This window comes from Lytechinus pictus, chromosome 16, assembly GCF_037042905.1.
Source record: "Lytechinus pictus isolate F3 Inbred chromosome 16, Lp3.0, whole genome shotgun sequence".
NCBI classification, from domain to species: domain Eukaryota; kingdom Metazoa; phylum Echinodermata; class Echinoidea; order Temnopleuroida; family Toxopneustidae; genus Lytechinus; species Lytechinus pictus.
The window spans coordinates 10,599,866-10,744,044 of NC_087260.1; the positions used below are offsets into that span (position 1 = coordinate 10,599,866).

Here is a 144,179-nt window from a genome sequence, read left to right on the forward strand (position 1 = left end):
TTCTATTTTAAAGTGCCAATTGGCTTTTAATGCATGTTCACTAATCATGCTAATGCGTGATAATACCTTGGTCACATTTGCTCTACGGCGGCCGTACGGCGAGTCGAAAATAGCCGTTTTATTCATTTGAATTCAAATCACCTATAAGCAGCTGGTACAAAAAATGTTAAAACGGCTGTTTTCGACTCGCCGTACGGCCGCCGTAGAGCAAATGTGACCAAGGTATGATCCACAGAGGAGATTCGGAAACAATCCTTTCAAATTATTGTGATCCCAATTCATGGTAATTTAAAAAGGGGAATGACATTAATGTGGGTGTGTATATGGGTGTGTGGGGGTGGGAGTGTGTGTGTTTAGTATAGTTGCAGCGATGGGTCTTGATTAGGACCCCATACTGATGTAAATATTTGCCCCCCACCCATAATAAAAGGGGATATTTACGAGAAAAAAAATAATCATGACACTCAAAATTATACATTTTCGTTATGAAAAAAATGCCTTTGGTCTACTATCAATACTGCTACTTCTTTATCGATGTGAACTTCCGTTGTTGGCATGTTATTTTGTAGCGAGATCTCACAGGAAACTTGCCCTAGGCTCCCCGGCAGGCTACAGTAATACCCGTAGATAAGAAAATAGCGACACCCCTCCTCATATCTTCGGCGGTTTTCTCCATTGAAGCCCATGCATCATCAAAGTAAGAAACATCTCATTTTTCGCTGTCGCCTCAATCGCTTATGCGACAGTCAGACCGGTTTAACCGCTACCAGACCCATCAAAACGATCACGTTATTACCAATATGACATCTCACGATCGATTGGGTATCGGTTTCGTTGGTGTGACTGAGGCATTACCTCGGATGAAAGTTTAACCAACCTTTCGTCTTTTGATGGAGTCCTATATAAGAACCTCCTCTAATGAACCCGTCATCGACAAGAAACGATTCTAGGCGCCTTGATTACCATCTAACGGCTTCCAAAACAGAACTTATGATGCCCTCCAAACATGAACTATTGACTTAAATCAGGTTAACGTGTACTTTATATACCTTATATTTTCAGACCGTCAACTGAAACGCATCCCTCCTCATCCTATTTTGTGGCGCCAAAATTAGCTGACAAAAGGTATCCATTCATTCGACAGAGATCTAGGGACGATATTATTATAGTGGAAACGCCTCCCTTCTACGTGGACTGGCGATTATGCTAAGAAACTAAAGCGTTCTTTTTGAACGATAATTGACCTTGCCACTCACTACCTAGGTGAAATTATTAACTAAAATTAGTGTTCGTTCCATAAAATGTTACTTCGCCATTATACATGTTGATGTTATAATTGTATGGAATGCCCTTAAAGCAGAAACGAATCAGCAATCGTGTATAGCACCACGTGCCTCGTGCTTACCCTGACCTACTCGAATCTGGTCAGGTTCCTTTCCCATAATGCAACATTCTGCGAAGCATAGTCTTGTAATATAGACCCACTTGAATTCCACTAATTCACTCCTCAATAGTACTTTTCTACCTGAAAATTTTAAGTAACTTAGTATATTTATGTAACTAAACAGGTACTCTTCTCAATATATTTTGGTTTCTTATGAAAATAAAACGAGGATAATCAATCATCTATATTCAAAATAAATATCTTTAAAAAGGTATATTTTAAGACTAGCTATAACACACAGTCAATGAGCATGAGAGAAAAAAACATGGTTGGTCTAGTCGCCCCCCCCCCCTTAACCTTTGCAAAACAAGAGTGAGGGGTTTATCCAATCAAATTTGACGTTTAATTTTGATGCATTTTGGGGGGGCAAGCTTGGCAGAGGATTTTTTTGTTAAATCAGGCACAATTGGTTAAAAATTCAACAATCAGGCAAACCTTGAAGAATACGAAAACTGCATAACTAACCATTGATGACTTCCAAATGCTTCTCATATATTTAGGGAAGGTTTGTACCTAGCGGTTAGGTAGCGTCAGGTGGCGTCGCGTTGACTCGAACCCAATCCTTCGTCCACTATGCTCCCACCCCCTCCTCCCCGGTTTAGACGAGAGTGTGCGTTAATGAAATTATTTTTTAAAATACACCAGTTTGATCAGTTTCACCGATTTTATATTTATATCTAACCTTCAAACGGCCATTTCGAGGGGGCTATCGTTTACCACTTGGTCTAAGGCAGGCTAATCCTCGATTGGTCTAAATCGAATGAGGATTTGGTCTAATAAGAGCCTCATTCTAATCACCACTTCGTCTAAAGCCATTAAGTCTAAAACCATTTGGTCTAATACCCATTTGTTCTAAACGCATTTGGTATAAACGCTACTTGTTTTTTTTTAGACCAAAGTGGGTATCAGACGGAATGGCTATAGCCTGAAATGGAAATTAGGTTAAATGGTTAATGTTCTTAATATATATGAGTTGCAAGTTATACCCATGGTTATGTTAGACGAAATTGATGTAGACGAACTGGGATTAGTCCATGTTGGATGAGACCAAATGAAGAGTGGACAAAAATGGATGCCGACCTAGTGGCTATTTACCATACTGTCTTATGTAACGCTACCACGATTCGCACAACTTCAGACAAAGTTACCAAATCTAACATTAAGATTAAAAGTAGAGCTTTATCTATATTGAACCATTTCGCTTTAAGCTGTGTTACCTGCGGATGATAAATTCATCCTGTTGGCCACGCCAGACAATGCATTGTTCTAGAATGATATGATTATGGAAAGCTACTTAGACAGGTATTCTGTTACACAATATTTTAAGGCAACGCAAGATGTACCATTTTTTCCCCTACTAATGCCGAGCCTTCGAGCCGGCAGTAATTTAACAACTTGATGGCAGACGTGTGTGCCCAGCGAAGACTTATTGTATGGACATTCAGTTTCCGGGAGCGAATGGCTTAAAATATCCTGCTTCGTGAAAAGGGACGATGTAACCTAATACGAAGCAAAAATTAATGCGAATCATTTGCAGATCGATGAAAAAATCTCTCCCTTCTGAAGAAGTATATCAATTGGTTCTCCCGCCTCGATAAATAGAAAGAATCACTTTATTTTGGGGAAAAGAATAGCTTATTAGCATATCATCCATTCATGTATCGCGCTGATTGATAAATTACCGACAGAAATGCAACGGTTCAAATTACAGGAAGATATACCGGAAAAAGACATGTAAGGGAGACAACAGAGAGAATCGGCATGGTGGGAGATCGGGGGAAATGTTTGGTTCGATATATCGCCTGTATCTGCTATCGATCTTTGCAGGCGATAAGGCCATGTTTCTCCCATATTTCAGTCCATTTTTGCCCTTCCATCTCAGAGACAAGACCAAATATAAGAAGAAGTGTTGCCGAGCCCAAGAGCCACACAAAGTCATGATGGTATTGCATTACCGAGGAGGCCGACAAACAATATGTTTTCGCCGACATTGCATATGTATGGTATAGTTTAAGAAACGTTTCTGGGAGGGGAAAAGGAAAAGTTGCTCACTTTTGGCGGGAAACGCTTCTTTTTTTGTCCTAGTCTACAAATACTAGACTCACATTGTGCTTAATGCTGCGGGAATTAAAATGCAAACTCAAAGTTGTATCCAGAAACAGTGGTTTTTTTTTAAGTTTCAATGTCTGAGTGCGCGCGGGTGTGTGGCGTGCGTGATTTCATTGTTTTATCCCGGTGTTTTATATCCTTATTTGTTATTGATTTTGTAAGTAATTCACTAATTACATTGTGTATTTTAGAGATACTTTTTGGGAGATGTGTGCGCGAGTGGGTGTGGATGTGTGCATGTGTAGATGAATACGTGTGGGAGGGTGTGTGTGTCGGTGTGTGTACGCGCGCACGCGTTTCTATTTGCATTGCATTTTGTGTGACGAATTACTGAAAGCTATGGCTATAACATCCAACGCACACACACCCTCATTCAGTGCGCGTGTGTCCGGGCGTCTGTGCGTATTTTATTTTCCAGTATGGCAGTGAGTCCAAACTTCGCGTGGGTCCATACTTCGCGGACAGTCATTATCTAAACAAATATTCAATATCTTCAAAAATCTGACACCATCAACAAAGCGACCTAAAATTACCCTCTTGCGTAAGTTTCTTTAGGATGACTTCAGTATTCATGAAAATGTTGACAAAAGATCTGCAAATTTATCACCGATAGCGCCCGTTCCGAAAAAAATCAGAACTTCTCAACAAGCATCATGATAATTATCATCATTTTTTCAAGCAGATATAAAAAATGTGAGTAAAACGTGGTACTGACCGATGCTATAGCATTTTGCCGTCAATCTGATATAAATATTTCACTTTTGAGCTTGGGTTTTTGTTTAAATCTCCCTAAAACTTTGGTCCGCGAAGTTAGATCACACTTTTTCAGAACGGATTTCCAGCACAGCGCGCATTTATGGAACGGAATAGAATTTTGAGATCGCGATATCGGTGAAACCCCGTGACCTACTTCACATTTTCGTCAATAATTTTATAGTTTATGATCTTGCCGTCAATTTGGTAGCTATCATTTGAATTAGCTTTGTACAAAATGTGAATATTTTGTGAACGAATTTTAGCCTGATGAATATTTGATTAAATGTCCGCCAAGTTTGGACTCCCTATCATACATGCAGTATAAACATGGTACATCCGTATCATTTTGTCTTTTATAGTTGTTAACTGGAACAATAAAACTTGTTATGAGAATGTGTCAATGTTACCAATGGCATAATATTTCTTCGAATTCATCTACCTAAAAATACAAATGATTATAATGACGCTCGACCATCGTAAATAATTGTTTTCTTATCCTTTCTTCAAGAACTGAATCATTAACCATTTTGAAGAGAAAAAAAATGTGTGGATTTATGCCCATATTTGGTAGTTTCGTGAGCTATTGTCAGGCTTCTTTTCATATATTCTGTGAAAATCATGTTTTTTGCTGGTACCAACATGTTTTCAATTTCGAGTCAATTCAATTTTAAATTAATTTGTTCATAAAAAAATACATAAAAATGCATAACATATACAATTGCCAATTTCACAAAAAAACACAAGAGATTATACATGAGAGGGTCAGCAACAAATGAAAACCTTTGTAAAGGGCCTATAACATTCTATATCAATTTCATTTCAGGGATGATTAAAACTGTTTGAAACTTGAAGTCTCCCTTCATTTTTAGTGTAACACGTCACCCTTTCAGATTGTATACCCTCACTTGCTATACACTGTAAAAAGAAAAAAAACCGGTAGATTCTTGGGGACTTGCTGCGCGACTTAAATTTTATTTTTAGAGCGTGATTATAAAGTCTTTTAAATGGTTTTCCCATGGAGCTATAAAACTTTCCTTTCAAATTTTCATCGTATTATGTGTGTCTTTAAAGCAGAATCTTCAAATATTATTATCATTGTCTCACTACTATTGAATTAAAATCGTTTTATACTATTTTATTATTAGTGTGTTTTCTTTCGTATCGAATGAGGAATAAACCAGATTGAACTGAACTGGTAAAATCAGCAGTTTTTCATAATTTCAGCACGTATTTAGACCATGTTAGACCATGGCTCAAATTAAAGGGAAGTGGGAGATTCATCACCATCATTCCCATCGTCATCACCATCGTCGTCATCATGAACATCGTCATCGTCATCATCATCACCTTCATCGTCATCATCATCCACATCGTCATCATGATCGCCATCGACATAATCGACATAATCGTCATCATCAACATCATCATCACCCTCTTCATCATCATCATCATCGTCATCATCATCATCATCATCACCACCATCGTCATCATGATCACCACCGTTATAATCATCATCAGCTAAATCGACATAATCACCATCATCATCATTTAGCATCATCACCATCGTCATCATGGTCACCATCGTCAAAATCATCATCGTTATCATCGTAATCACAGTCCACAATCGCATCATCGCATTCGCTCTAACTCAATTACCAAATCCACCATCACCCCAAGAACAATAACTGTACAGGGTCTGATCCGGCATCTAACTTCGATGGGGGCATCAACAAGATATATTTCTCTCATCGCAGAATCGATCGATACTACCAGCCCTTTTTCTTTTCAATTAAGTTCCTCCAGTCCCCTCGGACTCCTCACCCCCGATAGGGATACATTTCTCCCCTCTTCCCGTCCATCCACCGTGTTCACACTCCTATTTAATCCCCAACAACTAACGATGACAAAGTATAATAGGGCAGCTTTCGTATTCACATTTTTTTTCTATAGGTGTTTCTGCATTTATTGCAGAGACAAAATAGATTTTCTCTACATGAGTATAATCAGAATATGACATATTCTGATATGTTTTTTTTTCGGACAGATACAACTATTTAGTTTTTAAATATCAATTAATAGTAGTAATGATGCGAGGACAGAGACGTTTCCCCCTAATCTCTTGTTTATCTTTCGTGTCTATAAGTTATTATAGAGAAAATGTCAAAACAGTACTTGCGTGGCGATATCATTGTTTTTCTTGGGTTTTTTTTTTTAGATTCTGGGATTAAGCTTTCACACTTTTCATTCTTAAACATTTTTTAAAGTCCAGTAAAATGCCTAAAAATACCAACACGAAGCCCCATGCATAGATATCATCGTGCTGCCATCTTATCTTGACAACTCTGTTTACGTGTATTCCTATATCATCTGATGGAGGGCGCCATGACACCATGACGCACTCTAAAACGGTTTACCCAATATTGGGTAATGGGGTAAAATGGGAACAAGCATGTTGGTTGGGTAAAAAGATGTTTTTTTGTTTTCAATGTTGCGTTGAAATACCCCAATGTGGGATAAAAAGTACCCACCAAACATGCATGTTCCCTTTCTAACCAATATTGGGTAAAATGTTACTGTGTTTTTAGAGTGCGTCATATACACAAGCTCTATCATCACGTGACATGGTTTCATAGTTGTTTTACTCAAGGCTGTATACATCACAGCTTAAAACAGCTTTGCACGCTAAATTGTTCTCATAAAATGACAGCCAGCCTGTGTTAAAGACTTGTATAAGTTAAAATTAAAAATCTCTTGCTTTTAAAGAAAAATTCCGAACTGCGATGTGTGTTTTATTAGTTATTGTTTATGTAGATATACATATAAACACCCCCCCCCCCAAACCAAAAAAAAAAGATGATAATAAAATAAACAAAAATAAATAAATGTATACATGCATAAATAAACATAAAGTAAAATAAAAATAAAGATAAAACTCTGGCAGACAATTTCAGGATATCTGTGACCAAAAAAAATCAGATCACTATATATATATTTACTTTTTAACTTTTTTTTAACCTATGAATAGTGATTTTTTGCTTCATTTTTTTTTACAACATATGGGGCCTTGTAGTTAAGATTTGTTTAAGTCAACTCAATATTAACCTTATGGCCCGTATTCTGACTTCGGTTTTGATTTAAACTCTGGGCTAAAGTTGTGGTTTAACTATGGATAGCCAATTGTGACATAAATCTCTAATAGTTGAGGTTCAATGATTCAGCTATTTGACTCTTAAATTATTCTTAACTGCCTGAGAAGGATAATTGAGAAAGTTTTCTTCACCATTCACGAGTTAGGAAAGAACCCAGTTAGCATAAGAAACATACAATGTAAGGAAATTTTTGAAATTTTGGGTTTTTTATAGTTTTAGCACAGAGTTAGATTATGCATGTTATGGTCTAAGTTAAACCCGACTTCAGCATACGGGCCTACGAGTCTGAAACTTGTTTTTAACAGCATTCGTCATTATATTCGACAGATAAGGGACGAAATCAAGTCAACAGGAAATTCAGAACTACGTACAAGTTTGCTGGTTCGATGCAAGATACGGAACTATAAGGATTGACGTCGAATTTCGAGATCTTTATTGGCTTTAGCGTTGGCTTCGGCAAAGAGTGACGTTTAAAACATTTTGCGGATTCAAGGCAAATAACTTTGATTATAGGAATAATGATGATGACGATGATGATTATGATGATGATGATGATGATGAATAATGATGATGACGATGATGATGATGATGATGACACTGTTGATGATGATGGTGATGATGGTGATGATGATGATGATGATGATGATGATGATGATGATGATGATGAAAATGATAAGCAAAATGTGGACATGGTGGATACCATGTATCCAAACTAATATAGGCATACTTGAATTTGACAAAATGTTAAGCTACCCCTAATCTCTTCATCATAATGATAGGGTAATAGTCACGACGAAGCGAAAAGCGATGAGGTACGGAAAACTGAATATTGTATTAAAGGGATGGTCCGGGCTGGAAATATTTATCGGATAACAAATAATAAAGTTATAGAAGTTTAAAGTTAAGCAATATTTTGTGAAAACAGTCGTCATGAATATTCATTAGATGGGCTGATGATGTCACATCTCCACTTTCCGTTTTCTTATGTTATTACATGAAATCATATTTTTTTCATTATTTCATACTTGTGTGAATAATATGTCTCCCTTATAGTGAAATAAATTGCAGCAATAAATATCTAACACACTAAATCAGTTGTCAATCCAATTTTTCTAGTTCTTGGAGGAAAAAATTTGAATAAACCTAATTTCACATAATAAAATACAAAAGAAAAAGTGGGGATGTGACATCATCAGCCCACCTAATGAATATTCATGACGACTGTTTTCACAAAATATTGCTAAAATATTGATGAAATTTTCGGCATTTTGCTCAGTGAGTTCTATTTATTAAGCTATAAATACTTCCAGTCTGGACCATCCCTTTAACAATCCCTTTAACAATGTAATCATACATTCTATATAACACATTAATATTCCTTAAACGATGTTGAAGAAACACTTTAATATGACACTTTGGCATCTGCTTTTACAGTGAGGCTTCCATTTGCCTATTATTTTCCGGGTGCCATTTCTCCAGGAACGCAAGAATTTGCGCTGTGCATAAATGAAATAATGTAGGATGACTGGAACGTGTTTATCAGCTAAGAACTAATTTACATTACATTCAAATGCTTATCTACCAGAATCTACAAAAGGATACTCATTTCTTTACTCATTTGAGGCAACCGTTAAATCTATATCATTATCAGAATTTCTGAAGTATATTTTCTGTTTCAGTATTTCAGTTTGTGACGGAGCAATTGTCACAGTTAAATAATATTCGTTCTGAATAATAGGTGTGTACCTATAAAGATTAAAGTGGGCATGTGAAAGTCCTAATAGTATATATATTGTCCCATTTCACATGCCAGGATTTATGTTCATATGGCTTCAAGTCTTAAGACCATGGCTCAAAATAGGCCAGGGTCTTTTCTCCTACTGCAGTAGTCTTTGTCCTTGATACAAACGTCAAGGGAGGGATAAACATCATCACCCCTGTATGGAAAAACACTGTTTATGTAAGACAGTACTAAACTGCAATTGGTCAGAAAGAGTTTCTCTTTACCATGTTTACCAAAATTCAGTTCATTTCCAGACACTTATGCAAGATGGCCTTACAACATCATTGGCCAGAAGTGGTTATTGTTTGTAACTCTTTGTATCCATCTCCAGACAAGGAACAACTTAACTTATGTAAGGAACTCCTATGATGTGATTGGTCCAAAGGAGTTTCGTTATGTATTTCTTCAAATGCACCTTCCTTCGCTTATGTAAGGTGGTCCTGTGAGATGATTGGTTTCAAGTAGTTTCTCTATGTATCTCTTCAAAAGATAAGGAATAATATAACTTATTTAAGTCAGTCCTGAGCCTTGATTGGCTAGAGTAGTTTATGTAATTTCGGACAAGGAGAAACATAGGGTAGAGAATTCTCTATATATTCCTTTATATATTTTTATGTAATAGTGGGTAATATTTATGTAACGGTACGTTATAAATAGTGGAAGGAAAGTGACTTTTAGTTAGAAAATAGTATAGCTACGAAAGAGAGGGAGACGTATGTCTCAGAGCTGGTATTTTATTGCGCTTGTGTTGAAATACATACACATGTGTGTTGAAGATTCATCTTGAAGTCTTGAACCTGCAATAAAATCGACTTCTTTACGCAAGCTTTTAGTCACGGGTATTTCTTTGCGTCGAGGCGAGAATATTCTTCAGCTTGGTTTCGTGACACAGTAAATCATTAAAGAATTCTTCCTTTGATTATTTCTTTAACCATCATAATATTCCACCATGACCATCATCACCATCATCTCCATGGCCTTCATCTTTACCATTATTACCGTCATCCTCATTTATATAATCCCAATCTTCATCATAAAAATTATGAACAGATATTACCATTCTGTTTTACACACTGTTATAAATGTATTAATCAATTTGATGAGTTTCAATCCTTGGTTGTCAGTTTAATCTGCTTACGATGTCAATCTTCCTGCAAATTGTAAGTGTAACAATTAATTGGTAGTAGATCATATTTGTTGAGAATAATGTTTTATTTGGTACATTTTTTTCCTTTCTCTATGATCTCTATATATATTCTCTATAGTAACCAATATATTATTTTTGTTATGTAATGAAAATCAAAACTTTAACAGCTAAGATCAAAATGTCAATTCAAGTTTGGCTGCAAGGAATCGAAATAAGTGATATTCGAATTTGTCATCAAAGATATTTCAGTCGTTCGTAAAGTGGGTGAATTTACGATCAGCTTTCATTGTAACACTGTTCTGGAACACCTTCCTGCTCTATGAAGTTTCTATTATTGGAGAAAACATATAAGTTTTTAGGTCAAGACACCCCGTGCAATCAAGAAGTACGGGTTAAACTGTTCCAAATAATTAATCACGACTTAAAGAGAGTATAAGGTTGGTAAGCATGGCAGCATATTTTTTTCTCGCTAATCCTTGAGGTTGGAAGCCCTACGTGCAGTCTCCAGCGTCATCGTTACCGTTGAGCGTTTGAAACCGGGGGCGGGTGTGAACACGGACTGCGTTTAAGTGGCTTCGGAAAATAACTCACTTCACGGATCCGGCACGCGCAAGTGAAAATTTCATTAATTTCATCGATCGCGGATGGATGCCGGCAGTGGCTGAGGGGTGGAAAAATGATACCCTTGTCGAGAGGAGCGCGATGTCCAACAGGAGAGATAAAGCTTAAGGTGATGCATGGATAAGCCGCACCACCTGCATGCGTAAATAAATCGTTCAGGCATAGCCGACAGTCGTTTTGCCAGCGACGCTGGGTAGCTGAGTATAAGTATCGCGCGCTGAAGAGCGTCCGACGGTCCGCAAAACGACTGGGCGAAAAGCCTAACTGCGGTGAATAATCGACCAGATTTTGTGGTGTATATTTGATGTGCTTTCTCTGACGAATACCCCTCGCATCGCACTTTTTAGCCGCGAATAAGAGACGTAAGATGGATGGTGAGATTGTGACAGAAACGAAAAGAGGAAAAATCAATGGTATGTAACGCAAGGATACGACCCGGTCTGCCGTAAGCGCTGCTAATGCCAGGCAACGCTCGCGGCGCGAGCGGTGTCCGGTTCGCTAAGTTACGCTTTGAATGCGGGCGCGGATTTTGAACCGAATCCGCTCGGAGCGAGGGGTAAATTGGCACAAATTACCCGAAGAATTGGCAGCTGTCAGACGTCTTAAATGTGTAAAGCCTCCGTCACGGAGAAGCGTAATTAAGCGCGAGTTGATTGTTTCATGGAAGTTTGATACCCGGCGACCCGAATGATATTGGATGCATGCCTTTAGTTAGAGAGACACATCCGCAGCGCAGTGATACGTTTCAACTTTGACATATTATCAGTCACGAATTCACTTCCGGGGTCGTCTGCTGAACTATTATCCAATAGCATCGCAGGGCGCATTCTCCCTGCTGAACAGTGCGAACTGAGAGATAATGAGGGCCTCTTTTACAATTCAACAGGATGGATCAACACTATCATACACTCCATGTACACGCACTCCCTTTTAGGCTTATACTATACATAGGCCCCCTATTTATTAAAATTACATGGTATTCACGACACATATAATATTGATATGCTACCACAAACCATTATCATTAGGAGAAAGTATGGTAATGATAAAGGGCTCAGATTCTGCTTCATCCGTTTTCGCATTAGGATGTACAATCTTAATATTAAGTTTCTTTTCTTTTCCTTCGCATGAAATATTACTATTTGATATAGGCCTAGAACATGCTTGACGCCTGTCAGTAACTGGTGTTCCCAACTGTCATGATAATAGCTGAAATTTCATCTTTTATCTGAGCTATTACCCACCCACTTTTTGGTCTTAGAATAACGGCAGGGGATCTATACTCCAGAGACACCAATCGCCTTATCAATTGAGTATCACGTGACAGAACAAACTGTAACCATGACACTGATCGCATCATCATCGCCATCATAAAACATGTCCCCTTCCAACGACTAGCTAGCTTGCACTGACGATGAATAAGAAGTTTTAAAGGACGAAAAAGGGGGTGTCATCTTGTTTACCCTTTTCGATGGGTTTTAGTATCCCGAAAAAAAGTCCCGGTCGAGCCATCGTAGCATCCCATGCACGTTCGACTTACGAGCTCGGCACCCAACACTTACAGCGCCACTCCAAAGCCATTACGGGCCGGCGCCCGCTCGTGACGCCGCACTACTTAACACCGATAGCCCGGTGAAGTGCCCAAACTCGGCAAGGTCGCATTTGCTCTCCCTTTCTATTTTCTTGTGGGGAGTTGGGATTTACACTGTGCGTTTTAAGTTGGTATGAGTCGCCTCATCTTTAAGAATGGGGAAACTTCTAGAGCGGATCTCAAGTATACCAAGCTTAATAATGCTCGTCCATTTTCGAACGGTGAATTGATTTCCCCCCTAAGTTTAGGTTCCTTGTAATTTTTGGCGATGGTGTGCATCTCACCGTAGATTCATTCTTTTGTTTTGTATATATATATATATAATGCAAGGATAGCCCTTGGGAATTTTTATTTTTATTTGGTGCGAAATTTTGTGGTTTTCTAACCTATAATGTATTATGTTTTACTTCAAAAAAGGGTATTTCATTTTGAAAAAGGGCTCATTTCATTTCGAAAAAGGGCATTTTCCATCTACTAAAATATGCAACCCCTCCCTACAGGGAATTTTGGGGGGAGGGGTTCCGCCGCCCTATCTTTCTTTCATTTGTCATATTTCTGAGAAAAGATGTCGAGACGATGTAACTAAACATCAAATCCATAAAATCAACAACGTGTGCTGGTCTAAAATTGTACTCATATTAAAATTGGAATAAATGCTAGAAGACGCAGGCCTTCATGCCATTGGTGAACTGAGGACAGCCATGCTGGGTGCAGGTCTCGAGGTGCTTCAATAGAACATAATATGTTCATAGAACCCGAGTTGACATAGGCTAAAGCCAGTCCATGCCCTATATTTATTTCAGTAGTAGCATTCTTAGAAACATTTTAGAAAACACGTCGTGCATGCATGGTTTGAGTGACAAATAAATGTATCCTTCATGTCCGAGATGCATATTGTACTGAACCTAATTTATTAATTGGGAGTTAGTGGGTCAAGGCAAGTTCACTTTAATGGTTTTACCAAAGGGAAACAAGACCACCAAACAGAAAAAAACACCGAAAGTTTATAATATAGAAGTCGTGCTGTGTGCCGATGCGCACGCGCGCGTGCCGGACGGTCAACCATCAAACCAATACGAGAGCTGAATCAATAAAGTGCGCGCCCCCGTGCGTTCGTTTGCGCGTGCGATAATCGGCGGAAAAGATTTTTGAAATGGACCAGCCGGAACGGTGCTTCCTGTTTAGGGAGTGAATTGTATACATCCCTGAAGCCATAAGTAGACGCTCCCCCCCCCCCTTCTCCCAATCTCTCTCTCTGTCTTTACCTCTTTCTCTTCATCTCTCTTTTCTCTTTCATTCTTCCTATGTCTCTATGCCATTCCTCGTTACTCTTTAACAAAACATGAAGTCCCCGATTTGGTTTAATCATAACAAAGTTAAAAGTAGTTTTTTTTCTGTTTTAGATGATTACACGATCTTCTTTTTATTTCCTACTTTTCAATGTTATAAATGTTTAGCCTTGATTCATTTAAGAGAACAATTATCTTCAAACCCTTCCGCCCCCCCCCCCCCCTCTCTCACTCTCTCTGTCTGTTTATATATTTCTCCGATTCATTTTGTTCCAAATTTATTCAAGCTATACAAACTTTTGAAAAATAAACAATGAGCCTTAATCATCCCAGGTTTTTCTTCCTTATAATAGGCCTATATACATGCATGACCTTATAAGCCAATTATTTTGCGACCGAAACATATCCCAGGAATCAGACTTCAATCATTAAGAGTTCTCTTAAGGTGAGATAATCAGCATTAATTCGGAAATTCACACACATGACAACTATTATTTCAATTATGAAATACATGCCTTATCACCTTATATCTGGATCGATACCCAGTCAGCGTCTCTAATTATCTTGTCAACTTCTCTTTATTTGCTTAGCTAGTCATTCTTTGCAGACAAAGCCTCGTGATAATGTTTCATGGTAGTAACACGGAGAGAGAATCAAGGAGTCCCGTGCCGTCGAACCTTCGAAGAGAATCCGCAAAGTCAGTGGGATTTGGAGATTAATAACACCAGTCATAATTACACTTCTTAATGCGCGCCTCTCTGTATTGTATGCCAACGAGACGCCAGCACCTGGCCACGTGGTCATCAAGCAAAGCGTGGCGCCGCGATTAAGGCGCCACCGCGCTGCATTAAAGATGAACCGCGAAAAAGCATAGCGACGAAAAAACTTTACACACCGTGCCTTTGTGGAAGAGGAAGGGAGCTAAAGGTGCTCTGCTTTTATCCTTCAATTCAAACATCAATCCGGGGAGCATTTCATGAAGGAATTAGTCAGTGATTATCACTGATAATTTGTTATAAGCTACTGAAATCCTTGCATCTGATAGGCTCAGATCAAATTTGTCAGTTAAATGTTACTGACGAGGTACTTCGTGGAACCAACACTCCCCGGAAGTCTTCGCACACGTCCTGTTTCTGGATGTAACCCGATCAACTACCGAACCGTCCGATCGGTCCTTGCAGACTTATGGATGCCATGGTTTTCTAGGATTCGGTGGGTTAATGGAGGTCGGTACTCGAACGTCAGACTTTGCTATTTAGTCGTGGGAGAAGAATCAAATGGATTATCATTAATGTGTTGTGCGTTCAGCTGCCGAGTCCGTCACTTGGCAGAGCTAGAAGTGTTCCCTCCTTTCAATCCATCAGGGGGTGCATTTTTCTCTTCAAATCCCATCACCTATATAGTCTTCATCTGCAGCCACATTGACACAGAAAAAAAATGAGATAAAAGACAATCCAGATTAATCTTCTATTTTTATCCTTTGCCATCTAATTAAGAAATAATCTCAGGAAATTTGTTTGAAGTGTGGACAGATGATCTTGTGTTGCAAGAAAATATTTGCTATCAATCGCAAATATTCTGTTGCAATTCTACAATTGATCACTTTTAACTATAGTAAATCAGATTACACTCCTTGTATCAAGTAGCAGATTAGCAATCAATCGCAAATTTGCAATTAATTGCACGGCACTTTTATGCTTGATTTCGGGAACGAAAATAGACTTGCAATAATATTTGATCGCAAGTTTCTTGCAACGCCCCCATTAGTGTGATAAACTGTTTATCGTGATGGAAAATTTCACTCTCATTCCTTTATACAACAGCGTAGCCAATTCAAAGATACGCAATTTCATTTAACAACATTTACTGACCAGAGAGAATTATGCAAACTTAAAAAGCCTTTTGATCATCACATTGGGGAAACTATGGTCACATTTATACCATAACTACCGTTTAAATACGGAAAATGCGTATTCTAAACAGTTTGCTTTGTATGAGCTTTCCACATTTACAATCATGGAAAAGCGATGCTTAGTCTTTCTCTTATCCAATATCCCAATGATGATAAACAACTTATTATCAATACATTTTATTTAAAAAATAGCTTTCAATCGAGGTCACTTGTTTGTGACGCTTGCTTATGACTTCTCAACATCTCCCATAAAAAATAACGGTTTTAAGGTTTCTGGAATTTGCCAGAATGAGGCCAGTTTGGACTGAACTTTCTCTCATCAAGTCTACCTCATTTATTTTCTTGATTTCGCTTGTTTGTGACGCTTGTTTGTGATTTAACAACATCTTATATAAAAAATAACACTTTAAGGTTTCTGGAATTTGCCAGAATGAGGCAAGTTTGAGACTGAACTTTCTCCCATCAAGTCTAGCTCATTTATTTTCTTGATTTTGCTTATTTGTAACGCTGTTGTGACTTATCAACATCGTTACTTCTATTTAAAAAAATATAACCCCCCTAAAGTCTCTGGAATCAGCCAAACCGAGGCAAATTAAGGAGACTACAATTTCTCCCATCAAGTCTGGCTCATTTATTTTCCTGATGTCGCTTGTTTGTGACTCCTCGGCGTGCGCGTCGCAGCAAAGCTGGGCAAATAGAGCTTTTGCCATAAGTAAGTACTTGGCTCTACCATCGAGATGGACCAGTGCTACCAAAAATCTGGTCCGGTTTTGAAGCAAATTGTCCGCGTTTCAGAAAGTAGAGTTTACTCTCCCCTCCCTCCCTCTTTTCTCCAAGTTCACATCTGCCTCCGTCCCTTCCTCCACCTCTCTCCCGTTGTATTCTATTTCTATGTGTTTCTACCCCCCCCCACCCTCTTCTTCCTTCTCGTTATATATGCCGGTACTCGTTCTTTCTTCTTCTTCTTCTCCTCCTTCTTCTTCTCTCCCCCTCTCTCTCTCTCTTCCCTCATTCTCTCATATCCATAATGTTTATTTTTAGTTTATTTTATTTCAATTTGAATTTACGTTTCAACCAGGATTTTAAATCTAACAAAACAACAAGTATGATACAGGCAACGAAGTGTTCCGATGTTATGAGTTTTTTTTAGAATAATGAATATAGATAATCTTCGTTAACCTAGCTTAAGTCCATATAATGATTTTATTCTTGATATTTTCATACAAATAAATGAAAATAATTACTTGTAAATAAAAAATATATATTTTTGTTGGGAAAAACTACTTTGCTCCGGTGTCAACTACCCGTTATCACCTGCATCCCCAGCCGCCGGTCATCCGTGACACACTTGGCAAATCCTGCTCGGACATGAGCGGACGGACGCTTCGAAGATACCATACCTTAAGGAGGGATCGGGAGAACGGGGGCGTGCCCTTTCGAATCTTTAGGGAGACACCTGTTTGCGAGTCTGGGGCAGTATTTACGGCTATATGAGGACAGTATCCTGACATTTCTTGGTGGAGAGGGGAGAAGCAAGCATGCCGTGCTTCTTGATTTTATCATCTTCTCCCGTCTCATCCTTTGATCGTGTCACATGACAGGTGATAGTCTTAGCTTTGCCAGACCCTATTTCATTTTTGGATGATTTTCGGCAAATGGAGAAGGATGACTGCCATCCGCGTGCCCCGGCATTTATTATGTTGTGTTATTAAAATATTAAGTATGAAGATGATAGTTCTGATTAACATTTACTTTGAACGACAACAAGAAACTATTCACAATCGATTGCAAATAAAAATAATGAAAAAAAAAATATTTGAGATGTTATGCCAGTGTTTCAAAAGTAGAAGAAAGAACAGAAAATATAGAAAGTTAAGTATATGAGTTTTCAATGTATCTACTTATTTGTATCGAGGTGATATTTCATTTGCTATATGTATTTCCCTTTCTTTATGTAAAGAATTGAAGTTATTATCAAATTTAAAAAAAAACACTAAATACAAAAGATGCAGTTTTGCTATCGATAGATCAATCTCAACATGGAGGTGCCGTGGCCGAGTGGTCTAAGGCGCCTGGTTATACATGGAAAGTCCGGGGTTCGATCCCCGGCCACGTCACCTATGCCCGTGAGCAAGGCATTTAATCTACAATGCTCTTTTATCCTGCTTTCAAATAAATGGAAATGCTATATGCATTATTGGTAACTAGGTGTGCACTTGTTTGTAAAAAAAAAAAAAAAAAAAAAAAAAATTCTATTCATACATTCTGTTACAAGAGGGATATCGGCATTAATCATGTTAATATGTCAGTGTGCAGTCAGTAGTGGCACTTATACATGACCATTTTGAAACCTAATATTGATTTGTGATTGATGACACGTTTACGGCAACACCGTTTTAGTCTAATTATAATAAGATAAGCTAGGTTTACAATAGACAACTATTCTATTGATTCTCCAGTATTTTTTTTATTATGTCTTATTTTCAAATCAAATTGATTTAGTATGCTTGATATAAAATATGAAGATTTTTTTTTTCAATACACAGGAAAACTATCCATATACCAAAGGCATGCATGCCCAAGCTTTTGAAAGGACTGTTTTCTTTGTTAATATAATTTTTTTTTCCAGAATCGTCGTAAGTACTTAACTCGAGAATGTAAATTTAGTTGACAATTTGGGCCAGAAGTAGCCATATAATTATCGATATATGAAAAAAAACATAGAAAGGAGATAGTAAAGAGGTACACTTAAAGAATTGAAAGAATAAAAAAGTTGATGGAGAGAATTGGTGTGTCGAAGACAGAGGAAAATAATACAACAGGTAAATAGACGGATGAAAGAGGGAGAGAAAGAGAGGGAGGGAGAGAGAGACGAAAGAGAATATCAAACACAAAAGCGAGCGAATGCGAAATAAAAATTTAAAGAAAGAAAGGGAGATGTCGAGAAAGGAAAGAGCAGAGAATAAGAGAGTGAAAGAAAGATGAAGAAAGTGTGGGTGATTAGAAAGAGAGAGAGAAAGTTAGAGGGATATATGATATTGTGAGAGGTTGTAGGATTAAAATAGCCTGAGGTATATAATGGGCCGTATTTATACAACTTTCACAATAATCTTGCACGATAAACATAATCTTTATTGCAAAATGATTGGATAATTTGCAATAACACAAGGTCATGAAAATGGCAGGCTACTGGCTACAGTTTGAAAAAAAGCCGCTGGCTATCATGTAGTGATTACGTCACAAAGACATAATTCTCACGCTATCTTATCAAAGTAAATGATCTATAGAAGTTCGTCTGCATCAGTTCATACAAGAGACATCAACACCAAAAGTAAAAAGAGATGATTTTCAATTTAGCACGCATACAGGAGAGAACGCAAGAAAAGATCATCGCTCGAAAAAAAAGATAAACAAGCGCGGTAATTGAAGGGCCTACTTTGCCCAACGACGCCATCTTTATCGTGTGTGCGCGGGCTCTTTGCCTGGGAAAATATATATATTGATGCGCAGTGGTGTTTGTTCAGAAGTTTCCATTTCAATGAAATCAAAATTGAAAAGCGGTGGTAATGGCGAAATCAGTTTACATTACAAATTCTGATGAAGAAGAAGGAGGACTCCCATTTTGTTTAATTTCCAATATCAGAGGTAGATATTAAAATATCAGGGTCGTTGAGATATATTTGTCTTTTTTCTCGAAAGCGTTTGTAAACCATTTTCTAGAACGAGAAAAATTAGAAGTAAATCTTTTACTCCATGCTATTTGAACAGCCGACCTTAGAAGCCAATTATAAAGCCTCCGCATTCGTCCGTTACTCATCAAAATTTCAATTTAGGTTTTAATTGATTGTACTGGGTAAATGACATAAATCGATTAACATGAATAATTACTTTGATCGCCGACTGTAAGTTTTGATATGTAAATAACTTTTTAAAGGTGTTAAAGTAATAATTCGAGAAGACAGTAATTTCTTACACAGACAATAGAATAGGGGGAGTTATGAATTGATACAGAGGTTCGTTGCTCGAGCCATGGTCGCGTCTTTCGGATGGTGACGTTAAAGATCGGTCCCAGATGTAAATATTTTGTTCTGTTTCTGTTGTGGTAACTCCCGTAGGAACACTGAAAAACTCCGGTGTTGATGTAACACCAGTCCGGAATCTATATATGTCCACACCAGACATGCCAGAGGAGTGTTAAACAACACCAGTTTGGTCTTTGTTCCAACACCAGATAGGTGTTTATACAACACCAATTAGTATCAAAACAGCATCGGTTTGATTCCAAATTGGTGTTATTTCAATATTTCTCTGGTGTGGACATATATAGATTCCGGGCTGGTGTTAAATCAACACCGGAGTTAATAACATTGAACATTCAAACTTCATATCCCCTGTTTCCTATCGGTCTGTTTAGCTTCTTTCTTTATTTCTTTCTTTTTATTATTTTTTTCTTTTATGACTCCCCCATCTCCTTATTTTCTAACTATATCAGAATGTCACCCCCCCCCCTCTCTCTCTCTCTCTCTCTCTCTCTCTGTCTGTTTGTCTGTGTGTATACAATCATATATGATTTCTTTATTACGGTCCTTATCGTTGGTCGTTTGGTCGCTATCTCTCCGTCGTTAGACACCAATACTCTCTCTCCCTCCCTCTCTATCCCTCTCACTCTCTTTCTTCCTTTCTCTCCAACACCTTTCTCTGACTTTCTCTCTCTGTATCCCCATCTTTGAATTCCCTAGTATTTCTTGACTCGCTGCTTTCGTCACACAAAGTTCAATGTATCCAAACTTGTTTCCAAATTGCTTACTACATGATTACATCCAAAAAGTACACCAAATATGTCATGGCTTTGGTCTATAAATACTGCTTTTCTTTTTATACGTTTCTTCTTATCATCGCCTCGCGATGTCTACCGCTCGCCCGTAATGTAATTTCTCGACTCCCCAGCGAACCATCGCGGAAGAATATCGAACTGCTTTTAACAGGTGGACGAAGTGGCCCGTGAATCGCGCGGAAAAACAGCGCGTGATGTTGGGCAGTGTCGTCTGCTCAGAACTCGAAGAGCGAAAATCGAATTCCTGATTGATTTTAGACTTCAGAATAAACACAGGCTAGGCTGAGATTTGATTTCTGCCGAGTTGCTTGACGGTTTTAGATCCAGGGTAAGCTGTCAAATATAATAATTAGCTGGGGATTGTCGTGAAAGAACAAGACCACTGATAAAGCTAAACAAACCCTCTCCCCTGCCCCCCCCCCCAAAAAAAAAAAAAAAAACATAAATCGGGCTCGCATCGTTTCCGGTACAAACAAAATACAAATGGCGTCTCTGAAATTTGAGATTCATTTATTTCCGTTCACAAAACACAATCAAAGTAACAAAAGATTTCAGGTTCAAAATCACAAAGAATGTCAATCATGACAAAACCTAGAAATGGAAGAAAGAGTAAACGGGACGGGAAATGGGTTCAACTAAAGAAAATTTGGCTAATCATTCTACTTTTAGAAGAAATTCCCATCTTTTGACCGAAAACAGTCATCCATGGTCCCTTTGACAATCATTCGAGACACCATTTATCGGCGTTGATATTCAATCCCACCGCTGCCACCATTTTAAAGATGTTCTTTTGACAACGTCTTATTTAGAAGGATTTCAACTCTTCAATTTCGTTTCCATGTTTTTAGAGGAAAATAAGGCTGTTCAAAGACTTTATATTTAAAATATATTGGATATAAAGAAACGTAGGTGGTACTCTTGGTCTTAGAGAATACCATTACATTTCTGACTGGAGTACAATGTGTACATTTCAAACAAAACTGTCATTTTTTTTTAAATCTACCTATAAGCATGATACTTTGTGTCAAGTGGTTGAGGTCAGTTTTCCAAGATCATCATAGATGGCGCTATTAAACCAGTACTTGGAAGCTTTCAACACTTTGAAATTGATATCATGAAAAAGTCGTATATAAGGCGCAGCTTTATATTTGCAACACGCAATTTCAGCATCAAACGTCACCGGCGAGAAAAGAAAATTGTTATGTGCATGCATGTGCAGACAAAGATGTATGGTTGTGCGTAAGCGCTCACCTTTTGCGAAATAACTGCCATAAAAAAAGGCCGCTGACGTGTAAGGTTTGCTACAATCATGATGATGTTGGTTTGATCAGAAATGTTAATCCATTGGAAAGTAAAAAAACTTGTTCCATTTGTGGCTAAAACACTTTGACAAGCGAAAATTAGTGGACTTGCCTTATCATGTATTCTTTCAAAGGGGGCACAACATTTGCTAAAAGGCATGTGCCACCAATATGCTCGCCCCCGCCCGAATCTTCGTCTAACTCTTACATTATAAGATATTAAAATTTAGCATATCTTACAGATTTTGATGGATGAGGGATTGGGTAAAGACATCTGCTATCAATAAGATTGATTTACAACTTTTCGATGTTATTATCATTGATTTTCCTTTATGTGTCACGTGATTAGTTTTCCAATCTAGGATGAAGGATATTCAGTTTTAGCCATCACAGGATGTAAAAATATTAATTTCGTTTACCATGCACAGTATTGAGAATACAATGATGAATTAATTAAATGATTGATAATGAATAGTAGAACATTCAATTTTATGCACATTTCTTTTACCGTGAACATGGTGGCTGAACGCCAACAGAATCGACTCATTTTATTCATTTTGGTTAAATCACGAGAGAATTATCAAAAGAATCAAAATCATCCCAGATTTCTTTTTCATTATCAGGACATGAGTTGATCTCCAACTTTTTGCATGCATGCATTCCAACCATGCCGACAAAATATAAGTCATCTAACGCGAGGAGACGTCAAAACAGAGTCAGATTTTATGATACAAAAGAAGACTAAACGTCAAGCTGATCTGAAGAAAAGAAGGGGGTTTAGTTTTCTAGTCGGTATCAAAATACTCTAATAATAGATGACAGGCGATTGCTCGTGTTAATGTCCCCTGGCGAAAAGGCAACACACAACCGGTTGATGCTCGATTAATTAAAGATTTTCTTTCTTCGGCCGCGTCAACGCGTAAAATTCGAGCAACGGATCTCTGGCGGATTAAAGCAGCCATCTTGCCCGGTGTCCAAACAGCCAGCGCTATGCTTACCTTTGCGGGCGACCGAATCAGCACACCTCGCGCGAGATAATTTTTCGCCAGTAGAAGTTAATGAATTATGAAGCACCACGCGTGCGGGACGGTGTGGTGTTTCGCGGGTGTGATGGCAATCCATAAAACCTTCCGGTAACTCTGATTTTTCTAGCTTTCATTCCAAGAACATGTTGTCAGATAGAGGGACGGATGGGGGTATGTAGAACAGGAAGATAAAGTAAAATACGACTGAGTGATAGAAAGAGACAAGAAAAAGAAGAAAAAGCAGAAAGAGTAGATGGGGAAAGAAATGGAGAGGGCGCCTGGTCCTATATCCCAGTCATATACCCCGTTGGGACCCCGTTATAGATTCAATAACCCAAGTATGCAAGCCCCCCCCCCTTCCCGAAATACAAACCATTTTTTTTCTTCTTTATTGTAAAATAATAAAAAAACGCTCCAAACTATATATTCTTGCTCAACTTCAGATAAGAGTGGTATGTATGTAGAGTTATATATTTATATACTTAAAAATCCAAATTACTTCACACTCAATCGGATAATACATTTTTTAATAGAGTGGAACATGGTAATATTATTTTCATTTCAAGACATATTTAACAAAATAGGAAAACATTATTTAACAAAATAGGATAACATGTGAGCTGAAGCGGCGCTGCATATTGTTATAGGAATCAAATTCCTATTGGGTATAAATGCCACCGTGACCCTTTAAGACGACCAGGAACCAATCTCCTAAATAGAGATGTTGTGGCTCAGTGGATAAGTCTCCGGACTTCGAACCACAAGGTCCGGGGTTCGAATCCCAAAGCAGCACTTGCGTCCTTTGGTAACGCATTTGTCTACATTTTCCACTCTTGAATGCTCGAGCACCTGATAAGAGTAGCCGTGCTAAAGCCGTGCTCAAGCCGGGGTAATAGCATGAATAATATGCAGCGCTTAGAAACATTGTATATTATGCGCTATTAATAAATGTTGCACAGTATTACTACTATTATTAAATACATTTCCTGGCAAATGATTGTTGCTTCGCAAACAACAAAATCTGATCCACTGTAATATTACAGCCACACCAACGAGACCGATTCCAAACCGACCAATTATTTGTCATTGTAAATAACATAATACCTATAGTCGATCTGTGGTTGGTTTCGCCGATGTAACCAGCGTATCAACTTTCCAACTATAATGGTGCAACCAAATGTCATGATAATTATGGACGTGTGTATTTTAGCATCCACTTCGCAGACGCTTTCTGCAACATTCAGAATCTATTGAAAATGCCCGTCAAATCACAATGGACAGAATTAGAGGTCAGTGACACGACATAATAGCATCTGTGATATTTGTTCCGGTCTTGATATCCCAGAGGGCATAGGGTTACAGTAATATTATAGAGTTTTTTTTGCTGAGAATAGTGTATAGATAAGGATTAGGATTTATTTAGTTTGGAAGGTTATGTTTTAGTTTTGGCTTAACGTGTTGATTTTCCATCGGAGCAATTGTCTCCGGAGCAAATGTCATGGAACCAAGAGGTCATTGTCGAAGGTTGGTGGAACGGGACAGGACATCGTCTTATATAAGATTCGGACCAGACAAATAAAATGCAAATGTCGTTTGTCCAGAGTCCATAACGACGCTATTCTTTTGATTCATCGATTTTCGACAAAGGCTGCTTTGACAAAGGATTCTCTGCGTTATAGAAAGCGTCTCTGAAGTGATTGCTAAAATGACCTACTTTCTGTTTGGGAGAACATTTTCAGGTGTATCTTTGCAACATTCACACTTGTCTTCGTGTAAAATTGCAGTAAAATCCCGGTATGAGCCGATTGTCATAGGGTGTCGATTGAAATAAATTATACACATAGTTGTTTACATTTGGAGACTGGTGAATTGACTCCCTCTCTTTTGAAAGGAAGGGGATAAGTTGGGACATCCCTCGATCCTTCTCCAACATTACAGAAGAGGAAAGATAATGTGGTGAAAATCATGAAATCGGGGCTAATGGGATGCAGAGAATAATGTACAGGGAGGAAGGGGGGAATTTGAGATTATTTGCATATAAATGGGGGGTCGTCCTGGGCACTTAACCCCCCCCCCTAAAAAGGGGTTCCACGACCAAGAATAACATATAAAAGGGAGAATAAAAGGAATGAAAGAGAAGGGCAAGAGTGATAATAGCTGATATATATTATTTCATACTCTATCTCAAAATTATATTTTCATTTAAAAGAGATAAAATAAAATTACTTGCTCGTTTCGCTCGCGCGCGACTCATACACCATACGCCACATGCCTCCCCGTTTTTTTCTTAGCTCATTATGCCACTGGTGATGACATTAGGAATGGGTAATACCCAACATGGTCTCATCATGTTTGTATCATTCCCCACCCTCCGCCCCCCCCCCCCCCCCTTGGGAGAAAAACGGTGGATCCCGCCATTAATATGTCCCGTATGTTGGTCTTTAGAACCATCTCTTAATTTCATGTTATTCATTAATCAGACGTGTACGCTGCTAAGTTAAACAAAGGGTATCGATTAATGCTTGTTTAATCCAGCACTGTTTATCTGTTTGAGACACTATCAACAAAGGTCAAGTTTATTTCCTGTGTTGTAGTTGTACGACGAGCAGACGACATTGGTTCGCGCAAAAATTTGAGTCATTTGAGTGCGGGAATTCACACAAATCTGCTCAAACAGGATTCCGTTTTTTGAAGCAGGTAATGTCTTTAATTTTATAAACAATGTGCTTGTCTCATCACCGTCTTATAATAGTTTGTAAATCAACATAAATTCATGTTTGTGATGTTATATTCGAAATTGTGTACATGTATTTTGCAGCGATGTAATTGTTTGGTGCTTCCTGAGGTTTGCTCTAGTAAATGACCTTGTATTGTAAGTGACCTTCTAACGCAAACGTCCCCCCTCTCAACACCCCACCCCTCACCATCTCCCTCTCACCCCCCCCCCTCTCACCCTCCCCTCTCCCACCTCTCTCTCTCTTTCTCTTTCTCCCTCCCCCTCCTTAGTCTCTCCCTCTACCACTCTTCCTTCCTTCCTTCCTTCTTTTTTTTTTCTCTCTCTACCCCTCTCTCCCTCTCTCTCTCTCCCCACTCTCTTCTCTCTCACTCTCTCCTCTTTCTCGCCTCTTCTTCTAACTCCCCTTCCTGTTCAAACCCCCTTCCTCCGCCCCACCCTCTGTCCCTCTATTTGTCTTCTAAATGTAATTTTTTATTTATTCTGAGTGAAATTTAGGCAACATTAACACTAAATATATGATGCGAGCGCGAAGCGCGAGCCGACTTTTTTTTATATTTTAGATTTAGACTTTAGACCGGGACATTCTTATTACTGTCGATACAGAAGCGCGAGCTGAGAACTTTTGATGTTTTGACTTGAAAACTTAAAATTTTTACACGTTTTTATATAAAGAACAAACTCAGATATGGATATTCAATTTAACAATCTGTTGTATCTCAATGCAAGCGCGAAGCGCGAGCGGAAATTTTTTATACAGCGCGTCCCTAAAAAATGTACCTCTGATATGCAGCTAAATTACTTCAAAAAATAAAAATTATTTTCAATGAAATGTATGGTACTAGGAAGCTCATATTTTGTTCTTCTGAAAATGTTTAATTGGTCTCGCTTCGGTGGTTTTGAATACACAGTCTATTACGTAACAGTGGTGCTTTTCAGCCCATTCCAAGTTTGCATGCATGCATGCAACACTGCTGTGTGTTCTGCACTTTCTAGCATATCAACCCCCTTTGAACATTCTGACCAAGAAATTCCCTGATCTGACTAGGGAAATCTCCATGATGTATTCAGGCTCATCAAATCACAAGCTTGAGCATGTTCAGAAGGGCAAAAACAATATTTGACAGTTCATTTGTAATTGATGTTTTATAACGTGAGATGCACAATGATTAAGACAACGAGTCATGTCTGTTTCATCATGTTCATACCTAATTCATGCAAAACCCCCATTTCACAAAATTATTGCATTCTATTTTAACTATCGACACAAACAAACATGACACATAATTTACACTTTTAATCGATGAAATCCAATTAAATCATTTTGTGATAATTTACTCATAAACACCGTTACATGATTATCTCTCTTGTAGGTTCAAGATACTAACTGGGAGTCCGATGTCCGGACACTTATAAGCAGTTGAAACTATTTAGTGGCGTAATGAGCCAAAAAGATTGAGGGGCCAGATATTTCGAAAAAATGAATATCGAAATTTTTCATTTAAAAAAAATTAAATTTTGTTATGGATTTTGACATTGAATATTCTGAAAATATTAGAATATTTCACCCTTCTCTCTATCCTTTTCTCTTTTTTATTCTAAGTCGTGATTTTTTTTTTTGGGGGGGGCAAAACCCTAGCCCCCGCCCCCACTAGATGAAACATCATCTTCTTGTTATTGCTTTTCTGAACTTATTTGCTTTAGATATCACAAATAATTATTGTGAATATTTGTCTGACATATATCTTGAAATTACCGTCTCATCCGCACAGTCTGTAGTGTTTACTATGAATAGATCATAAAACACTCCAAAAGGAAATTGTTTTCCCGGCTGCAAAAGAGGCAGCACAACAGTGGACAAGGGCATCCACCCCCTTTATTTTTCAAGTTAAACTACAAAATAAAAGATGATGAAAAGAGTGGGATAATATTAAGAAGGGAGCAGGGTATTTAAAAGATGTTCTTGGAGGTTGGTTACAAATCTAGTTTGTTGAAAATACCAATGAAATTTTCAAAAAACAATCCTGTTGGGTTCTCCACCAAATACATAACAACATTTAACACAAGCAGACAAGTATAAGCTAATTTTTGCACAGGGGCGGCGCCGGGGGGGGGGGGGGGGCAGGGAGCGACCGCTCCAAGTCGTGAAAGCGGGGAAATGGAAGAAAATAAATATTTGAAAAAAGGAGATAAGAAAATGAAAAGGAGAGGTATGGACAGCGGCCAGTGCGCTTTAGAAAACATATTTTGCTTTTTCACGTTTGATGGCATTTATTCATATGAATATTCGATTTCAAGCCACTGTAAGATTGAGAAGGTGAAATTTCTTAGAAATTGATAAATAATTTTGGAAATCAAATTTCTTGGTGTGCAGACAGAAGGACTACCAACGCAAGATGAGGTTGTCTGTCGCAATGCTTTTCCTGGTGGGCGGGGTTTATCTCGGCATCATCTTGTACGTTCCCATGCCAACCGATATGGACGCTAAACGGGAGTTTTACTGGAAGACCGTTGGATTCCGATTTAGCAAATCAATTGTAAGTACTTCTTCTCCTCCTCCTCCTCCTTCTCCTTTTTCCCTATGTATCAAATCAACAATTACTGATGTATTTTTGTTCATGGATCGCGGAAAGATTTAGATAATGGGGTCAGAGCAGCTGGAGGAGGGGCATCGGGAAATCACAGTGAGATGGTATTTTTTACGTTTTTGCACACGTTTACCTCTTCTTCTTCTTCGTCGGATGAAGATGATGATGATGATGATGATGATGATGATGACGACGATGATGATGATGATGATGATGGTGGTGGTGGTGATGATGATGATGATGATGATGATGATAGTGATGATGATAGTGATGATCATGATGAGGATGATGATGAGGAGGACGATGATGATGATGATGATGATGGTGGTGGTTGTGGTGGTGGTGATGATGATGATGGTGGTGGTGGTGATGTTGATGATGATGACGATGATGATGATGATGACGATGATGATGCTGATGATGATGGTGGTGATGTTGATGATGATGGTGGTGGTGGTGATGATGATGATGATGATTATGGTGGTCATGATGATGATGGGGATGATGATGATGATGATGATGATGATAAAGATTGGTCTGAGGTCCTTTCAGCTTCCGCGGTTCCACGACCCCTGTCTTAGCTTTAGCTCCCTTGTCCTATTTTTCTTTGTTCTGTTTCATTAATCAACTGTATTTCTTTTGTTTGTTGTTTTCGTAGTTAGTGTTATGTCATCCTTCTGTGTTATTCTTTGTTTTGTTATTTTGTGTGTGTGATTTAGTCATAATCTCTCCGTCACGTGCATTACAAATCAATTTTGAAATGTTATGTACAAAAAGGGATCTTTATCTACAAGCATTCTGCTTCTAAGGTTTCCTCCACTTTTCCGTTTTATGCACTTCATTCATGGGGAGGGTATATTTTGAATGCTTATTAATTGTATTTCAATTTTATCATATGTATGTAAATGCCGTTTAACGTTATTATGTTATTATATCAAAGTTTCGTAATGTTGCGGGACCGTGGAAATAAAACATAAATGGAAAATAGAAGAACTTATTAGGCCTACTGTTTAATCTCTCTTATTTTCGATTGCCTTAGATGTACCTGGAATCCCTGGTCCGCGGAGGTTCAACAATTGATTTCTCTGTCATACAAACTAGCCTTACAGCTCTAGCCAAAATCTATCAGTTAGGAGCCGGTAAGACGTCACAATCAGATGGGTCAGAGGTCACGTTAGATGACACGACCTTTGACGGGGTCAGGGTACTTTTCTACCAGCACACAGAGGGAAAGCAAGAGAAACGGCCGGCATTTATCTTTCTTCATGGAGGCGGTCTTACTGTCGGAAGCGTTGGTGAGTGGTTGTTGGGTGATTTCTAGTTAAGTGTTGATCTTTTGGTGTTGGTGTTAGGTCAATTTTTACATCAGCATAGCACCAAACATGAAATAAAACTGGTCCTGAAAAGTCACTCGCTAGGTGTATTGACCCGTTAATATTGTGATATCACTTTTATAAACTTGGAATTGGTTTCAGAGAGGAAAGACAATAAAAATTAAGCTTCCAACACCAACACCGGACTTGAAATCACCCATAATAATGTTGATATTACTTCTCTATTGGCCCATATGACGTACCATTCACTAGTCGCTATGCACTTCCAAAGGCACTTTGACATTCGAACCATGGCTTGAGGTAGGCAAGCCTTTTGCACGGCACAATTAAGCATTTCAATGAATAATATTCAGGTACCCATCTACCTCACCGGGTGGGTTATTTCATGAAGCTGTTCGTAAGTTAAGAGCGACTTTAAGAAAGACTGGTGAACCTTTCTTACGTGCTAAATAATCACCAATAAACATTCATGGTGAATATCATTTGCCACAATAAAGGATCACCAGTCCTTAAAGTCGCTCTTAACTTTCGAACAGCTTCATGAAATACCCACCTGGGTTGAGTGCAGAAAAATACGGATCGATGCTTAAATAAATTTTGCCATGACAGGGATTCGTTTCAAAGTCGGAGACTAATCCACTCGGCCGCAGCGCTCACTCAGAGAATGATATATCCCGATTCACCTTTTGGGGAGGGGTCCATAAATGGTGCAGGGGCAGAAAGTTTATCGATTTTGTTTTGGAAAATTTCAAGAATAAAAAATAAGAACAGGGTTTGATTTCTTCCTAAAAATCTGACGAGCGAAAGGGGGCGTGCTAGCTCGTACACCATGTACACCGTCAGATCAGTATTAAAGGGACATAAACTTGCATCCTCATTTAAAAGGAGGCAATATCCCGTCTAAAATGGGGAGACGAAAGAAACATTGTACTGATGTTTGCTTGAAAGGGTCAACTCATGCCCCCTGGATCCGCCCCTAATTAATATAACCCTTTCTTTCTTCCTTCCTTGATCCTTCCCTCCTTCCCATCTTTCTTTCTTTCTTCCTTCCTTCCTCTCTTTCTGCCTTTCGCTCCCTCTCTCTCTCTTTCTCTTTTTCCCCATAACAGATATCTATGAAATTGGTACCCGTGATATAGCAAGACAACTTGAAGGGATGGTTGTCATATCTGTCGAGTAAGTTCCTACATTTTTTAATCAGAAATTCATGATCGAAATGCTAATAATGAAAGGGGCAGTGCCACAACGGACAGGGGATGGCAGCCCCTATATATTTTCAATCAATGAATAAAAAGGGGAAAGAGGATAGGAGAGGGAAAAAAATTAATAATAAATTTCTCCACCTATTTTGGGATGGTTCTTTCATTCATGTCTGGCATAGAAGGTGGCACGACATTTCTCCGGGCTTTACTTCGTCTAAGACATAGGGTTCGGGTTAGGGTTGCAATAGGGTTTTGTGTTAGGTTTAGGAAAGGGAATCCAAGATTTAATTTGGTCATTTTTCAGTGTGTGGAATTTACAGCAGAGCAATTGTCCCAGGACCAAATGTAACGAAATCCTAACGTATGATTAGCCTATATTATCTGAAAAAATGGAATAATATTTCGTTTTGTTTTAGAGGGTTTTACCAGCTGACTTTTCTAATTTTCTACTTTCGTTCAGTTATCGCTTGGCCCCGGAACACCCCTTCCCGGCAGCATACGATGACGGGGTAGCCGTTACGAAATGGTTGATGAGACACGCCGACGTTTACGGAGTCGACCCAACTCGCATCGCCGTAGGAGGTGACAGTGCCGGCGGCTACCTCACGGCTGCGATCGTCCAGGCCATTCACGATGACCCGGCCCTTCCCGACGTCCGTCTCCAGGTGCATCTCTTCCCTTGGTTGCAGCACTTCGACTACCATACACCTTCGTACCAGAAGAACAACCATGTTTTCGGCGAGAAAACCTGGATTGAAAACTCCATCACGGGGTTTACCTTCAGCGCGTACTTCAACGGAGTCCTCAACGACTCCCTGGTCGAGCAGATGTCGGCGAACAACCACACTTCCGCCGCCTTCAAGAATTCCCCGCGCTTCCGCAAGACCTTCAACCACTCGCTGATCCCCAAGAGTTTCCGCGACCCCGCGTACTACGCCCCGCCCCAATCCAGCGACTTCGGCAACGAGGCGATCTGGAATGACCTCAAAGATACCGTCCTGGATCTTCGGTTCTCGCCGATCCTTCGCGAAGATATGCGAGGACTGCCGAAAGCCTACATCGTCACCTGCGGCTATGATCCCCTGCGCGACGACGGAATATTCTACTATCATCGTCTAAAAGATGGTGGTGTCGATGTGGACTGGGTTAACTATGATATTGCCTTTCACGGCTTGGATTGGTATTCTCCACTATATTCAGAAACAGGAAAGCAGGTGCAGGAAGGATTTATCAAATTCATCAGAGTTAACATTTGATTTATTTTCCTGCGTTTTAATCTGCAATAATTACCAGCAGTATCTGGTTGATTATACTTTTTTTCTCAAGTGCAATTAATTTCGTATTGAAATGCAGTCAGTATTCGTCAAACCTAAATCATACACGCGACAGACGAGTCATACCTCTAACTACATATTGAACAAAACTTGACAAATTGTATTTATCCAAATCATCGTTTTTAAATGAATATATTCAAATGCTTGTCTAGGTTTAATTCGTTTGTATTTTGAATTAGATCGTACTAATTGATTCTTAATGCCACTTTATATTGTTAATCTAGCAGAATGTGTTTTTATAAATACGTGAAATGATTTTTTTATGTTTACGATGGTATATTGTATTTCTGTACAGATTAATCATGATTGTGTAGTTGCCCAGGTACTGAAGAGTTTAAATCAAATTGTTACAACAATAGAATGTTTGTTCTTACTTTGTGTTTGAAAATAAACAGATAACGAAAAATTATATAAATTAGAAAACAGAGAGAAAAGCAGACATGGTATGAAAGAGGGGGGGGGGGGGTCGGCGAAATTAATAAATAGTAAGCATAATAAAGAGAGAATGGGAAAGAATTAATGGGTGAAAATGAAACAAACAAAAGATAGAAAGTAGGCTAAAAGAAAGTAGGTAGGTATGTTGATAGACAGGCAGACAACTAGATAGCTAGGCAGAAGGCAATAAAGATAGATATGGGCCGACAAATTGAAAACATATTACTTGTATTGTCTCTTCTATGCACTCATTGTCATTTTCCTTTTGATGGCGACCTCAGCAATCTAGATTACAACGAGCCCCTTATATTCTGCAATACGGAGGGTACTGAATAGAAGAAAGAGAGGGGGAAAGATGGACGGAAAAGGAGAACACGAAAGATTGAAATTGATGGATATTGAAGACCGAAATCCCCAAACTATTGCTTCCTCAATGGGAAATGAATGGGTTGGACTGATGAGAGAGAGAGAGACGAGTGAGGATCAAGGGAAGGAATATGAAAGGATGAATTATTGATCGAGGACAAGATGCGTAATTTCTCTCATCCTTCAATCCATGTCTATGAACAGAAACAACAATTAAATTCATTAAATCGATGGTAGCTCGAAAACCAACTTTTTATCTTGGCAAATCGGTAATATGACCCACGGCCCACGACATGACCCAAGACGAATATTTGACGCGCCGCGTCTTTCTCATACGGCTCTGCGTCGAGAATGTTACTATACTCACGCCAATCTGGGGTATAGCGCCATCTGCGGCGAGGTAGCAGCGATGTATTTATATCTTGCAGAAAGAGTCGGATAATCTTGCTTATTGTAAATTATTCTGTCGCAGTAGCCTTACGAACTAAAGTCCTTTTCTACTTTTATCAAATTACCAAGGTCATTACGATGACGTCCAAGATGGAGCTCGACTTGACTGCTTCTGCACGACCGATTTGGCTGGTCAAGGTAAATAAAAATTAATAATCGAGTCAATTTAAATGGCAGTGTCTCAAAACAGGTTACAGAATGGTACAGGTGGGACTGCAGTGTACTGTAATCTTTTTCAAACAATAAAAACAAGTGCTACAAATTACAATCCAATCAGAGCCAACCGCGTAGCCAGGATTTAATTTTGGAGGGGGCGGTAAATGCATGCGAAGCGTGCCAAAACTTACAAAGCGCGCTCCCTAGGGCCTTAGGAGTTAGGGCATAGGGGGGAGGTTACTGCGCCTGCGGCAGCCCGAACGTCGTGTCGAGGTCCCCGGGGCAAGGGGGGAGGGTGCAGGGAGGTGCAGGGGGGAGTTTTTGATATCTCATCAAATTTGAATCAAAAGAAGATGTCTCTTGCGTCTCTAATAATACCCTTATCAATTTGACTTGCTGTGATTAAAAACAAAACCTGTTTTCCAAAGAAAAGATGAGTGCCCCAAAAATGGGACAAGATTGAGGAATTCCAAATAATTCCTCTTACCGCGCGAAGCGCGAAAGCTAAGACGTTTTATTAAAAGAAATTGAGAACAGAAGTGGTTTAAAATGCCTATCTTAGACTTTAGTCACCAGATTTGATTGTAAAAACTTTAACCACATTATATTTCTTTAACTCACAAAACAGTAGATGCGGGTATATGCAGGGAGGAAATATTTCTTCCCGCGAATGGCTTGAAGCTCTGAATTTTAGAAATTTCTTTGAAACTTTAACCTGCTCTAATTTTGATATTTCTATAAATAATACAAAGAAAAATGTAGCTCAAAATGTGAAAGGGATGATGCAAGCTTGAAGAGGGACTTTTCCTTTCCCATGCACGCGAAGCACGGAAACTTCTGTGAGTTATTTTGGAAGAAACAAATTTGTGTAATTTCGCTCATAATATTAAGCGCTTCCTTTTGTATGATTAAGAAACTTCTGTGATATTCAAAATTTCAAATCAATGGCGCAAAACAGGACATGAGATGGATGTGCAGCGATATAAATTTAGAATAAAGTTTCATCGTACCAACGTTTGCATATAGCACGGCACGAATTCAATGCTCCCCCTTTGAGCAGATACTTTGCCAAAATATTGCTTGCTGAAATGCGGAAGAAATAGCATTTGGGGACTTCGGGATCGAGTGACAGTATAAAAGTTTACCCACTCTGAACAGACGAGGAAAAATTTGTGTCAGCGCAACTGAAAAAAATACTTCTCATACTCCTTACACCCATGTATACTTTATAATTTCTGGCAAAAATGCGATTCCCATGGCCGGGAAGGAGAAAAACGGAATAGAAAAAAAGGTGTGGGAAACAAAGGGCTAAGGCAATTTTGATATTTTTCCCGCGTGGAGCGCAGAAGCAAAATTTTGTGTGAAGAGAGAGAAGAACATCTCGTTTAGGTTTTTATTCTTTTGACAAAAAAGAAAGAAAAAACAATAAAGCTATAGGCTATACCCTTCTTCCCTTTTCTCCCTTTTCCCCTTCTTTTTTTTTCTTTTTGGGGGGCGACCGCCCCCCCTGGCTACGCGCCTGATCAGAGCGCGAACTGAACAATACAGGAACTCATTCTTCCCATCCACTATCATTGAGTGGAATTGCCTGAGTGACGCTGTCATCAACTCAACTCTTGATTTCATTGTCTTTCGCTGGGCGAAAGCACGGAAATCGCACGATTTGCGTGCTGTCGCCAAGCGAAATCAAAATGGTGACGTAAACACGGTGGCAAGTTTTCCCCGTCTTTTCATTACATTTTTCTTGTTTTTTAAATAAATTCTTGTTTAAAAATGAAATCAATAGCGTAGAAATGTCGGAAATGAAGTTGTATCCCATACCGGGTACATGATTTAGGGCTAGATCTAGATCTTTTAGAAGGAAAGTAGAAATCTCGGGGGCGAAAGTTTCAGGTTTTTTGGCAGTACACGGAGATGAATGGGAAGGAATTTCTGGCTCCGTTTAGAGTAAGCATACATTAGTAAATGATTTTTACTCTCTAGGAGCCTCCTGGGGCCCGTTTCTCAACACCGTCATAAGTCTAACTTCTTGACTAAATCGGAGATAGTGAGCTACTTGTCCGCTAACCGTTTCACAAAGCCCTCTTTACCAAGATCGGGTACAACAACCTCACTAAATATTAATGACACCTCCGAACCTGTCATAACTTCTTTCTTAATGATGTAGTGGCATCACGTGGTTAGACTATGACAAGCAAAAGTGCCTAGATATTTGAAAATAATACTCTTACGTAATCAATCATAGAGGTTGAAATTACATCACAAAACAAGTGGGATAATGCATTCAATGATAATTCTAATAAAAAGAAACTATAAAAACTGTTGGTAAAACGCCACAAAACCATTCAGTTTGAAATAGTAAAATGATTTAATCGACAAAGATTCTACCACGTCAGGCCATCCATAACTGGACTCGTATTTGTCGTTTTCAGACCCCTATTAACATTTGGATAAATTCTATTTCTAATTTATGCATAGAATTTGTCAAATCGTATGTTTCAGTTTCAAAGATTTATTTTTGTTTTTGTTAAACTATATTTTGATGATGTTTGGAACCGTAGAAGGGCGTATAATTATCATTATTTTACAAAGAAAACTGTTATGGTTTACTTTCGTAAACTATTAAAATTCGATGTCCCGGGGGTACCCATCTCAACGTCCACATGTGATTTTCTAGTCATGAAATGATTTATTCATAATTTGATTTTCTCAGCAATTGAATGCTCCAATCTTCATGGTCTAAGTATGTATGATGCATAATTTACATGTGCTATTATTTTGAAAAGATGTATCTCCCAATTCATCACATTATTTTCAATTTTGTCATAATTGTTCTTTTTGAAAAATGTGCTATTTTGTGACTAAGGCTACGTCTCGTCTGCTCTTTTTACCGATAGTATCGATATCAAGGTTTTCTAGTTAGGAAGCCTTTCGAGAAACAGGTTTAGTAAGATTGGAACTATCTCTGTGGTTGGTGGATAAAGATACGACTAACTTGTCCAGGTGTTGAGAAACGGCCCCCTGGCTACACCAGGAGCAGCTTTATTTCATCTTAATTTACATGTAATCTTGATCAAGTTGATGTTGTCCAAACTCGCGGACGGTGGTCTTTCTTTGTCTTTGCTGAAGTTCCGATAGTACAGTCTGAATTGGAGGTATTTAGTGATTAAAATTCATTTTAGCAATTAAAATCCATAAATAAGTAAATGTACTTGCTTAATCGTTTTTTTTTTTTTAATCAGGTGGAAAGTTTCTGTATCTGATTAATCAACTAATTTCCAAACCTTGTATAGATATCGTTTATACTTTTTAAATTCATTTCTTTGTTGATTGCAGGTTCCAAAATATGTTGCGCAGAGGTGGGAAAAATCTGAGAAGAATGGACACATTGGAAAGATACGAGTCGGGAAGTAAGAAATGCTCTCCATTTCTTCATTTAAATTATACACATCTGCTTCATTTTCTTGAAAATGTTTATAATGCAAATAACTTTGTAACAGACTTTCTTGGATACCAGGTTCAAACAGGTTTTATTAAAATTTTAACTTTTTTACTAGTGATATTTAGCAAATTGTAAGTTGGCAACATGATCTGCGACAGCAATCCTTCAATTATTTTGAGGTTTTTTTCTGTTTTTTGAGAATCTGAAAAGTTTTTACTTTTATATTTCAATTCATAGCACTTGACTAGAAAAATGAGACCCTTAAGTTTATGAAGGAAGGTACATGATTATTTATAAAATCTTTTGAAAGAGGCTGTAAGCCTGTAACTATCTTTTACCACCCCCCCCCTCAATTTTAATTGATGCGGATTTATTAGTTTTTAATTAGAGTCAATCTGGTATACTTTGTGAGAAACAGACAAAGGGGTTTGCACATGATTGGCCAGTGACTTGTAATCAACATGCAATTGATCTTAAGTTTCTTGTAACACCACCTATTAAAAGTCCCTTTACTATCCCAACAGGAAGTTTGGCAAACCCGATATATCACTGGTCATGGATGAATCGGTAGCGAAAACCAAACTAACCCCGGACGACCCCGACATACCGGCGGAACACAAGATGCAGGTGATGAGCGCCCTCCCTGGGACGATGATGGTCTACTCACAGGGGGCTACAGGTGGGTTCTCAAGGGGGGCAGGTTTCATGAGAATGAAAACTTGTGATCTTGCAAGGGTACTCAGGTGTCAGGGCTGAAAATAATCATATCTAATTGAATAGAGTAAAATTCACTGAGCAAAATGCTGAAAATTTCATCGAAATCTGATTACAAATAACAAAGTTATTAAATTGTCAAATGTAGCAATATTTTGTGAAAACAGTTCAAAGGGGAAAACGTCGTGAATATTCATTAGCTAGGCTGATGATGTCATGCCCCCACTTTCCTTTTTCTTTAATATGTTATTAAGTCATGTGAAATCATAGTTACATGTATTTCATATTTTCATACAAGTAAGTATGATATGTCTCCCTTATAATGAAAAAAGTTGCAGCAACAAATATCTAATGCATTCAATCAGTTGTCAATCCAATTTTTTTTAATTCTTGGAGGACAATAATTTCATATAATAAAATACAATAGAACAAGTGGGGATGTGATATTCTCAATTTGCTCATTGAATATTCATGAAGACATGCATAGCACTGGGTTTTTAGTGGAGCCCCTCTCCCAATGCTCACACATATCTTTTGTTTTTGTTATTGGTAGATAAATTATCTGTGGAAGGAAAAGTTGTTGAGAGATTAGAATGCAGACCAGTCGGAAGTGATTCATATATGATGATGAAAAGGTACGTTTCTGTTTAACCCTTTAAGTTTGAATTAGCATCAGTGAATTTTGATGTGTACCCTGTTTGAATACAGTGAAATCAGTAAATAGAAACCAGTTCAGTGAGAATGAAATTGAAAAGCGGACTTTATGGGCATGTTCTTGTATTATACGTTTCAACAGGGAAATTCGTTAAAGGAAAACAAAACTTGTATAGATCTACAGACAGATGGTCAATATATGGGTTTTACTATTATTGGATTTCTCATTCGCCATAGTACCATTCCAGAACACCCACCCCCCCCCCCCTAAAAAAAATATATATATCTGTCTATCTGACGGTCAATCGAATCGGGGTCGCCCTAGCCACTAACCCGTCTCTGTGGTCTAGTGGTTAAGGCACCGGCGTTCAAAGCTGGGGGCCCAGGTTCGATTCCCAGCAGAGACATTTTTTCGGCATCACCAATTTTTCCAAAGGGCAGATAGCTCGGGGGAACCTTGATTTAAGCTACGCCTACCATTGTTCTCTTCATCCACTTCTTCACGATATATATATATAAAAATAAAAAAAACTATTGATAAATAATGATGGGCTAAGGCTGATTCGCCCCCATAATGTAAAAATATCCTTCGTACAATATAATAGGTTCGATAAAGAATGTAATGTGGCAAGATGAAAAAGATTAATTTTTATATATTATTATTATTGGTAGACCAATGGTGTTATTTATGTAGCTGAAATATTTCATTTTACATTGATTTTTCAATGTCCTTGATGTGTCAATATTTATTAAACTTATTTCAGTGATTTTCCTATTTGAGTACTGGTACTCTGTTTACCATCCTATCTGATAACCGATTAAAGCTCAGGAAGTCTTTCATGTCATTTCTTCATGTTAGATTCCGTTTCGCTTTGTTTGATAGAGTTTGATATTTATTCCTGCATTCCCTCATTACAGATAAGAAAGAAAGAAAAAATAATTTGAGCATATATTCAGTGCTATATTAATTTTCATCCATGCAATGTATGACTTATAGTTTGTCTTCAGTAAACTTCTTTATTGTATTGAGTATTTGATTGAATTCCGTTTATATCTTGACTAAATTATTTTCAATTACTCGATATTGAATTGTTTCAATTTCTTTGTACAGTACTTATTCAATACTGAATTGTTCCCATTCAATGTACTCTTACTTATATTTTGTTCTTTTCTTGAATGAAATGACCTTACAGGAAGCAAATAGAGCTAGCACACAAACCCACCAAGGTCACACAGCAAATCAAAGTTAGACGTGTCAATGCATACAAGCCTATTGCAAGACATAAACACCTTGTAAGTATATATTCATTATCTCGCAATTGGATTCCTAAACATTTTTATTTGATTTTTCATGAATCAAAGAACGTATATACTTAAAACATGAATTTGTTATATGTAGGAAGGGATGGATCCAATTATTCTACTCTTAAGCAAATGAAAATATATTTTACTCTGGCTTTCTCAATGTTACCTAGCACAAATGATTTTGAAGGTTTGTTTGTCATATTATCTGACACTAATTTCAAACAATTAATGAAATATTTCTTAGTTCTTTAAATTGCTGTTTTGCCTAGAAGGGTTTGATCGGAGGCATAGATTTAGACTTTTGCAGTCAAGAATCTATTGAGGTCTACTTTCAAGGAAGTTTATCCAACTCTTCGAACACTTGCTCTTCTTTCTTTTTTTAGGCCGAGTATGAGAAAAAGAAGAAGGAAGAAGGGAAGAAGCCCCGTCTGGAGAAGGAGAAGTTAATGGACATCTTGTTCTCTGCGTTTGAGAATCACCAGTTCTACCAGCTAAAAGATTTATCGAGGATAACACAACAACCTGTGGTGAGTAAAGAATTCAAAACATTGAAATGGGATGTCCACACTATCAGAAAGTTAGTTAAATAATATGAGAAATATAGAGATGATAATAATGATAATGATGATATATTTCAGTCTTTCAGTGGTGGGGGCATCAGCTGTGTGCAGACGAGAATTGATCTATAGATAACTTTGTATAATTTGAGCCTTTCTGGACTAAAGATATCTGTTCGACTAGGGAAAATTTTGACTTAGAAGAGTTATAGAGCATATTTTTTGCATAATCTGGTCTAAGAAATCTCTTTGACTCGGAACGGTATTTGACTTTGCAAGTTGGTTACTTAGGCGAGTTTACTGTAGTTAATATTATTTGTCGTCGTTGTTGCTTGATTTGTTGCAGCCATTCCTGAAGGAGATCTTGCAAGAGATAGGCATCTACCACCAGCGGCAACCCCACAAGTACATGTGGGAGCTCAAACCAGAGTATCGGCATTACAAGTCACAGGATAATGAGATGGAGACCTCCTAGCATTTTCTTGATGATAAACTGTAAACATGGACTCGAACTGATGAATAGATCATCATTATTCTCAGCCTTCAAATTGGCAATGTGGGACTAGTGAAGGAAAAAAATATTTAAGATGTTCTCACCAAGTACATGTAGGTTACTTTGAAATTGATAATCCTTTGAATAGGATAATGAGATGGACATCTCGCATTTTCTTGATGCAAAACTGTGAACACGGACTCAAATTAAAAAATAGACCCCTATCAGTCTCACTCAGCAGATGGGCAAATTTGGACTGGTGAGGAAAGAAATATATTTAAGTTGGTATAGCCAAGTTGGATAATATTACCATCCTCATAATGGGAAAATGAGATAGACACCTTCAAACATTTCTGTGTGGAAAACTATGCACAAGAGACTTGGAACTGAAAAATGGAAATATGATTACCATGTTGGTCATATATTGGCTGATAGCAAAGAGTTTTGTGGATCATTCATATTTCGAGCTCAAAAATTGCAACATAACTTCCGAGGACTGAAAAGAGACTTCATTTGTATGTTGTCATGTGGGGAGTCTAAATTTTGTTTGGTAACCAAATCAAATTGGCAACACATACCGATCGAATGAAGTGAAATTGTGGATCATTACCATTGCCAGATGGCAAACTGGCAACATGGTAGTGGGGAAGAAATCTAAAATATGTAAGATTGTAGAGCCAGTATCGCTAAGTTGTTTATTTTCTTCATCCGTAAAAGTCAAATTGGCAACACGTGCTGATCATGTAAAGTGAAATGATTCATTATTTTGGGAATCGTTGCCATTATCCATTGAGCCACTATATACACTACTCAAAAAAAGTTAAGGACCACTTTTTAAAACGTACATAAAGATTTTATACAAGGTGTTTTATTTCTGGAAATACCTCAGTACAACTGTCCTAAATGTCCTTAAACACGCTGTAATCAATTTCACGCATGGGTGGTTTCAGTTGTTGCACAATGTCTCTCGCATCACTGCACATCCTGAAAAGTGGGCCCCGAGGGGTATCAGCTACCGACATAGAGTGGTAAAAACGAATGTCTGAGTGTCTTTCAGGCAGTTCAGTAACGAGTGTGACCACCTCCTGCAGCAATAACGGCTTCACAGCGCTGTCTCATGGAGCTGATGAGGCGATTGATGTCTCTGACGTCCAGTGCATCCCATGCAGCCTCCAGAGCCACACCCAGCTGCTGCAGTCCAAGTGGATGGGCTTCGAGCTGCTCGAGACTCCTCCCCATCATGTCCCAGACGTGCTCTATCGGGTTTAAGTCCGGGGACCTCGCTGGCCACTCCATACGCTCAATCCCCTGGCCCTCAAGGAACTCGGTCACCACCCTAGCTCGGTGGGCACGGGCATTGTCATCCATGAAAATGATGTTTTGTCCCACATTTTCTGCAAATGGCACCACTATAGGTTCAAGGACCTCATCCCTGTACCTCACTCCTGTCATTGCTCCCCCTGGGACCACGTAGAGACGAGTATGGTTGGCATAGGTGATGCCTCCCCACACCATGACGCTGCCTCCCCCATAACGGTCATGTTCTGCAATACAGGGGTCTGCAAATCTCTCTCCTGGTCGCCTCCAGACTCTCGAACGTCCATCATTGTGGTCAAGGGAAAATCTGTTCTCATCTGTGAACAGAACTCTACGCCATTGCTGTCTGGTCCATCTGACATGCTCCCGGGCCCAGTTGAGACGAATTCTTCTGTGAGCAGGGGTGAGTGGGACACACTGAGCTGGCCGTCTGGCATGCATATTGGCTCTGTGAAGTCGGTTACGGATTGTTTGAGTGGAAACAATCACTCCAGTTGCTGCAGCGAAGTCATTGTTGAGGCGGCGTGCACTGTGAAAGCGGTTGCGGAGGCTGAGATTCGTCAAGTAGCGATCATCTCTAGGGGTTGTCGAAACTGGTCGGCCACTGCGGGGTCTCTCGGAGTATAGCCCTGTCTCTCGGTGTCTTTGATTTGCTCTGCTAATGACACTGTGTGACACGCCCATCATTCTGGCTACTCTTCGCTGACTGAGGCCAGCTTCCAGCATCCCTAGGGCTCTGGCTACATCTGTTTCACTTAGGTGGTGTCTTGGCATTGCTGTTGTAGGCAAGTTGTTGATTGTACAGACTAAAGACGGAAAATGCTTTGGAAGACACTTGTCTTATGGCCCACTGCAATGATGCCAGAGACATCATGAAAGAACTGCATGTGTGAAATTGATGTCATTGTGTTTGATGGCATTCTGGACAGCTGTATCTTGGCATTGCTATTGTCAGCAAGTTGTTGATTGTAGAGACTAAAGACAGAAAATGCTTTGGAAGCCACTTTTGTACGGGCACATTGCAATGATGCAAGAGACATGAAAGAACTGCATGTGTGAAATTGATTTCATTGTGTTTGATGGCATCCTGGACAGCTGTATCTTGGCATTGCTGTTGTCAGCAATTTGTTGATTGTAGAGACTAAAGACAGAAAATGCATTTGAATCCACATTTGTACCACTTCACAATGGGCCCACTTTTCAGGATATGCAATAATGCGAGAGACATCATGCAACAACTGAAACCACCCATGTGTGAAATTGTTACAGGGTGTTTGAGGAGATTCAAGACAGCCATATTCGGGTATTTCTAGAAATACAACACCCGGTTTGAAAATTGTATACACACATTAAAAAGTGGTCCTTAACTTTTTTTGAGTAGTGTATGTACATCTACATGTGAAGTTCTTCTGAAGTATCTCTGTTTCGAGTTCATATGAAAGGTTGTAATGCTTTCAAATTATCATGGATCGAGCAGTTCATTGAGTGAAGAAAAAATTGAGAAAAAAATTATGGGGGTCGGACCTTTAAAAGGGTTGAAAGTTATATGGAATTCCCCATTTGCAAATATAATTTATTTTCTGGAATTTAACTCCTTTTTTGTTCAGATTCATACATGCCAAGTGTTCCTATGAAATAGGAACATACCTATTTTGGTGAAGAGAAAATAGCCATTCCAACCTGTGTGTTCCTACATGTACAAGTATTTCTGTGAAAAAAAATTTGTATAAAAAAATCTGTTCACATTTCATGGCTGGTAAGACTGGCAGGTGTGCAGATCGTGTTGTGTCAAGGCTAGAATTATGATTCAATTTTGTCATTTTACTTTTGAATTTGTTGAGAAAATTATTGTTTTCGGAACGTGATACTGAAATCAGGGGCAGATTCAGGAGGGGGGGGGGAGAGCGAATGGGATGTGTCCCCCTTTATTGTTTAGAACTGAATACCTATTCTGGTAAATACAGTCAAACTTGTCTTAGTAACCACCTGTCTATCTTAAAAACCTGTCTTTAGTGTTCACCAACATTGTCTCCCATTGAATGGAATATGTGTAAAGAACCTGTCTAAAAAAAAGCAACCTTTATACAGTGGCCACTTTTTCTGTTTCCAATGGGTAGCCACGACAGACAGGTTCGACTGTATTTCTCATTTTTTTGTAGTGATTACCCATCGAGATATTCTAAAGAAATTAACCCTTTTTTGTGTGTCTCCATACTACATACATGTATTGGGTTCTGCGGTTTCTGGGCCCGGTAGCACAAAGGTTTGTGATTAATCGCTAAAGATCATTGTTGCATACGCATTTTGTTCAACAGACTGACCTGTAACCAATCAGAATTGTTCTTTCAAATTAGTGATTCATCGAAAACCTTTGTGTTACGGGTCCCTGGTCTTACTACAAACTGCTGATTTTGTGGATCAGTTGAACATCAATAACAAAATATTGAGCAATGATGGCTTGAATTGTTCTTCTAAAAGGAATGTTTAGTACATAAAGATGTGTATTAAATTAAGGATTGACAGCACTCGATATATATAACCTAACAAGAATGAGTTAAAGCTGATTATTTCAGTGTGTACTTGTATAGCGGTATATACCAGTTGAAATTCGTTGTACAGGGGTCCTGTTTTATAAATACTTGCAACTATGGTGAAGTTTGTCATAGTAACTACCATGGTAACCTTGAATATGATTGGGTGCTGACACTGCTGAGCATGTTACGTCTGGATCCCGTTGCATAAAAGTAATTATACAACTCCCAAGAATGTTCTGTAATCTGATTGGTCCAAATCGGATCACATGATATTCAGCGAATTGCACTATTGCATCCAAAATGCACTATCCTATACCAAATGTACTATCCTGCACTCTGACGTCAGAGAGCAGGATAGTGCGACGTCTGGAATTATCTAGAATTTAGATCAAATAAAGCATTCACGGCAACTCAGTAACATGGGGGAGGGGGGGTTGTATAAAATAAACAATGCACGCATTCTTGTGCATAGAGGACCAAAATAATGAAGAGAATGCGGTATAATCCAATGGCTCTTCTCGCACATTGTTCATTATTTGGCCATGCATGCACGCGCTTACGTGCATTATTTGTATACTATTCTAGTGACTTTGCGATCCAATGGTAACTACCACTGAACAGCACAGTCGGTCGTTCTTTCCTCGCACTGTGAAGACATGGAATACCCTACCACCTGACGTAATTTCCGCCCCATCGGTCGAGTCCTTCCGCCGGAGACTGATGGTGATGCAGGCAGCCTAAAATGCCGGCCCCTGTTTTTACTTGCACCTTAGATTTCATTTTTGTTCAACTGCACCATCTAGCATAAGCACCAGACACACAAATCACCTGTTTTAATCTTCAAGTGTGGACAGGTCTACCCTGAAGAAGAAGACCATGGTAGCAATGTTCATCAGCCAATCAAAATCAAGGATTCCATGAAAGATACCATTGGATGGCAAAGTTACCTTTGATTCGGTAGTTATTGTAATACCAATGAGACTGTGGGACAAATGACAATACTGTACTTTCACATTTTCCTTAAGGTCAAGTTCACCTCAGAAAATATTGATTTGAATCAATAGAGAAAAAGCAAAGCATAATGCTGAAAATTTCATCAAAATCGGATGTAAAATAAGAAAGTTATGACATTTTGAAGTTTCACTTATTTCACAAAATAGTTACGTGCACAATTTAGTTACATGCAAATAAGAGAATGATGATGTCCCTCACTATTTAGTTTTTGTCTCACCTGCATAGCAGAGTGAGACTATAGGCGCCGCTTTTCCGACGGCGGCGGCGGCGTCAACACCAAATCTTAACCTGAGGTTAAGTTTTTGAAATGACAGCATAACTTAGAAAGTATATGGACCTAGTTCATGAAACTTGGCCATAAGGTTAATCAAGTATTACTGAACATCCTGCCTGAGTTTCATGTCACATGACTAAGGTCAAAGGTCATTTAGGGTCAATGAACTTAGACCATGTTGGGGGAATCAACATCAAAATCTTAACCTAAGGTTAAGTTTTTGAAATGTCATCATAACTTAGAAAATATATGGACCTAGTTCATGAAACTTATACATAAGGTTAATCAAGTATCACTGAACATCCTGCATGAGTTTCACGTCACATGACCAAGGTCAAAGGTCATTTAGGGTCAATGAACTTTGGCCGAATTGGGGTATTTGTTGAATTACAGCCATAAATTTGAAAGTGTGTTGGTCTAGTTCATAAAACTTGGACATAATAGTAATCAAGTATCACTGAACATCCTGTGCGAGTTTCAGGTCACATGATCAAGGTCAAAGGTCAAAGAACTTTGGCCACGTTGGGGGTATTTTTTGAATTGCCATCATATCTCTATAAGTGTATTGGTCTAGTTCATAAAACGTGGAAATAAGAGTAACCAAGTATCACTGAACATCTTGTGCGAGTTATAGTAGTTTTCAAAATCAGCACTGCTGCTATATTGAATCGCGTGATGCAGGTGAGACGGCCAGAGGCATTCCACTTGTTTATTGTTTTAATTATACTATATCTCAATTTTTATAGATTTGAAAATAAGGACCAACTTGACTGAACCATAATATGTTAAACAATGGTAATTCCACATGTTCAGGGAGAAATAACACTTTGTTTCACAGGACAATGAGAAAATATGACTATTTCATATAATAAAATACAAAAGAAATAGTGATGTCATCAGTTCCCTCATTTGCATACCGACTGGATTAAGCATATAACTTTTGTGAAATTAAGCGAAACTTAAAAATGTCATAACTTTCTTATTTCACATCCGATTTTGATGAAATTTTCAGTGTAATGCTTGTTTGATTTTTCTCTTTTTATTTAAATCAACTTTTTGTTGGGGTGGACTTGTCCTTTAAAAGCCACATCAAGAGTCCATTCAAGTATTCATCATTCTTTTATTCCATTTTATTTTCTGTATCATACATTAAAATAATACACCTGTTTCCATATCACCACCCAAGATACCTACAACTTACAAAGTATAGTTGCTTTCTCATTTACATATTGATGAATATTCATATATTGCAGCGTGTAATGAAATATTCTTATCAATATTGTAGAATTATACTCAATGCAATATGTATGACAGCTTTGTTTCTCTTTGAAGAATAGAATGGATACAGTATTTTATACTTTTACAAATTCCAGCTGGACCTAATCTTGGTTATTATCTCAAGTCCGTACTTCTATACAAATATCATTAGATTGTTGTTGGGATGTACTGTAGTGTCTGACTACGAAAAAGTCAAGCACGAACACATCCCGTAAACATGTGCAAGTCCATTCAAAGCACATTGAGCTCTTTTCATTACAGCCTTTTGATACTGCTTTGGAGGCTCATAAAATTTACATTTCATAAATAACTATGGTCTTCAGATCGATGCGATCACTTCAAAATGTTTATTAAATGTAGCATTTACACGAATATATATTAAATATGAATACACAGAATTGAAAGATTTTAGGGAATAGAATTTCCCAATATTTGTCAATACAAAGAAAGGACCCCACATGGGTATTCAGTAATAATGAAAATTTGGTATAAGCTGAATTTAGCCTTGTTTTACTTCAAAACAAAAAGAACACATCCTTTAGATAACCTCATCTGAAAATTGCTTTGAATTTAATATGGAAGGCTGACCATGGCAGACTAAACAGAATTATATTCAGTAACTTTCTTTATTGGAAGAATATGAAATTTAAACTTCATCAGATTTGATACTAATGCATTCAACAACCACATACCAAATATGACAATTGAGATTTTCATGAATGACAATTTTTAGGTGAAATTTAGCCTCTCACAATATAAAAATGGTGATGCATGTTAATATTATCCATACACTAAAACTGACACAAAATTGCCATGAATTAAACTACAACAGGCAATAAATCCATAATCTGACACCTGATGTTCCTAGGGAAAGGATAATAATTTCAACAAACCACCCTTTCCTTTTATCACTGATTACTACCCTAAACGCTAACCACGTGGCAAAATTGTGGAATGTGAACATTACTTAATGTTCATTCACAGGACATTATATTGCCTTATCACAAATAAAAGGGTGGTCATCGAAAACCTAGATATGCAATATCAATCAGCCTTAACATTTAATTTATGCCTTTTATAGTCCATAGGAATATATACCTTCTCCATATTTAAGAGTATTTACACATCAAATGAACCTGTTTACCATACAACCCTTTAAAAATACATGATTGTTTTGGGCTTTTTTTTACAGAGAGACCAAAGTAACCTGCAATATAGTAACTCAATATGGTATTGTGAAACCAACCTGCAGAGCTAGCTGTGTATTTATATTGCCTGGGTAGATTCCACTGTATTCCTTCTTGCAATTGTGCTTGATCCGATCAATCTCAACTATGGACAGCCAGGACACCTTTACAAATCAATGTAAACTATGGAAAGCCAGGGCCCTGTTACACAAACAGAGATTTGACTGATCCGATCAACACAAACTATGGAAAGCCAGTCTGAATATATATGCATTCAAGATCGTAAAGTTGTTGGGCCTTTCATAGGTGAGATTGATCTGATCGATCACAGCTCTTTATAAGACAGGGCCCAGAAATACCACAGCTCATCATCTTGATGCCTCTCACACTGGTCCTCCATCGCCAAAATGTAAACCAATTGCACTCTTATTTATCCACGCATATCGCACTACTGCTGATACTCGGTAATGTCTTTGAACTAGTACACAACCTTGATCCCTCATAAATTTGATTTTGATAAAATATTCATTTTAAGGAAGTTGCTTTACTTGTCCTGGTAGGCAACTAAGGGGGCGTGTTTCTGGACGTTGTCACCCTTGGCAACCAGAATCCTGTCGATGACGCCGTCCTTTGGTGCCCGGATCACATACTGAAGGAAGCAAAAAACAAATTAAAGAACAGGCAGAAAATAGTTTAATTTCATACTTAATTATATATACATGTACAATGGAACAGTATATTATCTTCCCAAGAAAAGATAGATCAATAATAATTATTGTACAACGCCTACTTAGCTTGTTGTACGCGAGCAAATGGGAGGCTGAATGTCAAACATTCGTACCGTTGCACAAAAGACGTACCATCCAAAATGTACCATTGCACGGCTTTAGGAGGTGACGTCACAATACGATTCAATTCATTGCGCTCAGTAAAAATGCAGGTGCAATACGCGTATAGCCTGCTGGCTAAATGCGCAATGCTGCCCGAAGTGTTCGCTTGTGGGATTTTGCTTTTCGCTTTTCATATTTTTGCTCCCTTTTCATAGATTACTGCAGGAAAAACTCTTTGTTTTTTCATAACTTCGCTAAACTCCGAGGGGTTGTACAACACAAATAGCGAATATTCTTATTCGTGCAATGGTGCGAGATTTCGCATTCGGTGAAAGAAAGAAACACTCTATTCAACTCGGCTAACGCCTCGTTGAATAGAGCATCTTTCTTTCACCGAATGCGAAATCTCGCACCATCGCACTCATGCCTATTCGCTATTTGTATACCATCGGGCTCTGAATTCGAACTTGATCCATATTCTATGTCTAGAGTAACATATCCCCACACCATTTTTTTTTCAATCCGTCCAGCATTTTATTATTTTCAATCTTAAACCATTTTGAAAGTATGAGCTGTGACCGTTAAGCTTTAGACTCTGAATTCAAACTTGATAGGTATTGTAGTGTGATCTACCTACACATCAACAGATATTTGAAACACATCCCATATTTCCAAAAGAACGACACGATACTAAATTGAAGACAAAAATGAAGAATAGAACATAACATTTTAATAAACGGAACATGTTACGAGGTGTCGCACCTCATCATCAGCCTGAAAATTATAAACAGAGTCATTGGTATTTATACAGTTAGGATGTCAAGTAAAATTTCAAGAATGTAGTTGCATCCCATATTATGTTATTTGAACGGAAACCAATTCAGAGGACGATCTGACAGGTGGAAGGATAGATGGAAGGACAAATGATGGGACAAGAGCAATGCTCAATGCCCCCCCCCCACCTCAAGACTTCAACTGCAGAGACATGATCATTAATATCGTTTATTTCAGTCAGTATTTTCCCTCTTACTCTGGTTTACCTACTCTCATGTAATGATAACACTCCCTCCTTTCTCGTGTTTCTGTCTTAAGCATCCTCATTCAGACCAACCTTACCACACTCCTTCTTCATATATGTTTTTTTTTTTTCATAACGCCTGTCGTCTGAATTTCTTTATCTATTAACCCTATCTAGGCCGGGGTATTTTGGGAGTTCATATGGCCGGGGGGGGGGGGGGGCCTCCCAGGCCCCCCTTGAGATCTCGGCCGTCGACCGCGTGATCTCGTCGAAAATTGGCACGTAGGTTGTCTGGGACATAATCTACAAAATTGTATAGTAATTTATTTCATGCAAATTGCTATTAAGTGATTATGCTAATTTATGCATAATTAGTATACGAAATCACACTTTTCCCTCTAACTCCCTAAATAAAGCTCCAAATGTTCTAATTTTTGGTTTGAAAACTCTTTGTGAAGTTTGTGGTGTTCTTAGCAAGTGTACATGGACAGAATTGCGATATCAGATCAATTTCTTATGTATTATAATGTTTGTAATTTCTTATGTATTTCTTTGTTTTTTGTACCTTTTGTCTTTCATTCTTTTTTCGATGAAATTTGTTGGGGACTCTTCTGAGATCATAAACAGCATAAAATGAATACATTTGGACCAGCAAGACTAAAAATAATCATACATTTATGATTTTTAGTTGAAAACACAATTTGCATTGACTTTGTACACAAAATCACGTTTTTGAGCAATTTTTGGTCTGACATGCACTTACATAGTGTTGCGTAATTTCGGAACCGCGTACCCGGTAGATGCCAAACTGATCTCAAAAGTTGCCCAAGACTTGAAAGTAAAAAGTCAGAAAGCGGCGCGGTCAAAAAATTTCCTCATGTTTAAATGACAAGGAAAACAATGTAATTTATTATTCCCAGCCAGAAAAAATGATTTGAGCATCAAGTTAGCTGATAAACTAAATTTCCAATGTAGGGACTTGTCACAAATTAATTGGCTATACAAAGTTCATTCACAACTCTAGACTAGATTTCTAATCAATCCTAAGTTCAGAATCCAATCCAAAGAGCATTTAAACTTACCTCCATCTTCATCGACTCCAAGGCCAGGAGAGGCTGTCCTTTCTCGACCTGGTCACCGGGGTTCACATAGACATGGGTGATATCACCGGGCATAGGGGCAAGGTCACCATGACCTTGAGAGCCAGAAGCCTGCATGAAGTCAGGGACTGGTTTGGTTACCTCAACACCTCCGATCTAATAGAAAGAGAAAGAGAGAGACATGAGAGATATTGCCAGGCATAGGGGCAAGGTCACCACGACCTTAGAGCCAGACGCCTGCAGGAAGTCCGGGACTGGTTTGGTTACCCCAACACCTCCAATCTAATAGAAAGAGACATGAGTAATATCACCGGGCATAGGGGCAAGGTCACCACGATCTTAAAGGGGAATGAAACCTTTGGAACAAGTAGGCTTGTGTCGGAATAGAAAAATCAAAGAATAAGAACAAAGAAAGTTTGAGAAAAATCGGACAAATAATGAGAAAGTTATGAGCATTTGAATATTGCAATCACTAATGCCAGGGAGATCCTCCCATTGGTAATGCGACAAGGATGTGTGATGTCACATGTGAACAACTTTCCCTTTGATGGACTATAAAATACCCCCAAAAATGTATATTTTTGCTTTTTCTTATGGTGATATAAACTCTACATCCATGATGTATTCTTTAAAAATCTGTATTATATGCCCTCATATAGAAAGAACAAATGATCTACTGATAAATGTGATAAAAGAGGCAGTTTAAGTGAAATATATACTAAAGTAATGGGGAGAGTTGTTCACAAGTGACATCACACATCTTTGTCACATTGCCAATGTGAGGATCTCCATAGCATTAGTGATCGCAATATGTAAATGCTCATAACTTTCTCATTATTTGTCCAATTTTTCTTAAACTTTTGTTGATCTGTTTCTTTGATTTTTCTGTTTTCACACAAGCTATCTTGTTCCAAAGGTTTCATTCTCCTTTAAGGGACAGACGCCTGCAGGAAGTCTGGGACTGGTTTGGTTACCTCAACATCTCAGATCTAAGAGAAAGAGGGATAACAATTGGGAGGGGAGAGAGGAAGGGAGAAAAGAGAGAGAGAAAAAAAAAGAAGAGGAAAAAATAGAGAAAGACAGAGAATGAGTGCCTATAAAGTGCCTATTTTATTGCCGTAAGAATGGGTGCACAAAAGATTAATAAGAATTACTTATAGTGAACAAAACAACTACATACATTAAAAAACAAGAACAAATATTAGCAATCCAACTTGAGTTTCTTATTTTCAAGAGAGGTTTATTAAACTTACATCCTCGGGTGAAAATAGGTGTATACTATCTTCATGCATGATGACAGTGGATGTCGTCTTCTGACCGTCCACTGTACTGGTCATCTGAAGGGCGTTACCCTGACCGGTCAGTGTTCCTTGGACATTGTAGGAGGCATCTCCAACCTACACGGTGGGAAAAGAGAACATATTCAAAACACCTCACAATAAAGCAATAACGCGATGATCTTAATTTTATTTATTGTGCCAAGTTCTAAGAGTTGAAAATTGTATATTTGTATATAGCAATGATGTCAGAAAAACTTCCCTTTTTTTTTCCATTTTAGCATTTTTATACCCTCTCTTGCTAAAGCATGATAAAAAACATTCACGATCAAAATTTGGTGGAAAACTTTCCATGGGGGCCCCAAGAATGTGGTGGATCTACTTAGCCCCTTCAAAACCAGTGTAGACTGGCCTGGAACCAAGCCAATATTCACTGATTGAAATGGGGCCTATACACATAAGTCACATTGCTAAGAGGACTATATAATCTGGTGGATTTTTCATAACATTAATAGTTACATGCATGACTGGTGACCTTTCTTGTGCAAAATTAAATATTCATATGTTACTAACACAACACCTAATAAAATGTTCATGTCGGTCGTAAAGATGTGCGTAACTTTACGAAAAGCTTTATGAACATCCACTTGTCTCATCAATGCTCATTCTCATCTCCAGCCCTTCTCCTATCTTCCCCTCATTCTCTTCATCCCATCTTTGCATCCATCCAGACTCTCAGAGTATCGAGAGCAAAGTTGGCTCAATCGGTAAAGCGTCTGTGCCTGTCGAACCAAAGATCATGGGTTCGAGTCCCCCGGGGGGGGGCACTCAGTATATAATGCATAGTGGGTATGTGCCGCGGAGGGGACCCCCATTTTTACACTCAAATTTCCGTTCCAAGGCATAGCATTTTTGTCTTTTTGAGAAAAAGAACAAAGAAAGCCGCTCCAAGGCATAGCATTTCCTTCTTATCGAGAAAAAAGAAGAAAGAAATCCGTTCCAAAGCTTCGCATATTTTTCGTTACGCCGTTCCGGTCGCATTGATCTGCTACAATTTTGGTGAAAAGCGGCCGTAGAGCGCTTTTCGACCATCGCCTAAGCGCGAGCGCACCCCGCAGAGGCCGCGCTAGCTGCGTCATGCACGATTGCCCGTTCCTAGGGATGCATACGCACTCACAGAGATGCGGAGATCCGTTCCGAGGACCCCCGTTTTCACAAACATTTGTAGTTCCGAAGCCCGTTCCGAGGACCCTCCTTTTTACAATAAGCCCGCTCCAAGGCCCCCGTTTTTTGCCTCGCCCGCGGCACACCCCTACCACTTTTTTGGTCGAGTGCCCCCCCCGGGTGGATGACTGAAGCCAGTGCGTTGTGTGCAAATGTTTCTCCCCTGTTCCATAAATGCAGGCTATGTTACAGTGGAAGACACTCCGTCCCTTGGATAGGGCGTTAAATTGAGACCCCGTGTAGAGGAGAGTCACCACCTTTGCACATTAGAGACCCACTGCACTATTCGTATAAGACTAGGGGGGGAACCCTGATGTAGTGGTCCGACCACACTCCCCAATTAGTTATATCTGGAGGAGAGACCCGTGGGTCATAGTGATTCAGTTCACTTTTCGCCTCCCAGGCACAGGTGACGCCAAACAAATAATGATAATAAAAATAATAATAATCCATCCTTCTCCCCCCCCCCCCCCCACACACACATTCATCCTTCAACACTTCAACACCGACCCTCTACTACCCTTCAAAATGACTGGTGATTGTTTCTTGAGGTAAATTATGCCCACCAAATTTTCATTGGTGTGGATATAGCTCCCAAGAAAGGATCACCGGTCGCTTGTAAAGTTGCTCATAACTACCAAACGGCTTTATAAAACACCCATCTGCTCTTTGAAACTGAATTCAATTCAGATAAGTACAAATTTTGTTTGTTCAGTTCCATCTCCCTCCTTACCTTGACCGAGTAACCTTGATCAGAATGGTACGTGATGGTTGCTTCTAAATCCTTCTCTCCAGACTTCAACTTCACCCGTCTTAGCATTTCATCATTCAACCTTAGGCCACTGCCCTGACTGTATGGTGAAAATGGATCTGCAAAGAAAAAAAAAGAAAGAAAAAAATTGTCAAGTCCACATCGAAATAGGATTTAAGCGATATACATCTTGATCATAAATGAAATCAATAGCGGTGGTGACATGGGGAACTTAACATGTAAATCTGAACAGCAAGTGCACAAATTATAGTGAATACCAGGGACAGATCTAGGGGAGGGAAGGGGTCTTGTCACCCTCCCCCAACCCATTTCTAAGGGGTCAGTTTTTTTTGTGCTAATTTCTCTTCCATGGTAGTGACCTTTCACTTCTTATTTTGTTGCTTAACCCATAACCCCATCCCCCTCCCTGAAGATCACAAACACAGATAAGCACGAGTGGGACAGTTTATCATTATGACCTAAATTTGGAAAAAGACCCAGCACCTGTTCGGAATGCCATGCCTATTTTGTATATTTCTTTGCAATTACACATTTTTCACCAGAATCATAATTCATTATTCATAAATACAAACACTTGGGTTGTCATTTCCTTGGATGCTGTTCAAATTCACTTTTAGATTGTTACCACAACTGGCATTTGTATTCCTTTAACACCCACATTCAAGAAGTTAACAAACTCTGTCTCACCGCTACTGTCGAGACCTTCCACACTGCTACACCTCTGCTCGTAGAGTACCAGAGCTAAGACGGCCCTGCACAGTGTCTGGTCATTGAGGGCGCCCCGCTCTGGAAACAGTTCCTTCTCGTACTGAGGAATGAAGTCGGTGTGAACGTGACCTTGGCCGAACTCCGGATGCTTGGCAAGGTCATCAAGGAATCTGATATTGGTCTTCAGTCCTACAATCTGAATTAGGGATCAAGGAATACAAGATTTGCAATTGTTTTACTCATTTTATTACTTAAGCACCTATCCATTTGATTAAATGAAATCAAAATCGTTTCAATAATAATAATAATAATATATAGCATTCATAGTGCACCTTCTATCTAGTTTACTATTCAGAGACGCAGAGGGAATTATTACACAGAAGGGTGTGTTATTCGAAATATGATGAGATGCTTGCGAAGCTTAATACTCAATTTTTTTTTTTTATCACTGCATATATTTCTGTTTCTCTCTCTCTTCCTTCTTTTTTGGGGGGCTTTAGGCACTCTGCAGAGTGGATTTGGTGTTCTACAAATCCTGTTTATTAATATTAATACCAAAGTCAAATCTATTCAGGCCACAGCAATCTGTTTAACTTGGGGAAAATTTTAATTTGAAGAAGTCTTGCATAATCTGGTCTGAAAAGTTGCTTCGACTTGGTGGAATATTCAACGTACGGAAGGTCGACTTATGCAAGTTTACCTGCAACTGTCTTATCAAATTGACCTCCCATCCTATCACCAAATAACACTTATATCAAATCAAATATTGAAAAATTCTTTCACATGGAAAGGGACCTGCCAATTCCAGAAGGCAACAGGTCAATGATGGCTCAATGGTAGAGCGCTTGCCTCATGAACGGGAGGTCGTGGGTTCTATACCTGGCTGAGTCATACCAGAGACTTAAAAATGGGGACTTCCGCGTTTTTGCTAGGTGCTCATCATTTATATTGGAAAAGGGTAGTAATAAAATGTCATGTTATGCAGGGCTCGCTGGTAGAGCAGTTTTCTAACTGAAGTGGCTACACTGGGTAAATAAAACATTATTCATTAATTAGTATTTATTCATTAGTATTTATTATTAATTTGGATGAAGGGCATACCTGGTAGTCATGAAGACACTGCCTGAGTTTGTCTAGAGCACTCTTTCTATCATGTGACCACACTACAAGTTTGGCAATCATTGGATCGTAGTAGGGGGTCACATCGTCACCTGAAAACAGAGAATACGAAAAAATAACACTGTTATAAATATGAAGCGATTTATCTAACTACTATTATCGAGAAAGATTTGTGAGAAGATAAAAAAAAGCATCGTTTGCAATACAAATTGTTGTCATGTTATTAAGGGAGGATATAATAGAAAAAGTCCCAATGCAAACGATCACACTACAAATCATTTTCATCTTATTTAAGAAATATGTTATAAAAAGAAGGCTGACTGTAAATGATTTCTAAATATAAAGGCAAGTTTCGTATCAATGTTGTTGAACCGAACAAAATTGTCGGCATATGGCATGACACACCCCAGTTTAACACAACCAAAGATTTGAAACAACTTCACACCTTGTCTTACACCAGTCTCAATCCTTATCGACTCATCGGCGCTCGGGGTTGCTAGGTGGATGAGGGGACCGGCCCCGGGGAGGAATCCATTATCGGGATCCTCGGCATAGATCCGAGCTTCGAAGGAGTGTCCGTGAAGACGGAGGTCATCCTGGGTAATCGGTAACGTCTCTCCTGCAGCAACCTGAACAAGATCATAGAATGAGCCAGTAGTATTGTCAGTGATTGTCACAGACAATTGTTGCAAGCTACTGAAATCCTTGCATCTGATTGGCTGAGAGCAAAGTAAGAAGGTGGAAATCACCTACAAAACTTTTCATGAAACACCCCCTGAGGAGTATTTCATGAAACAAATTGTCAGTGATTTTCACTGATATCTGTTATAAACTACTGAACTCGTATATTAAAAAGGCTGAAAAAAAATTAGTGAAAATCAGTAAATTTCCGGCTGCAACTTGAACAAGATAATAGAATGGAATCAGCATTTCCTAAAAATATTAGTGAGTGATTTGCACCGACAACTGTTAAAGATCCAGACCGGACCCGAAAATGAAATTGATAAATTATATACCAATCGAAAGCTTATAAGCTACTAAATACAGCAAGGTATGCTTTATGCATTTTCACCGCTTCCCAGCTGAGTATTTTGCTTAAGAATATTCCAATTATCGGGCTTCGAACCCCGCTTAGAAAATAGGCTTTGTTGTGCTTTTCACCTGCCTCGAGACCGTGACGTCACGTTGTGTAAGAAGCGTCGTGATTCCATAGGTTTGTACACAGAAAAAGTGGGTGATTTTTTTGCTTTCCAGATAACGCATTTCATTCTCTTCACTTCTATCACAGAGGGATATCACATATATTTTTACCCACAAGCTTGAATTTATGAAATCTACAGTTTTGAACTAGTTTTTGCCATATTTTATTTCCTGCTTATTTGGCGCAGATTTCAATTCTATCTGCATTTAGATTATGTATAACAACTTTTCCTGACATAGCAATTTAGGCCCAATAAGAGCCAAACAAAGAAATCACAAAAAAGGTAGTGAATAGTTGCAGGTTTACAAAAATTTGAACAGTGAATAATTTTGAGTGCCATTTTCATCTGAAAACGAAAAAAAATAATGGATTCATAACATGGAAATGGAATAAAATACCCAATGCTTTTGTACACAAACCTATGGAATCACAACCCTCCTGACACAACGTGACGTCATCATTTCCAGGCGACGTGGGGGTGCTCAATCGAAGCGTACTTTGGAGGAGCAGTTTCTTTGATTTTTATTTTATATTTTTAACTATTGGAAGGAGATATATGTAATATTTTTGGTATATTTGTATTGTATAAATCATTACCTTTATTTTGATATATGATTGTTTTTACACCGGTCAGGGTCTTTAAAAGCTACTGAAATCATTGTATTTGATTGGCTCAAATCATATTAGTCAAGGAAAAATCACCGTGAAGATGCTTTGTGAAACACTCCGAGATGTGTTGTGGTCTAGTGCCTGGATTATGGCACTGTAATAAGTTTCAATTAATAAATAACCCATAGAAATGCTTCCTGTCTTGACCCTGACTAAGCCAGGCCATTTTGGTAAATCATACAGCTGGGGGGGTCAAATTTTTTTTTTTTTTCTACGACAATTGTCGAGATTTTTACTGATCATAAACAAAATGAAATCTAATTATTAAAAATTGAATGAAGTAAAAATGATATATTTATGAAATTTGGCTGGAAACAGAAACTGCATTAGATTTGCCCATGAAATCACTTTTTTGGAGCAATTTTGGGTCTGACGTGTAAGTATATACTTAAAAATATTGCGTAACTCTTTCGCACACTGCAAACCTGGGAAAAGCATATTCGATCTCAAAATTTGAATGACATATTACATCCACAACAGAATACAGATATGCCATAAGAATAAAGACAGACAGATAGACTAAAGCAGATTACATGGCCTCGTCTTACAAAGAGTTACGATTGATCCGATCAATCACAATTCTATGGAAATCCAGTATTGTCATAATATTTTCTACAAGAAAATTAAAAAAATGTCCTGTGTAAACAAAAAGAAGCACACTGAATTTTCAAGAAAACCATGGATGTATGAATACATCATATTTAGAAAATATTTTGAACAAACATGCATTTCAGGGCCCCGTTGTACAAAGAGTTACGATTGATCCGATCAATCATAACTCTATGGAAATCCATCAGTGTCATAATTTTTTCTACAGGAAATTTGCAAAATGTCCTTTGTAATCAAAGGAGAACACCCCAAATTGTCAAGAAATCAATGAATTTATGGATATGCATTCATATCTAGAATTTTTTTTGAACAAACATGCATTTCGTATGTTGACTTTGCTGGCTTGCCATAGTTACGATTGATTGGATCAATTGCAACTCTGTGTAAGACGGTGCCCCTGTTCTCACCATTCCACTACACCAGCTTTAATAACCATTTCTGATAACACAAACAGACGTATTTACAAATGAGACAAACATACAGTCATACAGACAAATATAATGGAGAAGGGCAAAGAGAGACTAAAACTGATCAAGTCCGTTCTTACCTTTAGTTGCCATTCAACTAGATCTGTTTTGGTAACCATCTCTGTAACAGGGTGTTCGACCTGAAGTCTTGTGTTCATCTCCATGAAGTAAAATTTCTGCTCTGCATCCATGATGAATTCTACAGTACCTGTGAAGAGAAAATAAAACTGCTTAGAAATAAAATTATCAATTATTAAGGAAAAAATAGAACGAAAAGGCAAATAAATAAAGAACAAGAAAATTGTCATTACAATTGTAAAGAAAGGTATTAATATAACAATTTATTGATGATTTTAATCAACCCAGATATGAATGTGATTACTTGATTTCAAACAACTTGCATCAAATGAAAAATAAGCCATGGAACAAACATGATTATATATATTTTTGGGCATTTTGAGGGTACCAAGGCCTCTTCAAAGGGCACCAAGGCCAAAGTATTTTCTATTATTTTTAAGTGAGCATAATAAGACACCTTTTTGGGGGAGGGGTGGGTATGATATGATGACTTGGACCCACAATGAGCCAAATCACAAAAGGAGTAAATACTGCTAGGGACAGTGATTTTCCGCGATCGCGGAAAACGGACGGAATTCACGGAAAGGGCCTTTTGAAACGGAAAATGGCATTTCAAACGGAAAATCACGGAAAACGTATTTTCCCTCAAAATACACAGAATAGCAACAGAAATTACTCCAAAATCACAACAAAATGAGAATATTAAATGGCCAAAAAAACCCAGAAAACACGATCTCACTTCGCTACTATCATGACAATTCACACATCGTGACTGCACTTGACATCAGCACACTCGATTGTACCCCGCACCGTACCCGGCCGGCCGGGTTGACGTTGGGCTTCACATGTATCGTTCAACTACATGTACACAGTTGTGTGTTGCTGCCCTCTACGTTTGAAGATGTAACAGCACGATATCGTGGTCTTAAAATCCAAGATGGCGGATTGGGAAAAGACGATGACTGATGATAACGATGTCCAAAAACCCCCCAAATTATCGATGAAATATCATTTCACCGTGAAATAATGCTAATAATATGAAAGGTGAGGATGTATGCATGCAAAATGGGTGTGTTAAAATATTTTATTCACCCGCATAGATCCGATTAGAACGGATTTTATTGTGTTGTTGGTACAGTAGCAGATACAAATTTTGACCAGTGCGAGTGTGCATGTAAATGTGTATTACGGAATTGTCACATTTCCGTGTGTACAAAGTCTATGGGGAAACGGAATTTCCGTTTTCTGACATGCTGAAACGGAATTTGAGATTTTCTGAAACGGAAAAGGCAATTTTTTGAAACGGAAAATCACTGTCCCTATACTGCTTCCTGTAGAACTGACATAGAGATTTTAATAATAAGACTATTCCAGGCTTAATTGACTAACCTGCTCCTACATAGTTGACAGCCCTTGCAGCCTGTACAGCAGCTTCTCCTATTCTCTTTCTTACTTCTTCTGATAGATGAGGCTAAAAGAAAACAAAATATTTTTAAGTCACTTAATGATTCAATGTATAGTGCCATTGTCCATATATTTCTCTTCACCGCAGGGGACCGGCAGACATCATTTGGGCAATTCCATAGGTTGGTGGACATGAGCTCAATGTGTCTTTGTACATATAGCCCATCTGAACCTAACGTGAGTAACCACTTTATCTGCACCCCTTGTAAAAAACCATGTGTTCTTTAAATTTTAAATTATATACAAATTTGTCTCCCTAATATACTTCTTTGAAATGGATATAATCAACTTTCATAAAAGCCTTGCATGAGGACACTTTTCGCTTATGTCCACTTTTCATTTTATACATGTCCAAATCATGTAACATGAGTAACCGACACATTTTAAAGATTTGCCAGGAGCATAATGAAATTTCCCAAGTTTTGTTTTTATACAAAGGATAGTCAGACTGCGTACTATGTTGTGATAAAAAGATGTTTAGTTCCTATCAATAATAATGGAGTTACAGCTCCAAGTATGAGTCAAGGTGTCTCGAAATGTAACGTGAGTAACCGTGGAATAGCCCATTTCCCTTTGGTTAGTGTACAAAGTATTTTGGGGAAGTGGGTCCTTCAGAGGCAACTGCAGTTGATGGTGTCACAAATTGATACATTTCTGTCTATTTCCCTCTCTTTCATTTTTTCCATCTCTCCCTCCCTCTCCCACTCTAATTCTCTCTTCATCTACTTAATGCTGGTGTTTCTTCAATAATTCAGTTAACTTTTGATGTCTTCTCTTCACACTGCAATACTCCCCCTCCTCCTTCCCCCTCTCCCCTCCCTACCTCTCCCTCCCATTCCCCATTCATCTACTTACCGCTGGTGTTTCTTCAATAATTCAGTTAACTTTTGATGTCTTCTCTTTACACTGCAATACTTCCCCCTCACTCTCTACCCCGAACTTTCCCCCTCTCTCCTTCCCTCCCCCTCCCTCCTCCTTCCCCCTCTCCCCTCCCTACCTCTCTCTCCCATTCCCCATTCATCTACTTACAGCTGGTGCTTCTTCAATAATCTTTTGATGTCTTCTCTGTACACTGCAATCTCTTTCAAACAGGTATACATAGTTTCCATGTTTATCTCCAAATACCTGAACTTCGACATGCCTGTTTCACAAAAAATGAGGGAAAAACATACTTTGTCAAACATAATGTATAAAGATAGTATTTCACATCATTCATGTCAGGGTTAGGAATCAATTATTTGTTTTAAAGGAGAATGAAACCTTTGGAACAAGATAGCTTGTGTGAAAACAGAAAAATCAAAGAAACAGATGAACGAAAGTTTGAGAAAAATCAGACAAATAATGAGAAAGTTATGAGCATTTGAATATTGCGATCACTAATGCTATGGAAATCCTCACATTGGCAATGCGACAAAGATGTGTGATGTCACTTGTGAACAACTCTCCCCATTACTTTAGTATATATTTCACTTAAACTGCCTCTTTTATCACATCTATCAGTAGATCATTTATTCTTTCTATAGGAGGGCATGTAATACAGATTTAAAAGAAATACATCATGGATAAAGAGTTTGTATCACCTTAAGAAAAAGCAAAAAGAGACATTTGGGGGTATTTTATATTCCATCAAAGGGAAAGTTGTTCACATATGACATCACACATCTTTGTCGCATTGCCAAAGGGAGGATCTCAGTGGCATTAGTGATTGTAATATTCAAATGCTCATAACTTTCTCATTATTTGTCCGATTTTTCTCAAACTTTCGTTCATCTGTTTCATTGATTTTTCTGTTTCGACACAAGCCTACTTGTTCCAAAAGTTTCATTCTCCTTTAAGACCTAGTTTCTTACTGGCTTGGGGCTATTATTGAACTACTTGGGGCTATTCCCATTACATTAGGGCTACAACAACCGTATGGTGTCCATTCCAAAGCCAATTGGCGAGACATTGATTCTCATTAACAGGTCCCTTGGAGAGTACACCAAGCAGTCAGTCCTCTGGTTGCTAACTAACATTTACACCTCCTTAGCATTCAGATGAAAAATAAGATTTAAATCCTTTTAATATTCTTTTAACCTTAATAAAAATAACAAAAATCATGAAACTGCAGGAATCAACCATCAAAGAGGTTAAAGGTCAATGTTACTTCGTACCTTGGGGTCTCGACAAACTTTTCAACAAGCATGATGTCATCGTCAAAAGATTTCTTGGCCTCTCGCATAGCTGACTCCAAGGCCTCATCAAAATCTGCTTCTGTCTTCACAATACGCATACCCTGTAACAGAAAAAAACATATACCAGAAATGAATTCCCCTACGAGATGTGTGTGGATGACAAAAAAAAAGATATTGTCATTCATACACATTCAATTGACATTCGTAAAGGGGAAATCCAACCCCACAAAAAAAGTTGATTTGGATAAAAAGTCAGAAATAAAAAGCATAATGCTGAAAATATCTTTAAATTCAGATGTAAAATAAGAAACTTATGACATTTCAGAGTTATGCTAATTTCAGAAAAAGGCTATATGTACAAGGATTATATGCAAATGAGAGAGCCAATTATGTCAGTTATTGTTATCATTGTAACCTACATACTGTATAGAGATTCAATAAAGAGGGTCTTTATTGTCAAATCTGCAAAAATTGAATATTCTATAATTGATCTAATAAAGTACAAAAGAAATAGTAAAACTGAAGGACATCGGCCATCTCATTTGCATATCATTTGTGTTGTGCATATTACTGGGGGTTTTCTTTTCATTTCACATCAAATTTTGAAGGATTTTTAACATTAATGGAATGAAATGAATGAATTTGATATGAAATAAAAGGATTGCACTGAATTGAAAAAACATAATAACATGAATAATAAATGGGTTTACATAGTGCATTTCCAGAGGATATAAATTATAATGTAAGCAGGTTTTAGAGGGAGATTTCTCTCTTTTTTCCTTTTTATCCATATCAACCAATTTCGGGGTGGAATTTCCCTTTCATGACAAAGAAATATATTAAGATTAGAATTTACTGACTGACCTTTCCTCCACCACCCCTGACAGCCTTCAGCATGACGGGATATCCTATACGCTCCGCCTCCTGCCTCAATCTCTCTTTTGATTGGTCCTCGCCATGGTAACCCTCAATGATTGGCACGCCAGCTGCTGACATGATGTGCTTGGATGTGCTAATAGGAAATAGAATAGTTTAATTCCTATGATAAGATTGATTTCTAGCATTCACTTGCTCTCAGTCAATCAGATGTGGGGATTTCAGTAACAAATAACATCTTACAATGAAAATCACTTATAAAATGGATCATGAATGCTCCTCTGTAAATAGTGACGCAAAGAGCCAAAAAACTTTGAGGGGGCACAACAGGGTGTAATGGGAAAATTTCTGAAAAGTTACGAGTGAGCGATGCAAGTGAGAAAAAATGTTGACCTTTTTTAATTGAAAATCTAATATTGGGATATATTTGACATAATATTCAGCAAATATAATGTTTTCCACTATTTCCTTTCCTTTTCTTTTCTTTCTCCTTCATTTTCTTTCTTAGTTATGGGACTTTTTTTTAGTGGAGGGGGAGGGGGGTGTCGGAGCCCCCTCATCTCGATATAAGCGAGCCAAAAAATTTGCCCTTTTTGACTGAAAAAAACTAATTTTGTGATAAATTGTGAACATAATATTCAACAAATGTATTATGTTTCCCCTTTTCCCTTTCCTTTTCTTCTTTTCTCCTTCTCTTTCTTTCAATGGTTATGGGACTTTTTTTTGGTGGGGTGGTCAAAGCTCTCTCTATTCTGTACATCAGTGCCTGTAATCAACAAGTGAAACATAAACCTTACCTCTTGATGCCCATATCCCTGATAGCTGATGACGGTGGTCCAACGAAGATAACGCCTTCCTTGTCGCAGAGGTCAGCAAACTCTGTATTCTCTGAGAGGAAACCATATCCAGGATGGATGGCCTGAAAAGTCAATATCAAGGAAAATCACTTTATTCCTCTTCTTCTGATAAAGATGATGATGATGATGATGATGGTGGTGATGGTGGTGATGATGATGATGTAGATGATGATGGTGATGATGGTGATGATGGTTATGATGATGATGGAGATGATGATGAAGATGATGATGATGATGATGGATGGTGATGATGTAGATGATGACAATGATGATGATGATGTAGATGATGATGATGATGGTGATAATGATGATGATGATGTAGATGGTGATGATGACGATGATGACGGTGATGATGATGATGATGAAGATGATGATGATGAAGAAGATGATGAAGATGATAATGATGAAGATGATGATGATTAATGTTAATGATGACAAAGATGATGATGGATGGTTGACCATTTTTCTTCTTAAAAAAATGTAATCAAACCTTCCTGACACAATATGACATCACATATTTCAGGCCATTAAAAAGCATAATAAAGTGTATTTTCACCCCTCGCTCTGCTGAATTATTAAAGCAAATTCCTAACTTGTCATAGTTTGTAGCTGTCAATATCACTTTTAGCATTGATTTGGGTCTTTTAATAAAATAATTGGTGATTTCGCAAAATACAAACATGCAGTATAAAGTGCCATCATAATGACAAAAAGACAATACTGTACCAACCTAAAATGAGATGGAAACCCCAAAATGGTATGTAATTATTCATTTGCATTAATGTGAACGGTGGGTACATTCTAATTTGAGAAGAATCAGTACTGGTAAGCAAGAATACAGTGAAATTCATACACCAAACAAAACAATAACTGACCTGAGCCCCCGATGCCTTAGCTACTTCTATGATCTTCTGTTTGTTGAGGTAGCTGAGCTGAGAAGCGGCTGGTCCTATGTGATAGGCTTCATCGGCCTAGGAGTCAAAGATACAAGAGGGATGTTGCATTATTATGGAAATAGGGTCGACACTACGTTTTATTAGAATCCTCAGAAGAAAAATCATGGGATCCACGAAGAACACCGAATTTCACAGAAAATTATATTTGAGGCCCCCCAAACTTGAATTACGAAAAGATACAATAAAAATCATGAAAATCAAGCAAAATATAACAAAAATAGGGTCAACACTACATATTTTATTAAAATCCTCAGAAGAGAAAATCATTGGATTCATGAAGAACACAGAATTTCACAGAAAAATTATATTTCAGGCCCCCCAAAATTGAATTATGAAAAGATACAGTAAAAATCATGAAAATGCAAGCAAAATACAACAAAAGAAAACCATATATCAGAGGAATTCCTTGCCAATCAAACTTCTTTTGAATTTTTAGCATGCATTCATCAAGCTTTTTCTGCATACTGCATTTCATAAATGTAAGTACATCTATATATTAGGTACATTTATAAATTAGATTTTCACTATTATCATGATTTAGGAATATCACTGCAGAACACAGATTTACATATACTCTAGGGCCCGTATTCTGAAGTTGGCTTTAACTTAAACTCAGGCTTAAAGTTGTGGTTTAAGTATGGATAGCCAATTGTTACATAAATCACTAACGGTAGAGATATCATATTTCAGCTCATTCGGCTATCAAATCATTCATAATTGTCTAGGAAGTATTCATTTGGATGATTGTCTTCACCATCGATGAATCAGGAAAGAGCACAGTAAACATATTAGGAAACATACAACTTAAAGGGGAATCCAGCCTTGGCCATTAAATGTTGTGTTGGGAAGGAGAAAAATAAATTAAACAGAATGGTGAAAGTTTGAAAGAAATCGGACAAGCAATAAGAAAGTTATAGCTGCTTTAAAATTGAGATCACTAATACTATGTAGATTTCAAATTAGCAACTGGGTAAGTAAATTATGACAAGGGGCAAGGACAACTTTCCCATAGGCCATGTACTTTATTATCAGGGATTTGTGGTTTTCTCGTAAGTACCCATTCCCCTGGGGCAGTAATCTAAATATAACCCAGGTAGTATATTGTCTTATGTCCTCATGAAAGAAAAATATAATTTGAAATAAAACTTTTGGGGAAAATTACATTTTAGCCATAATATGTATTGGAGTACATGGAAGAGTAGTCCTTGCCTTACATCACTTTGACATCCCATATGCGGCCAATTTGAAGTCTCCATGGGTATAGTGATTACCAATATTTACAACTTTTACAAATTCATAACTTTCTTGTTGTTTGTCCAATATTGTTCAAACTTTCACCGATCAACTTGTCTGATTTTTCTTTTCCTTATAAAATCAAGTTTTTATTTGGGTTGGATTCCCCTTTAATACAAATTTTGACACTCTTGGCTTCCCATAATTTTAGCACGGAGTTAGACCATGGTCTAAGTTAAACCTGACTTCAGAATATGGGCCTAGATGTTCCAAAAAACATGACAAGGTGTTGCAACAAATTGTTTTGTTTTTTCAATTGATTATAGATACAATCAATCAGTCGATCAGAAAGATTTGCAATCAATTGTACAATATATTATTAATTTTGGGCCCTCGACTGACTCAGAATCAATTGCATGTCTTGTAATGCAAACAAGTACATAATAAAGTTGCGCAAATTTATGAAACTGTGATTAACTGAAATGCCAACAAGGGCCTGTCAATGTCATTCACAAATTCAAACCGTAATATCAGTGAAACATAACCTAAATATATCCTTACCATGGCAACATGCATGGAGTTTCTGTCTGCATCGCTGTAGACTGCGACTGTTTTAACACCGAGCTTCCTAGCTGTGCGGATCACACGGCAGGCAATCTCACCTCTGTTTGCGATCAAAACCTTGCTGATAGATGCTGTAGAAACTGAAATTGACACAGGGGAGAGATTCACTAATTAAATAGCTGAAATTAATTTAAACTGCTGTCAAATTAAATTTTGTGATTAGATTTTTTTTTTTAGATTTAGATTTAGATTTTATTTCCGTTCAACAATTTTTTCAAAATATAATCAAAGCAACAATACATATTCAATATAATCAATAATACAGACAAATCAATGAAATTTCGTAACAAATGTTGAATATAAATTAAACATAACTACAAAGAAACAAGAAATGAACGGAGGGACTTGCCAAGAAAAGCAAAAGCTTGTAGAGAATGCAAGCCCCTAAACTTAGTTTCAATACTAATTATAAACAAACTATATATACAACTCTATACAAAAATCGAGACGGACACAGAAGACAAACTTAAAACAAGTAATCCACAAATATCAAAATAAAACGAATAAGCGACAACATTATTTGGTTGGTCTATGGCTTTTCAGAATAAATTGACTATAGTGGTTACTGACTCACCCTCAGATTTGTGAGGATTTAACCTACATGGGCTTGAGTTTACACATTAAACCAATAGATATACATTCCTTTTATAGGAGACACCTTTGCAATTTATTTTTATATTGAATATTTAGCAATAATATATGGATGGTGATTAGAAAGACACAAAAAATGAAAGTTTATTTTTGAATAAACCAGTTGTCAAGCATGGAATGCGCTATCAATTAATCTTTTTACCTGATCTGGATAAACATCCTGCTTGCCATCCTAACTTCCTGGTCAGTTCTGCAAATTTTCTGAAAGAAAAATAGAAAAATCGTATCATGGGTATATTACAGCTATTCCTGAAACCTAACTTTGTTTAGCTCTTAAAAAAATATCACTGAGTCTATAGCACTTCAAATTGAAAGTAGCTATAAAACTGATAAAATCCTTGGGGAAAAAGCATTTGGATCATTTTTCTAAGGTACTTTAAAAGAATGAGAACACAAGTTTGATTTACTTTTAATTATCATAGGACGAAAATGTGATAAAATTACATTGCCCCGACTGGAATTTAAACCCAGGACCCTGGCTTGCATGACCAGTGCTCTACCAACAATTTGTGTTGGAAAATTTTCTATAAAAAAGATAACATGAAAAATTAAATAGAGCTTTCCAATGACTAAATAAACACTGCTTTTGATAATGTGTAAGTTTGTTAATGATAACAATTTAATCCTTCTCTCAGAGTTCAAATTTACATGTACCTTTAAAAAAATAATTCATTATCGTTAGTTTTTACAGTAAATTTTGTTCATGATTAAATTCAGATTACATTAAGTACAAAGTTAGAAATTTGTGAACAAAATATTCAAATGAATGAAAGATAACAAACTTGCAGTTTATTAATATCATATCACATGTCAAAAAGAAAGTTTGGGTCATGTTTAGTACATCAAAGCCCATCATTGATGACCAGTCTCAAATGCTCAATTTTACAACCTGTGTTAAAATCTCTCAGCAGTTGATGTGATTAATGTGCATGATATGAAATTAGTGTTTGATTTGTATCTTATCAATATTCAAGATTTGTATTAATTGTTGATGGGTGAACTTTGATATTTACTCTTCATATGACCAAGATATTGGTTAAATTAATTACTAATTAGCATCAGGGAATAATTTTCCTGGTATTGCATTGCAATTTGCTCCACATTTATTAAAGACTGCTATGCATAAAGTCTTTTGTATAGCATATTTTTACACAGGACTGTACGTTACTTAGTTGAGAACTTTTCTCTTATGACCAAAGATGCTATTCAAATTTGTAAAGCAAAATTATTCCCTGAGCATCTACAAGACATGGGTGGCATCAGTAGCTGTTGCAAGCCAATGGGAGTGATGAAATTAATAAGGGTTGAATCTGAACAATTTCTACATATGTGTAGGTACATGTAGTCTAGCTACTTTTTAAATTGATGAAGTCTAGTTGTTAGGTCACTAAACTGTGAATCACTATGAAGGGGGTACACACAGGTATATGTGTGCCAATATTGGGATTTTCTAAGACTAAATGTGTCGATGTGGTTTTGTTCACCAAACTTTTCAAACGGTCTCTTTATTTTTGGAGTGTGTGATATCAAACACATTTCCCTAGTGCATGGTTGTTTGGGAAGACACAGTTATTTTACCAAAATAGATCTACACCTATATTCAGAGCCTACATATATGATAACCTCTTATCATGGTAAGGGGTTCTGAAGCTAGGCACTCAATGTGCACTCTTTATATCGGACTGTTACAGCAGTGTAATAAGTACAAATCTCACTTAAGTCAAAAATTTCCATAAAGGCTGCAATAATAATCACAAAGAGCATAAAAATTGCAACTTTTTGCAGTTTTGTAGTTCTTTCACATTTTCCTACAATGATTTAAATAGATCTTAGAAATTAAAAAAATGTTTGATTCCTCCTTGAATATGAGAAATTGCCAGTTTTGCAACCTATTGTGATTCAATCAAGATTCCTCCCTAATGTCAAATCTTCAAAATTGGAAATATTGTAAGATTTATGTCAACTGTTTCATTTGCTATAACTGTCTTTTGGAAACAATTCAACTGAACATACCGGGTAATCACAAAATCCGATTTTGATGAAATTTTCAGCATTATGCTTGTTTGATATTTTTCTATTTATTCAAAAGTGCTGGGGCAGCCTTGCCCTTGGCTTTAACCTATATGTACTTCATATTTTTATGGCAATGTAGCTCACTGTCGATCTCTGATCGTCTGCATAGATATAGGAGGATCAGAGTATGAGTGCAATCTTACCAAAATTTACTGTCAGGATCATGGCTACAAAATCAATCCAATTCTTATTTTATTACTCTATAATGAAAACCAGTAAAGTTTACTACAATCTAGATCTACATGACTGTATTTCACCAGTTATTTCCTAACATTTATCCAAACAAGTCAAAACCATCATGTAATGGTCAATGGTCATCTTTTTTTTTTTCTCTCTCTCTCTCTCTGTTCCTTACTTTTTTCTTTCTTCTCTTTTTTTCTGTTCCCTTCTCCTCTCCTCTTATATTTTTTTAATTTCATTTCCTTTAGCTTCAGTTGTTTGGCTTTGGCTTTCCTTTCCTTTCTTTCTCTTTTTTTTTCATTCATCATCATTGTTTGTTTCTTTTTTTTATTTCGAAGTTCTTAATTCTTCTCTCTCCCTTTTTCAGGGTTGATCTGCCTCCTTCAAGATTAATGATTTTCGCAGATAATAGGATAATATTGCAGATATTCCTGCAATAAAAGGAGGAAACAGATTATAGAGTCTACAGAAGTGTGACCTGTTGAAAGTTGAAATTTTCTTTAGCTCACGCTAGAAGTGGGTCAGTGTCGCAGACGTCCTCGTCATGTCACCCTGTCCCTAGAGCCTAGGCTAGCAGTGCACCAGCTATAGCGCTAGGCAGCTAGGAAAGAAAAGAAGTGAAAAAAAAGGAAAATGAAAAAAATAATTGTGTCTTATTGTTCTTAGCCAACGTTACAGACGCTACTTTGGCGAAGAACAGTAAGAAACAAGATGGCGGTGTAAACATCAAGCAAGTTTCCCCCGTCTTTTCATGATATTTTCTCGAATTTTTAATGAATTCTTGTTTGAAAATGAAATCAATATCATAAAAATGTCAGAAATGAAGTTGTATCCCATTTACATGATTTAGCCAAGGAAAGTAGAACTAGAAATCTGGAGGGCAAAAGTTTCATATTTGTTCGCGGTACACGCACATGAATGGGACGCAATCCCTGGCTCCGTGGAGAGTAAGCATACATTACTTAGTAAATGATTTGTACTCTCTAGGAGCCTCCTAGCTAGGAACAACCAAATGCAGAACAGCAGAGACTGATCGCTCGATCTAGTTACATTTACAACTAACAAGTTACAATTTAGAACAGGAAAAAAATGGGGAAAAAGGAAAGAAAAGAAAATAACATTAATCTCAAATACGAAAGAAGCTATTAATTCTTTCAAAGAAAAACAAAGCTCCAAAAAGCAGAGGTAAAAATAGTAATTTCTTGCAGGGCTGCCAACTCTCACGCAATCTGCGTGAGCCTCACACAATTCACCCAATTTTCATGCTGATCATAGGAATTCTCACGCTGAACCCCGAAAATAGAGAGAAAAAAAGTTTATTAGCCTATATCGGATATTCAATAACATTATAACTCGGCCAGGCAAAAGTTTCAAAGTTTTTAAACACACAAGCACAAAGCTAAACCATCAATGCAAATTGGTTTCGTTTTGCCGCGCAAAGACAAGATATTGAGTTGCGATTGGATTACTGTATCCCCTGTGTGAGAGCTGGTGACGTTGAAATTTTACTATGAAGCGGGGTTTTTGTGCAAGGCACAACGAGCGATCGAGTGTCGATGCAATGCCATGACGATAGCCCTCTGAATACATGATAGCCCCACATATGCATTTGTGTTTGTGTTGATACACTTGGTTTCTTTTGTAGCTTTATTTTAATTGAGCCAAAAAGAAACTGATAATTTATTTATGATGATAGTTTTAGCATTCTTCCTCTGTGTTCTTTCTATCTTTCTTTCCTTCTTTCTTTTCAATCTTTCTTTGCGTCTTCCCTCTCTTATTTCATTTTTTGTTACTGTCTTTCTTTTTTAATTTTCCTTCTTTTCTTTATCTTTCGTTCTTTCTGTCCTTTTAAAAAATATTTTTCTCCGTTTTTGTTTCTCTTTCTTTTTTTTCTTTCTTTTTTGATTTCTTTCTTTCTTTATTTCTTGAGTCCATCCATCCTATATTTATCTCTTCTTTCTTTCTTTCTTTCTATCTTTCCTTCCTTCCTTCTTTTTACCCTTTCGTTCCTTCATTCTTTGTTTCTTTTTTGTTCTTTCTTACTTACTTGGATTTACTTGGATGTAGAGACATAAAGCTGGAAGCTTATTTGTCCCTCGTCACGTAGGGTTGTCTCTGGTATGGTCAATATTTTAATGGATGGGATTTCCAGTGCCTCTCGATTGCAGATTTATTTGCATTTACACTACTTAGCAGAAACTGCTTCCTCAGGCAAAGCATTCCAGTTATTAATGGTTCTAGCTGTAAAAGCATATTGCAGTGTCTGTAATCTACATCAGTATTTCCTGAATTTCATACTATGACCTCTGGTCCTTTTATTATCATCAAGATGGAACAGGCTACTCAGATCTATCCGATCAATACCTCTTGTGATTTTGAAGATTTGAATTAATTCTGCTCTTTGCCTTCTGTATGAAAGAGTAGGGAGTCCCAAAATTCTCAATCTTTCAGGGTAATCTAAATGACGAATGCTGGGAAGTAGTCTCGTTGTATCTTTTCTAGTTGATCTTCATCTTTTTTCTAAGACTGGAGCCCAAGCAGGATTACAATGTTCTAGGGTAGGACTTGCAATAGCTTTGTAGAGTTTGAGCCAGCCCTTCTCATTTAGAGCCGTGAAGGATCTCTTAATTATGCCAAGCTTGGTATTGGCTCTTTTTGCAATATCAGCAGCATGTTCAACATTTCCATCCATCCTTTCTTTACCCTTTCTTGTTTCTTATTTCTTCCTTCTTTCAGCCTTCGATCTTTCTCTCATTCCTTCCTTTCTTCTTTGTCTTTTGTTCTTTCTTTCTTTGTTCCATCCATCCTTTTACCTTTTCTTTTTTTCTTTCTTATTTTTTTCTTTCTTTATTTCTTCCTTTCCTTCATTCTTTTAAGGGAGCAGCAGATAATCACAGGTTGAGGTTTCACTGCTAAGCTTATATAATATAAAGACAGTTGATTTGGAATAATGCGCTTAAAAATGTGGATTTTTTTTTCAAGGTCAGAGAACTTCATTAAAAAAGTCAATTAACCTACATGTATTTGAATCCTGCCTTATGACCGAATCTGAGTTAAAACAAGTATGTGCAAAAGCTCCCTATACCGTGGAAGGGGGGACACCCCCCCTTCCCCTTCCACCCCCCCTCGGGCTTGGTCGCTTCGCTCCCTCCCTCGCAGAGCTACCAAGTCTCACGCATTGTGCGTGAGACTCACGCATTCAGGGTCCGTCTCACGATCTCACGCATGGCACCCATTTTTCTCACGCATCGGGACCCGACAGTATGGACATGGTAGTAATATGGATCGATATCATGATGAAGCCTATAATCAATACTATATCTCGCGCACGCGCCTTTTCGAAACGTACAAGTGTAAGTACTGGTTGCGCGCGCGCAGAAACGCCGAGTCATGAAAATCTCACGCATAACATTTTTTTGAACTTGGCATCTCTGCCCTCACAATGTCTCACTCCAAACTCTTCTCAAAAGTTGGCAGCCCTGTTCTTGGCTGGTTGCCAGCCCAAGATCACTCACATGTATTTCGAGGTTAGTATTAGTATACTAATAGTATACCCAGTTGTTGTGTGTCCGGACGATCAATTTTAGAATATAATTATTAATAGAATTAGAAACTAAACTATTTGGAAAAATAAATACAAGCGAAGTTTCATCAATTTTTAATACAAAATCAAAAATGTTAGGAAATATTATAGAGAACAAATTAGAAGATTATTACTTCCATTGAATTCATATTTTTAGTGTAATCCAAAGACAAAAAAGAAGGCATCAAAAATATAATGTGTCCGGACATCCGACCCCCCATCCTAGTGAGTAATACTAATATAGAACTAGAAGAAGTTGAGAGCGCTAGCCTAACGTTAGGCTACACAAAATCATACATGTGGGTCTACATAAAAAATATAGCGAACTTGTAATACGTCATTAAATAAATTTTGCTTGAGTAAACCATCATAAAGACGGTGTAGTTATATCTGATTTTACCAATGCTTTTCAAAATAGGCAAACATACCTCGAATTCAGCTGCAATATCAGAGAAGAAGCCATTTTTAACGTTCTTTCCGAAAAATACGAACCAGCAAAAAAATTCACAACCTCGTATGTTAAATGTTACTATTTATTGATTTTCATGATGATCAGACTTCAAGATTTTTCACAAGAATACCTTTAAAATTATATAAAAATGAATTTAGTAAATTAAATTGATTTTTTTGTAATTTTATTTAAAAATGCGAGAAGCAACGACCCTTGGCCTTGACCGATTGGCAACGTTGTTACCAGCAACCATTATCAACATATCTGAAAGGTAAGCCCATTTCATCGCTTCATTTTCTCATTTATTAAGCTAAAAAAGCAATATTTTTATATTTTGTGAGATTTTTTCCGTGGAGTCAATCGTATACATATTGAGTGTGGCTATTTAAGATGTAATTATAAATTTAATGTATTGAAACACAACACGAAAATTAATGATCAGATTAGTTTATCAGACTAGTCACTAACGCCGGCGCAGTCCCATATGCTGTTAATTGTGTAGGCCTAGGTATGACTTTATTTTGGAGGTGTTTGTTGTATGGTAGTGGTCAGTGGATCGTATTACCGAACACTTTTCATGAATTCAATCATATCAAACACATTATTATCATAAAATTCACCAAACTTTCACCATAAATACACAATTACCTACAAAATATAAATATGTAAAAATTTTGCCGAAATCGTTAGTCCTTTTTACGATATTAGCTTCCAATCGGACCCCTCTTCGCATGTGAAATATTTTGGTCACATGAAAAGGTATCGTATTACCGAACATGTGTTTTCTATGGGAAAAGTTGAAAAAACAACAAAATCACTGATGAGCTATTTTGACCATATTTTTGTTATTTTTAGAATATTAAGACTTTGATAATGTGTTTTTTACAACTTTTCATCATCTTTCTATTTAAGTTCTCTTTGGAAGGATGTTGCCCCGGGATGTTGCAAAATTTTGAGCGAATAAAATTATTTTCTGATGCGTATGATGCGCGCGTTCGGTAATACAAGGCCGGTCGGTAATACAATCACTCACTATATAATTGTCATCTGTTCTTCTCTTCCTTTAAACTATCTTTTCTGCATTTCATTTCCTATTCCGAGTTACATTATTAATATTATGTTAACCCTGGCCTAAATAACCCCTAGTCCAAACCAAACTCCAGCAATAAATAAAATATAATTTGTCAGAAAAAAAAAACTATGACTATGAGGCCTAGGCTAGGCCTAGGGTGTCTGGAGAAAAAAATTATTTTTCTTATTTCAAGAAAATATCACATTTTCTTTGTGAATTCGAAGAGAAATGACCTTCAGACTGACAGAAATGTAACATTTTTGAAAAAAATCCAATTATTGGCTGCAAAAAAGAAGAATGAAATTAGGCCTAGGAGGTAAATTTTCAGCATTTCTCTGCCAAAGACTGTGTAGTTAAGAAATGGACACACACAAATCCAAATTTTTAGCTTCCGAGATCGAGAGCTGTTATAAATTTATTATTAATGCCAAAAACTTGTCCATAAAGAGTCCAATAGGATTTTTTATGCTCTATCTGATGGTATGATTTTTATAAAGATTTGGAAACCAGATCACAATGAAAAATTGCGACAAAGTGAAAAAAATTGTGCAAAACAGAAATTTCATTTTCCCATAGAAACGCATGGAGAAATGGCAATCTCAACACACACAAAAATAAGGGTTTGCAATTTATCTCTAAATCCTTATTTAAAATGATCATATAAACTTGTCCTTACTGTCAAAAGAAGCCCCTGAATTTTCTCTTTCTATACATGCCAAACACAAGTTAATAATCAATTCAGATCACATTTTTCTAGTAGCCTGAACTTCCCCGAAAAAATGTGCCATATTTTCCCCTAAATTAGCCTGTTTTATGCTGACACTTTTCAGTGTGGCTTCAGACACCCTACTATGAGTATGAATGATGAATGATGACTGAGTATGAGTATGACACTGAATGACTGATGTTTGATGACAGTGTCACTGGAGTGTCAGTGACAGGGGAAGGACGTTTGAGGAAAAAGTTGAAATGGTTTTCATTGCATTTTACCACAGCTCCTAGCTCCTGAAATTAAACAAATTCTAGATTGTAATCATTATATAAAAGATAAAGGCATTAATAGCATCGATAAAAAACAAACTTTTTTTACAGTCGAAATCGAACATTGTATCTAACTTTACATGTACGGTACATAGAATGTAAGTTAAGTTTAACATTAGGGATGGAGAGGTCACAAAACTTGAAATACTACTAGCTTTCTTAATCTTTGATAGATTTTCTTCAAAACATTCAGTCTTCACCAAAAGTTTTTATTTTGTCCCTAGACATATTTCTGGAAGTTTTACAACAAACATTTCTTCAGGGTGAACTTTCCCGTTAATAATAGTGTAGTCTTAGCTAGCCACCTTTTCGTCATCATCATCAGCTGTGCGATGCCAACATGACTTGAAGGGGAAGTCGAATAGGCCTACATACCTTGAAGCGCCACGCTTTCATCTTCCATCTTATGACTTTGATGTCTATGAAAATTTTAACTTTTTATTTAAATTCAAGCATTGTGAATTCTTCGTTGTTATTTTCTTTAATGGATACTGCAAGAAATATCTGTGTTATTTAATTGTTTCTCTCTTTTTTTGTCTGACAGCATTGAAGAACAAAATGAGTGGTGTCAACACAGAGCTAGAAATCCAGGCCCATGCCCTTGTGGATCGCGTGATTGACAATGCTCGGAAGCGAATCGTTACTGAACTAGGAGACACAACCGAGATCATGAGCCGTCCTGTGTCCTCCATCAAGACCTACGACAGCCTGCTTTTCCGAGAGACAGAGGACTACGAGATACCGAAAATTGAGTGGATGACGATTGAAGAATTCAACACTGACCTGGGTATCGAGAAGTTAGATGAGTTTGTAAAGGTATCAATATTATTTTCCCATTATATTTTTTTCAGTATAATATCAAATTTCAAACCTTGATCACCATAATTACAATATACGTTAACCAGTTTTAGGAATTTTTATATCACATCCAGCTCTTTCAACGCAATGTTTTATGATGTTCGTGTTTCAACATGCCGTTGTTAACCCCCCCCCCCTCCCCCAATTATGATAATGGGTAAGTATATAAATATTCATAAATAAATGAATATTGAATGAATATTAGTATAACAATTAAAAGAAAAGTCCACCCCAACAACAAGTTGATTTGAATAAAAAGAGGAATATCAAACAAGCACAACACTGAAAATTTCATCAAAATCGGATGTAAAATAAGAAAGTTATGACATTTTAAAGTTTTGCTTAATTCCTCAAAATAGTTATATGTACATCCCGGTCGGTATGCAAATGAGGGAACTGATGACATCACTCACTATTTCCATTGTATTTTATCATATGAAATATTCTAATTTTCTCCCTATTGTCCTGTGAAACCAAGACTTATTTCTCCCTGAACCTGTGGAATTACCATTGTTAAAACATTTTATGGAACAGTCAGGTTGGTCCTTATTGTTAAAATCTTTAAAAATTGAAATATTGTATAATTCAAACAATAAAAAACAAAAGAAATAGTAAGGGACATCATCGATTATCTCATTTGCATGTGACTAAATTGTGCATATAACTATTTTGTGAAAAATAAGCGGAACTTTAAAATGTCATTACTTATTTTACATCCGATTTTGATGAAATTTTCAGCATTATGCTTGCCTGATTTTTCTCTATTGATTCAAACCATTTTTCTGGGGTGGACTTGACCTTTAAATGTTGGAAACAATGAGAATAACAGTTCCAAAACAAGAAGGACTAGAAATTTTAATGCTGTCTAATTCATAGAATTTAATATAATGTGAATTGGAATTGAACAACCTGGGCCCTGTTTGCCCTGCACGTTACCATTCTATGGTAATTGTGTTCCATGTACTGTTCGTTTTTAATTACATTTTGCCTTGAACTCGATAGCAATCCATGGCGGAATTTGTGTATCAATAGTTCTTCAAAATCCATTCTTTTTTTTTTGGGGGGGGGGGAACTGCTGCCATTGTTAACCGGTTAAAGAACCTTATGTGTCATGTTGTGATTTTTTCATATCGAGTACTGAATATATATTTTAATACGCTCTCCCCCACCGCATACACTTAGACATGGGAGTACGACAACAGCTGGTTGTACTGCATTGATTTTCTGAGAGAGGAAGACGACAAGTACTGCAAGAAATACCGCTATCAAGTCCGATGGAGCATTCCTACTCGGAGGAAACCTATCCCACGAGCCACAGCGTGCGTATATTTCACTATCGAGGTCTCCAAGATCAAACCTAAGGTACGATCTGATTTATTTTAGTTGCTTTTATTGTGCAAAGGGGCTTTATTTCAAAATCAGAGATGATTGACATTTTCCAACTGTTCACACCCCCCCCTCTGGCTTGTCTTTAAAATCTGGGAAATGTATTTCAAATATTAATCATTGTGTTATAGGAAAGTGTTCTAGCAGACAAGGGTGATTGGTCTCTCTAGCTTAACTTGCTTGATCTTTTCCCCATCTTGGTAATCAAATATGGGTGCATAGTAGTTTCTTTTAGCTGCTTGCTTCTAAAAAAAAAGATCAAATTAAAAGCATGAATGACCAAATCATTTGTAAGAGGGGTGCATGATGAGCTATGAAACATGTTAATCCTGGACATACATGCAGATCTAATATAATGAGTTTAGTTTATTCTTACCTAGATCTGTTTTTGTCTCACCTGCATAGCAGAGTGAGACTATAGGCGCCGCTTTTCCGACGGCGACGGCGGCGGCGGCGTCAACACCAAATCTTAACCTGAGGTTAAGTTTTTGAAATGACAGCATAACTTAGAAAGTATATGGACCTAGTTCATGAAACTTGGCCATAAGGTTAATCAAGTATTACTGAACATCCTGCCTGAGTTTCATGTCACATGACCAAGGTCAAAGGTCATTTAGGGTCAATGAACTTAGACCATGTTGGGGGAATCAACATCAAAATCTTAACCTAAGGTTAAGTTTTTGAAATGTCATCATAACTTAGAAAATATATGGACCTAGTTCATGAAACTTATACATAAGGTTAATCAAGTATCACTGAACATCCTGCATGAGTTTCACGTCACATGACCAAGGTCAAAGGTCATTTAGGGTCAATGAACTTTGGCCAAATTGGGGGTATCTGTTGAATTACCATCATAACTTTGAAAGTTTATGGATCTGATTCATGAAACTTGGACATAATAGTAATCAAGTATTACTGAACATCCTGTGCAAGTTTCAGGTCACATGATCAAGGTCAAAGGTCATTTAGGGTCAATGAACTTTGGCCAAATTGGGGTATTTGTTGAATTACAGCCATAAATTTGAAAGTGTGTTGGTCTAGTTCATAAAACTTGGACATAAGAGTAATCAGGTATCACTGAACATCCTGTGCGAGTTTCAGGTCACATGATCAAGGTCAAAGGTCATGTAAGGTCAAAGAACTTTGGCCACGTTGCTGGTACATGTATTTGTTGAATTGCCATCATATCTCTTTAAGTGTATTGGTCTAGTTCATAAAACGTGGAAATAAGAGTAACCAAGTATCACTGAACATCTTGTGCGAGTCATAGTAGTTTTCAAAATCAGCACTGCTGCTATATTGAATCGCGTGATGCAGGTGAGACGGCCAGAGGCATTCCACTTGTTGCTATTAAAAAGGACTATATAGTATTAATGATAGATTTTCCTGATATGAGAATAAAACAGCATTGTATTTACTCTTGCATCTATTCTTGTCAATGTAATTGTTAGAAACCTTTATTGACAGCCTAAATATTGAGTGTAGATTCATTGATGATGTTATTTTCTATAAATAAATAAATTCCTGTATTACTTGCTCTTGAATATAAGTAAAATAACGCAGTGATACTCGTAGTGTATAAAAATGAATATATTACAAACACTTACATGGGAAAATCTATACACCAATGAGTGTACCATATTAGAAAAGTGTATTCATCTATTTTCATTTATCCATTCATTTATTTAACACATTAATGTATTTATTTATTCATGTATCTTCTTCATTTTCAGACCTATCCAGTGTCTGTGTACTACGTGTTCGAAACAAATCGTCTCGTCCATCAACCTGGTCTCTCAAGGTTTAGGGATCGATGGCTCAAAGACATCATCGACACCAAGATCTTAGTCATGGATACAGTTACATTCTGAATAACCTTTAAAAAAAAGACTATCAAGTGCAGACTTCTTTTAGACAGCAGCAAGTTATCTGTGGCCGTTATTTATCATAGACAATAATTATTACATTCTGAAAAAAAGTAAATATAACATTCAATGTTCGCTGGCTCAAAGACATTATCGACACTAAGATTCAAGTCATGGATATATTCTGAAGAACCTTAGAAAAGGGACACTCCATCAAAACTTCTTTGGGACGGTGACTAGTGCTACTCATCTGTATCTTTGCAACTCGTCTGTGACTGTTCTACAACAATCACTTTCAAGTCATCACTGATTCTGAAGTAAAATATATATTCTAGGGGGCAGCGTCTCCTTCTTATATTCCAGATATCTTTACAAAATGCCTATGGTTTTTTGTCAACATCCAGATTTAAGTCATTATCCTAGTAAGGCAAAAGAATGTATTTGAATCAATTCAATCGGACAGGTTTTATGGCTGACCCCAAATGATGCAGCTTTCCTACAGGGATATGCATTGCTTTCCACAAAGTGTGGTATCAGCAAATTGAAATCTCTTCCCCATGAAAACTTAAAATCAAACCACTTCAAACTTGCAAATCTAAAACCTGTATTTTCTCTTTGGCTAGGTTTCTGCATTCATAGCACTGAGAAAGGAATAATTTGATTCAGAAAATCTATTTTGCTTCAAGAAATAACCCAATGGACAACTTTAAAGTGCACTTAATGAATTATAAAGTCAGCCTTGCCAAAGTCACACTAAAAACAATTACCTTTAATAGTTGCTAGTCTTAAAAAGTTAACGACTTCTCTTTTATATTCTTGTTTTGAATCTAAGTTATTCAGAAGTCTGATCCCAATTGAAACAACTTTGGCAAGGTTGACTGTATATGAATTTAAGAAATAAAATGAATTAATATTTGTATATATGTATTCAGTATATGAAGTGTAAATATTTGTAAATTACATAATATATCATGTAATAAAATGTTCAAATTCATACAAATGGTTTAATTTTGTCCATTATGTTTGTACATAGTGAACTAATTCCACACTATGACAAAATTCCAATTTAGAATGATTTAAGGGAAGTAATTTTTTGAATCTCTTCCTGTCTACTCTCAATATAAACCCCTTTCTTGAATTTTATAAACTAATTTTGTTTATCCTTAAAACTTTTTAGAATCTTGTCATATAGGACCCTCAACCACAAAACAATCAGTAAATCGCAATGAAATTTTAGTGTTAAGAGTTGAAATTGGAAGAGTAGGGAATAAAACAGTTGTAGTTGTCTTCTGAAAGGTAATATAATCAACCTATCATCTGTTTGCGTTTCAGGGTCAGAGACAAAACTAAGCAATTTTTTTAGATACGAGCCCAATTGCCCAAGCTATATGCTAATAATGGTCCTACATTATACAATTCCAGTCTTCTGAAATGGTTTAAAGTCATGTCGTGCAGGCAAACCCATGATTTCACATTTTATTATGATGCCACAAATCTTTATCATAATTTCATTGATATCAGGAGTCTGTCGGCACAAGTTGAACAAAGATGACTGAATATATAACTTCTGAAGGTTTCCATGGCGAAGAAGAATAGTGTAGTAGGTTTCACAGTACACCATGTATCTTTCTCGGGAAAGCGTCGGTCCAGAACTCTGGAGACGACAACATGCTTGTCGAAACATCGAGTTTGGGGGGTCCTTTTCAGGACAAACACTAGCCCAATAATAGACATGGTGTACCATGAAACCTCCTACACTATGATTCAATATACATGTATTTGATGTTGCATTGTGATGAAGAGAAAATTCTTCATTCTTGCCTCTGAAATTTCTTTTAGGTAAATATCTCAAATCCGAATGAATGTTGCTTAGTTATCACATCACATCTGAATGAATCGCAAGTACTTCACAACAGCAAAAATGAAGCTGGAACACAGATATTGAATTAAGTATGAAAGACCGTGTGTATTTGGTCCATTGTAAACATCAAACCTTTGAATACAGTACATTTGCTGACATGACATGCCACAAGTTTTCTACATTTGTATTTTAAAAAATTCAAGCACCATAAATATAATACTTTGTACATTAATTCATTACATATAATTATAATGGCATTTGAGAATATTATCATAACCCACCATACAGTGTGCCTCAAAATGTAATACATGTTATACGATGTATGAGAGTTAGTCAATTTCATTCCAATTTCAATTAGAATTCCAATTCAATTTGATTGTTTTAACAATTCACAGCATAGCACAATTCAATAAACTTGTTTGAATACAAGTAGAAGACAAAAATAATGAAGAGCGCATATTTTTATGAATGGAACATATTACAAGGCTTAAACCTCATCATCAGACTGATAATTATAAAAAGTCATTGGTATTTATACATTTTGGATATCAGGTAAATTTGTAGACAGGAATAACCGTCGTTTCTGGGGATTTATTCAACAATTTCTGACATTTTACTGTAATCCCCATTTACCAGTGGAGCCAACGTAGTTCAGCGGAACAAACAAAATACAGAGACTGAAGCTTTTGGTCTAGTAAATTTGAAGAATGTAGTTACATAAAATTACGAAGGTATGTGATATAGGGTGAATTAATTTTTTTTTAAAGATTGAAAGTAAACTCATCTATAATTACCCTTTAACCTCTTTAATTTCACTCCTTCTTTGTACAATGTGTCCATCTCATGCTTGAGTGAACCCATTCAAACCTTGTTTTCTCCTTATTTATTTGAAGCTCTCGTTGAATTCCTTCTCCATTCACTCTAGTTGTGATGGTTATTGTTGACCATTTTTGACTAGTTATATATCATTTGAAAGCATAGGATGTTCTCTTTAAATTTCCCCCCAAAAATCTAAAAATTCATTTTGGGTGACTTATTGGTGCTTTGGGGATGGTATGTCACAAATAATAATACCAACATGCTTATATAGCGCATATCACTGCCAAATGCGTCCCTATGCGCTTAATTGGATATTATTACCCTGGCTTTAGCACCGCAGCCTTTTAACAGCGCGGTGGCATTTCAAGGAATAAATTCCTGCCAGGTACCCATTTACCTCACCTGGTTCGGATGCAGCACAATGTGGATAAATTTCTTGCCGAAGGAAATTACGCTATGGCTGGGATTCGAACCCACGACCCTCTGTTCAAAGTCCGAAGACTAATCCACTTGGCCACAACGCTCCACATATCACAATACATTCAAACCTATATATAAAGACTGCCTATGTGAGAAAAAAAGTGGTCTCCATGAACAGGTGGTCTTTATGGACAGGTTCCTTCTCATACATATTACTATGGAGACATGTTTCCAAGGGAAAGAAAAGGTGTGGTCTTTACAGGTAGTCATTTAAGCTGGGGCTCATAACACAAAGCTTAGCAATCATTGTAGAATTTTTTCATGATTGATTGGATTGACTGCAATGTAAAATTGTGAAAATCAAGCGTACGATTAATCATTAACCTTAAAAGTTTGTGTTACGGTTTAACTGTAATAATATCACTGTTTGAATAAATAATTCTCTGTTTTGAGAGTCAAGGCTTCAGAGTAAGAGAAAATTATAGAAGGGCACATAAATGACCAACATAAAACAAATAATGTACATCTATAAGAGAAGAGAATTCTTAGTTATGCTTGGCATGAAATGAAAAAAAAAACATATATAAGGGAACGGATGAGTTATCAACGATTATATTCAATAATCTTGTATTTCATGATAGTACTGCATATTTGCATCTAAAAAGAAATATTTTATCTACATACGGTACATAATATACTAACACTAAAATATATAAATTGTATAATTCTGTAAGCACACCAACTGATATTCTTGAAAATGAAATAGCTTAGAAAGCACTAAAAAAAACACATTTTAAATAGTTAACACTATAGATATTCTGATGCAACAATAACAAAACACATTAAGGGTACTTTAAGAAACTTCAAGTTTCATTTCCAAATAAGTCTGCAAATTAAGTGCAAGTCCATTGAATACAAATTTTTTAAGTTGATATGCATTCAGTTGCAATTTGCAGTAAATTTTTTTGCAATACCCCATTACGCAATTAAATTTCTTGCCACACTTTATTTGACATGTTATATTATTTTCAATTGTATTTCCCTGTTGTATTTTTAAAAAATTACAATATGGGAAACATGTCAATAACTTTCAGGCACAGAAGATCCTGAGCAATGATCATGAGTAATGCTGCACAAAGAATGGCGGTATTTTACCAGTTTCATGTCAAATACACTCATCTCAAAAACTATAATATTAATAATAAAATAATAGAAATTGGATTTATATAGCACTTTTTCCAGAGAATACAAAGCGCTGTTGATGGCATAAGACAAGTTAAGGTTTATGGTTATATAAGTGTGTTTTGAGATGTTTTTTTAACATTATATCATACATATATAACAAATTTAGACATTAGACCTACTAAATCTACTATGACCATTGAACTTAGACATGAATCTTTTCCCTCGACTTAACCATCCACAACATGCATAATGTACACTTAATTTTTTTTTAAATAAATATACATTACAAAATATATATTTCAAAACATCATTTGTTTATTTATACTTTTAAAAATACTATTTTTATGTCCCATACTTCTCATCAAAAAGACACTGGTTGAGAGACTAGGTGTTCGCTTTGTATATATACTTTTTTCTAGCACAACTGGTAAGAAAGACTATTCAAAATAATATTTAGTTTGGTATACCTTTTTCACGGATATCAAACTTAGTTCTCAGTCACATCGACTAAATCAATAAAATCTATTACATTATGATCAATAAAAACCATTGGACAGTTTGGAGTCAGTTTCCTTGGTGTGACTGTCACTGTAGCAACTAGCTCAAACAAATATTATCCACTGCTTATTAAGGCACAAGTTCAAGGTGTTTTTTTATTCTTGCCTATAAAAATAACCACATCATATGTCTACAATAACAGTTACATGTAGACTGAGAATATTATGTTGTTTCTACTCTCAAATACCTCAAAACATTCTCACATACAAGCCAATATATTTTCTGTGTATATATGTGTGTTTTATTATATTTTTTTCTCCAATATCCTACTTTTTTAAGGCCATGAATAGTTCTGTGTAAATGTGCATTTTCTCTTGCATACCAATATTCTGTGGACATCATTTAACATTTCATAATCAAATATTTTTGAGCAAATGTATTCTTTCTTCACTTCCTTACATACAATGTCGTATCATTCACTCTGAGTTTGCTGTACAAACCCTTCACTCGAGGAAACTTTTGAAAACGGGAAATTTTTACAAAATTCATCCCTTCTTCAACTTCCTCCCAAGCTTTCTCAAATTATCTTCCATGACCTCTGAAGAGGGGTCAAGGGTCAGCGACCTCTGGTACTGATGGTAGGCCTCCTCGAGCTTTCCCCATCGATGATAAAGAACACCAAGGTTGCCATGGTAACGAGCAACATCCAATTTGTAGTGGATGGCTTGAAGGTACATCTCCTCCGCTTCCTGCAAATGTGAATGATTTTGAAATAATTTCATTTACTCAGATGAAATGTAAAATTATTGTTAGTTACAGTTAAATTGTAAGTTATAATTACATTGTAAGTTACAATTACATTGCCAGTTACAATTACATTGTAAGTTGCAATTAAATTGAAATTTATACCATTACATTCAGTTTTTTGTAACTGCAAAGATGTTTGAATGCATGTTAAAGAAAGGAAATACACAAAATGTTTTTCCATCAGTCACATGAATGAAATAACTCACTTAAAAAGGGCTATTTAAAACAAGATTTTGTTCTTCAGATCCTCCTCTATCTTATAAAAGATTGGAGTAATTATACCCTTAAAGATATGTTGAATTGTTAACAGAATTGTACATCATATTTCAAATCATTGAAGTCAATTGCCTTGCTTTCCATGAACAATCTACATAAAACCAACTTCTTTTTTTATGTATCCTATGTGAACTTCGTAATTTTTTTAATACCCATAAGCATTATAAAGTGACCATTCAGTTCACATAATCAATTAACTTTCCATGTCATTCATAGATTTCAACTTGAGTTCTTCTTTTTAACATCACAAGGCTAAGAGCAATATATTCTAGATGAAATAGCTTTGTCATCCATCGCATCAAGGAAATCCACTCCATGATCTCTTCATCTTTCATACGGTTTATTTCAGATTCGTATAATGCAAATTCGTCCAATTGCCAACTCGTCTACAATCATTTGGTCTACCATCAGTTCGTCCACTATCCACATGGTCTCATTGCCAATTCGTCCACTCACCATTTCGTCTAATAATCAGTTGGTCCAATAGCCATTTAGTCTATATTCCACTTGGTCTAATTGGACTACATGTAAGTGTTCATTATGCAAAATGAATGAAAATAAAATGGATATTAGACCAATTGGTTATGAGACGAAATGGTCATACACGAATGGTGATTAGACGAAGTGATGATTGGACCAAATGGTTATTGGACCAAATGGATGTTAGACGAAATGTTGATGGACGGAATGGCATTAGACTAAATGAAAGTAGACCATGTGGTGAGTGGAAGAGTTGGCAGTAGATGAATTGGCAATTTACCCTTTCATACGTGACCTACCTTGTATCGTTCCATCTTGCCTAATACATTGCCAAAAGCGTAGTAGATTTGAGGATCATCTTTAACATGCCTCAAGGCTTCCTGTCCTACTGATACAGCAGTGTTATATTGACCTAAAGAAAGATAGATAGAAAATACCATTATCTATACACAATATTTGGGTGGTGTTTCATAAAGCAGTTTGCAAGATACAAACAATTTTATGCACAACTGCATTGGAATATCAACGTGGAGCGTTGTGGCCCAGTGGATTAGTCTCCGGACTTTGAAACAGAGGGTCGTGGGTTCGAATCCCAGCCACGGCGTAATTTCCTTCAGCACTAAAAAAACTGATCCACAATGTGCTGCACTCAACCCAGTTGAGGTAAATGGGTACCGGTAGGAAGTAATTCCTCAAGAAGCTGTGTGCGCTGTGAACGCCTAGCTTAGCCTGGTAATATAGGAGCGCCTTGAGCACCTAACAAGGTGGATATGTGCGCAATATAAATACCCTTTATTATTATTATTAACATGTTCTTAGGTAATACATTAAGCCAGCTACATAAGGATATCCTTTAGTACATTAACAGGCCAGCATTCATTTGTAACATCATGCATAACTTTGCGTGGAACTTGTGAACAGCTTTATAAAATGACCTTCTGAGCAGGTTAACAGTTTAAAGCATATCAACTAAATTCAATAGAAAGAGCATATTAATCAGATAACATGTCCAAAATACAGGAGGTAAATCAACATATGATATAATATGATGTGAAAAGTGCTAAGATTAATATTTGTTGCTCAGATTGTGGAAGAGTTTATGACCTGCAAATTAATCTTTCTTCCTGGATATAAAAAGGAGTACAAAGAAATTCACGATAACTTAACCATGAAATCCCATGAGGAAAAAAATCTCTGGCAGTACACATGAACAGAAAACATTGTTTAGATTATAGGGCTACAGTATTTTTTTTCATTTGGTAAATGGCAACTGTGTGAAGGCCTGATCTGTGCTAATAAAAAAGGCTACTAATGCTATGTTCATAATTAATTAAATTTATTTCTCCTAAAAATGATAGGAGTTTGCCATTACATGAATCTTAATTGGCTCTGTCACAAAATATACAATCAAATGTATAATTGATGTTAATTTCAAGTCAGTGGCAAACAATTTTCAATAAAATACAATTAATTTGATAACAGTTTGTACTTGTTTGTGATACAGGGCCCCGGCAAGATATGGCTCAATAACTACACAAAAATACTTTCTTGCAAATATGAATAATAATCTGCCTAATAGATACAAATTGAAAATTTAGTCTGGTTAAACTTAAAGCTACATGTAACATGAAGAGAGAAACGAGTCTAATCCAGTATGAAAGCACTATGAAAACAATAGACAGAGCTAATGTTTGCTTGAAGCATGTACGTCATGATATGCATCTTTTTAAAGGGTGCTTTAGATAGTTCCATGGGTAAAAGAACTTATGTGCTATTGAGCTTTAAATGAAGCAGAAAAGTGAGGTGAGAAGAGGAAACCATAAAACACCAGTGCAAAAATGAAATAGAAAGATTGGTTTCCTGAAAAGTAGAAAGTCAAAAGTTCTATAAACTAAGCATAGAGCTATATAGCTCCATGAACTAAGTATACAACACATTGGTCAGAATTCAGTATTCACTTAGATTTTCAAAGTATGATGAAGTTTGAAATACCTTTTTATTACAGTAAATAAAGTCTTGATAATATTGCAATTACACAATATTATCCTTCAGAAGTGTACTAAGTAATAACTACCGGTACATGTACTGTAAGATCCTTGGGTGGTTACATATCAGCCTCAAAGACTGCATAAAAGCAAACAAATTTTTGTTTTTATTTCACTTTTCAGGAATATTCATTTTAGCCTTCTGATGCTCAGGCCTCAAAATGTTTTTTAATAATATTACGCTGATTTGTATAGTGCAGAAACTATAGGGATTTTTCATTCATATACCATAAAGTATGAACAAAATCAAAGTGCAGGCACCATGCTATAATATTCCTTTTCAACATCATATCAACATGATGGCCATCATTTTTTGTTTGTTTTTATCTAATCTAATGGGGTGTTTGCACATCTGGTTGAGAATAATCAGAAATATTACAAACATATTGGTGAATTTGAAAGAAACTCTGGTTAAATTTCTTTTCAAGTCAAATGGCTCTCCATCACATTCTCAACAATAGCAAACACACATTGCTCTTACCCAGATCATCATACAATGTCAGACTGTTGGACCAGGCCCGGGAATGATCTTGTTTCTGACTGATTGCATCCTCCCACCCCTTCACAGCTAGCATCCACTGCTTCATTTCCAAATACTGTGGTTGTAACATTATCATTACCAATTCAAATCATTCTGCATTGGTGAGCTGTTAAAAACCTCTTTATCTCCAAATCTATAGTAATTCCAGGACAGCTCAAGAAATGGGGTGGGATGTTTCATGGAAGGTGTCAGTGCTGACAACATTTGCAGCTCTCTGACAGTTACCATTACGATGCAGGAGTAAGAGACTAGCTGATTTTAGCCAATCAAAACGAATGATTTAATCGAAATCGTCAGAGCTGACACTTCAGTCAGCGCTGGCAATTTTCATGAGACTCTCTCCTGAAAACGCTGTATTTTAGAATTACGGCAATGTCAGCAATCTCATGTTGTCTGAAGACTCATTAATCCTCGAGAGGTCTCTTTCGAGGTAAGAGAAGGAAGCAACTTTAATGTCATATTTCTAAAAATAAACCTTAATCTGAGCTGTCCTCAAGACTTTTTCATTTTGAAATAAAGGGTGTTAACAGCCCACCAAAATGCATGCAGTTCTGAAGGCTGAACCCAATCGTGCATTTGGTCAACTATTTTGGAACTTTTTGTATACATCTTTTGTTAGTAGCAAACATGCTTGTCAAACTTGCTGTAAATCTCCTAAGTCGTAACTTGACATCTACTAAATTCTTTTTTATTCTCACAAGTCATCATTACATGCTTTAAAAAAAGAGTAAATACATTTCCAAATATAATTTTCTTCAGGTTTCACAGGTTTTACAGTGGGGATCGTAAGCAATGGAAATTTTCAAAATGCTGTCATCAGATATGTGGTGCAAACTATTCTTATTGGTAGTTTCTATATATCAATGAATTTCACTTCATACAACTGACCACTTGGAAATCATGCACAGAAAGGTTCAAATGAATTAAAGCACCAAACATTGGAATAAAAAAATGATTGTTGTTTTTTAAGTTATTGGCAAGAAGAATGAGCCTGATATTACATAATTCACTTTCAACCAGCATAATCAAATATCATGCATATAAGTACATGCATTTACAACGTATCTCGGAATGCTATGCTAATGTTCATTTTTTTAATCCTTTCAACTAGTTTCATAATCCTAGGTTTATAATGCAACCACAATGGCTTCACTTCATAAAAATATGTCAATACTTGTAATATACACATGCACTCTCACACATAAGATAAATCCATGATTATATACGTTGAATACTGGTATGTAATTCATTTCTGAAAGAAGGTCATCTTTGAATAGAGGCTTTGATTTTTCTCCCTCGTTCCTTTTTTTTTCCACTGATATTGCACCCCTGTTTCCCTTCTCTCTCTCCCCCTCTCTTTTTTCCAATATCTCTCCCTTTTTTGTTCCTCTCTTTCCCTTTCTTTCAATCTCTCTCCGTCTCTCTTTTTTTTTCTTTCTCTATCTCCACTGCACCCCCCCCCCCTCCTCCGGCTCCCTTCTATCTTACAATTACCTAAAGACATCCAATTCCTTTTTTTTCAGACTTTGAAAAGGGGAGGGGGGTCTTTTAGCAGTTGTACAATTAGGGGGTGATTTACAAATCTTTTCTGAACAATCCATAAATCTAACTTTCCTTCCAAATACCACTGATGAGCAATATAATTTTGATGGCTCCCTTTCCAAAAGCCAGTGACATAGGGGCAATTTTGCTGGCCTCCCTTCTGAAAGCATGCAAGAGGCTAAATTTTATGGCTTTCCTCCCCAAAATTTATGATAAGTGGTCAAAATCCTAACCCAATTTCATCATAAGGGGGAAGTTCTAACAATTTTGGAACAAGCATGTGCATATGGTCAACTGAGTGGGCAGGGACTCACCAAGAACAAAATAATGATGTAACTCACACTCTGCTGGCTAAATATGAAGAGCATGCATACATCCATGTTGGAATAAATACTGGAAAGAGAGTTTATATGAGATTATCCATACAGCATACAAGCAACTACATCCCCATGCATAAACACTGTCCCCACTAACTTTTTTTTTTCAAATTAGAAATGGGTGATATTATATGGCTTTAAATGAGAAAATAGAAAACAAAGAAGGAAGTATGAATGATTAAATCTGCAAGTTAGTACAATTTGACAATTAGGCAAAGCAGATGATTACTGAAATTATTAGAATGATGTTAAAAACTAAATGCCTGCTGATAAAAAAGTGGCAATAATATCAAAAACAGAAAAAAAGGTGAAGGGACTCCAAAGGAGAGAAAAAGGCAAGTAGGAGTGGGCATCAGATATAAGGAAGGAGAGAGCTGGAAGAGAGAAGAGGAGAGATAGAGAAAAAAAAAGAGGAAAGAGAGAGATAAACAGTCTGAGCAGTCTATTTTAAAAAATACAGATGGATAGCATAAAGAATATATAAAAACAGCAAAAGACAGAATGGCTTACACTAGTGCAATTCAATGGCCGAGACATTAAATACATCTAAAAAAACAGAACTTACAGACACTTTTCACAAATGTTGTTTGTGACCAATTTCTCACCTAAGTTATCAAGAAGTAGCAGAGTGTTACTCCAGGCTTCAGCATGTGTGTTAAGCATTGATGTAGCATTCAGCCATGCAGATATAGCCTGGTCTGTACGGCCTAGGACTAAGTACTGTGAATAGTGCAGTGCATTCATGCATTTATCATTCTTGTTTTGGGTGTTAAGGACACCGCACGCCTTACAATTAGTCTACGATCTGGGGCCCGTAACACAAAGGTTAGCGATTGATCGTAGAACATTTTTCTACGATCGCTAATCTTTGTGTTACAGGACCCTGATTTCAGAATAAATGTAGTTGAATTTGATGCTGATATTGAGACATGGAATATCTTTGTGTAACGTTCGAAACCATCGTACGAATACCTATATTCAAATTTGTGACTATGCTATCATCCTGATTAGAATAAAAGCGAATTTAATATCAAGTTGTGATGACGACATAGCAGTCGTACGATTGGCTACGATTTGAAACTGATCTGGCCTTTACTCCAAAATAAAGGCTTGCAATCATTCAAAATTATTATGTTAGTATTCTTTTGTTTGCTCCATTTCGGATCATGGACCATTCGTAAGGTGTGCAGTGACATTTACTTGTTATTCTTGTTATCATGGGCAATTCCATACAATATTCAACTTTTATTCTGTCAGGGCAGGAAATAATTTTATCTTTAGGGGCAACTTTTGTTTGCACATTAGAGCAATTGATGAATTTTGGGGCCTATTTGTTTCATTTCAAGTGCTACTTTTTTTGCTCAACAAACAATTATGCTATTAAAACATATTCTGCTGTATGCAGAAGATTGATTTTTTTCTAAATGTTCCTATAAATAATTTTATCTTTAGGGGCAACTTTTGTTTCCACATTAGAGCAAATGATGAATTTGGGGGCCTATTTGTTTCATTTCAAGCGCAACTTTTTTTGCTCAACAAACAATTATGCTATTATTAAAAGCATATTCTGCTGTATGCAGAAGATTGATTTTTCTAAATGTTCCTATAAATAATTTTATCTTTAGGGGCAACTTTTGTTTCCACATTAGAGCAAATGATGAATTTGGGGGCCTATTTGTTTCATTTCAAGTGCAACTTTTTTTGCTCAACAAACAATTATGCTATTATTAAAAGCATATTCTGCTGTATGCAGAAGATTGATTTTTCTAAATGTTCTTGAATATTATTTGTGGCAGATCTTAGGCAAGTTTTAAAAAAGGTGTTTGCCCCAAGCACTTCATTTTGCAAATTTTAGGGGCAATTCTTGCTGTCATGAGGCCTGAGGGGAGGTTCACCCATTGCCCATGTACTTCCTACACTGGAAAGACAGGCTAATTTGAGAGCATTACAACTTCCTGTATGGACTAGAAAACAGGGACAAATAATTTCAGAAAGGTCCGACTTTGATAAAGGGAGCCGTATGTAACTATCATTTGCTGTGATTAATCAATACAGTCATTGTGCAATATATTGTTGGCTTTGAGCAACAAAAAAGGCATTAGTACTTGCATTTTAAAGACGTAAGGAACAACATTATGAGCATGTTTTTTTCTAACTTTTACATATCTAAGTAATATTTCCTTGCAGTTAATCATGAATAATTTCACTTCAAATTTTGAATATTGAATGAAATAATTAAATTCATATAGTATTACATCTGTATTCTGGGTATAACAATACAGGAATCCATATATATTGAATCTTATACAGCTAAATTTCTTCTTTATTAAACAGCATTAAAAGCAGGTTTAGTTAGCAACATATACTGTTTCATGGTGCATATCATTAAAAAAAAGGAATAAAAAGTCATTAAATGTGAAAGTCAAGCAATAATGTAAATAATTTTATAAATGAAGATAAACTGGAAAAGAAATCAACATATTGTCATTAAACACAATTTATTGATAAACAATAAAATAGTTTTAGAAATTGAATGATGATTATTGAGTATATTTGATTTGATTTGATTTGATTGATTTATTTACCAACAATATTCACATGTTTACAGGTGATGAAACAAATTGCATAACAGTTACACATGTATAAAAATACGATGGTAAATGGGACCAGAAAATAGCACAGTCAAGTGCTAATTGAGCCTGGCCCCACAAATATTACAAAATGGACATTTAAGAAGGAAAAAAAAAAAAAAAAAAAAAATCAAAAAGTCTGGCTTATTGCAGGTATCATTGTGCAAGCAAAATACCTGTGTGCAATTAACGGTCTCCAGCATTTCAACAACATTGCGAGAATTACACTTTCATTAACTTTTTTGTCACGATTTCTCCAAAATTCTCTTAAGATATATTTCCTACTTGTGCCCATTTGTAGTATATCTTGCAATAATTGACTACATAGCTTCCTGAAAACTAAATTAGAAAGATAAGTTCCAAATGATTATTTTGAAATATCTCAAAGAACTATACATAGAAATTCTCCAATAATAATATCAAAGCAATAATATGTTGATAATACAGAAGCACTATTAGGTGACATGACATTTTATTTAAATAACTCTTTCCAATAAACAAGTGGAATGCCTCTGGCCGTCTCACCTGCATCACGCGATTCAATATAGCAGCAGTGCTGATTTTGAAAACTACTATAACTCGCAAAAGATGTTCAGTGATACTTGGTTACTCTTATTTCCACGTTTTATGAACTAGACCAATACACTTATAGAGATATGATGGCAATTCAACAAATACCCCCAAAGTGGCCAAAGTTCTTTGACCTTACATGACCTTTGACCTTGATCATGTGACCTGAAACTCGCACAGGATGTTCAGTGATACTTGATTACTATTATGTCCAAGTTTTATGAACTAGACCAACACACTTTCAAATTTATGGCTGTAATTCAACAAATACCCCAATTTGGCCAAAGTTCATTGACACTAAATGACCTTTGACCTTGATCATGTGACCTGAAACTTGCACAGGATGTTCAGTAATACTTGATTACTATTATGTCCAAGTTTCATGAATCAGATCCATAAACTTTCAAAGTTATGATGGTAATTCAACAGATACCCCCAATTCAGCCAAAGTTCATTGACCCTAAATGACCTTTGACCTTGGTCATGTGATGTGAAACTCATGCAGGATGTTCAGTGATACTTGATTAACCTTATGTATAAGTTTCATGAACTAGGTCCATATATTTTCTAAGTTATGATGACATTTCAAAAACTTAACCTTAGGTTAAGATTTTGATGTTGATTCCCCCAACATGGTCTAAGTTCATTGACCCTAAATGACCTTTGACCTTGGTCATGTGACATGAAACTCAGGCAGGATGTTCAGTAATACTTGATTAACCTTATGGCCAAGTTTCATGAACTAGGTCCATATACTTTCTAAGTTATGCTGTCATTTCAAAAACTTAACCTCAGGTTAAGATTTGGTGTTGACGCCGCCGTCGCCGCCGCCGTCGGAAAAGCGGCGCCTATAGTCTCACTCTGCTATGCAGGTGAGACAAAAACTAACTTATTGCCTCAACTTTTCACTGAACAATTCAAGGGAACGAGTAAGAAAACAAATTTGGGAACGAGTTTGGAAAATAAAAACATGTCATTTCTCCTCCGGGGTTTCATACAATAATGACTTTCAAAATGATATTCCAAACAGATATTCTTACCAGATTTCCCAAGTTGAAGTAGCAATCAGGGTAATGCTTCCGATGTTTGAGAGCCGTCAGGTAGCTGACCTCAGCATCCTGATATTTCTTCAAGGTTGCTTGGACAATGCCAAGGTTCATCCAGGCAGCGGCAAAGGTTGGTCTGGGGTCACAATTAATCAAATCACATAATGGAACACACATCGTAGAGAATATATAGAACAATATCTTATGTTTGGACCAGATAGATTCTACAAGCAGTGAAAATTCATGCTTCCGCCATTACTACATTAAGAAAATATTACGCTTCTAAAAATTTGATAAAATAATCTCTATGACCTTTGACCTTGTGACTCAAAAAAAATCATCAGAACATCATTACTCACATATGCATACAAATACACCAACTCAGCCAAGATTGAAATTGAACATTTGAACAGTTCTCCAACTAACATGAGAACGTGATATTTTCAGGTAAATGACGTCTGTGATCTTTTATCCTTTTATCTTCGATCCTGTGACCCCAAAATCGAATCAGCTAGATCATTGTCCTTGCAAAAACAAAGTTTAAAGTTGATCCTCCAAACGGTTCTTTAGTTATTGTGATAACAAAATTTCAGGTATGTAATGACCTCTGTGAATCAGAGTGCCATGCATTCCGCTCGCATATGTATTCAACTAACGTATATGTACATGCACGCTATCAAATTATTAAAGTGCGTTGGAAAACCAGCCGGCGGGCGACTATACTCACGCGCAAGTACCAGGCTCATCTCGGGCTCAACACGCACTACACATACATACAATTATGTACACACATTATCAAAATTGTCAAAAAACGTAATTTGAAAAGAAAAACCATAATGCCGTAATTTGAATGAAAAAACGTAATGATTACGGCAAAAACGTAATGGTTGGCAGCTCTGTAGACCAAGTTTGAAGTCAGCTTTTTTTAAATAATCAGTCATTTGTGACCTCATGGCCCGAAATCCTAATCATACTATTAAAGTTTTATATGATGGAAGCAAATATCAAAGTGAACATATTTAGGCCTACCTGATTTGGACACTTGGGAAATGAGGTCAGTTTTTAAACAAGCAGTAATTTGTGACCTCATGACCCCAAAGTCTGATCATATTATTATACATCAAACAAAGAGATTTATTTTATAGGAGCAAACATCCCAGCCATGACATAATTTCCTTCAGCAAGAAATTTATCCACATTGTGCTGCACTCAGCCCAGGTGAGGTGAATGGATCCCCGGTAGGAAGAAATTCCTTGAATGGTTGAGCGCCTAGGCAGCCCAGCTAAAGCCTGGGTAATAATATCAGGGCCCACTGGGAGAACAGTTTTCAGAACTGAAGTGGCTTCCCTGGGTAAATATACCTTTATTATCATTATTATCATCACAGTGAGTATTCATACCTGATATGGACAGCTTTTGAAATGAGGGTGTATGCTTCTTCTGTCTGATTCAAATCTCTCAAGATGTTACCCAAATTGTTCAGAGCCTGGTCGTAATCGGGATGAAGCCTGCAAAATCAATAAAAACGTATGGCTGGTCAACTGCATCCTCCATAGTATCTTATATAATTTTCATCAATGACTACTATAATAATAAGATTAATAACAATATCGCACATGTCACTGCCAAATGCATCCTATGTCCTCTTTGAAAAAGACAAAAAATACTATTTCTTCAGAAGAATCATAACATTAACTCATTACAAATACTTTTTAAACAAGAACATTTTGCATCATTATTTGTATTACAAAAACACTTGTTGTTTTTGTACATCTTTTAATTACGGGGCTATATTCATGCAAAATAACTAGTTGATAATAGAAATAGGCTAAAGCTTGTGTATACAGTATATCGATGCTGAAATGACACAAAATATATTATAAATATTGAGAACCAGGCCAATAACACATTGACTAAAAGGGGCTTAATTATGAACTTATGTGGTAATAGTTCAGGCCCCTTTGAACAGATTGCTACCAAACATATGCTCTGGATGCTTATCATCCTGCTCCCCTGAGATATGATATAAATAAATTAAATTTAAAAATCTAATTATTTTTTATGACGTCACACTTTATAGGTACTCAACATTGTATATCATGAGATTGATAAAATATTCACAGACTGGAATAAATCTATTAAATCATACCTTATGGCCTCTCTATATGCATCAATAGCTTCTTGTGTATGGCCTGCATCTGCTGCACTCTTGCCGATGTTGTAATGAACCTGCACAGAGGTAACAGAAGCATACCATCAATGAGATGTTAAAAACCTCATATTTCAATTTCTCAAACTTTAGAAATAACTTTGAACAATGGAAAGCCAACAACACAACGCCACCCACAAACCAAGTACAGGTATGATAGCATACTTTTATGCATGGAATATCAATCAAACCAGTCACCATACATGCCTTTTCCGTTTTCAAAGTCACAGTATGTAGTCAATCAAGATGACAAATAATGACTTCACTGGCTTTCCATACTTGAATCAATAAGCGAGTTTGTAGATGCAATCTAAGTATGTGCAGATAATGGTCATTTGTATCGAAATCTGAAACACACTGAAATGAATCTAATAGAGTATTGCCTGAAAAAGCAACATTCAATTTATGCAAACTAGATTCCAAAGACTGAGCCTCACTGATTATAAAGAGTGGGTGAATAGGAACCAAACAGGCATTGATTTGGAATCCTCAAGGGGAAAAAAGAAGAGGGGAAGCCGTAGGCCTTGAAACTTATGGTGCAGAGACATGGCGGTAGATATGCTAATGGCCGCATATATGGAAAGACCTGGAGAAACTGGCTCAGGACCGCTATGTCTGGAGGAACTTTGTTGACGGTCTATGCCCATGCAAGGAGAGTGATAGGCGTAAGTAAGTAAAAATAAAGTAGATTATCTCTACACGTATATGCTCGAAGCTGGAAGTTGTATCTACAAGTAAGAATGTCCTACAGAAGCAGTCTGTTGTTCAGTCGTGGTTCATTTTGACAGTTTACAAATCTGACAACTTACTGGGCAAAAAATGTTGATGAAATGCTCCCCAGGTCTTTGACAACTTTCTATAGAATGGGTGATTTCAAGCACGGTGTTGAAAGCTGGTGATGGTGTTGTGACAACACCAACACCAGCCACAACACCGTACTTCAAATGAGGCTGGTGTTGGGATTGAATGTAATATGCTGAACTGAGCATCACAGCTGTTTTGAGGATCCATGTGTAATTTCCCAATTCACCAACACCAACCCCTGGGATTGGGAAAATCGTGACTAAAGTTCGTCGTTGGTGTTGGTGATTTGAAGTCCACGAACGGGTGGCGAACAGAATGAAACATCCCCGTAAAATTAGATATTTACAGTTAAGATGAGGGCAAATTATTAAAGCCATAAACAATTTAATGGACAATAATATTTACTCTTTCAGATTCTTGAAGTGACTTTAAGCCTTCACATTCTGCACAATGAGATTTTACTACAATTTCTCCCCGATTTTACTTTCGTCATCAAGAAGTTCTCGCGTAAAGTTGAGATGATCAGCAGCACAGTGCAGAGGCATGTATAGTCTATCGATATTATGATTTGAACCCAGCTCTGTGTTGGAGCTCAGTTCAGCAGCTTTTTCACGCTCATACCAACATCAAACTTGAAATCTCCCAATGGTGAACAGCTTGAAATAGCTCCTCAATGTCTTCATTCTTACCTTAGCATTTCCAGGACATACTCTGAGCCCAGATTGGTAGAGTTGTCTCTCGGTCAACCATTCGTTGTTTCTATGGTAACAGCAGGTCACATGACAGACAACCAGAGTCAGGAGAAGACCCTGGATAGCCTAACAAATGAATGAAATTCATTAAAATAAAAGGCTTCAACAGGTAGCCTACATGTACTTTTATATATCTAGGATTGTTACATTTAAATTAAATCAAACTGACTCGAACAAAATTCAAACCTGAAATACTGCATGTTTGTTGAAATCATTTTTGAACGTTTTATGAAGTTTCAAAAGGAGGAACCTATACTTTGAAATCATATTCATGAATAACCTTAGTAAACACACATAACTACTTGGTTCAATGTTGGAGAGTTAAGGCAGTGGCTATGGGTTTCAAGATTGGGTTTGTACAAACTTGATGTTGAAACTTTCAGCAGATTGTAAAATGATCTTTAAGACATTTTCATATAAATTATTTGCTTAAATTCTATTTGATCGGCTTAATATTTTCACCCTAGTTTTATCTACATGTATATAGCTGTTTTGTAGAGTTAACTATATATTGCACCATACTGCCCAATCGCACATCTCAAGTTGAGGAAAGGTGAAGTGGATTTCTAAGAAAATGCCGAGAGCATCAACAATTATTCTAGGCTAAAATTATTGTGCTTGATGTTAAACATTGATAAAGAACAAGCCAAAAAGGGCCACATCAGGCTATATATTTCAAAATTGTTTTATTTCATAGAAATAGGAGATGGAAAGTTTTTTAATTAATTATGTCCATCAATATTTAGTTGTGATCTTACTCTCTTCATGATAGGGGTTGCATTCATACACAGATGTCTGGTTCCCATGACAACCAGTAAACAGAATCCCAGACTCGGTAAGTAGAGGACGCGTTCAGCAACGACAAACCCCACCCTGAAAAAGATATTAGATGCTGGGAGGAAAGGAATGATCACTGCAGACATGGAAACAGTCAGAACTCTGAAAAAAAAGGGGAAAAAAAAGAATCCCATTAAAGGCTAAAGATAAACAAAATATTTGACCCTCCATCCTTAAACCAAGAATAAGTCCCCAGGGAAGGTTCCCTGTAAAATAGTCAAATAGTAATTTGTTCTTCAAACAAAAAATTATGAAAATTAGCTTATCTGAAAGAGTAATTATCCTTCCCAATTTGACGTTGATAAGCGAATAAAAATATGATATATAGAGTTTCTTGGAAATGTGTATATCATTCATTTTGTCATGTATTGTCTGCTGTTGTTTTTTTTTCAATTATGATTCAGGACAGGAAATTCACAAGTTATCTAAGTGAATTCAATGACTTTTATTCAGTTTGAATAGTAATATCACAACATGAAGCTTTTATTGTCTTTTAATTTTAAAACTCAAGAAAAATTAGCGTTGTGGAATATTTACATATGAAGTAACTGTGCAAAAGTTATCCAAACTACTTAGAAAAAAAAACTTACCTTCTTTCATAATGGTCTGGTCCAAATAAACAATGAAAGAAAATGACACCCATTGTTATCCAGAAGACAATGGGAGCAACCACTCTGGGATCAAGGGGTGTTTGGATTACAGGTATGCAACCCATTGACCAATCAAAACACAACCACCATGGATTAAGGAGAAGCCAGGCATTCAAGGAGTAGATGTAGCTATAATTGATCATCTGTACCAAATGAAATCAAATATTTGAATTCAAATTTTAATTTAAATATTGAGTTTTATACCATCTGTGACATCATGTTAAAAAAAAAAACATACTATGCATACAAATCATTTGATCTGCTATACTGCCAACAGACTAAATGATCCAACATTCGACAAATTATGGTTTACCAAATTTCCAGTTAAGCTTTTATGTAATAACAATTCCACAGTGAGCTGCGAATAAAAAATAATAATAGTACTTTCCAGCATCCAACAATAAGTGTATGTGCAGATCTAACTCACCATATTGGAACAAGTAAACCAACTTGAAAGTGTACCATTAAAACTGAACTCCTGTTCTTCTTTTATGAAAATGAAATGCAGCGAAGGAGACGAGAATTCACTAGATGGACCCCAAATTTTTTCCTCACCAGATCATACTCGATAGAAAAAAAATGACTACAATGATATGATAGGGTATATGCAATAACTGCTCTGCACCCACTTTTCATAATTTCACTGCATATCATTATTGTAACAGTAAAAGACAGAAGCTTCAGCCTCCACCTTGATTATTGGGTATATATAACCTAGTGAATAAAAAATGAAATTTTCAGAGATTACTACTTAAAATGTACTTTTGAATTCTGAAAACCAACTTGAGAATGTACATGTAGGCAGGGGGCATGGGGTGCTGTGGGGGGCACACTGCAATTCATTAAGCACGTCTTACCCTTATCCAGATACTATCAAGAAATGAAGCTGGATTATCAACTTGTTGAAAAGACGGAATCCCACTCCCCATGATGAAAAATCTATTCCATCAAAAAACAGAAAAAATCAATGAAAAACAAAACAAAAAATTAAAACAAAAGTGATCGTCACAAAAAACACCAATAACCAAAACAAATTTAACAGAAATGAATGAAAATCATAATGTGAAAAATTAAATGGGATAAAAAGAAAACAGAAGAAAATCAAACAAACAATAAAGGGTCCTTGGGCCCGTTGCATAAAACTTTTTACCTGAGAAAACTCAGGTTGTTTTTACCAGAGTTTTTGTCCTGTGTTAAAGTCAATGACAGAAATCAGACTAACCTTAGTTTTCAGTTTTTACCAGAGTTTTGTCAGGTAAATAGTTTTATGCAACAGGCCCCTTATCATAGTTTAGCATGAATCACAATATGATGATCAATTCATTGGTATCCACTTCCAGACAGTGATAAATGGTCAGAATTGTTTATTATCACTTGGTCTACAACTTCTTGTAGAACAAGTGAAAATAAACCTTAAATCACTGGCAATTTTGATCCACAATGTGCTGCACTTGACCCAGGTGAAGCAAATGTGTACCATGCAGGAATACTTATTCCTTGAAATGCCTGTATGGCACAGGATGGCAAGCCAGGCTTAATGCAAGGGTAAAAGATAAGACCATTATCCTCATCATCACCACCACCATCATCATCATCATCATACTAACATCATCATCATCATCATCACCATCATCATCATTATAATCATTACCACCATTATCATCATCATCATTACCTGGTTAATAAAAGTATAACGGCTGTAATGACAAGAATAATGTGTCTGAGTAGTAACCTTCTCAGCCATCTTAATTCCGGAGAACGGAAGACAAGCTGTATAGATGGCAACACATGATGGCGCTTCAGAGTTGCAAAGGTGGTAGATAATGCTGGGATTGGGTCAATATCACAGTTGATGATGATGTCATACACACTACAGATTCCCTGATAAGAAAGAGAGTACAATATTCAAGATTATGTAAGAAGCTATTTCCTTGTATTGAAGCAAAATAAAGTGAGTGTATACCAAAATGAAAAGACTACTAATATAGATGATCTGGGTGTGATTGTGAGGCTACATTCCAAACACATGAAGGGGGGGAGGGGTAAACCTTTTTTATCTTCAAGAAATAAACATTACACAGCATCAAAAGAGATACCACAGAGGCTGAGAGCAATTTAAGCAACAGCATATGCAAAATAGCCATGCCCTCGAAAATGGCATAGCCCCAATGAACCCCCATAAATAACCACCAGGTTTCTATTCAGTGGGTAATTTGAATGAAAAAGGGAAAATTAGCCCCTATTTTTATATATTCCTAGAGTATGCTTGCTTCATTCAATCATCCATTCATTCATTTGTTTGTTTATTCATTTATAAATTACATTCATTAACTTCCCTCCCTCCCTCCCCTTTTCTTTCTTTCATTCATTCATTCATTCATTTTAATAAATTCATTAATTCATTTATCTCTTTATTCATGCATTCCTTCATTTATTCAGTATTTCATGTATCTTCACATCAATCACAAGCACATAACTTACTATAACTGTAATGCCTTGCTCTTTGCAGAGCATTGCCAGTGCACACAATATCATGCTGAGTACAAGACAGAAAACTGAATACAGATGAGATGAATTGAGGCAAGAATCTGGAAAGAAAATGGGATTGGATATTTATAGTAAAGATCACGTCCATCCCATCAAAATGTAAAGCTGAATGCTAGAGAAATGGCACCAAATTGCGCTTCAAAAACATATTTCAAAGGGCAAGTCTATCCAAACAAAGAGGTTGATTTGAATGATATATAGAAAGAGCAAACAAACCACTCAACATCCGACTGTCAAATAAGACTGTTATTACATTTATATAATTTTCACATATCCCCAACAGGAGTGTAGACAGGTAAACCAGAATATGATTACAGGGGTACTAATATACGTGTATATACTAAGTGTTCACAAAACAGTGAGTTATGAAAACCACGAGATGTATGCAAATGATCATAAGACATCAATATCACGACCTCATTCTTTATTTTTAATATTTCATTATCCTGTATTTAAATTATCAGGGGCCAGTCCATAAAGAATTACAAAAAATACATATTTAACTTTGCCATTACTGTTAGAACCATACTTTTCTTGATTGTAACTGCCTATTGAGCCCGGTTACCATGGCATAGAATATAGTTGCCATAATGGCACAGTTATCATAGATGTAACTCAACATGAAACTGGCCCCAGGTATTTCTACTCGCTTCCGATCAACACAAGACAGTTTTGATTCCCATGTAATACCAATCTTTACGTAAATTATTTTAAAAGCGTTTGATAACTAGGCAAGGTACTTACCATTTTTGCAAACATTTGAATATGCAAGGAAAGACATGAAGAAAAACAAGGCACATAAAAGATCTGCTCGTCCAACGATACCAGCAACCTATTCAAAGAATGAAATATAATCATAATAGCACAAAATGAAAACAAAATCAGAGGCCATAAAATGCCCTGGAAACCATGACGAAGGAATCACATTTACACAAGCTTGCTTTTTGAAAATAACAAGTTTGGATCATTATATCAGGGGCCTGTTTCATAAAGGATTTACAACAGTTGTAACTTTGCCATTATGGCAACTACCATGGAAACCTTGATTCTGATTGGTTGCTGAGCCCTGTACGGTACTTGCCATAATGGCACAGTAACAAGTTACAACAGTTGTAAGTACTTTATGAAACAGGCTCCTGATTGATAGGCATGTCAAACCATATCAGATTTTTTTTTCTACTCATTCTACAAGGTACCAATCATATCTAACCCCATTGCATGCTGAACAACTGCAAGGATAGAACTAAAGATAAAACCAACAGTTATTGATTGCTGCCATGAATGAACGATAAAACATCATCATAGTGACAATCAGGGTAGGCCTACTACAGTTATCAAAATGCCAGTACCAATTCTTTTAAGAACTAAAAAAAAAAACCTCACAAAAGCCCTTTCCAGGACTACCATATGGAGAAATGAACTACCGGTATAATAATAATAATAACGGCATATTTACCCAGGGTAGCCACTTCAGTTCCGAAAACTGTTCACCCAGCGGGCCATGCTATTATTATCATTATTATTACTGTACACAATTCTATTAAAACAACAATTATTTGTAAGGGATACAATCAATTAAATAATACATAAGCTTTGAATTAAGCTTTTTAACGGCACGTAGAATAGATCTTCCACAGCAATGTACATCTACCTGGTGGACTGTACTTTCACGGATGATGATGATGAAATAAGATTTCAATTATTTCTGCCATGAAGGCCCATGATTATATATAATCTTAACCCTGCTTTGACAATCGATGTGAATTAATACAAAAACAAATGAATAAACTTTAATAGATAATGCCATAATTGACTAAATATTTGCTTCTACAATTTATTGCTTTAAAGCAATATATCTCATCTGCTCAAAGCACACAGCCCCTACACACTAATATTTACTTTGAATGTTTGAACAGGATGTGATAAGTATAGAGGGACGTTCCCAAATATTTCAAATCGATTTTGATATCTTTCACTTGTATGTTTAATGATTGATATACAAGAATTATTTTTACATACAGTAAATACAATTATATTGTAAAATGTAAAGTTGAGCTATGCTGAAAATACAAATTCCTAACCTGGCTATCGTACAATATAATAAATTTTAATGAGAGAGAAAAGGTATAGCCTTTGTTTTTTTCAATTGTGATCAGTAGGCCTAAAGTATGCCGGTGCTTGAAAGCAATAAACACATGGAACTACTTACATTTTCAGTATGAATCGGATGAATAGCAAAGAGTATTGCACACAAGAGGCTGGCTCTTGGACATTCCATGAATCGTCCCTCAACCCCTTTTCCAGCATCTGTCACCACTGCAAGAAGTGTGGAGGACACAGGCAAAACCAACACACTCACAGTGGCATGGAGGAGTATGTTCACAAGATGGAAGCCCCATGGATGAAGGCCTCCAGCTAGGTAATAGTTGATCCTGTCAAGATATAAGGGGACAGGTGTAGAGAAAAAGATTAATTAGGTATGTTTTATTTTAGTTAACTTCACTGTGACACCTCTCACTGATAAGCAAAATGTTTTTCTCCTAGGATAGCTTCATATTTGGAGCTGCTATAAGGGATTATTCTTCAACAATTTATTAAGCGATGTATTCACAGAAGAAACAAACTCAATACATATCAATTTTGGCTACAAATTTACCACTAAAGATAACTGGTATTACATTTATATAAACAAAGTATATGTTGTTGATATAATCTTCCATATGTGGAAACTTTCACTTTTTAATTGGCAATTGATCAATGTTAACAGATAATCACCACTGATTTCATATGCAACAGGGTCATTCAAAAAGAGATTCAAAGGGTTCTTACAAATTCTGAGAAAAAAAATCGCAGAATTTCCCTGGAATTTCCAGGACTATTACTTAAGCATTTCTGCACTCAAGAGATTTATTAAATAAAGGAAATTGCATACAATGAAAAAAATATATATTTCCATCTTTGTTTAAAGAAAATCAAATCAGACACAATTTTGGGGGGATCTGCTGCATATTAATGTTTTTTTATCTTTTCATGTTGTTTTCTTTTTTTGGGGGGGGGGGATTCAGGGGTTTACATAATGCCTGGAAAATTAAAAAGCAAAACTCCTGGACTTTCCAGGTTTTCAAGGGCATGTAAGAACCCAGCTTCAAGGATCATACCTGAAAGTGAGAACAGTGAGAGGCCTGTAGGACTTATGACTCTCCTTCAGCTCGATGTCCCGGCCCCAGAAGTCATGCTGGAAAAGCTTCAAGAGCGGTGTCTCTGGCTTCACATCCTGATTCTTGATGATCGCCTCAAGGTCATCAAAGACAAAGTCACCCTTGCGACTGTTCCAGTAAGTCCCGATGCTTAACAACGCAACAAGAAATGCGGAGGTGATGAAGGACAGCGTAGGAACTGGGACGGAAGAGTCTTTAGGCAAGCATGTCCAGGCATTATCACTGGCTCTGGAACCTTGGATCAACTGGTTCTTAGGCCGTTCTCTGGAGTCCTGACCAATCTTCTGTTTCTTCCGCGATGCTCGCTGATTTACGGAAGTCTGGATTCTTGACTGCGTCCCAAATGCATTGTTGTTGTTGGCGTTACGCATGTTTGAATTCAGAGATGATGTGTCTTGGCAGGTTGAGAAACTCTTTCAACCCATACTGATTTTGGCTTTATTGGTGAAGAGATTTACTTGATCTCACCTTGTGCATCCAAAAGTTGGCAGACCTATAAAGAGGATGAAACATCAAAGAATATATTATCAAAACATATAATATTGCTAATATCTATAGTTTCATTGGATGCTCTACTTCAATTCCAATTATTATACTGAAACAAATCTTACCATGGCATGAGCATCTGTAGAGATGAACAAAATTATCAAATTAAAATGAACTGAGAGAACAAAAATACTTGACATGAAATTTACCGTCAGCCAATCAGATTGAAAGATTTCAGTAGCTTTTAACTGTTACTGCAAATTTGTATTATAACAAGTTTTGTGAAACGGGCCCCTGATGTTCACTCTGAACAAATTATTCAGGCAATAAGGAAATGAAATTCACAGATATTATGAGCTGATCATATTAACTTATCTGAAACAATAGATTGAAAGATTGAACATTAAAAATCCAACCAACATTCTGTTTATTTCCAATCAGAATTCTTCATGAGATCTCAATAAGAGGAAAATATGTTTATAACTTTAAATGCCTACATCCAAGGTATAATATTTTAATACTTGAAGAATAAAAACACTTACTTTTGCTGAGAAGTAACAGAAGATGAAAGTAAGGTTCCCCGTCAGAGAGATGGCATTGTGGCCAATGTCTTTTCTGCCTACTGCAAAATTGAATTAGTTTTAAAGTCAGTTATTGAGTACCCTCAAAGCAAAATGACATTTAAATACAGGACATGTTTATTGAAGGAAGAAAAAAAAGATTTTGTTCCGTATAGTTCCTGGATGAGGGGCAGAGTCTAAAGTCTATTTTAAGCAACCCCCCCCCCCCCCCACACCCTTTCCCCAGCTGTTATCAAGCAGTGCTGAACTACAATAAATTGTATTTTACTCTGTCAACATTACAAGGTAAAATGGTTGTTATCAACATCAATCATTCCAATGACAGAACGAATTCAAATTTCAAGTATGCCTACATACATTTTTAAAATAGTTAAAGGAACAGTACAAAAAGAGCCTGATTTGTGTTCAAAGTATTCACAACACCATTATCTTTTTTCTCTTATACTTTACACACAGACCTATTGGTTTGAATTAATGACTCTGTCCAATACACCTTAGACCAGTAGCGGACCGTGACCCGGAGGAGACAAAGCATTGGAGGGGCACTGTATTGTTTGTGAACAATGCTGTGCCCCCCAATGCTTTGTCTCCTCCAGGTCACAGTCCGCCACTGCATGCCTTAGACCCTACTTGCTTTTATTTTGATTAAATTTTCAGCATTTTGCTCTGTGAATTTTACTCAATTTATTCAGCTATAAATATTTTTAGCCCGGACCATCCCTTTAAAGTTATCTCCCTAACGCAATGAAGTTTTCGGGAAATTTCTTCAAAAAAAAATAGTCTGAGCTGTGATAAAGATATGGGGATTTAGTTTTGCTTGCACTCCATTCCAAGTATTAAACTAGCCCTGGCTGGGGATGTTACCAATTTCAATTTGTGAATAGCATGTGTTCAACTTCAATCTTCAGCCTGAATTCAGATCAGGCTGCCGCAGTAAACAAGATAATAAAGTGACATGGTGAGGAACTGAAAATATTTAACACAAAGAGACACTTGATTTGATTTTTTAGTTTCAATTGAAAGTGAATCTCGAGATGGATGCCTGCATCCACATCATCCTGACCTTTCCCGCCGCATCGAAATGCCCCCCCATTCCAGCCCCAAATACCGTACCACTACCAGCTAGCTTCGCACAGTCATCGGCGGTGCGGACGGACGCGTCGCTGCCGGGCCCCGGGGTGGCCGGCGCTCTGGCGCTGGCCTAGCGCCTGGCCAGCTGGCAGGGACCCCCCGCGCAAATTGCGAGCAATATGAGCGCGGCAGCGGCTGGCTGGCTGGGATCACATTCACAAACACACTCTCATCAAATTGTCATTTCTCCTATCATTGTTTCAATTTCTGAATCAAGAGAAAGATTATTCATACAGGTAAGATAATTTCAGATTTACCGTTTGATATGAATGACCAATTCGTTGACATTGTGCCTGTTTTTTTTTTAATATAAACAATTTATGGATGATTTGGTCGAAAGTTAGTGTGCGACTGCGACTCGGAGTGCGAGTGATGATGACGATGTGAAAGTTTGGAAAGGAAAGGCAAAAGTTCAACCTGAATTATCCTACAATAATAGAAACGAAGACAGCTGGGCATTTTTTAATTTGATATATCGAATGATAGGTGAGTGGATCATGTCAAATGTAAACATCTTCGTACTTACTTTAAGCGCTTTTGAAGGTCTTTCACTCGTCTTGAGTCTGCTCCCACAGTTTCTGTTCGCGTCTATTCAGCGGCATTTGCACGTAAGCCGCGTCATGAGGCTAGGCTAGGCCAGCCGCGCCGGCCTGCCTGGGCTAAGACAGCGAGCTACATAGTACATGTACAGGGCCAAGGACAGGGCTAGCTGGGGCGGCTGGGTACGGGGTGGGGGTGGGGGGGGGGGGGCGGTTACAGTCACAATTCGATGGTAATTTTGAAAGGGGATCAAAATACAAATGACAAATGAGTAGAAAATCAGACAGTGTCTATGTCAAATTGTCAAGAGTAAAGAGTTGTTCCTGATCTAGACAGCTGGCAGCCGTCTGTTTTGAGGAGTTTTTAACATTTTTTTTTTTTAAGTTCTCCTCATACACAGACGGCTCGCTAGCGTGCAGCCACCATTAGGGGACTTGCAATGCAAAATCCCCCCGTCGGGGCTCTTCAATTTTTGTCTTTAATCAATAAACATTTTGAAAATTAATGCGACCAAAATGCAAATTGATATTCCCTCTTGGCATTAATTGCCAAGAAACGGTGAAAAATCGAGTTAAAAGGAACAAAAACAGTGACTTACCTCGGCTGTCGCGCAAATTCACTTCCCCGTTTTATCCGATCTTAAGTACATAAACATATGGCCATTGAGTCCCCTGTACAGATCGCGCTAGAACTTCGGTCTCTGTATTTGGTGAGTGAAGCCAACGGAGTTCAGCTGAACAACCAACATAACAGAGACCGAAGCTTTTGGTCTATTCCTGATCCTGCTCGGGCTAATTATTTCAGTCATCAAAAATGGGGGGGGGGGGGTGTTTCACAAAATGGGGTCGCACTTTGCGTTTCAGAAAAAATGTAATCCAAATCTAGAGGGCTGGTATTCGAATCATGTTTTTTTTTTTTTTACATTTGTACTACGCATGACAAAATTAAAGGGATGGTCCGGGCTGAAAGAATTCACGGAGCAAAATGCTGACAATTTCATCAAAATCGGATAACAAATAACAAAGTTATTAAAGTTTAAAGCCCGGGGGGGCCACTTCCATTCACGAGTGGATACCATGCGCGACCATGGGGTCTCGAAAAGCACCCTAAACACGTAATTTCCATATTCTGAAAATGCACCCCTTAACAAGTATTGGCGTGTGATTGTGAAACCCTACCCTTAACAAGTATTGGAAACAAAACGATCCTCTTGGCAAATATTCCCTGAAATGAACCCCTAAACAAGTACAGGAATGTTTTATTGTTCCTTCGGGTTCCTTCGGGTCCTTCGGTCGTCGGCTTTACCTTATTTGGTTTAGACCCCACCTTCTACACCTCGCGCAAATCGGACTCTATAAACACGAAGTATTGGGGCAAAAAGGACATCCTTTATAAAACATTTTAATTTTGTTTTATCATCCCCGCAAATTCGACCCTAAACACGTAATTTTCTTAGCGAAATAGATACCCTTTTTTCATTATTTTTGTGTTTTTGACACCCTTATCACGTTACGTACGTAACATGCCCTATCGTGAAAAAGACATCCTTTTTACATGTTTTTTTGGTTGCGCATGGTATCCACTTGTCAATGTAGGTGGCCCCCCCCCCCCCCTGGGGTTTAAAGTCTAGCAATATTTTGTGAAAACAGTCGTCATGAATATTTATTAGGTGGGCTGATGATGTCACATCCCCTGTTCTTTTGTATTTTATTATATGAAATTAGATTTATTCAATTTTCTTAATTCCTCCAAGAACTAGAAAAATTGGATTGACAACTGATTTAGTGCATTAGATATTTATTGCTGCAACTTATTTCATTATAAGTAATACAAAGAAACTATAAAAACTGTTGGTAAAACGCCACAAAACCATTCATTTTGAAATAGTAAAATAATTTAATCGATAAAGATTCAACCACGTCAGGCCATCCATAACTGGACTTGTATTTGTTGTTTTCAGACCCCTATTAACATTTGGATAGATTCTATCTCTAATTTATGCTTAGAATTTGTCAAATCGTAAGTTTCGGTATCAAAGATTTTTAAAAAAATTGTTAAACTATATTTCGATGATGTTTGGAATCGTAAAAGACCGTATAATTATCATTTTACAAAGAAAGCCGTTATGGTTTACTTTCGTAAACTATTAAAATTGGATATCCCGGGATACCCATCTCAGCGTCCACATGTGATTTTTTAGTAATGAAATAAATTATTCATAATTCCATTTTCTCAGCAATTGAATGCTCCAGTCTTCGTGGTCTTAGAAGTATGTATGATGCATGATTTACCTGTGCTATTGTTTTCAAGAGATGTATTTCCCAATTCATCATAATTAATAATTTGCAATTTTTTCATAATTTTTCTTTTTTGAAAATTATGCTATTTTGTGACTAAGGCTACGTCTCGTCTGCTCTTTTTACCGATAGTATCGATATCTGTTAGGAAGCCTTTCATGAAACGGGTTTAGTACATGTAGGATTGGAACCAACTCCGTGGTTGGTGGATAAAGATATGACTAACTTGTCCAGGTGTTGAGAAACGGGGCCCCAGGTGCAGCTCTGCAGATACCACTCTTTCCAAGTTTTTGAAAACTTGATGAAAGAGCAGATGCTGATGTAAAAATGCCTGAGCTTGCAAAAATCTTGATCGGACCTTTTTCTTTCCAAAGGAGTGTAAATGGACAAATGTACTTGCAAATGATTAACGAGGAGATTGTACGACAACATTATGAGAGGCAGGTTCGAGGAATGTACATTGTACCTGCATCTTTGGTGGATTCAGGACTCCTGTCCATCGTTCCAACATCTTTCGAGATAGACTCAAAGAACTCTTTGGAGTTTGGACATAAAGTCGTTGCCCTCAACCATGACGCAAAATGGCCAATCAAGATACCCTGACTTGATGAAGGCCTGTGGTTATTTCCTTTGGGGACACTTAAAAAACAAGGTATTTGTATTTCCTCCTCAAGATCTTCATGATTTTGTAGGGCCGAATTCAATATGAGGTGGATGGTTTTTACAGTGCAATGATCCAGCAAAAAGATGAGCTGTCCAAGATGTCCTTAATCCCTCCACGCTACCAGTTTTGTGTGCAAAGGAGAGGAGGACTTTATTGAAGGTGTGGGTGAACATTCCATTAACCTTTCAATCACCATGTCAGAGGAATGCCTTGATTCTTCATTCCAAAAATTACTTTTTTACTTAGTACTTTACCCAAACTTGGAAAAAGTGGTACCTGCACAGTTCTCTTCAACATCAATTAGTTCGGTCATGAGAAGTGCAGATGGTACGAATAGGGTATCAATAGAAAGCTGATGAGTTTCTCTTTCATATCCATGCAGAATAACTCCACAAAATTAAATATGATCCGAATATCGACCCTCTAGATTTGGATTACCTTTTTTCTGAAACGCACTGTGTAGGCATGACCGCATTGGTCAGTCAGATCATGCCAAGATGACACTCATATTATACTACATATTAATCAATAAAGTTTGCATGTTGCATATCATGTACACATCAGCATAAGTGGGACTCTAAGTAAATCACACTTAAATCTTAATGAAACACCCCCCTCCGATAAATAAGGACAGAGACTCTGGAAAGAGTTCCTTTTGCGACAGCCAATCAGACCCTAGCCGTAGTAAACAACATTTGAACCCATATAGGCCTATATTTTTTTCACTTTGGGTGGTTATTGCAAAAAGAGCTCTTCCCAAGATACCAAGTTCAAAGACCAGCTAAAACGTTACTTTGAAGTGATTTTTTTTCTTCATCTATTCAAATCATTTATTTTCAGCATTCCCCCTTTAAACCTGACATCAGAATATAGACCAGTGCTTTCATGAAGCTTGACATGGTTTATAATTTTTTTTTCATATATTTCTACAGGTACATTGAAGTTTTTGTTTATCAGTCTGCACTTAATACGTACACCAGGGACTTAAGTGATGGCGGATTCCGAGGTCATCTCAAAAGAGTCTTCAGGACAGGCAGGGGTCAAGGGGATGGATGTCCAAAACGGCTCATCGGAATCCAATGGCACAGAGGCACACTGTGAAAAGACGTCACATCGCTCTCAGGAACGTGATCATCATGAAGGGTAAGGTTCCTTGTCAAAAAGTCAGAAAGTTCTGCGTCTTTCGTGCAGGAATCTCGAAAGCGGCCTCTCATTACCAATGTTTTTACTTCATCAAAGACAAAACAATGAGGAATGTGGAAGAGCCGCTATGAAAATAGAAATGGTGTCTTCATAGAAGGATTCCTGGGGAATTTCATTAAGCTGTTCGTAAGTTAAGAGCGACTTTAAGAACAACTGGTGAACCTTTCTTACATGCCAAACCATCACCAATGAATATACCATTTACCACAAGAAAGGATCACCAGTTATTAAAGTCGCTCTAACTTATGAAGAGCTTTATGAAACACTCACCTGCTCAAAGATGTGGCAAAGACTTCTGACTAGTTAAAGGTTAAGTCTACCCCAGAAAAATGTTGATGTTTATTTAGAGATAAATCAAACAAGCATAATGTTGAAAATTTCATCAAAATCGGATATAAAGTAAGAAAGTTATGACTTTTTAAAGTTGCTTATTTTTTCACAAAACAGTTATATGTACAACTTGGTAACATTCAAATGAGAGAGTGGATGATGTCCCTCACTATTTCTTTTGTATTTTATTGTTTGAATATTACATTATTTCAATTTTTACAGATTTGACAATAAGGACCAACTTAACTGAACCATGAAATTCAAAAACAAATGTAATTAATATCACATGTTCAACCTTGAACCTTGAAGAGTAATCCATTTCAGCAGCTTCAAAGCTATCCCGGATGAAATAAAGGGAGGAATAAAAAAAAATCTCATGACAATAAAGAGAAAATTTGAATATTGCATATTTCATTAATAAAAAACATAAGAAATAGTGAGTGGGTGATGTCATCAGACCCCTCGTTTGCATACCGACCAGGATGTGCGTATAACTGTTTTGTGAAATTAGCAAAACTTAAAATTGTCATAACTTTCTTATTCTACATGTAGGCATACATGTACATCCGATTTTGTCAAAATTTTCAGTATCATGCTTATTGGATTTTTCTCTTTTTATTCAAATCAACATTTTTCTGGGGTGGACTTGTCCTTTAAATTACTTAAATTCAATCTGCTTTGCTGATAGTAATAACCTCTAGTCTTTCTTATCTTTAACCCAGGTTGTGTTTCATAAAAGGTCTTTGTAAGTTACAAGCGATTTTACAAACAACTAGAGACCCTTTTGTTGGTGCTATATATTCAGACTCTCAGTCATTTTGGTTCCCATCAAGTTGATCTACCATGGGAGCCATAACACAAAGCTTAGCAATCATCGTAGAACCTTTTTTTTTTAAATATTGATCGCATTGTGGTTCAATTGTGAAAATCTAGCATACAATTAACCGCCTATTGTAAGTTATTCAAAGTTATTCATGAATTATTGTTAATTATCAATAAATTTATCTGAATTTAATTTTCAATATTTTCAAGTTTGATAATAGGGAATGATTTTTAAATAGGGGGTGCTGGTGTTCTTGTTCAAGGGATTGTCATCGTGTCATCAGAAAAAAATTGACAAGCAAAAAAAAGGGGTATTGCTCCCAAATCTTTTTCATTTGGAAGCTATGATACTTTTTTTTGTCAACCTAATTGCCAGGGGGTGCTTCCAATGGTGTACATTGGAAGCACCCCCTGAAAAATCTTGGGTTACTTCCACCCCAGCAACCCCTGCTTCCCAGGGCCATGTAGGGTTATAAGGGAATGCACTCACAAATTATGGGTTATATATAAATCTCAAAACATCAATAAGGATCAATATTCAATTGTATTTATACTTGTAAGCAGCTTTATGAGACAGGCCCCAGGACTTATCCAAGGTCATCATGGGCATGACCTAGGATTTCCTATTGATTTGCCTCGGTGCTCCACTTATTTTATGCATTACTACCATTGATATAAAAAAACGGATAGAGCCCTCATTGTATGCTCCCACTAAAAGGACCCTAGGGCCGTCAGCACCAGCCCGAGTTTTCAAATTAGCATGCTATTTCTGATCGGCAAATTATCCCAATCTGAACAATTTCGAGATAACTAGTATTTGTAATGGAGATGCAACCATCGGGATAGTTCCCAGGATTAATCTTGAGATTGTAATCCCAAGTCAACTTCGGATTATTTGCAACATAGCACGCTACATGTATTTACGAATTATCCCGCTAATTCGCAGGTGCAGACGCACTCGGGATTATTATTCACGGCGTGCCAGGCTGATGCATCGATGCCTCGCTCTACTTGCACTAGTGGAGACGGGGTTTCTTGAATCTCAAGATTAATCGCGAAGAGGGCCGATCGGGCTACAATCTCGAGATTGAGCAAACTCGGGCTGGTGCAGCACCGCCTCCTGAAGCTTTAGTAAAAGTTCATCATACGAGGACCATACCAACTGACACCTACTAAATGAAATGACACTTTCTGCCTGTCTTGGGCTACTCTTCACAACTTACTGCCTCAATAATAATGATAATTGGATGTTTTTAGAGTTCAATACAAAGCACTGCTAATGACATAAGACAAGTTATGGTTTATAGATATACAGGTGTGTTTCAAGATGTTTTTTGAAGAGGACGAGAGAAGAGATGTTTCGGAGAGATGGTGGGAGTTTGTTCCATAGACAGGGGGGCAAGAGATTGAAAGGAATTGAACTTGAAGCCTGTCTGTTTTCTGGATATTTAGGAATGACACCGGAAGGAACAGATATAGAACAAAGAGAGTGTGTTGATATTTGTTGCTGAAATAGCAACAACAAAAAAGGAAGAAGGAAGCGTGGTTGACAGAGATTTAAAGTTTTTTGTTTTTTTTCATGTTGATATTTATTGAAAATATAGAATTCACATTTAATCAAGAAATTTATTTACAAAAAAAAATCATGTTTACAAAAAAGGAAAACTTTATATGAGGAACAGCATATATAACAAATGAAAATATTTTTAAGAAGTTAATACTGTTTTGGAAACAAAACATTTATAATCAATCTTTAAAAAAAATTGCCACAGAGCTTGTATTGGAGGAAATTAAAGTTTCTATTAAACTTTGTTGGCAACAACACAAAATCATAGTGGGTTTTTTTTTCTTAGTTTTTGATACAGACTTTCAGTGTAAATGTATTGATTAGACTTTCATTTTTTTATCAATTTTCCTTCTTGATGGAGATATTGACCCAAGATTGATCTGCAATAATTGATGTTAATTTAAAACCTCCTGTATATATAAGATGCTGCTGTACATGTACAATCTGACATTTTTTAATACCAAACAATGGGGGGGGGGGTACAGTAATAGCACCTACATGTATACATGTGAGATAGTTTAAATAATGAATGCATACATTTATTTTAGGTGTAAAATCACTACTAAGCATGGAATGAGGGGGAAGTTGTAGGATACAATTACTATATAAACATGTGACTTTCTGATATACATGTATGACACTATTGGTTGAAAAATTGATGATACCAGAAATGTAAAAGAATATTTTTTTTGGGGGGGCCATATCGCCCTTTTACTTGCCAAATGATGATATAAAATGCAAGATAATTTCAGGAGTGTCTTGAGAGCTTTTATCTTAAAAAAAAGTAACATAACTGGCTATACCATTGAATACAGTACAATCATGTATTTGCAGTAGGGCCAGTATGCCTCTAGTCTAAACCTTAATAAGCCAGACCTCGTTAGTTCTACCGACGGGTTTCATGGGTGGATCGTAACCACAGAAATAGAAACATCCATCCTTGTACTGGTCCTCAGTCAGGGCGGCTCGGAGTTTCTGGATTTCTTGGATGATCTCTTTCTCGCCAGCATAACCGGCAAATTTTCTGTGGAGATGGGACAACCAAACAAGTTCAATAATAATAATAATGATAATAATAATAATAATAATAATAATAATAATAATAATAATAATAATAATAACGATCTGGCATGGGAGCTGAGAAGGATATGGAAGGTGAAGACGAAGGTGGTACCAATAGTCATCGGAGCCTTAGGAACAGAGACAACAAGACACAGAAGCTTTCTGGCTGTTCTAGGAGTCCAGGTGTCCTTTGAAACGATACAGAAGGCAAGTTTGCTTGGAACAGCTCATATCTTACGGAAGGTCTTGAATTAGAAAGAGAAGTGAACAATGAGAAGAGGACCCATTTGATAGAATATAGAACAATAACCCTAGATTTCTGGAAGAAGTCCGGTTGCTGTTTAATATACCAACATAACATCAAGTTGTGGACAATGGAAATAATAATAATAATAATAATAATAATAATATAGGGTATTTATATTGCGCACATATCCACCTTGTTAGGTGCTCAAGGCGCTCCTATATTACCCGGCTAAGCTAGGCGTTCATAGCGCACACAGCTTTTTAAGGAATTACTTCCTACCGGTACCCATTTACCTCATCTGGGTTGAGTGCAGCACACTGTGGATCAGTTTCTTGCTGAAGGAAATTACGCCATGGCTGGGATTCGAACCCACAACCCTCTGTTTCAAAGTCCGAAGACTAATCCACTGGGCCACAACGCTCCACATTATGATGTGTTTAGCAGTTCTAAAGAATAATGGGTAAAAAAACACTAGTAGTACAACCTTCAGTTCAGTTTTATAGCCTACTGTAAAATTTTTGTGGTGTGGAAATTTACTTGCATTGTGCACCAGAAAGAAACAGCATGAATTGAAAGGCATTTGAGGGCAAAAATATATAGCATGGTGTAAACCTGGCTCGACATAGACACACACACAAATCAATGATTTTGATTACCAGGTAAAAGTTTTTGCTTTTAAAATAGGTAAACTAACCATAACAAGTCAGAGGAACGTACGCGTAAAGTAGTTAACAGTAGATTTACATGATATTGGAAGAAATATGTAAGCCGTGAACTAAACCACATCCACTATAAATGAATTATGGACCCTACCACATATAAAAACAAAGGTGTTTATAAAGGAATTAGCATCATGGAGTATTACCATGGACCCTATATGGTATTACAGTCAAACCTGTCTATAGCAGCCAACTGTCTTAAAGGAGAATTAAACCCTTGAAACCAGCTGAATCCATATCAAAGAGAAAAATCAAGGAAACATATTGTTGAAAGTTTGAGGAAGATTGAATGAATAATAAGAAAGTTACGAGCATTTGAATATTGAGATCACTAATGCCATGTAGATCCTCCCATTGGCAATGTGACCAAGATCTGTGATGTCACACACATACAACTCCCTTGTTCCTTTAGTACTTATTTCACTTATATTCTCACTTTTATAGAGTCTATCACAAGGTGAGGTGTTCTCTTTATGAGAGGACAAGTACAGAGGTTTCACAACATTATTCATTGATGAATCGTTTGTCATATGATTAGAATAAGCAAAAAGAGATGTTTTGGGGTATATTTTCAGTGTCCAAAAGGGGAGAGTTGTTCATCTTTGACATCATAGATCTTGGTCGCATTGCCAATGGGAGGATCTCCATAGCATTAGTGATCTCGACATTCAAATGCTCATAACTCTTCTATTGCTAGTCCTATTTTACTCAAACTTTTGTTGATCTTATTCTTTGATTTTTCTGCTTTCACAAAAGCTAACTTGCTCCAAGAGTTTCATTCTCCTTTAAGTGAAAACCTGCCACCAAAGTCGTCTCCCCTTTGATATGAATGAAGTCATCCACTTTTCACACAGTGGCCATGTTTTGCATGACAGATTTGACTTTAATTGAACACCCTACATCTCTCATGGGTCCATTATTAAAATCATACCTTGGAAGGCTTAAAGTTTTTGGACTACATGTATAACCCCTTCCATGTCATGCCTCCTTCTATACCCTGCCCCCTTCATGCTTACCTCACATACATGGTGGCTTCTGGGGTGTTCCGGTAGGTGATATCATCATCCTTTGGCTTTGGTGGGTCATCCACATTCTTCTTAGGAAGTAAAAACCCAACATTATAAACCTGTTTCATTGTATTCCAGTCAGCGTCACCGGGCTGGCAAAAGAAGCACACCGGAGCTGTCATTGATACCTTTTTACCTAGATGTGAATGTGAATATAAAGAGGTGTAGAGATTTTGGGGTCAGTGGATGAATTCACAGATTCTGAACCACAAGGTCCAGGCCTCCAGGGTTCAAATCCCACCATGGCACTAATGTCCTTTGACAAGAGAAACCTCACATAAACCTGTTTCATTGTACATGTATTCCAGTCAGCGTCACCTGGCTGGCAAAAGAAGCACACTGGCGCTGTCATTGCTACATTTTTACCTGGATGTGAATGTGAATATAAAGAGGTGTTGAGATTTTGGGGTCAGTGGATGAATTCACTAATTCAGAACAACAAGGTCCAGGGTTCAAATCCCACCATGGCACTAATGTCCTTTGACAAGACAAACCTGACATAAACCCGTTTCATTGTATTCCAGTCAGCGTCACCGGGCTGGTAAAAGAAGCACACCGGAGCTGTCATCGCTACATTTTTACCTGGATTGCGAATATAAAGAGGTGTGGAGATTTTCGGGTCAGTGGATGAATTCACAGACTCTGAACCACAATGTCCAGGGTTCAAATCCCATCATGGTACTAATGTCCTTTGACAAGAGAAACCTAACATAAACCTGTTTCATTGTACTTGTATTCCAGTCAGTGTCACCTGGCTGGCAAAAGAAGCACACTGGCGCTGTCATTGATACATTTTTACCTGGATGCGAATATGAAGAGGTGTAGAGATTTTGGGGTCAGTTGATGAGTTCACAAATTCAGTACAACAAGGTCCAGGGTTCAAATCCCACCATGGCACTAATGTCCTTTGACAAGACAAACCTGACATAAACCTGTTTCTTTGTATTCCAGTCAGCGTCACCAGGCTGGTAAAAGAAGCACACCGGAGCTGTCATTGCTACATTTTTACCTGGATTGCAAATATAAAGAGGCGTAGAGGTTTTTGGGGGTCAGTGGATGAATGCACAGACTCTGAACCACAAGGTTCAAGATTCGAATTCCACCATGGCCCTTATAATGTCCTTTGACAAGGCTTACATAAACCTGTTTCATTGTATTCCAGTCAGCGTCACCGGGCTGGCAAAAGAAGCACACCGGAGCTGTCATTGCTACATTTTTACCTAGATGTGAATGTGAATATAAAGAGGTGTAGAGATTTTGGGGTCAGTGGATGAATTCACAGATTCTGAACCACAAGGTCCTGGGTTCAAATCCCATCATGGTACTAATGTCCTTTGACAAGAGAAACCTAACATAAACCTGTTTCATTGTACATGTATTCCAGTCAGCATCACCTGGCTGGAAAAAGAAGCACACTGACGCTGTCATTGATACATTTTTACCTGGATGCGAATATGAAGAGGTGTAGAGATTTTGGGGTCAGTGGATGAATTCACAAATTCAGTACAACAAGGTCCAGGGTTCAAATCCCACCATGGCACAAATGTCCTTTGACAAGACAAACCTGACATAAACCTGTTTCATTGTATTCCAGTCAGCGTCACCAGGCTGGTAAAAGAAGCACACCGGAGCTGTCATTGCTACATTTTTACCTGGATTGCAAATATAAAGAGGTGTAGAGGTTTTTGGCACGAGGTTCAAGATTCGAATCCCACCATGGCCCTTATAATGTCCGTTGACAAGGCTTACATAAACCTGTTTCATTGTATTCCAGTCAGCGTCACCGGGCTGGCAAAAGAAGCACACCGGTGCTGTCATTGATACCTTTTTACCTGGATGTGAATGTGAATATAAAGAGGTGTAGAGATTTCGGGTCAGAGGATAAATTCACAGATTCTGAACCACAAGGTCCAGGGTTCAAATCCCACCATGGCACTAATGTCCTTTGACAAGACAAACCTGTTTTATTTTATTCCGGGCTGGCGAAAGAAGCAAGCCAGAGCTGTCATTGCTACAGTTTTACCTGGATGTGAATGTGAATATAGTAGAGATTTGGAGGTCAGTGGATGAATGCACAGTCTCTGAACCACGAGGTTCAAGGTTCAAATCCCACCATGGCACTAATGTCCTTTGACAAGAGAAGCCTGACATAAACCTGTTTCATTGTATTCCAGTCATCGTCACCAGGCTGGTAAAAGAAGCACACTGGAGCTGTCATTGATACATTTTTACCTGGATTGCGAATATAAAGAGGTGTGGAGATTTTCGGGTCAGTGGATGAATGCACAGACTCTGAACCACGAGGTTCAAAATTTGAATCCCACCATGGCACTAATGTCCTTTGACAAGACAAACCTGACATGAACCTGTTTCATTGTATTCCAGTCATCGTCACCAGGCTGGTAAAAGAAGCACACTGGAGCTGTCATTGATACATTTTTACCTGGATTGCGAATATAAAGAGGTGCAGAGATTTTCGGGTCAGTGGATGAATGCACACACTCTGAACCAAGAGGTTCAAGATTCGAATCCCACCATGGCACTAATGTCCTTTGACAAGACAAACCTGACATAAACCTGTTTCATTGTATTCCAGTCAGCGTCACCAGGCTGGCAAAAGAAGCACACCGGTGCTGTCATTGATACCTTTTTACCTGGATGTGAATGTGAATATAAAGAGGTGTAGAGATTTCGGGTCAGTGGATAAATTCACAGATTCTGAACCACAAGGTCCAGGGTTCAAATCCCACCATGGCACTAATGTCCTTTGACAAGACAAACCTGCTTTATTTTATTTCGGGCTGGCGAAAGAAGCAAGCCAGAGCTGTCATTGCTACAGTTTTACCTGGATGTGAATATAGTAGAGATTTCGGGGTCAGTGGATGAATGCACAGTCTCTGAACCACGAGGTTCAAGGTTCAAATCCCACCATGGCACTAATGTCCTTTGACAAGAGAAGCCTGACAATAAACCTGTTTCATTGTATTCCAGTCATCGTCACCAGGCTGGTAACAGAAGCAAACTGGAGCTGTCATTGATACATTTTTACCTTGATGTGAATGTGAATATAAAGAGGTGTTGAGATTCTGGGGTCAGTGGATGAATGCACAGTCTCTGAACCACGAGGTTCAAGGTTCAAATCTCACCATGGCACTAATGTCCTTTGACAAGACAAACCTGACATAAACCCGTTTCTTTAAAGGTTCAAATCCCTTCTTGGCACTAATGTCCTTGAAAAGAGGTGTTGTGGATCAGTCAATAAGTCTGCAGGCTTTGAACCATGAGGCCCAAGATTCAAATCCCATTTTGATATTAATGTCCTTTAAAAGATGTGTAAAGGTGTTGTGGATCAGTGGGAAGTGTAGTCTACAGACTATGAACTGAAGGACCCTTGGTTCAAATCTCACCATGGTACTGATGTCCTTTAATTTACAAGACATTTGTCTGTAAGACATGAAATTTGTGTAGTTAGTGTTTTGGATCAGAGGAGAAGTTCGCAGGCTTTGCACCATAAGTTTAAGGTTCAAATCTCACCACAGGACTAATGTCCTTTGATGAGACGTTTGTCTACATTTGCCTCTCTCCATTCAGCAAATTAGGCTTTTTCATATATTTAAGTTTACAAAAAAAAAATGTTATTTTTCAATACAAACGTATGGCATGTTAAGAGATAATACAGCTTTTACAAAGTACCCGAGCACCTCCTACATGTACCTGTTTCATTTGTTCCTGAGATGTACTTGAAGAGCTTCATGAATCCCTCGCTGGACGAGTCCTTAAACTTCTTTCCTTCTACCTTTGTGACTGCCCACTTAGCAGCAGCATACTTTCTTTCTTCATACACCTGAAGGTTCAAATATAAAATGAAATCAAATTGTTCTTATATTATGCACAGTGAACCAAGAATTTTGAGGGAGCTAGATATGGCTTATCATGTGAAATTTATTAAAAGTTGCAAGCGAGGGAAGGGAGTGATACAAAATTTCAGCTTATTTATTATGAAATTCAAATTTTTTGATAAATTTTGACTAATATTCAGAAAATGATATCATATTTCACCCTTCTCTCTTTTCTTTCCTTTCTTTTTCTCTTTTTTTCTTGGCCATGAATAGTTGGAGGGGTGCAAGAGCCCCAGTCCACCCCCCCCCCATCTCTACGCCAGTGATGCACAGGGCTTAAATCAATCCCAGGCCAATGACACCTATGGCCGGGGATGCCCGCTCATAAGCCTTAATTAGATTGCTTTACTTTGTTGTTATTAGTATTATTGTTATTTTATTTAAATTTACTTCTGCTGTCATACAGTATGAGTGCCTATTGAATTGAGTTTGCTGTGCAAATTATTCACTATTTAAGGAAAGTGGTCTGACGTAGCCTACAATCACTAGCAGTGACTAGCCAGCTATGCAGCTTTTATATGTTAGTCTTGTGTGAAGACCCACTTGATGGTAAAAAGTTTCAATCAGGGGGCTGTGCATTCAGACTATGGAAAAGTGGCCTTGCCCTATTAAAATGATCATCTAAACCTGTAGGCCAGAATACACCTGTGTATACCCAGCCTTGCATTACACACTTTAAAGGTGCGCATATTCTTTGACGTATTCAATAGTTTGACTTTTAAAAACTCTATAGTCATAATCTTGACCTTTATTTAAAGATCATGTTTCCCAGTTTATGATTTGACAGATTGGTAGTAATTGTACACTTGCAAAATCATTCATTTTAATAAGGTAGACACACATTGAATATAATTTTTGCAATAAAATTTGGTTTGTATCTGTCCACTGATATTGTCTTGGAAGAGTTTAATAGTGAAAAACAGAAATTAATGTCAATTAAAAATGTGTGTCTGTCTGCTAAAATTGTCTTGGGATGGTACATGAAAAAGATAGTGATGATTTAAACAGGTGGACTTACATCAGTTTTACTAATAACCTCATAATTTGGAGTCTCAACATCTCCGAACATCCGACCTGCAATGGTGCTCAACATCTTGAGGTGATTAATCTCAAGAAAAGCAAGTAAACACGAGAAAATTAGAATGGGCTCTAGTATCATATTCATCATATTTCATAAATTTAAATATTTCGTAAATTTATATACATGTGCATTCACACTTTAAAAACCATCTACCCCAACCAAATCACATATTGCGCTCTCAAAAAGAACAGAGCCAATATGTCAGTTTGCTCTTGGTAGAGTGACCTGTCCATATGATGTGAAGTATTCATTCTCATAAGTTTTGTACATAAAATATGAAAATTTCATTAAAAACTAACCTTTCCCCCAAGTTATTTGAGGCAATGTAGTTTCATGAAGACATACTCAAACAAATTGTAAAATAATGAAAAAAAATTATACAGAAAGGGTTGATGGCCACTTTTTTAAGGATAGAATATCATCTAATTTTCCTTCAAAAAACAAACTTATTATTACATGATATATTTCATTTGTGTAGTGAATGATTTTTTATGCTTTCTGTATTTGTATGTTTTTTATTTTTTATATTTTAATGGAAAATCAATTCAATTCAATGTAATAATTTTCCATGCTATTAAAAATATTTGTCATGCTAGTAAAATCAATTTAAAATCTATTATCCATCCTGTGGACACCGAAAGTATGTAAACAAGTCCAAAGTCCAGTGCTACAAAAAACAAATAACATAAAAGAATGTATGCCTCAGATTATCCCATTTATAGTTTTTTTCATTTTTGCTCATGCAATACTAGTACATTGCATAGTGAGAGAAAAGATGATCATATTTGTTCAATAAAATATGATCAGAATTTGTTTGTGTTGGTACTTATTGTTGCTTTAATATTGTATTCTACATTTAGATTTTGAATATAGTTTAAAAACAAAAATTCTGGGTTTGGTATTAAACAATTTCATAATGATTTGGAATGCAATGCAATAAAATACCCACCCAGGTGTTTCTGTGCTGAATAATTCTTTTAAAAAGAATGTGTAGTAGTTGCTGAGGAATATAAGCATACTGTACGTCATGTTGAAGGACTGGGGGCCGTTTCATAAAGCTGTTCGTAAGCAAAGAGCGACCTTAAGAACAACTGGTGAACCTTTCTTACGCACTAAACCATCGCCAATGGTCTATACCATTTACCAAAAGAAAGGATCACCAGTCGTTCTTTAATACCCCTTTCACAAACACAATTATGCGGATAATATCCGCATAATTTGGTTGTAAAATCGGAGCGGGACCAGAGTTATCCGCATTATTTCGATGCTGCAATTATCCGTATAATAGCAGCATCGGGACCAGATTTTGGCTTTGTGAACGCATTTCCAAAGTAATGCGGATAATTGCCATGGTGCGGTCACAAAAGGTCACCCTTTTCCAACACAACCCCATCGGAGGGGGCGTGTGCAGTTGCCATGACAATCATCCACCTTTTTGAGGTCGGGCGCTCGTAAAAAATAGTGCGGATTATTTTCGGAGTTTGTGAATGCAATTTTTATTGAATTATCCACATTACTCTTAGGCGGATAATTGGAGGATGGGTTTGTGAAAGGGGTATAAGTCGCTCTTATCTTTATACGAACAGCTTTATGAAACACCCACCAGGTGTCTTTGGGTCCATGATAATAATTATACACATTCCCTCACTGCTATCATGGAGTTATTATAGTTCCATGCTGCTATGTTGGCCATCTTCTGTTAGCTAGTTTTCCAGTGTAGATTTCATTATTTCACAAAGTTTCCTTTCCACAAACTTAGATCTTGATTTGTAATCAACTATTAAAGAAACTAAGAATTAACCTTCATTTCAAAGATTCGCTCATGAAATAATTGCTTCCTACATTTTAATAGTTTGCTCAATCTTTAAAAGACCTTGATCTACACTTGTATAGTAAGAAAAAAACTAATTTTTAAAGACTTTCTCGCAAATCCCATAACATCCCTATGCAATTTCAAAGGACATGGATATCATTTGTACTATTTGGTGTGTTTTTTTCAATTCTGAGAACTACAGCAATAGTTATTAATTACAAGTAAAAGAGCAAAGAACAAAATGTTAATAATCATGAATTAATTTATATAATCCTACATTATTATAGTACATTGCAACATTAATTGTTGCTTTGCTGCATCTAAGTTGAAAAGCTTACCTGAGATAAGAAATATAATACCTGGACTGCAATGCTTATTGTAAAATTATGTGAGAGCTATCTGAGACTGTCTCTTCTTGTGAAATCTCTAGCATTAATTAGTTTTTCTTATGCAATTAATTTTCATAATCTATGTTTGATCTTTTAAGCTAGAGATAACTCAGTTCAAACTTCAATCACTGGAGAGCCTGTAATACACAAAGTTCAACAATCAATTGTAAGGCTCAGTTTTACATTTGCATTGCACTGATCGCCCTTCATGTATGCAATCCATCAGACAAAGCAAATGTGCTATCAATCGTTATTGTATAGCTTTCTTCTGCCTTCATGAAGGGTAATGTGAGATAAAAAGATAATATTTAAGGTTATTTTCTTTTATCCCAACTTCTTTTCAAAGGCCCACAAGATACTCCTTTATCAAGGTTGAGAAAATACTCATTGTCAAGGTCAAGGAGATACATGTACTCCTATTGTTGTGTGTTGACTTGAATGCAAAGCATTTTGTAACCCTCTAGAGGGCAATTCCATAAAATATGTACGTCCGACCCCCTATATATGGGACCTTTATGAAATTTTCTGTCTCTGATTTCTGGTTCTTTTGAAAGTCTGTAATGCTCTCAAATGACCATGACTTGGTCAGTTTATGAAGTGAAGTAAAACTTGAGAAAAATGGGGTTCGGACGTACAAAAAGGTTGATTATTTTATGGAATTGCCCTAGAGTCAACATGTAAAATACACTTGCTGGCACAAACATTTGTACAATGAAACCTGTAGGCCTATACGACCCGAGAAAGAAGAAAATAATTTTGTAAGCACAATTAGGTTTTTATCAACAGGTTTCTGTATCTGTTTCAGTTTATAGGGATAGCTTATAAAGGAAACAAAAATTTTGGTTTTTATAGACAATTTGACAGTTTATACGGGTGGATGCTAATGGCGCAGCACATTTCCCCTGTGGTGGCCGTACAGCGAGTCAGAAACAGCCGTTTAATTAATTTTTATTCAAACCACCTTTAGCTGATATAAAAAATGTTAAAATGGCTGTTTTCGACTCGCCACGACTATCGTAGGGGAAATGTGACTGCGCCATTATCATTAATTATACAAACACATGTCTATAGAAGATATGAAGATTTGAACCATTATCTACATACTCATGTTGTTTGATCACACATTATTTCTATCGACATTGTCTAGCCAAATTTGTAATATTTTCATAAATGAGTGCAAACATGCACACCTAAAGTGGTTAAAGGGATGGTCCGGGCTGAAAGTATGTATAGCTTGATAAATAGAGTAGAATTCACCAAGCAAAATGCCAAAAAATTCATCAAAATCGGATAACAAATAACAAAGTTATTGAATTTTAAAATTTAGCAATATTTTGTGAAAACAGTCGTCATGAATATTCATTAAGTGGACTGATGATGTCACATCTCCACTTGTTCTTTTGTATTATATTATATGAAATGAGGTTTATTCAAATTTTTTCCTCCAAGAACTAGAAAACTTGGATTGACAACTGATTTAATGCATTTATAGATATTTATTGCTGCAACTTATCTCATTATAAAGGAGACATATTATTCACACAAATATGAAATAATGATTTTATGTAATAAGATAACAAATCGGAAAGTGGAGATGTGACATCATCAACCCACCTAATGAATATTCATGACGACTGTTTTTACAAAATATTGCTAAACTTTAAACTTCAATAACTTTATTATTTGTTATCCGATTTTGATAAAATTTTCGGCATGTTGCTCAGTCAATTCTACTCTATGTATTAAGATATATACATTTTCAGCCCTGACCATCCCTTTAATAATCTGTCTAAACGACACTTTGTTTTGACTGCTATCAATTTCACATATCTTCATTTTGTTACTCCAGGTCAGTATTAAATCACATATTAATACCATCACAATAGAATTGGACCCTGACCTTTATCCCTTTATTCATCGATAAGTGACGATCTGTTTGTCATCATATATCTACTGTACTCTCCGCACTGTACATGTACTTGATCATGTGGCGTATATTGCATATAAATTTCTTGAGGAGCTACATTTCTTTAATAAGAAAGTTTCTTTGATAGATCTGTTAATTTAAATAGATCAAGTACATGTACATGTAGGTGCCTCCATTGACACAGGGTACTATAGGCATATTTGATTAGCATTTTAGTCATACAGGAAAAGCTCTCATCGGTACAGTCCTATGTAAAAATCTGCTATACAAAATAGTTTTTGTCTTTGAAAAATGTGGAGCAAATTGTGATGATATACCAGAAAAAAATATACCCTTGTTTAGTTTACATGTACCAATAGGTCATTGATCATGATAAAGCTTATAGATATCAAAGACTCTCATTTTCACTACTTTTTTTTCATATGTAAAGTTAGGAAAGTAGATCTACTTTGAGCTTAATACACATTTAGTAAACTAGGCCAAGAATGTACCCCATGAGAGCATTACTGACTGCACATTAAAAATTGATGACCAAAGTCAAAAATCAATGATTACTGGTGCAAGTTGCATTGAATTGCTTCAAAACTCAAAGCATTATCTACATGTAATTAAGGGGTATTATCCTCCCCTAAAACCCCATTTAAGACATCTAGTTTTATTGACACTTTGCCTTACAACGATCAATTTAGCATAGATTATCACTTCTTAAGTCAATACCAGATGTAGATTACATGCTTGAATAGTTTATTCTTATCCTAAACATTGATTAAACCCCCAACCAGTACAAGCTTAATGCTACCTAACAGCATTATTAGATCAACATCTCTATCTCATTTGGTTGATGTGCATGCTTCAGAAGTAAAAGGGATGAATATCTATTATTTCGATTATTAATTTGGTTTCGTCAGAAGCGAAGGGCCCTTTCTCCTGACTATCTTGTGGAAAAAAAATTATTGATTCTGATTAGTACTTGATTGTACAAGGAGAGTTTTTTTTTACCTGAGTGTGTTTACTGAAGTGGGAGTATGGTGTTTGAACTCATAAATAGGCAAGTACAACTATCAGGTAGACTATCTGTCATTTGTGCTGGTTCCTGATCAATGCAGTACCTGCCAATGTCATTTTTTTCATTATAGCGTGCTGTGCTTTTGGATAGAATACTGTATTACATGTATATCATGGGTATCTCCATGATTACGGTTGCACTCAAAAGTGAGCGAATCCTCGGGGGGGGGGGGCACTCACATATATTGGTGGTACGGGGACGTGCTGCTTTGATGACCCCCTTTTTCAGACCTATTTTTCAGTTCTCTAGATACTCCGAAAGAGAAAAATTCCATCCAGAAGCTGCCCCACCCCGCTTGCAAGACACCCGTTAAGAAACATCTCAGTTCCCTAGCCCTGCCGAAATTGTTCAGTGCGAGCACCGCATGCTGCGAGAGCTGCACGCACGGCTTCACAACTCCCTCTGTTAGCAGCTCCATGCACTGCTAGCGCCCGCATGTACATGCACAGCGCTAGCGTGCAGGTACCCACTACCACGATCCCATTCCGTAGACAGTTTAACACTGCCCGGTATATATTCCCAAGACCTTGTATTTTACCCTTGTGGTCAGTTCACCCCCATTTCAGGGTTTCGTGAGGCACACCCCATCAAAGTATAATTTGAGTGCCCCCCCTCCCGGGCAAAGCCCACCACAAAATGCACTTGTTCATGCTGACTGTTGAATGTACAGTATAGACAACAATACTACAATGTTTGGCGAGCCCAGAGAAACATTTTTAGCACCTGACTTCACAATTAAATACATGGCAGAATTGGAACACTGTGACTTTGAATATGTCAATTTTCTGGTGGGGTTCACTAACTTTTGAGCACCACTATATACAGTGCGTCCCACAAAAAACTAAACCGAGATTTAGCGATGATTTATCATAACTTAATCATAAATACAATAGACAAATGACCTATCAATGTAAAGCTTAGAATCTCCTCTTTCATCTGATATTACTTAGATTATTCCTCATTCACGCATGAGTGAGCAAAAACAATTTGAAGAAAGGTTACCAAAAACTCATTTGGCGGGGGGTATCTGAATTTCAAACAGAAAATCACATGCCTAAAAAGTTCAATATCTGCTCTTTTATTTGATACCTTAATCACAAAAAATGGTCAAGAAGCTAGAAAGTTATGGTCCCTCGAAACAATGCTTGTATTTCCATAATTTCATTAAATAAACGTGTTTTCACCGGTTTCCCACAGAAGCTATCGCGTGGTTAACAAAAGACTTAATGCACAGCTGATCGTCAACAAAACGGAGTGTCAAGTGAGTTTGAACGCTAGCCTGTAAAACCTCTTCATTTTATGAAATTTATGAAATTCAAGCCTTATTTCAAATACTAGATTCTAATATTGAGGTATCAAATTAAAGAGCAGATATTGAACTTTTTAAAAATGTGGTTTTCTTTTTGAAACCCAGAAACAGCCCGGCAAATGAATTTTTGGTATCCCTGCTTCAATTTGTTTTTGCTCACTCATGCGTGAATGAGAAATAATGTAAGTAATTTCAGATGAAAGAGGAGATTCTAAGCTCTACAATGGTAGGTCATTTGTCTATTGTATTTGTGATTAAGTTATATGATAAATCATCGATAAATCTCGGTTTCGTTTTTTGTGGGACGCACTGTACATGTAGTTTCGCTACAAAAAAATTAAGCAATTGTTTTCATATTTTCTTGCCATTTGCATTAAAATTGAAAATGCATTTTGAAGTTTGAAATGCTCTATGTTTTGTTTGTTTCTTATTTAGTTTTTCACTACATACTGAGATGATGCCAGGGCCAAGCAGTGGGTGGGGTGGGGTGATCATACATATCCAGACCTGCCAACCAGTACGTTTTAGCCGTATTTAGTACGTTTTTGCAACCAAAATACGGCAGTACGGTTTTTTTTATTTTTTTTTTACTAAATCGTAATTTATTGAGAAAAATTATCTCTATATGTCTCTATTTCATAAAACGTACACAAATATGGTTAATAGATCAATATAATTTCAGGTAACTTTTTTTTTCAATCATTTTGTTAAAACCAGTGTGAAGATATACACATGTTTTAATGTTGTTTTTTGTCATCTGCAAGAGCAGTGCGCATTTTAGCTTGCATGCAGCTTGAGCGCCGCGATGAGCGAGTGCGCCAAGCATTTTATTATGAAATACACTTTTTGGGGGAAAAATACAGTTTTTTTATCACAGAATACAGTTTTTCATTCCTAGAGGTTGGCAGGTCTGCATATCAAGTAGTGAATTATAATGGAGCATTTCATCAACACTAAATATCCGACAGGTTGTCAGATCTGACAACTTTCCTTGATTTTGATTGGCTAAGAAGCACTGTTACTATGGTAACTGTCAGATAAAACATCCAATAAATCCTTTCATGAAGCACTCTCCTTGAGAAAAAGAAGTAAATAAAGGAAGAGAGAAGTACTTTTCAGTGCCCTGTGCTTTATTTCCATTGATATTCAATTTAAAAAGCAACATTTTGTCACATTTATTTTGCCACATCCCCCCCCCCCCAGCTTCAAAATACCCAGACGTCATCTTCGACTACATTGTGTTGGTAATATTTGTTATCTGGAGATAAAACCTACAAACCATTCTAAATCAAGAAGGACAAGTACATGTACAAATGTTGACCTTTCTCAGTAGGCCTACTTATTATCGCATATCTATATGTAATTTGTATAATTGCCATTTTCCTTGTAAATTTCATTGTAACTTTACTACACACCTGTTAGAAATATTGTTCTTCTCCATTTAATTAATAATCCTTATTCCTTTGATCTACTACTCATGCAAGAAACAGATGTGTTTTTAAAGTTTTACAAATCTATATGCATTATTATATCTTTTCATACTTCCTGTTCTATTTCCTTTCAACTTGTTATCCTTACTATGAGGACACAAACACTAGTCTCTTATCACATTCTTTAAAAACAAGGGGGTTTTAACACCTGCCTGATAAAAAAATTACATGTTAATTTTCGAAAACTTGTTCAGTAATTCATTTTTTGTGCTCCTGCTAAGATGAAGGAAGATGAAGTTCATGTAGTTCTATGTTCCTCGACCTTGGTCCTGTTTTATGCACAGTTTCTATAACCAATTTCCTGTTAGCCAATCACATTGAAGGAATTCATTGGCAAATTTGTTTGTTTTGTGGAAATAGATCCCAAATATCCTACATAAAGCCTAACTTTAATACTTGTAGTGCATTCTTCTTGCTTCACAACAGAAGTTGCTGTTGTGGTAACTTTGCCATCCAGTGGTAGCTACTATTGTTATATGTGCTCAGCAGCCAATCAAAATTAAGGATTCCATGATAGTTACCATTAGATGGCAAAATTCACCGTAACGATAACTTTTGTACAACAAGCCTTGCCATATTTGCCCAGTGGCCTCTTTCACTCTGCTAAAACCATTGGGATCTAGGATGAATCCATGCAAAAATTTCTCATAATTTGAAATGTGCAGCTATGTTGGAGATACATGTAGTTTGTATTATATGATAATACTTTAACATTACATTTCGTTTTTGTTTGTTAAATGTTCAATTATCTTGATGTATGGTACTTAATCATTTTGTAAAGCGCTTAGAAACACCATGTATTAAGCCTTATATGTATGTGTATTAAAATACAATACCCCGGTATATTATTATTATAGTACTACATCTACACAAGTAATTTGCTTGAATCAAATTCACATTGTCAAAATATCAGATATTTCTTGTCACGAGGCGGGTGTTAAAGTGCCTAAACTGTTAATTCAAGGTATCTTTATAACTAGGAGTTATTGGTACTAAGTGAAGGACTCTCTGTTGGGAAAATACTAACATGTTGTTTGCTATATTTCTCTACAAATGGACCATTGTGACTATATGATTTTAAAAGATCCAAGTTAATGTGAACTATTATGTAAATAGTTTTTATACACATGTGATGTGAAATTTCTTCTTTTTTCATTTCTTATGCTTACAAAGATTTGTATTATGGGTGCCATTTTCTGGGGGTAAAACAATGAAGAAAGTTTATGGATCTGATTCAATGAAGAAAAATGAAGAGGAAAAATCAAACTGTAGCAGATTTAATCCAATGAATTACCACAGAAGGGACAGATGTCCAAACTCCAAAGTCAGAAGAGGTGCTTGCCTCTTTCTCCCCCCCCCAAAAAAAAAAAAAATTGTATCTCACACCTTCCTCCTTCCAGCTAGTTCTTCCTTTTCTTTTTTTTACTCATTCTACATGGAATATTCAAATGAAAAATGTTATTTCTATCCATCCCGCTCTCCCATATTCTGTCTTATTCTGCTATGCAAGGCCCTGAAGGTTATAGGGATCAAGCTTGCAAAAGTGAGGATTCTGTTATACTGGCATCTAGAGCTAGAGACCTTTGCCGTTCTTCAGTGAACAGTTCTGTTTCATGTACCTTGGTCTCTTATCTTCCCTTGTATCCCTCTTCCTTATCTTTTTATTTATGACTCCCTCTATCCCTTTCTGTTTCTCCAGGGCTCTGAAGGTGATGGGGTTGGAGCTTGCCCCCCTGAGGATCCCCTTCCACCGGCGTCTGGAGACCTTTGCTGTTCTTCAGTGGTGGTTCTGCTTCATGTTCCTTGGTATCTTATCAACCGTTATATCCCTCTACCTTCTCTTATTCACAAGGTATTAGTATACTTCAAGAACTTCCGAAAAGCAAGATCAAATGAACGATTTGGGATGATTCAACAAGGAAATTTGAAGGTCTGAGTGGGTTGCCTAAAGCCCCTTTCACAATTGCTGGTGTGACTGCTTACAACGGTTTGTGATTCTGTGCAACATACATTGTGACCAAATGATCGCAAACGATCGCACAAGCAATTGTGAAAGCCCCTTTAGGGGCATATCATTAAAGTTGTTAGCTCTTGTACAATGCCTGCTTTCCCCATGACTTCTCAACTATTGGCCACTTTTAAGTTTGATATCATTACCTGGCTTTAGCAAGTATTAATTTTAAGAAATGATTCCTGCCAGGTCCCTATTTACACTGTACCTCACCTGGGTTGAGTGCAGCACAGTGTGGATAAATCCCTTGCAGGAGGAAATCAATGTAATTTTTTTTCTTTCAATATTGCTTTCCCACCCATCCCCCTTGCTCAGTTACTACTGGCTGGTACTCTTGCTTGCAGGATGGATCTTCTACGACCGCCACACACCTCGCCGCGGGGGTCGAAGTTCGGATTGGATACGCCGCTGGAGACTCTGGGTCCACATGCGGAACTACTTCCCCATCAACCTGATCAAGACGGCAGAACTAGACCCAGAGAAGAACTACCTCATGGGGTTCCACCCACACGGCATCATGAGCATGGGGGCCTTCGTGAGCTTCGGAACGGAGGCCTGTGGTTTCTCTGAGAAGTTTCCGGCGATGAGACCTCTCCTTCTGACGTTAGGTGGATGGTTCAATTTTCCGTTGGCAAGGGATTATATCATGAGTTCAGGTATGTCATGCACTTTATTTTCCTTCTGTATTCTAGCTTTTATGTCCCGAGCTGTTGAATGTATGGGCTTGAATTGAATCCGGACTAGACAGCGATTTCAAGAATTTTGCAACCATCACCTCATTCATTACGTCAAACCCCCGTTTGGAGAAAGACCGCAGTTCAGATTGCAAACTGCGGTTCTATACCCCTTTTTCTGTTTGGAATTTGAAAAAATCATTTCCAAGCGCCGATCAACCCTGATTGGCCAGGTAATCCCGCTGTCTCAATTTCTCCTCCACAGGCCAGATTATGAGCGTTGAGCCAAGGACGAAATGATAAACAACAGCTGTGCTATTACGTAAGACTTCTCTGCCTGTAGTAGGACCTTCGGAATGAAATTATTGTATTCAATATTTAATCACGTTTTCAAAGGCATATTGTATTCAGAAATCCAATGTTAGCCCATTTTCAATTTCGAACGAAGAAAATCGACCTCGAAATTAGGAAAGTAGGGGGATAAAATGACGACATGGTTTGCAGGGATGCTACCGCGCTCACACATTGCCCATAGAGCTATTATGCTCTATGCACTGCCATATATCCATTTTGTGTGGCCCCCTACTGTGACTGTATATGCTGGGCTGTTGTTATCTTCGGACCGAGGTCAAGACACAGGTGTTTTGATACTGCTTGGGGCAGTAAGGGTTTGTTGTACTTGGAGAAGAGAATTGATGCGGAGGGAAATAGGGGTATAGTGTTATCAAATGGAGGTTTTTCGTCATGATTAATTGTGACGAAGGAAATGTGTACCATCATCACTAACAAGGTTTATCTGTGATATTTCAAGCCACTGGGGGGCACAGCCTGCCTGTGCCCCCCCCCCCCCCTTTGAGAGAAAATAAAAATTTGTAATGTAAATATGCCGTTATAACACAAGTGTTCCTGCCCCCCCCCCCCCCCCTTTGAAAATGTGGACCTTCTTGTTTATGTGCTTGTCCAGTTTTTTTGTGGATGAAATGACCTAGAATTTTGGGTAAAAACCTTCTTTCTTTCTTTTTTCTTGTCAAATTTTCTTCTGGGAAATGTGCCCCCCCTCCCCCCTTTGTAAAATCCTGTGGATCCATACCTGTTTCAAGCATAAATCTTGTGAAATCTACTGAAAGGAGAACACTCTCTATATTTATTTATTTATTACCATTTTGTCTCATTTCCAGTAAGACTCTTATCCATTTGGTCTAATGCCATTTACTGTTTATTAAACAAATTTTTATTAGACTATTAAAGTAGAAATGATAAGAGGATGAAGTAGATCAATTGAACGTTAGACTAAAAGAGAATTTGCCCAAGTGGGTATTATAAAAAGTGTTGTATAGACCAAAGTGATAGCCGACCAGTCCCATGTGGTATTAGGCTATCTGAGATGTAGACCAACTACTTGTCGATTAAGTGATAGACTCTTCATATATACAGTGCGTCCCACAAAAAAGGAAACCCGTTTTCAGAGATAGATTTCACAATTGTTAAATAGGTTTTTACGATGAATTTGATTCTGATGGTAAGAGTGAAATCTCATCTTGAATTTGAGACCAACAGCTTAGCAAATCATTCACGCACGGCAGATAACAAGCAATAATTATTCAGGCCTATCAGAAACGATTTGCGCAGAAACTCGCGTGTTAATCTGAATCAACTCTCATTTCAGGGATCAGTGAGAGAAACTTAACAACGAATACAAAAAAATGCTAGTGAGCCAATTGTCAAATAGGCATGGTGGTCGTTTCACAACCAATCTTGTCCTATTTCTCTGCGCAACCTGATTTTGACAGTTAAATTTTCACACTCCTCATGCTCATTAATGTGTGAAGTGTTCGCCACGTACATGTAGTAGGTATTTAAATGTAGAGGAATAATTAAATGTTATGATGATGTAAATAAAATATCATAATTAATTTGCATTTGAAGAAAAAAGATGTCGGATTCCCAGTTTCCTTTTTTTCTGGGAAGCACTGTATAGTGCATCCCATGGAAAAGGAAACCAGGATTTCCAGTTATATTTTATTTTCCAACATAGCCAACAATTTTAATAGGTCTTTCATGTACATGGTCATCAAATTTCATTTTTGTTCTTTATTATGATATCAAATATAATATGAATAATTCATAGCTCATACATAGATGATCGAGAAAATTCAATGTCAAAACCAGGTTTGTTAAGGATGCGTCGGCCCTGCGTAAGAACGGGATGGCTCTTTTGTATTCTTTGTTTAATTTCTTTCACTAATCTCTATAAAATGAGGGTGGGTGCTGAATCACATGTGAGTTTCTGGGCAAATCGTTTCTGACATGGCTCAATATTTGTTGTACTCCTCAATGCATGAACAAACACTAAGTATTTGGTCTCGAATCAAAGAAGGGATTTTATTCTTAATGTTGATGTTAAATTCATGATCGAAAAATGTTCAATTATTGTGATATCTAGCTCTCAAGAAAGGTTTCCTTTTTTTATGGGACGCACTGTATAGGTTTCACTGTACCTTGAAATCGTTTCATTCATTTTCAGGAATGTGTGACTGTAGTCGTGAAAGTCTTGACTACCTTCTGAGTGATATGGGCAAAGGTAATGCAGTCGTGTTGGTTGTGGGCGGAGCTATTGAATCATTAGAGGCCCACCCCCATGCTCATAGGCTCTACCTGAACAGGAGGCGGGGCTTTATCGTCAAGGCGATGGAACATGGGTATGTAGTTGATTTAGAGTTTAAATGCAAAAAAGAGGTGCTGCTGACAATCACTGATGAAGCTGGAAACCTTCCTGTTTATTCCTATGCCCCCCCCCCCCCAAAGAAAAAAAAAATATGATAAGTAATTTTAATTTATTCATTTATTCCTTAATTTATTGATAATACTAATAAATAAATTAATATATTAATAAATGAATAAAAAGATGAATAAATGAAATGCATGTATTAAAGAAAATAAATTAATTAATAATCAATTTATATAAATCAATGAGAGCAAATAAAAAAGCTAGAAAATAAGAAATATATTTAATCTTGTATGTGCATTGAGTAAAAAGCATTCGATGGTGAATTAATACCTGGGGCCCGTCTTACAGAGCGTTAAGATTGATCTGATCAATCATTTATGGAAAGCCAGCAAACCAAACATCTTAAATGCATATGTTCAAAGTGTTTTCTGAATATGATTGAGTTGTTTTTTGCATACATGCATCATTTCGTTTACAAATCAATGGACTCTCCCTCAAATTTCCCAAAGGGACATTGTGTACATTTCCTCTATTGCTCTAGATATTTCCATTCTTGTTGATAAGTACCCATCTTGCATAAACATTTCTCTCAGTAAACTCCAGAGGGCAGCACCACCAAAGGGAATTTATTTCACATTGACTGTTTTGAATCCTGTATAAGTAATACATAGAAGGTTAGAGAAATAGTCTGATAGAAGAAATGGCTAAGGAAAATCTTTTATTTTTTGCCAGAAGACACAAAGCGCAGGTATTATCAGTGAACCATTGTAAATGAAATGAAAATGCAAATCCAGATTATATTGTTCGAATAGAAAAATTCAGAAAATTCATTTTGCCCAATTGATGTTGGGCCTGGCAGCCACTGTGCAGCGCCAGATCGACGAGGCTCTAACTGTTGAACGCCAAACAGGGTAGCAGCAACTCTCATCTTTTTACGTCTTTTGCCATTCTCCTATGAGCTCTAAAATCATCTTAGTCATCAATGTCAGTATTATGCCATATTTATGGCTTTCTCCTAAGCCCATCTTACCCTCTCGGCTCTAATAAAAATAAAAACATATAATTTATTGTTGCGTGTCCTCTTGAAAAAAAATATCCTGAGTATGTGAAAAAAATAACATTTTAATCATTTTGTGAATTGAAGCAAATGGAGAATTTGTCCCTACCAAACATTACAATGACATAACCTATATGTGGCCAATTTGAAGTTCCCACAGATAGAGTGATTACAGCTTTTACAACTTTTAGAAATTCATAACTCTCATGTTGTTTGTCAAATTTTGTCCAACCTTTCACCCATCTGTCTGTTTGTCTCAATTAAAAACAACTTTTAACTTGGGATCCCTTTAAACATCTCTTTTTGACAGCGCTCATTTAGTGCCAATCTACTCCTTCGGTGAGACGGACATCTACGAACAGATGTCGAACCCGGAGGGTTCTTTCCTCCGATGGCTGCAGGCCAAACTTACGAAATGGATTGGGTTTGCCCCTCCCCTTTACCATGGAAGAGGAATCTTCAACTACAGTGTGGGGTTCATGCCCTTTAGGAAGCCCATTAATACAATAGGTAAGTGATTTACTTTACAGAAGATTGTTGTGACAAATAATGTTTTTTATACATACATATATTTTCAACTTAAAATAATGAATAGAATTGTCTTTAATATCACATTAATTTTGTTTTTCAATTCAATTAAAAAAAACAGTTATTTCTTCCATTTCACAAATTTTTGTAAACATAATCTCATGCAAAATTCAGTTTGTCATGAAGAATATAACTATATACAAGTTATGTTTATAGAAGAAGGCGTAAGACCCTAGAAGCAAAGACTTGTAGTGGGATGCGCCTGGATACATAAATACATTCAGCTGTTGTTAACTCTTCATACTTTGTTGTAATGCAGAATAAAACAAAATCAACCAAAAAACAAACAAATTGTACTGGTCTGCTTTGAAAGTTTGACACTTTTGCTCACTCTTTACTGTATCGTCGGATTTTGTTCTTGCCACTTTTCTATTTCTCCTCCTTGTCCTCCTCTAGTCTGCTAGCACAGACCCTTGGTTTTTCACAATTCGCATAGTACATAATGCAGAGTCTGAAACAGTGAGACTAGATTCACTATGTACTGTGGCTGGCTCTACACACAGAGGCCCGTATTCTGAAGTCGGGTTTAACTAAAACTCAGGTTTAAAGTTGTGGTTTAAGTATGGATAGCTAATTTTTACATAAATTACTAATGGTAGAGATATCACATTTCAGCTCATTTGGCTCTCAAATCATTCATAATTGTCTAGGAAGTATAAATAGATGATTGTCTTCACCTTCGATGAATCAGGAAAGAGTATAGTAAACATTAGAAACAATCAACTTAATAAAAATTTTGACACTTTTGGCTTCCCATAATTTTAGCACAGAGTTAGACCATGGTCTAAGTTAAACCTGACTTCAGAATATGGGCCAGTGAGTTTGGTGTCTAGTCCTGACTCTAGACTTGGTATAATTGGTTAAAGTGTCGAATATGAGTCTGTGATTGCAGACTACTCCCCCCACCACTCCTTGTCTTCTGATCGAATTATGTCTCAAAGTCATTGGGAAATGTTGGTTACATTGCACCTAAGATTTGATAAATACTTCAAGATTTAGAATGAACAAACATGACCAACACCAACAACTTCATATTTCCATTCAAAATTCATCAATTTTTTAAATAGGAGAATTAATTAATTGTTTAATCATTTATTTTGTTATGTCATAAAATTTTATTTTGTCTCTGTCAACTTACCTCCAGTTGGTGAACCGATCCCGGTCGAGAAAAACCCTACCCCGACATCGGAGGAGATTCAAGCGCTGCACGAAAAGTACAAGGCCGCCCTCATCAAGCTATTCGATGACAACAAGTCCAAATATGGCGTGGAAGCAGACCGGAGGCTGTCAATTATCTAATACTTGTAATCGATATCTCATTTTATATTGGTTTTGATCAATACGATGTGTTTTGGGAGACATGTACCGTGGTGCCCAAAAGATAGTGAACCCCACCTGAAAATGAACATTTTCATGTTCTACCATGTTTTAGATATCTAAATGAAAAGTCAGGTTATAAAATATTACATTCAATAAAGTTTGCTTCTCTTGGCTTGCCAAACATTGTAGTGTTGTCTACATTCAACACTCGGCTTCCTTCACTCGACCGAATCCATTGATGGCTCTGCTCATAATCCGAGGGTCAACCTATGGTCCAACCACCTCCAGTCTGTGAAGCACAAACTGTCCTATGGACCTAGAAAATCACTCCCCCAGGTTCAAGTGAGGAATGGCCAACCTGGCTGTGTCTTAAATGCCTACGGTCTGGGACAGGACGGTTCAAAGTCCTAATGCAGAAATGGGGCTGCAGCAGGGATGGAGACACTGCCTGCGACTCTGGGGAGGATCAAACGGTGCAATACCTTTTGGTCTGCCCCCTCCTACCAGAGCCGTGCACTGCCAAAGATCTGGAGTCTTTTGAACCCAAAAGCCAGGTGGGTGTTTCATAAAGCTGTTCGTAAGATACGAATGACTTAACGCACGACTTGTGATCCTATCTTGTGCTATGTGATGTCTCTGTATAATTGACTTATGACCTAAGAACATGTTCCAGTCGTTCTGCGTAACTTTACAAACAGCTTTATGAAACACCCACCAGGGGGGTGTTTCACAAAGATTAAGTATGACTTAGAGTCGCACTTAAATGTCTAGTTGCATGTGGTACAAAAGGCATGACCGCATTGGTCAGATCATGCGAAGAGGACACGCACTACTGCGTATTGATCAACAAGATTGCGCGTTGCATATCATGTACGCGTCGGCATTTAAGTGCGACTTAAGTCATACTTATTTCTTTGTGAAACACTCCCCTGATCTTGTAACCTCCACTGGACAGGACACGTGTAGTGACCCAAGAAGAAGGACACTCGGCATGAAGGGTTGCTTCTTGTGGTGGGGTTCACTAACTTTTGAGCACAACTGTATACGGTATATTGTCACATGGTCTACACCCGCTGTGCGGAATTGGGATAAAATGGAAAGTAGAGGAAGCGGATATATACCAAATGGCTGTTTACTTGAGCCCAATCCATCGTGTTGGTGCAAGAACGCCCTTAGCAAAACATATCCGTGCACCGCATCGGTGCAGAAATGCCCTTACACAATCCACTTATGCGTTCTTGCACTGACACAACAAATTCCGAAGCCTGATTCATACTCTTAACACAAAGATACAATCAGTCGTACAATAAATCATAACTGAATTTCCATTGGAAACCATGTACAAAAAGTTATGATAAATTGTACATATAAAGTGTATCTCTTTGTGTTACACCCCCCCCCCCCCCCCCATCCCCCCAATGATAAAGCTAAATAAGCCAGTTCACGGTTAGCTCATGATCAACTTTTCTCAAATGACCTTAGTGATTTTTCATTAGGATAAGCACTATCATTTTCAAATGAAGATGTTGCGTAAGCTTTACCGGTAGAGTATTCAAATTATAAGTACAAAAGCCATTGTATAGACCAGGTGACTAGAATAGTACATCAGGGATAAAGTTTGGAAATTTGTTTTATTGTCTGCCTTTGGCACATTTGACTATTGTTTAGGCTACTGTCAAATACCAGTGATTATGAAGGCTCTATTTATTACTCTTCAGCTTGGATGTGATAAAATGAATATTTTGAAAGGAATACATGAATAATCATCAAATCACAAATGCCTATGTCATTGAATTTGAAAGCCACCTTCATGGTTTATCTCAAATGACTTTTTTCTGCTCGTGCGCAGTTTACAACCGTGAACAGGCTTATTTGGCATCTTTACAGCTACCTTAATATTAATAAACAATGAGACTGGTGTTCAGTAATTGTTCTAAACCCATATTTGGTGAATGAACTTCATTCAACACTGTTACTAACACCTTTTAACACCACTGTAACATTAGAGGAAAATAAATTCAAGCAAGATAATTGAGAAATCCTGCATTCAAATTCTCCTTTCATAGTTTGATTTTTGTTCATCTAAGGTTTGAATGCCTTTGATATCATCATGTGAAAATTTTATTTTGAATTTTTTATATTAAATTTGATATCATGTGAAAAAAAATTAGGAATTCATTAGATCTGAACCAGTTTAGATTTTAACATTCATTCTTATAACAGGGTCTGGGCAATTTGGCCATACTAACACAGCTCTAATGATTCCATCACTTGTGGGATTGACCTATTCTATTACATTCCATACTAAATCACATACACACTTAAGCCGTCTTCATTGCCATGTGCCTTGTAAATAAAATGAAACAAAATTCATGGAATTACAGAGAGAAAAAGTATTGAATGTAAATTTTAAAGAAATTTTAATTCTGACTACTCTTTTATGCAATTCATGTATTTTTCATGTGTATAATATTCAATATTTATCTATTGTGATGTTTTGATGATCTTATCAATTAAATTTTATTAATAGATTAAAAAAATCTTGCAAAATATATGTGTGTATGTATGTACCCTGCTTGCTGCCTTAATAAAGCCTTTGTAAATACAAATAAACAGGGTGTATACGTAATTAAATTTATTTCATACTGATTGTCATTTTCATAAGATATTTTTTAAATCATCTATTATTGACAATGCTGTATATAACCACTCAATTTAGTAAGTAATTTAGTAACTGTCATGAGAAGCTCAATTCCACTACAGAGTGGTTAAATTTCCACCAAAAAGTTTTTCATTTTGTAAGGCATTGAAATGATGACGAGCAGGCACCATTTTCAATCTACGTGGTATGATTTTTTTTAAACACTAAATATTTGTTGCTATACTAATTATTCAAATTTCGTATTTATGCCTGGACTTGAATATGATATTGCATCATATACCTTCTATTGATATTCATTAGTATTCTGAATACATGTAAATGATTGGTCAAGTGATGCTCATGTGAGAAAAGATAAAATTTATTTCCTGGGCAGAACTGTGCAGGCTCAATGAAATGTTGAACATGCATAGTTCTGCCCAGGAGAATAAAGCAAAAACTATTTGTATCTCTCTCCAAGTCTCTGACATACTGAAGAGTGAGTTGTCACTACCGGGCAAGCCACATGAAGTAACAGCACAGTATACAAATCAGATTCCTCCAAGCGCTGTGGCTGAACGAATTTCGTCCTGAATGGGGATGCGGACCTA

At 37.0% G+C, this 144,179-nt stretch overlaps 8 protein-coding genes across 9 annotated transcripts in view; 4 read left to right on the forward strand and 4 right to left on the reverse strand.

The window, feature by feature from the left end:
- Window positions 1–5,567: 5,567 nt before the first annotated feature.
- Window positions 5,568–5,891, reverse strand: LOC135157097 (prostatic spermine-binding protein-like). Its single transcript, XM_064111601.1, has one exon. It carries the CDS (start codon window positions 5,889–5,891, stop codon window positions 5,568–5,570), a length of 324 nt encoding a protein of 107 aa, XP_063967671.1.
- Window positions 5,892–25,435: 19,544 nt separating this feature from the next.
- LOC129279682 (esterase LipI-like) lies at window positions 25,436–32,802 on the forward strand. The gene is made up of 5 exons (XM_054915786.2): window positions 25,436–25,658; window positions 28,070–28,232; window positions 29,323–29,578; window positions 30,727–30,793; window positions 31,280–32,802. The coding sequence occupies exons 2-5, from the start codon at window positions 28,092–28,094 to the stop codon at window positions 32,073–32,075; spliced, it is 1,260 nt and encodes a 419-aa protein (XP_054771761.2). The 5' UTR covers window positions 25,436–25,658; window positions 28,070–28,091; the 3' UTR covers window positions 32,076–32,802.
- A 555-nt stretch (window positions 32,803–33,357) lies between these two features.
- LOC129279625 (general transcription factor IIF subunit 2-like) lies at window positions 33,358–44,604 on the forward strand. Its single transcript, XM_054915726.2, has 7 exons — window positions 33,358–33,542; window positions 36,897–36,970; window positions 37,527–37,681; window positions 38,270–38,351; window positions 39,564–39,663; window positions 40,059–40,202; window positions 40,579–44,604. Exons 1-7 carry the CDS (start codon window positions 33,483–33,485, stop codon window positions 40,705–40,707), a joined length of 744 nt encoding a protein of 247 aa, XP_054771701.2. The 5' UTR covers window positions 33,358–33,482; the 3' UTR covers window positions 40,708–44,604.
- Window positions 44,605–46,964: 2,360 nt separating this feature from the next.
- On the reverse strand, window positions 46,965–74,777 carry LOC129279690 (methylcrotonoyl-CoA carboxylase subunit alpha, mitochondrial-like). Its single transcript, XM_064111401.1, has 17 exons — window positions 74,501–74,777; window positions 68,379–68,437; window positions 67,523–67,665; window positions 65,648–65,743; window positions 64,713–64,834; window positions 63,904–64,051; window positions 63,019–63,140; window positions 61,895–62,006; window positions 60,791–60,872; window positions 59,404–59,531; window positions 56,823–57,006; window positions 56,360–56,469; window positions 55,238–55,454; window positions 54,512–54,648; window positions 52,531–52,674; window positions 51,260–51,433; window positions 46,965–48,978 (listed from the first exon to the last, which is right to left on the reverse strand). Exons 1-17 carry the CDS (start codon window positions 74,533–74,535, stop codon window positions 48,874–48,876), a joined length of 2,118 nt encoding a protein of 705 aa, XP_063967471.1. The 5' UTR covers window positions 74,536–74,777; the 3' UTR covers window positions 46,965–48,873.
- On the forward strand, window positions 74,737–81,748 carry LOC129279557 (A-kinase anchor protein 14-like). The gene is made up of 4 exons (XM_054915661.2): window positions 74,737–74,794; window positions 77,181–77,452; window positions 78,677–78,856; window positions 80,617–81,748. Exons 2-4 carry the CDS (start codon window positions 77,195–77,197, stop codon window positions 80,752–80,754), a joined length of 576 nt encoding a protein of 191 aa, XP_054771636.2. The 5' UTR covers window positions 74,737–74,794; window positions 77,181–77,194; the 3' UTR covers window positions 80,755–81,748.
- Window positions 81,749–82,694: 946 nt separating this feature from the next.
- Window positions 82,695–109,677, reverse strand: LOC129278850 (protein O-mannosyl-transferase TMTC4-like). Of its 2 annotated transcripts, XM_064111400.1 has the most exons (17): window positions 109,587–109,677; window positions 107,891–107,970; window positions 106,803–107,355; window positions 105,854–106,076; window positions 104,389–104,476; window positions 103,579–103,685; window positions 102,773–102,978; window positions 101,955–102,036; window positions 101,038–101,240; window positions 100,369–100,549; window positions 99,548–99,676; window positions 97,995–98,074; window positions 97,246–97,353; window positions 95,840–95,981; window positions 92,205–92,319; window positions 87,394–87,506; window positions 82,695–86,280 (listed from the first exon to the last, which is right to left on the reverse strand). In XM_064111400.1, exons 3-17 carry the CDS (start codon window positions 107,231–107,233, stop codon window positions 86,077–86,079), a joined length of 2,412 nt encoding a protein of 803 aa, XP_063967470.1. In that variant the 5' UTR covers window positions 107,234–107,355; window positions 107,891–107,970; window positions 109,587–109,677; the 3' UTR covers window positions 82,695–86,076. The 2 variants fall into 2 exon arrangements, 1 of the variants encoding a protein (XP_063967470.1); XR_010296109.1 differs by lacking the exon at window positions 92,205–92,319 and having other exon boundaries at window positions 85,695–86,280.
- Window positions 109,678–116,494: 6,817 nt separating this feature from the next.
- On the reverse strand, window positions 116,495–126,796 carry LOC129278849 (heme-binding protein 1-like). Its single transcript, XM_064111321.1, has 5 exons — window positions 126,710–126,796; window positions 124,496–124,585; window positions 123,293–123,422; window positions 119,528–119,714; window positions 116,495–117,507 (listed from the first exon to the last, which is right to left on the reverse strand). The coding sequence occupies exons 2-5, from the start codon at window positions 124,568–124,570 to the stop codon at window positions 117,339–117,341; spliced, it is 561 nt and encodes a 186-aa protein (XP_063967391.1). The 5' UTR covers window positions 124,571–124,585; window positions 126,710–126,796; the 3' UTR covers window positions 116,495–117,338.
- A 2,682-nt stretch (window positions 126,797–129,478) lies between these two features.
- Window positions 129,479–144,179, forward strand: part of LOC129278548 (2-acylglycerol O-acyltransferase 2-A-like) — a 17,476-nt gene continuing 2,775 nt past the window's right edge. Inside the window, exons 1-6 of the mRNA XM_064111183.1 lie at window positions 129,479–129,735; window positions 134,252–134,404; window positions 134,879–135,219; window positions 137,762–137,936; window positions 139,333–139,532; window positions 140,755–144,179. The exon at window positions 140,755–144,179 is cut by the window's right edge and continues 2,775 nt beyond it. Coding sequence (XP_063967253.1) covers window positions 129,713–129,735; window positions 134,252–134,404; window positions 134,879–135,219; window positions 137,762–137,936; window positions 139,333–139,532; window positions 140,755–140,909 — 1,047 coding nt within the window. The 5' untranslated portion in view covers window positions 129,479–129,712 and the 3' untranslated portion in view covers window positions 140,910–144,179. The remainder of the gene's footprint in view (window positions 129,736–134,251; window positions 134,405–134,878; window positions 135,220–137,761; window positions 137,937–139,332; window positions 139,533–140,754) is intronic.

Bases quoted from the DNA above. Each gene is read 5' to 3' on its own strand.
- LOC129279557 (XM_054915661.2), top strand. From the start codon at position 77,195: ATGAGTGGTGTCAACACAGAGCTAGAAATCCAGGCCCATGCCCTTGTG. The intron at 77,453-78,676 runs GTATCAATATTA...GCATACACTTAG, and splicing joins AGTTAGATGAGTTTGTAAAG to ACATGGGAGTACGACAACAG. The intron at 78,857-80,616 runs GTACGATCTGAT...CTTCATTTTCAG, and splicing joins TCTCCAAGATCAAACCTAAG to ACCTATCCAGTGTCTGTGTA.
- LOC135157097 (XM_064111601.1), bottom strand. From the start codon at position 5,891: ATGGTGACCATGATGACGATGGTGATGATGCTAAATGATGATGATGGT.
- LOC129279690 (XM_064111401.1), bottom strand. From the start codon at position 74,535: ATGGCTTCTTCTCTGATATTGCAGCTGAATTCGAG. The intron at 64,835-65,647 runs GTCAGTTATTGT...TTGACTTTTCAG, and splicing joins CTAAGGCATCGGGGGCTCAG to GCCATCCATCCTGGATATGG. The intron at 48,979-51,259 runs GTAAGTTTAAAT...TGCTTCCTTCAG, and splicing joins TGGAGTCGATGAAGATGGAG to TATGTGATCCGGGCACCAAA.
- LOC129279625 (XM_054915726.2), top strand. From the start codon at position 33,483: ATGACGTCCAAGATGGAGCTCGACTTGACTGCTTCTGCACGACCGATT. The intron at 36,971-37,526 runs GTAAGAAATGCT...CTATCCCAACAG, and splicing joins GGAAAGATACGAGTCGGGAA to GAAGTTTGGCAAACCCGATA. The intron at 39,664-40,058 runs GTAAGTATATAT...TTCTTTTTTTAG, and splicing joins TTGCAAGACATAAACACCTT to GCCGAGTATGAGAAAAAGAA.
- LOC129279682 (XM_054915786.2), top strand. From the start codon at position 28,092: ATGAGGTTGTCTGTCGCAATGCTTTTCCTGGTGGGCGGGGTTTATCTC. The intron at 28,233-29,322 runs GTAAGTACTTCT...CGATTGCCTTAG, and splicing joins TCCGATTTAGCAAATCAATT to ATGTACCTGGAATCCCTGGT. The intron at 30,794-31,279 runs GTAAGTTCCTAC...ACTTTCGTTCAG, and splicing joins ATGGTTGTCATATCTGTCGA to TTATCGCTTGGCCCCGGAAC.
- LOC129278850 (XM_064111400.1), bottom strand. From the start codon at position 107,233: ATGCGTAACGCCAACAACAACAATGCATTTGGGACGCAGTCAAGAATC. The intron at 104,477-105,853 runs GTAAGTAGTTCC...TTCTTTGAATAG, and splicing joins ATCCGATTCATACTGAAAAT to GTTGCTGGTATCGTTGGACG. The intron at 97,354-97,994 runs GTATGATTTAAT...TTGATTTTGCAG, and splicing joins GCATATAGAGAGGCCATAAG to GCTTCATCCCGATTACGACC.
- LOC129278849 (XM_064111321.1), bottom strand. From the start codon at position 124,570: ATGTTGAGCACCATTGCAGGTCGGATGTTCGGAGATGTTGAGACTCCA. The intron at 123,423-124,495 runs GTAAGTCCACCT...TTGAACCTTCAG, and splicing joins AGGTTATTAGTAAAACTGAT to GTGTATGAAGAAAGAAAGTA. The intron at 119,715-123,292 runs GTACATGTAGGA...ATTCACATCTAG, and splicing joins CTCAGGAACAAATGAAACAG to GTAAAAAGGTATCAATGACA.